This window comes from Nycticebus coucang, chromosome 3 (genome assembly GCF_027406575.1).
Source record: "Nycticebus coucang isolate mNycCou1 chromosome 3, mNycCou1.pri, whole genome shotgun sequence".
NCBI classification, from domain to species: domain Eukaryota; kingdom Metazoa; phylum Chordata; class Mammalia; order Primates; family Lorisidae; genus Nycticebus; species Nycticebus coucang.
In genome coordinates, this window is record NC_069782.1 from 71,952,438 (window position 1) to 72,093,118 (window position 140,681).

Genomic DNA, 140,681 nt, shown 5'->3' on the forward strand with positions numbered 1-140,681 from the left:
ATAGTTAACTTAGAATTCTACAAAACATTCAAATAATCCCCAAAAGGCAGGAGGAGAGAAAAATAAAAGAGACAACAAAAAGAAAAGTAATCAGGGTAGGGCACCGGCCCCATATACCGAAGGTGGCGGGTTTGAACCTGGCCCCGGCGAAACTGCAACAATAAGTAGCCAGGCATCATTGTGGCAGGCCCCTGTAGTCCTAGGTACTTGGGAGGTTGAGGCAAGAGGACTGCTCAAGACCAAAAGTTTGAGGTTGCTGTGAGCTATGACGCCATGGCACTCTACCAAGGATGACAGAGTAAGACTCTGTCTCAAAAAAAAAGTGTATATATATATATATATACACACATATATAATTTCATATATATGTATACACACACACAATGGACCTTGAACTTCCTGAGCTTCTTGAGCTCAGGCAATCCTCCTGCCTCAGCCTTCTTAGTAGCTGTGACCATAGGCACCTGCCACTATACCTGGCTAATTTTTCAATTTTTATGTAGAGGCAGGGTCTGGCTATGTTTCCCAGGTTAGTATTAAACTCCTGGCCTCAAGTGATCCTCCTGTCTTGGCCTCCCAAAGTGCTGGGATTACAGGCATGAGCCACCATGCCCTAGCCAGTTCTCATTTATTTACTTGTTAATTGTGTATCTCCTGGTCTAGTAACCCTGTAAGGACAGGAGTGCACCTGCCCTGTTCACAGCCATGCCCCTGTGTACATGATCAGAAAAGGGAACCCACCCCCCTGCTTCATTAATACCTATTATCTCACCTTTCCATTTTCCATGTGGAGAAATTAAGGCTTGGAGGGGCAGGGTCACACACAACAGAGTCACATGGAGCTCACTGAGTCTTCAACTCTGGATTGTTCAAAGACAGCAGGGCTGGCCAGAGAGACTATGATCCCCATCTCCAGTGCCCTTTGCCCTGAAAGGGGAACTCTGCCCCCCACTAGGCCCATGCAACATCCCCACTTTCAACACCAGACCAGTCTGGGGTCAAAAACCGAGGATGCATCTCTGCTCTAGAAATCAAACTTAGCCCCTAGATCCTTCTAAATCTCAATTTCCTCACCCGTGTGGTGGCAAAGGGATGACCACAAGATCACCCCTGTGGGATATTGGGAGGGGCTGATAAATGCAATCACAGTAAGTTACTGTTCTAGTCTCAACTCTGAAGGAAAAAGGGGCTCAGACGATGAGAATTAGGGGAGCAGAAATTGGTATAAAGAGCATGTGGGCTGCCCAGTGCTGTAGGAATCAGAAGAGGGTACACTGTACACCCCTGCAGGTCACCTGGCCCCTTCTTTGCCTTTGTCCTGAAGACTTTTCGGCCAGGCCAGGTGGCTCATGCCTGTAATCCTGGCACTCTGGGAGGCTAAGGTGGGTGGATTGCCTGAGCTCACAGGTTTGAGACCAGCCTGAGCCAGAGCAAGACCCTGTCTCTAAAAGCAGCCAGGCATTGTGGCAGGCGCCTATAGTCCCAGCTACTTGGGCAGCTGAGGCAAGAGAATCACTTAAGCCCAAGAGTTTGAGGTTGCTGTGAGCTATGACTAAACGGCACTCTACTGAGAGCGACAAAGTGAGACTCTGTAAATAAATAAATAAAGCCTTTCCACACAAGTGAAGTAGGGTCTTCCCTTGAGCAGAAAATGCCTAGTCTCAGAAAGGTGGTATTTATAAAAGCCTTAAAAAAATTACTTGAGAGGCCAAAGTAGAAGGATCACTTTAGCCTAGGAGTTCGAGGCTGCAGGGAGCTATGAATGTGCCATTGCTCTCCAGACAGAGTGAAACCTCATCTCTCCTTTCTTTTTTTTATTGAGACAGAGTCTCACTATGTTGCCCTCTATAGTAGCCTAGGAGTTCGAGGCTGCAGTGAGCTATGAATGTGCCACTGCTCTCCAGACCAGAGTGAAACTTCATCTCTCCTTTCTTTTTTTTTATCTAGACAGAGTCTCACTTTGTTGCCCTCTATAGAGTGCTGTGGCATCATAGCTCACAGCAACCTCAAACTCTTGGGCTCAAGTGATTCTCTTGGCTTAGCCTCCCTAATAGCTGAGACTACAGGCACCTGCCACAACGTCCACCTTTTTTGTTTGTTTGTTTAGCAGGCCTGGGCCAGGTTTGAACCCACCAACTCCAGTGCATGTGGCTGGTGCCCTAACCACTGAGCTATGGGCACCCAGCCAAAACCTCATCTCTTAAAAAAAAAAAAACTTTAGGCCGACTGGGCATGGTGAATCATGCCTGTAATCCTACTACTCTGGGAGGCTGAGGAGGGAGGATCCCTTGAGCTCAGGAGTCTGAGACCAGGCTGAACAAGAATGGGATTTCATCTCTACTAAAAATAGAAAAAAACTAGCCAGTTGTGGTAGCAGGTGCCTGTAGTCCCAGCTACTCGGGAGACTGAGGCAAGAGGATGGCTTGAGCTCAGGAGTTTGAGGCTGCTGTGAGCTATAACACCACAGCACTCTACCCAGGGCAACAGAGTGAGACACTGTTTCAAAAAATTAATTAATTAATTTTACAACATAAAATATTTAAACAAGAGCATCATTTTAAATATGGCTTTTGGGAAGACCCAGGAAGGATAAAAGCAGGACTCCTCCAGAGAGGACAGCTGGAGAGATCATCTTGAGGGAAGAAGAAAGAAATTTCACAAGACTTGCCAGCCAGCATCGGTAACTGTTTTTCAAGATCTGAAGCAAGAGCCATAAGAGGGTACCATTGGTTAATTCTGGGACAGGTGAGAGCACAGGTCTGGGGGCCAGTTATTCCCTATTTGAAACATCTCATAATTCATATATATAATATATTATATTATAATTAATATATTTATTAATTATAATTAGTTAAACGTATTATTAATACAATAATTAATGTTATTTATTAATGTAACAAATTAATGTATTTATTAATATATTTATTATATTAATTATAATGTTTATATATTTATATATTATATATCATAATATTTTATACATATATATATAAAAGGTCCCATTGGTTTCTCTTCCCCATGAAACTTGGCCAACTTCATGACCTTCTGGGACTCAGTTTCCTCCACCTGGAAAATGAAGCTGGCATGCTAAGAGTGGACTCATTCAGACAAACCACTCGCCTGGTTTGTCTGCAGGGGATGGAGGCTCCCCCCTCCACTTCCCAGCAGACCCTCTGCCCGTCTCTCACCATAGCAGCTTTGGGGGACAACTGTGTTTATCCTTTTGTCAGTATGCACATTCATGCATTCATTCACTCAACAATCATTTATCGAGCACCTACTGTGTGTGTGCTAGGCACTTCTAGGGGCTGGGGACACCAAGTGGGCTGGTAGATGATAAATGAGAAAAGTGGTGAGTTGGTACCATGTTCGCGTATAGTGATTGTGATCATTTTGGGAGTGGCAGCAGGTAGAATCTAGATCCCCCTCACTCACTCTGCTCCAGACACTAGGGACCCCTTTCTAGCTTCATCTGGATATATTTGGGCCCATCTGAGGACCTCTACACATGCAGGTTCTTCTGCCCGCTGCACTCCTCCTGCCTTCCTGTGGCCATACCCCACCCTATCCAGGTTAACTTGCTTCACCCTCAAGTTCAAGCTCAAGCTGAACCATCACCCCTCACCACCACCTGAACCACAAGTCTCCTCCTTTCCTGATGGATATTATGCCTCATCCTACAGTGGCCCAAATGTCTGAACGTGCCCTGAATGCTGTTCACCCCAAGGTCTGAGACAGGCCAGGCCCATGCAGAAATGGCATTGGCATGGACTGAATCATAAAACCAACAGGTCATGAAATCAGTTGCCATCCCAGCTACCCTGGAGGTGGACACTGATGGTCCCCCACAAAGAGGAACCTAAGGTCTGAAGAGGCCAACACACACTGTGTCTTTATGTTGCTCCTTATTGGCCTTTCTCACTAGACTACTAGCTGCCCAAAGGTATGCATGTCAGTCTCTTATTTGCCATTGAACCCCCAACATCTAGTACAGTGCACACAGTACGTGCTCAGTAGATGTTTATGGATGAATAAATGAATGGTTGGATGAATGGATAGGTGCAGCCCAAGCTTGAGAACTTGGAGATGGCCACTTCAGGATCTGCATGGGGGGGCTCCATTCCAGGGTCTAGCAGGGGTCCTCAAACTTTTTAAACAGGGGGCCATTTCACTGTCCCTCAGACCGTTGGAGGGCCGGACTATAGTTTAAAAAAAAAAAAACTATGAACAAATTCCTATGCACACTGCACATATCTTATTTTGAAGTAAAAAAACAAAATGGGAACAAATACAATCATGTCACCTCATGCGGCCTGCGGGCCACAGTTTGAGGACCCCTGGAAGGTTTCATTGACCACATGGTATGCACTCATACCGCAACAATCAAGCAAACAGATGACAGAAAGAAACAGGATTGGGGGTGATGGGAAGAAGGAACAGCCCCCCAGATACGTGCTGAGCAGTTGGCCAGCTTCCCCATCTGTCACAGGAGCTAAGCCCACTGTCCCCAAGGTCCCAAGGATACACAACAGGTTTTCCAGGGAGGGCTGCCTCAGATGGAAAAGCCACCATCAAGGCTTTTGGAGCCCCTAGTGTCTCTGCTTTGAGGGGCTAAAGAGCTAACCCACCCCTCTGAGTACCCTGGATGGCCCAGAAAGACTCCAATGGTGCTGTGGGCTGGAGGAGAACAACAGGGTCCCCTGTGTACACCCCAAACAAGCTCTAAACCAGCCCCACTCACCTGCCCCCGAAGCTGAACCCACCAGCCCTAATGGCCAGCCTTGGTGCCCTGGTGCCATGGCAACTTTGTGACTCAAGGCCACGTTCCAACCAATCCCCACCAGCTCTTGGGGGGAGCGGATTCTAGAAGGCACAACCAGGGGGTGGGGGGCAGGATGTGGATCAGGGCCGAAGGTCCTGGTGGTTACTATCTATACCTGCTTATCCTGAACAGAAAATCAGAGATCTGAGCACAGACAGGACCCTAAAATCTCCCCCTCCATGTATCAGGAGGTGGCTTTAGTCTTTTATCCCTTGGGCATTTTTCTGAGCACCTATTATATGCTGGGACCTGCCCTGGACTTGAGGATACAAACAACTCAAATAATTTGGGGTGTAATATTTGGTTTGGGAAGGGACCAAACAGAGGTCAGGATGCCAACCAGGGACCTGAGCCTGAAAAGGGGAGAAGGAGCTGGATGTGGGAGGCAGGGGTAGGGGAGGGCATCTCAGGCTGTGGGCATAGCATGGGCAAAGGCCTTGGGCATGATTAGGGAATAGTGAGGAGGCTGGTGTGCAGGGTGAGAGATCAGCAGAGGTCCGATAGGTGGAGCCTCAGAAGGGAGGTACAGAAGTTTAGGTTTTATTGAGAAGGTGCCAGGGAGCCATGAGAGGGATTAGAGCAAGGGAGGAATGGGTTCTGACGTGCATCCCAGGTCTGGTTCTGAGAATGGGGGGCTCTTTAAGGTGGGACAGGACCTGACACTTGTTGGGATCCCTGCACATCCTGGCAAAAGTAGGCACTGACCCTGGCCCTGAAGGGGGAAGTGAGGTCACTGTCCTGTGTCACAGGACACACATCACCTCGGGGCTGGGTTGGGCCAGGGCCCAGCATGAGTCACCACTGGCCCAGTCCAAGGCTGACACACACCTTGGCTTCAGTGCAGCAGCCTCTGGCCAAAGCTACACACCCTTGCCCAGAACCTCCGCCTGGCCTAGCCTCCTTAGGAGTCAGTAAGGGCCCCCTCTGTCCTTTTCTCTATGCTATGGAGAAATGTCGCTTTGGCCAAAATTAGGAACAAGGAAAGGTAATAACAGCAGAACATAGGTCATTGTGCAAGTCCAATAAGGTACTGGCCCAGCTCAGGGATTATTGAGGACAGGGTCCCAAAGAGAATGTATACAGCTGAATGGTAGACCTCAGTTAGTTAGGTGGCTGGAGGAAGGTAGCAGGCACTCTGGCAGCTATGCAAAGGCCCTGAGGCCAAGGAGAAAAGAAAATTGAGTGCTGGCAGGGAGGTCCCTAGAAGGAAACGTTGGGCAGCTCAGGGCTTGGTGCAGTCAGGACTTCTTCCAGAAAGTTTTCAAGTAGGGGGTCAGATTGGTAGTTTAAAAAAAAAACCCAACATCACAGTTCATGTCTTGCCTGCCTCCCCTATCAGACTGGGAACCTTCCTGGCTGGGTACTGTGGAGTATGCACCAAGTAGGTGTCCATAAATGCTAGTGAGAAGATAGGGCCTCCACCTTGCGGTTCCTTGCAGGCCTCTTGCCTTAGACAACTGGGAGGTAGGCGAAAAGTCTGAGTTTGAATTCTGGTCTACCATTTAACATCAGTGTTGGACAAACCCTCCTGGGCCTTGATTTCTCTGTAAGGCGGGGGCTGCACTGGACACCATCACTGAGCGCAATCATCGTTCAACCCCCAAGCACCTCCCAGTACTTCAACTTTTGACCTAGGAGATGTTAGCCCAGATGTGAACACACCCATTTCACAGCACAGGTTTTAGAAGCCATGAGGGGAAGAGGAATTGGCTGAGGTCACACTATAGCTGCCAATTAGTACCTAAGTTGGTACTTCACTGGCCATTCCTCTGACCAGTGAAGCTCTGTTGCCAAAATGTGGTTACTTGCCTCTTATGTGTCAAGCCCCAACTTGGTACCAGCATTCTCCTGGGGTGGAGACCCCTCTTGAAACATCTGCTTGACCTCAGTACAAGGCAAGGTCACATAGTTTAAAAACAAACCCCAGAACAGCTCTTGCAGCCTTGAAAAGTGTAGGTGGTGAGGAGGTGGGAAGGTGTGACTCTCTTAATGGCCAAGGGACTGTGGGCATATAGTGGCCCTTCTTTGCACCGGTTTCCTCAGCTGGGAAATGGGCATAATTCACCTGCCTTCCCTAGCAGGGCTGACTAGGTACACATGCCCACCAGCTCAATTGGCTATGTGACTTTGGCCAACAACATTCACATCCCTCCAGGCCCAAGAAGCCCATGGCTCAGGAGGTGAGGCACCCAAGATCCAAATGTCTCCTTAAAATGACATGTATCCTCCAGCCACTTGTTCAAACTATCTAAACTTTTAAGTTTCTTCAGAATGGGGGAAGAGGAGACTGGGCACAATGGCTCACGCCTGTAGTCCTACCACTCTAGGAGGCTGAGGTGGGTGGATTGCTTGAGCTCAGGAGTTCAAGACCAACCTGAGCAAGAGGGAGACCCGTCTCTACTAAAAATAGAAAAATTAGCTGGAGGCCAGGTGCAGTGCCTCATGCCTATAATCCCAGCACTTGGGAGGCAGAGGCTGGTGGATTGCCTGAGCTCACAGGTTCCAGACCAGCCTGAGCCAGAGGGGGACCCCCGTGTCTAAAAAATAGCCGGGCGTTGTGGTAGGCACCTGTATTTCCAGTTACTTGGGAGGCTGAGGCAAGAGAATCCCTTGAGTTAAAGATGCTGAGGTTGCTGAGCTATGTTGCCACAGTACTCTACCAAGGGCAACAAAGTGAGACTCTGTCTCCAAAAAAAAAGAAAAACTAGCCAGGCATTGTGGCACACATCCGCAATCCCAGCTAAACTGCTAGGGAGGCTAAGGGTAAGAGGACTGCTCAAGCCCAGGAGTTTTGAGGCTCCTGCGAGTTATGACACTAAGGCAGTCTACCCAGGGCAACAGAGTGAGACTGTCTCAAAGAAAAAAAAGGGTGGGTTGGTGGATAAGAGGATATTGGAGGAAGAGAGAGATGTTTTGGAACATCTTGGGCTTTAAGTCTGTGTGGACACAGTCCTGAAGGCATATGGTATAAGTCAGCCACCACCTGTGCCATCTTCCTTCTGGTCCTGGAACCAGCTTGTCCTTTCTGTGCCCCAAAATCTCATCTCCCTCCACCAAACAATAATAAAAGCTTACATTGTGCAGCAACTGTAAGGCAAGCATTGTTCTGTGAACATAAACTCTCAATTTTCGGAACTTTACAGGTCAAGTATTTCCATTGTTTTCCCCATTTTACATACAGCGAAACAGAGTCCCAGAAGGGTTCAATAAAAGGTTGAATATGTTTCTGCCTCAGGCTGGGACAGACAGCACCTGGAAATCTCTCTTCCCCCAAAGGTAAGTGGGACGTTAGAAACCAAACGCTGGTCAGAGACTCAACGTCCCCTCCCAGGCCCCAACATCAGCCGGCCCCGCGCTCAGGCGCGCCTAGATGGCGCTCGCTGAGCGCCAGATGTGCAGGCCCCTCCCGGACGCCCGCTCCCTTCTCCCTTCCCCAAACCGGAGGAGCAGGGAAGGAGGAGTGGGGGAGATCGGACCAGACTCCTCCCAGTCCGCTAGGCCCCAGCGGGGAGAAGAAGGAGGCGGAGAGCCGAGCTGGCGTAACCAGACTTTACTGAAAACAGAAAACCTGGCGAACTAAGGATTACAAACAGGAATGTGGACTCGTAGCAAAACAAAAAAACAGAACAAAAAGGAGGGGGAGGACGGAAGCGGAGGAGCGAGAGCGAGGAAAGGGGTGGAGTATTTTTTTCTTCTTCCCATTTCTTTAAAAAACCAACACAAGAAAACACACACTCACACAACCAACGTTTGTTCCCGAATAGAAACATAAATAGGGTAGAATCGAACACTCTGTTCTTCTTTCTTCCAAAGGCAAAAAATAGGAAAGGAAAGGAAACGCAGGGCTTGAGGCTGCGCCCCTCTGAACCCCCTTCTGCAGCGGTGTGTACAAAGGGGCAGCCGGGACTCGCGGGTTTGTGCAACTTGGGGCGGCCGCGAGCACAGGGGACAGAGGCAGCGCGAGGGCTGGGATCTTGCGCTCGCCCCCCCGGGGGCAGGGGGTCCAGCTTGTCGAGTCCGGGGCGCCCTCTACGAGTCCTGGGCACCCTCGGGGGGGAAATCCCCAGGGGCCGCGCCCTGTCCGAGTCCTGGGCACCTAAATGGGGGGGTCTCAGGGGCCGCACCCTCTCCAAGTCCGGGGCGCCCACGACACTCCCCCCCGCGAGCCCGCCCCTAGGGGAGGGTGGCCGCGCATGCGCCCCGCGCTCGGGCTCAGTACGCCGGCACCTGGTGCTGGGGCAGCAGCTGGCAGCCGCTGTTGACGTGGCTGAGGACTTTCTGCTTGAGCTGCGCCACCTGCTCACGCAGCAGGCTCGCAGTGGACGCCAGCTCCGTGTTCTGGCTCTTGAGGGTCTTGACCTTCTCTTCAAGGCGCGAGATGCGCTCCAGCTTGCGCTTGCGGCACTTGGAGGCGGCGATACGGTTGCGCAGCCGCTTGCGCTCCGCCTTGATGCGCTCCTGCGTGTCCATGTCAATGGGCGACAGCGGCGGGCTCTCGCCGAAGCTTGGCACGTCGGGCACCGTCTGTGGCTCATCCTTGAGCGCGGCCAGGCGCGGCGGCCCCAACGCGCCCGGGGGCGGCGGCGGTGGAAATGGCACGGGTTCCGCAGCGAAGGCGACCGTTGCAGCGCCCCCCGCGCCCCCGGAGCCGCCAGCGTAGCTGCTTAGGTTCGCGTAGACGGGCGCCTCGGGCGCTGCCGCAGCCGGGGTCAGCTCGCCGGGGGGCGCGGATCCCGTGGCTGTCCCCGAGGGCCCCCCGGCGGCGGCGGCGGCGGCGGCAGCTGCGGCCGCGCCCGCGCCAAGCTGGTTCTGCTTGTGCAAATCCTCCAGGGCCTTGACGAAGCCCTCGGCGAACTCCTGCTCCTCGCTGGCCGCCACTTTGGGGTAGAGGAACTGAGTGCTCGTCGGCGTGGTGGTAACCAGCCCGTTGGACTGGATGATGAGGCGCTCGAGCTCGGGGGAGGCAAGCTTAAGTAGCCCCAGGTCGGGGGAGGCGAGCAGGCCGTCGGGGGGTGCAGTGCTGGGGGCGCCGTCGGCGCGCAAGGGGGCTGGAGGTGGTGCGGCCGCAGGCTTTAGCGCCGCCGCCACCTGCTCGCTCAGGCTCAGCGTCAGCGCGTCCTTCTTCATCATGTTGCCGGCCGCCGCCGTCGGGGGCGCCCCGGGGAACAGGCGGCCCGGGGACGGGAAGCTGCCGCCGTTGCTACTGCCGCCGCCGCCGCCGCCCAGGCCGCTCAGCGCCTCATCGCCGTAGAAGGGTGTTTCCATCCTCCGCCTCCCCCGCCGCGCCGGCCCGGGGGGGAGTGGCCGCGGCCTCCCGGGGGGCCCGCGCTCCCCCCCCGTCCGCTCGGCCCTGCGCCCGCCCAGGCCGCGGCCGCTGCGCCCGGCCCTCTGCTGGCGGCGGCTCTTGCGCCGCACCGCTCGTGCGCCCTCTTATAGCCTCGGCTCGACGCGATGAGCTCACCGCCTCTGTTTGCCATTGGGCGCGGATGACGTCCCTCATTTGCATGGGGGCGGGGCCAAGCCGCCGACGCCTGCCCGGCTGTTGTTGTCCCGGAGACGCGCGGTAAACGGCACAACAACGCGCTGCCTTGTGGGTTGACGTCATGGAGGCGGGCCGCGCTCTGGGGCCCCGTCACCCTCCCCGGGACCACTGTGTACTACCTATCTCCCCAGCGCCGCCTCCCGCCTAGGCACGTCCCAGGTGGCGTGATGGGCCCGGCCACAAGGCGGCCTCCCGCCAGGGCTCCCGAGGCCCCGCCTCGCGTCGCGCGTGGGGCCTGGGGGGGCGGGGACGGGGCGGGGTGGGCGGTGGTGCTGGCCTCCAGGGACGCAAGGGGGATGGGGTCCAGTTTGGATAAATAATTCCCTGACGCCTCCCCCTCCACTACATAGACTGTGCCTCTCAGCGAGTCTTGTGCTGATGCCTTGTTCGGACTGGGTGCTGGAGGCCTGGTGGGGCTGTACCGGGGGGCTCGCCCAGGGATGTATGGCAGGTCTGTCTTCCCCTCCCTCCCTCTTTCCATTCCGGGTGTATTTGCCCCAGAAAGACAGGGGAGAGGAGATGAGGGTCGCCAGAAGTCGCTGAAAGTTATTCAGTCCTGATAATTTTCACTGAGTGGAATCTAGAGTCCAGATACCGACTTCCGTATCTACCATCCGTATTTACGGATGGAGGACTGAGGCTGAGTGACAACCCTACCTACCCTGCTTCGAGGTAGTTTGAGAGTTATAGCAGCGTCAGGGCTGTGTCTAGGCTTGACTTCACCCATCCCTAGATCCCTAGAACCTGGGAGTCCAGGCCCCTGGGCAGCTACTTGCCTACGCTGTTCACGTTTTATCTCTAGGTCTGCCATGGCCTGATGTGGGTCTCTAGGCACGGGTCTTCACCTCCTGGGGCTGGGCCAATGAGGCAGGAATCACAACCAATAATTAATACCTGCTTATTACTACATTTACACCTGTTAGGGCTTAATGGGCCACCATAAAGGGTGGCTAGAAAGGGGAGCTCAGTCCCACCGCAGGGTCTTTGCAAGTGCTATGCCCTCTGCCTGGTACTCCCTTCCCCCAGTGCAAAAGTGTCCTCAGGGAGCTTCCACTCCTAGACATTTTTCTTTCTTTCTTTTTTTTTTTCTTTTTGAGTCAGATTCTCTCTCTATTGCCCAAGCTAGAGTGCAGTGAGTGGTCTCAGCCTGGCTCACAGTAACCTCAAACTTCTGGTTCAAGCAATATTGTCTCAGCGTCCTGAGTAGCTGGGACTACAGGCAACCACCACAATGCTCAGCTAAGTTTTCTATTTTTAATAGAGATGAGTGGGGGTCTCACAGTTGCTCAGGCTGATATCAAACTCCTGAGCTCAATCCATCCCCTCTTGGCCTCCCAGACTTTTAGGATTACAGGCCAGGCACGAACCCACCTCTATACTTTATTCCTTTATTGTAGCCTCTTAGTCTGCCACAGTGATGAGGTGAGTCATAGTCTCTAAAGGGCAGGGACCTTGTCTATACTGGGCCTACTGGGTGCCCAGCCTACTGCACATACAATGGATACTCAATGTTAAAAGGAGAATGCTACCTGAAGGGTTGCTGTGCATGGCCTCTAGCTTCAGCTTGTCTTACTGGCCAGTGGATACCCCCTTTTCTAATCCTCTTCCTCACCTGGCTCTGCCCCCAACTGGGCTTAGGGCAAGAAAGCCATAAGGGGGCTATCACCATCAGCAAGAGATCTGGCTTGTCCTTATTAATTGTAATGTAGTAAAGCAATAAAAGAAAGAGAGAGATCTGGCCTGACAGGCATGAGATCTGAATTGCCAGGGCAAGAGCTGGGGGTGTGGGTTTGTTTTGTCTCTAGATAGGTAGGGGAGGTGTCTGTGCTTGTCTGGGTGTGTGTCTGTATCTGTATTTCCACACACATGTCTGTGTGTTCTCCAGACCAGGTTTTAGCCTAGCAAGGGACTCCTAGTGAGAGGAGATCCAGTCCCCAAACCTGGAGCCAGCCCTGCCCTGAGACCTCTCTCTGGGCCTCATGCTGTGGGGCTAGATTGGAGGAGATGGTATCATGCTTTCTAGAGGCAGGAAGGTGAATGGTCAAGAGGATGAGTGGTTTGGGCTTAGGGAGGCCCTGTCCTGACCTCAAGATTTGGCCTTTGCAGGTAGGGAAACCTTATGGTGAAACTGTAGGCTGAGCTAGCTTCAGATGAATGGTGAACTTTTCTAAAGAACAGCAGGTCTTGAGAAGCCAACGCATGTTACCTCTCTGAGCCTCAGTTTCTCCCTCATGAAGATAGAGCAAATAATCCTATCTACCCTGTATTGTGTATTGTGTGTGTATATTTTTTTTTTTTTGGAGACACAGTCTCACTCTATTGCCCCAGGCAAGAGTGCTGTGGCATCAGCCTAGCTCACAGCAACCTGGAACTCCTGGGTTTCAATGATTCTTTTGCCTCAGCCTCCGGGTAGCTGGGGCTACAAGTGCTCACCACAATGCTTACCTAATTTTTCTATTTTTACTAGAGATAGGGCCTTAGTTTTGCTCAGGCTGTTCTTGAACTCCTGGTCTCAAGCAATCTACTGGCCTCAGCCTCTGAGTTCTAGGATTATAGGTGTTAGCCATGGCCTGAACATTGGGATTTTTCTTTTTTTAATCTTGTTAGACAAGAGTCTCATTATGTTGCCCTCAGTAGAGTGCCATGGCATCATAGCTTACAGCAACCTCAAACTCTCAGGCTCAAGTGATTCTCTTGCCTCATCCTCCTGGGACTACAGCTGCCTACCATGCCCAGCTAGCTTTTTTTGTTTTTCAGAGACGTGGTCTCACCCTTGCTTAGGCTGGTCTCAAACTCCTGACTCCAGCAATATACCCTTCTCTGTCTCCCAGAGTGCTAGGATTATAGCTGTGAGCTACACGCCTAGCCAATATTGTGATATTGTGATTTTTTTTTTTTTGAGAGAGTCTCACTATGTTACCCTTGGTAGAGTGCCATGGTATCACAGCTCACAACAACCTCAAACTCTTGAGCTTAAGTAATTCTCTTGCCTCAGCCTCCCAAGTAGCTGGGACTATAGGCGCCCCTGATAACTCCCAGTTATTTTTTTGTTGTTGTCATTGTTTTTTTTTTTGTTTTGTTTTTGAGACAGAGTCTCTCTTGCTTTGTAGCTGTCAGTAGAGTGCGGTGGCATCACAGCTCACAGCAACCTCAAACTGTTGGGCTTAAGCGATTCTCTTGTCTCAGCCTCCCAAGTACCTGGGATGACAGGCGTGCACCACAACGCCTGGCTATTCTTTTTAGAGAGGAGGTCTCGCTCTGGCTCAGGCTGGTCTCGAACCTGTGAGCCCAGGCAATCCACCCACTTCAGGCCTCCCAAGTGCTGGGATTACAGGCGTGAGCCACTGCACCCGGACCCTTGTTGTCATTGTTGTTTAGCAGGCCTGGGCCAGGTTTAAACCCACTAGCCCCAGTGCATGTGGCCAGCACCCTAACCACTGAGATATGGGTGCCGAACCAATATTGTGATTATTATTGGGAGAATAGAAGAAATAGTAAGGTCTCAGTAAATATTTTCTGAACCAGGCGTGGTGGCACACACCTGTAATCCTAGCATTTTGGGAGTCTGAGGCAGGTAGATTGCCTGAGCTCAAGAGTTCAAGACCAGCCTGAGCAAGAGTAAGACGCTATCTCTACTAAAAAGAGAAACACTAGGCTCAGCGCTTGTAGCTCAAGCAGCTAAGGCGCCAGCCACATACACCAGAGCTGGCAGGTTCAAATCCAGCCTGGGCCTGCCAAACAACAATGACAACTACAATCAAAAAATGGCCGGCGCCTGTAGTCCCAGCTACTTGGGAGGCTGAGGCAAGAGAATCATTTGAGCCCAGGAGTTTGAGGTTGCTGTGAGCTGTGATGCCATACCACTCTACCCAGGGTGACAGCTTGAGGCTGTGTCTCAAAAAAAAAAAAAAAAGAAACATTAGAGGCATTGTGGCACATACCGAGCATTGGGAGGCGCATTGGGAGGCTGAGGCAAGAGGATAGCTTGAGCCCAGGAGTCTGAGGTTGCTGTAACCTATGATCCCACGGCACACTACCCAGGGCTAGAGTAAGACTCTGTCTCAAAATAAATACATAAATAAATATTTTCTATAATTGTTTTACTTTATTACTATTTGGCCAAATTTAACTGCAGTTCTTTGGTCTTTCATTGTGTCAGCTTGGAGTGCCCTTACTTTAAAGCTTCCTGGCAAGCTCCTATTCATCCTTCAAAACCCACCTCTCATGCATCCTTTTCTAAGAAGGCTTTCCTAACCATGTCCCCTGGTATTCCCCTATCCCCCATCTGTATCTGGCCCTGTTTCCCCCATACAGGAGGAGGAAAGGTCCTCAGCTGTATGGTGAGGACTTGTCTTGGCCTGTTAAGTATGGAGAGTGACCTTGGGCAACAACTTCTACCACCACTCTCCAAGGACTCTTCTACCTATGCATTTGCTGTTCCCTCTTCCTCAGTGCCCTTTCCTGCCCCTGCCTTCTTCCTCCCCGCCAGGGAGCCCTCCAGGACATCCCATTACTGTCCTTCAATTTGTCCCATCTCTGTCCTCCCAAAATGGGGGCTCCTCAGGGGCAGGTCTAAAGCCACTTGGGACAAGGCAGGGGAGCGGGAGGTCAAAATCCATGAACTAGGGAAAACTCTCATTCATTCATTCTGCAAACATTGATTAAGCACCTGCCGTGACTAGGTAATGGAACTACCAGAATGAGACAAACACCTGCACCCTCTCAGGGCCTAGTCTGAAGGGATACCCTGATAAGCACAGCTTTGAGAAAACATGATATCTCCTCCATAGAGGGTGAAAGGTGAGTGCTTTAGAGTCCACTAATCTGGGATGGCACCCAGACTGCAATAATGAAAGAGAAGCTGGAGCAAATGGAGGATTGGAATGTCCAGCCAGTAAGAAGCTGCTCGGGAGGCTGAGGCAAGAGAATCGCGTAAGCCCAAGAGTTAGAGGTTGCTGTGAGCCATGTGACGCCACGGCACTCTACCCGAGGGCGGTACAGTGAGACTCTGTCTCTACAAAAAAAAAAAAAAAAGAACAGCAAGTACAAAGGCTTTGGGACAGGAGCAAAGATGGAAGGTGAGGAGACAGGTGGAGTCCCAGCTACTCTGGAGGCTGAGGCAAGAGGATCACTTGAACCCAAGTGTTTGAGGTTGCTGTGAGCTAAGACGCCATAGCACCCTACCAAGGGTAGACTCGTGTCTCAAACAAAAAAAAATGTTATTCCACTTCCCATACCAGTGTCTGCAGAGGACACGGGACCTGTCTGGGGTCCCACAGCCCCAGCGGGAGAGAACACAGGCCTCCAAGCCAAGTCCTCACCAAACATTCCCCCACCGCCACCCTCACAGATATTTATTTTATTGTTTAAAGTAATCTGCAACTCGGTTTAATTTTTAGCCTTATTTCAACACCCAGAAACCTAAAATCGACTTCATAAATCGGAAAGCCCCAAGGAAAGAAAAAAATGAGTTAAGCAGGCAGCCAGAGTGGGTGAGGCGAAGACAAAGGGGGGCCTCTGGGCTGGGGGTGGGACTTGCCGGGTTTGGTCCCCACCACCACTGTGCATTCACGACTCTACAGATTGGGTAGGGTTTGCGAGGACCCTAAACCAGCCACTTTAGGACCTGCGAGCTGATGGGGGTGGGGCTTGCAGAAATAGTCCTGGGTGGCAAGACCCCCCACGAGACGCCCGCGTGGGGGGGGGGGGGAGGGAAGGGCGGGACGCCGGCCTTGGGAGCTTGGGGCGCTGTCTGGCCTTGGTGCATTCCTGAGGATCAGGTTACTTGGGAAGGCTGAGGCCTCTCCCCTCCTGTCCTGTCCCGCTTCCGCCCTCTCCCGGAGTAGGGATTGTGGTCGTATCCCAGATGCAGTGCAGGTGTTTGCCCAGCCAAACCGAGGGGACGCAGGCCCTGCCGTCTGGGTTGGCACTGGCTCCTTCCAGCCTTATAAAACCATTTTACAGATGAGGAAACTGAGGCGTACTCGGAACTAGACTGAACCTAGCAGAGCTCACTTTATGACCATTTTTCCCGACTGGTTGCCTGAGGCCTGGTGTCCTGCAGGCTCTTCAGGCCCGGAAGAGTGGCTCAGTCCACTGTTTGTTGATTGACTGACTAATCGTCCAGAGTCAGGCCCAAAGGACTCTCTCTAGCACAAGGAGAAAGCAACTTAACCCTACCTACCCCCAGGACAGATAGGACCTCTGCACTCAATCAGCATGTATAGAATGTGCACTTGCTGTATGCACAGGCCTATCTTTTTTACAGGCAGATACTGGGGACAGACGGTTTAGGGATCATCCATTAGATTAGACCATGGTGTGTACTGAGTGCCTACAGTGTGCTGGGCAGAGGGTTTCTTACCATCCTGCCTTACCTCCTAGATGAAGCACACTTTAGGTTGGTGTCACTATTTTCCTGTAAGTTGACCCCCTTTTCTGTTTTTACTTCAGTAAACATTTCAAAAGAGAAACTTCGTGTCACCACCAAGAATGGAAAATTGGTTTCTCTTGCCATTAGTAGAAGGAAATCAAAAAATTATGAAAAGAGAGCAAAGGTAGGCATTCCCTTCTCAGGGACACAGGGGTTAGGGCTGGACCCCGAATGTTTTTGTAGTATTAAAGGCAGGGAAACCCCTAACAGAGGGCAGGAGGAGTCATGGGGACCCATTGGGCAGGCATGCCTGTCCCCATGGGTTCCAGCACACATCAGGCACTCAATGAATATCTGTTGACTTTTTGAGACAGAGCCTCACTTTGTCACCCTGTGTAGAGTTCCATGGCGTCACAGCTCACAGCAACTTCAAACTCTTGCGTTCACATGATCCTCTTCTCTCAGCTTCCTGAGTAGCTGGGACTACAGGTACATGCCACAATGCTTGACTTTTTAGAGATGGAGTCTGGCTTTTGCTCAGGGTGGTCTTGAATTCCTCAAGCAATCCATGGGCCTTGGCCTCCCAGTGTGCTAGGATTACATGCGTGAGCCACCTCACCTGGCTATCTGTTGACTTGTTGACATTGAACCCAAAGTTGAGGGTTTTGCCTGCATCAATCAGCCCACATGCCCATATGGCTTTGCAAGGTACTGACCCATTTTAGACAGACTGAGGGATGGGGAGGTAGGGGAGTGGAGAGGCTTCAGTTTAGTTGGGTGAAGTGGAAGCTGCCAACTCCACCTCCAGGTCTAGGGGCTGTCCCCACCTACAGTCCTATGGGCCCTGACGCCTGTCCCCACTGGAATGCTCAGATGTGGGCCCTGACTTCCTTCGCAGACTGCCTGTGGTGGGTGAATCAATAAATGAATGAGTGAATAAATGAGTAAATGAATGAATGAATACGTAGATAACATAATGGATGAGTTAGTGAAATAATGAGTGGATGAGTGAACTAAATTGATTAGATGTATCCATGTTGCCAAGATGGGAGACTCACTCTAGAATTTAGAGAATAAAAGGATTTCTTTTGTAAAATTTGTATTCAGTCAAAAGGCCTCACTCAAAGGATCCAGAAAGGCACAAGTGGCCCCATTTTTCAGATGCGCAAACTGAGGTTCTAAGCAAAATATGGGTTCCGTCTTTAGAAGGCAGATTGGAATCCAGGGGTCTTGAACACCCTGGGCTGCATCTCTTCAGGAGGACTGAAGCGCTGGAGCTCAGGGGTCCAGGCTGATGCGGAGGGGTGCTGCAGCTGGACCCGGTGTCTGCGTGGCCTTACTGCCCAACACCTGGCTGCCGGCCAGCCAATGAAAAGGGTCTGAGCCCAAGTTGGAAGTAGACTGATGTGAGCAAGGCAGGCGGCGAAGGGGGCTGAGAGGAGGATGCCCCTGACCGGGGAGTGTGGGGGGTGAGGAGGCGCAGGGAGGGTTAGGGTTGCTTAAGAAGAGGTCCCAAGGAAGAGAGCAGGTTTAGGAGTGGTACCCTCGCACTTGAGCACTTAAGCGCCAGCCCTACCAAATCAGGTGAAGCGATGGAGACTTCCCCGCCTCCAGTTCTCTCAAGCCGATCCCTTGAACTCCCACGACTTCCCGCCTACCCTTCCCCCCGCCGCTCCCCCCCACCCTGCTTTCCCTTCCTCTCGCTTCTCCCAGCGCTTCGGTAGTCCCGGGGAGGAAGTGGCGGGAATGCGGGGGTGGACCCTAGTCTCACTTCCCCTGGGACAGGGCGGGGCCTCCGGGGTCCTCCTCTCCGCTGGTATACTATCTCCCCCAGGGTGGGGGCGGGTAAGCCACTAGAGCTGGGGCTGGGTCAGGGCAACGTCGCTGGGTGACGTCCCTAAATTCTCCAGGCACTGATGGTTCTCTACTGAAAACTAGGGGGTAGGAAACCGAGTTTGAAACAACCACTCGCTAGGGAGAGAAGACCCCACCCCTAGTCCGGAGACCTAGCCAGGCACAAACACACCCAGCCCCGGAGAGGTCAGAGCCAGGCCGAGGGTAGTGATGTCGCTGTAAACTCGGGTTGGGTTCCGGGCGGAAGGCGCATTCCTAGAGGGAACCCCTGGGGCAAAGGCCTGGGGGCGAGCAGGGTCCTTCTGCCTCGCGAGGGTACGCTGGTCTAGTTAGACGCAGGTCCCCCAAGCTTGGCCCCTCCCCTGATGGGAGGGGAAGCAAGGATCCCGGGGTGGGGGTGGGGGTTGGTGCGGTCCCAAGCATCCGAAGAGTTAATTTACCTGGGCGGTCGGACCCCGAGACCAGCTGGGCGGCTAGCGTCAGCGCCGACGTCAAGACCAGGAGGAGCTGCGTAGACACGGACGCCTAGGCTGCGGGCCCCCACCCTACGCGGCGCTAGAGGCCATAAGGGGATATTTGGAGTGTGAATATGGGGGTGCGCCTCCATCCAGTTTCCCCCACGCTGCGCATAGAAACTGAGGCAAGGAAGGAGCAAAGCTTGCCTAGGTCTAAATCCTGGGCGGCCCAGCTCCCCCGCACTAAACGCACCAGCTCAGACCCCGAACTACTGTCCCCTCGCAGGGCCCCTACGTCGATGGGCTGAGATGAGCTGGTCTGGGCTTTTTTTGTTTACCAATACGCAGACAAATACTACAAAACCGTCCAAATAGACATTTGTCCCGAACTCTGCCCTGCGTAGCCTCAGTTTCCCCGACTGGGTGAGGAGAGAGCTGACTTGGGGTGGGAGAGAACTGGAAAGAGAGGCAGGACGCGAATCCTCAGCTGCTTTGGGCCTCCCTCTTCATCCGTTTCGGCTTCTCCTCCCCTTCTTTTCTTCTTCCTCCCCCTTCCTCCTCCCTCTTTTCCTCTCCCTCCCACCCCCACTTGCCCAGGCCGCCCCTGGGGGCTGCTAATTAAATGCAGGGCTTGGGGGAGGGGACAGTTTGCGGTTAACCCCTTCCCCGCCGGGGTACTGGAGGGATTCCTGAACAGAGGAGAGGGAAGGACGTCGCCACAGGAATCACCTTGTCGGGCGAGATAGGAGCACCAGAGCTTAGAGATAAGAGGAGAGAAAAGCTAGATAGTGACTTAGAGATAAAGAGAAAAAGGCAGAGATGAGAGAGAGAGAGAGCAAGAGAGGAAGGGAGGTAAAAACAGAGCTCTAGAGAGGGACAAACCAGGTAAGGAGAGAGATAGAGTTCCAAATGTGCCCTGGAGCAGCTAGTGGGCTTTTTGGAGGAGGCTGGTGGGGAGGGCCTGGGACTCCTGGCTCTGGTATTGGCCACCTGACTGGCTCACCTACTGACTTATGACAAGGCATTATGGAGCGGAACTGAGGGTCAATCCTGCCCAGTGAGCCACTGGTCATCTTACATCCCTACCCTGACCCTGCCACTCTGTGTCAGGCTGGAAGACCCAGACTGTGACACTTCATGGCTGGGCATACTGGTGCATTGCTGGGTAAACTAAAGCCCTGACAGAGGGACCAAGGGACGCATGGCATGACCCAGAAATTCCTCATTTGTTGGGTGGGAACAAATGAAATGAACAATACAAAGTTAGGTAAGGACAAAAATATGAGGACGTTGTGCAAGGAGTGGGACATTGTGCGGTGGGGGATGGGATTTAGAGGGTCTATGAAAGGAGCAGAGGGGGCACCATGAAGATGTCCCAGGGAACATCCTGAAAGCTGGAATAGCTTGTGCAAAGGCCCTGGGGTAGGTATTTGACATGTGTCAAAGGAACACCTAAGAGGAAGCACAGTGGGGTGGAGAGACAGGGAGAGGATCACAGCCAGGTCCTCAGCAGGGACTATGGGGGATGTTTGAGTCTTTGCCCTAGCCCAGATAAAGCTAATAACTGCCCTCCCTGCCTCAGTTTCCTCACCAGTGTCCATGCTCCAGAGGAGGCAGGAGAGGTTCTGGGAGTATGGGGCCTGCCCAAGGTCATAGGGACTTCTGTGAGTGCCACCCTACTCTACTCACACCCTTGGTGGCTCCCTGCTACCATCTTTTCCCTGTCACCACCACCCCCTAGCTCTGCCTGCCTCTGCCACCCAGGCACCCAACCCCACTTTGTGCACCTTCTTCCCTCATCTAGAGTGCACACCCCACTTGACACCCCCACCCCAGGAAACAGAGGTGCTATCACAAAATGGGGGCTGTTGGGAAGGTGGGCATCGTGGCTCTTGCATGTTGCATACAACCTGGGTAAAAATAGCTGCTCCCCTGCCCCCTGCAAGGAGGCTGCCTTGGTTGTGGCTGCAATGACGGGGATGTGCCCAGAGAAGCATCCAACAGAGCCCAAGTTGCCATGGAGATGCTGACTCAGCAGCAGAGGCAGGTAGCAGCATCTGGTACCCGGCCACCCGCCCATGCTTGGCCTTTGCTCATAACACCCTGTCCAGCCCCTTCTCTACAGCCTCCAGCCCAATGGCTGTCTCCTGAGCCTGTGGAGAGGCAGGTGAGACCTAGAGATGTCTGGACAAGTTTCTCCACCACCTGGTGACCTGCTGGGGGTGGGTGGGTGGGAGACACTGTTTTTCATCAAACTGGCCTGAGTGCCAGGTCTTCCTTTCTCTTCTCTCCATTCATACTTCTTTCCCTCCATCCATCCATCCTCCCGTCTATCTATCCATCTCAACTCTTTGAGATGCTGAAGCCCTGTCTCTTCCTTGCGCTCCTAATCTCTCCCTCTATCTTCCTGCATCTCTGAGTCTCTCTGTTTCCCCATCTCAGAGCACATTTTAGACCCTTCCATATGTCCCTGTACAGGCAAAGAAGCAGGTGCCATCCATCCTTCTCTTCCTCTCTCCCCATCACTTGTTCCACTTAGCCACACCAGCTACACCAGTTTGTTCTAACCCCAGGGCCTATGCACATGCTGTTCCCACTGCCTGGGAGACTCTTTAGGTTTTTCACCTGGAATTCACTATGATTATTTCTTTATACTCTTCAGAGTATAAAGGCCTAGGAGACAGCCTGTGGTTCCTTTGGCAGTCTCTCTGCTTATCTGTGCCTTTATTTCCTCAACTTTGAAATGGGCAAATGGGCATAGTGATAACTGTATGACCCCATAGCTGGACGTAGGGGGTGGGAATTAAGCACAGTCCCATGCCTCCTGCAGAGTAAATGCTCAGCAAACACTTCCTCCAAAACAGCCTAAATATCCAGCAGCTAAAGAAACGTAAACAAAACATGGTCCTTCTATACCAGCAGTTCTCAACCTCTGGGTCTCGACCCCTTTGGCCTATATTAAAGGGTTGCCACATTAGGAAGGTTGAGAACCACCATTCTATACAATGGAATATTACGCAGCCATAAAATGGAGTGAAGTTCTTAAATATGCCAGTGTGCAAATGAAATGCAAAAACACGATGCTGAGTGAAAGAAGCCAGACACAAAGGGCCACATGGTGTGTGATTCCATTGATATGAAATGTCCATGGGTGGCGCCTGTGGCTTAAGAAATAGGGCGCCAGCCCCATATACTGGAGGTGCAGGTTCAAAACCGGCCCTGGCCAAAAACTGCAAAAAAAAGAAGAAGAAGAAATGTCCAGATCATAGATAACAGAACTCAAGATTAGTGGTTGCCAGGGGCTGGGGAGGGAAAGTGGGAAAGAATTGTAATGCAGAAAGGGTTCCTTTTTTGGGTGATGGAATGTTCTGGAACTAGAAACAGGTGGTGGTTGAACCCTGTAAATGTACTATATGCCATTGAATTATTCACTTAAACTTGGTTAATTGTATGTTATGGGACTCCTAACTCAATTTACAAAGAGGACAATAGGTAGAAACTAAGGAGATCTGGCCAAGTCCTGTGGTATACATACGTAGTTCCAGCTACTTGGGAGGCTGAAGCAGGAGGATCACTTGAGCCCAGGAGTTCAAGACCTTGTCTAAAGAAAAACCAAAAACCATCTGGGTGCCATGGCTCATGTGTGTAATCCTAGCACTTTGGGAGGCCAAAGTGGGTGGATTGCTTGAGCTCATGAGTTCAAGACCAGCCTAAGCAAAAATTGAGACCCCCCGTTTCTACTAAAAATAGAAAAACTGAGGCAAAGGGATTGCTTGAGCCAGAGTTGGAGGTTGCTGTGAGATATGATGCCACAGCACTCTACCTAGGATGACAGTTTGAGACTCTGTCTCAAAAAACAACAACAACAAAAAAAAAAGACCCTGACTCTACAGCAAACAGAAAACTTAGCCAGGTATGATGCTGCATCCCTATAGTCTCAGCTACTTGGGAGGCTGAGAGGCAAGAGGATTGCTTAAGCCCAGGAGTTCACCAGGTTGGGTGACAGAACAAGACCCTGTCTCTAAATAAACAAATAAATAAATAAAACTAATTTTTAAAACTCTCCAAATGCTCTAATTTTTTTTGCAGTTTTTTTGGCCGGGGCTGGGTTTGAACCTGCCACCTCTGGCATATGGGGCTAACACCCTACCCCTTTGAGCCACAAACACCACCCAATGCTCTAATCTTTTTAAACTCCCTAAATTCCATAAAATGCTATTTTTAAAAGAAAATAAGGTAGCTCAGTGCCTATAGTTCAAGCGGCTCAGGCACCAGCCACATACACCAGAGCTGGCGGATTCGAATCCAGCCCAGGCCTGCCAAACAACAAGTACAACCAAAAAATAGCCAAGCATTGTGGCAGATGCCTATAGTCCCAGCTACTTGGGAGGCTGAGGCAAGAGAATCACTTAAGCCCAGGAGTTGGAGGTTGCTGTGAGCTGTGATACCACAGCACTCTACCCAGGGCGACAGCTTGAGGCTCTGTCTCAAAAAAAATAAAAAAGAAAGAAAGAAAAAAAGAAAAGAAAAGAAGGAAATCTGAATAAAGTAGGGATTTTAGTGAATAAAAACAAATTTAAAAAAACAAACTGCTTCCTAAGTATATCAGAGGTCAAGGAGTCCAGCCCTCTGACTGTGTCTAGGTTGACTCATCCTCCCTGAGGGAGAACAAGGAGAGCCAGGGAGGGCTTACAGGATACCTGTCATGTGCCAGCCTGGGCCCAGGGTTCCCTCACTCACTTGGCACTCTGGCCAATTCACTGCCATTCTAGCTCACCCAGCACATACCTGCCCCAGGGCCTTTGCACCTGCTATTCCCTCTAGTTAGGGGGCCTCAGGTAACAGATGCTTTATCACACCCTGTTGGGCTGATCCAAAGTCTAAGTCTGTGTGCTTTTCTTCACCCCACCTTCACTAGGACACCTGGAAAGTCAAGGTGCTTGATGGTTAGCCTAGAGCAGGGGTCCTCAAACTGCGACCCAAGGGCCATATGAGGTGGTGTGATTGTATTTGTTCCCGTTTTTGTTTGTTTTTTTTTGAGACAGAGCCTCAAGCTGTCGCCCTGGGTAGAGCGCTATGGCATCACAGCTCACAGCAACCTCCAACTCCTGGGCTCAAGTGATTCTCTTGCCTCTGCCTCCCAAGTAGCTGGGAATACAGGCACCTGCCACAATGCCCGGCTATTTTTTGGTTGCAGCCATCATTGTTGTTTTGGCAGACCTGGGCTGGATTCGAACCTGCCAGCTCAGGTGTATGTGGCTGGCGCCTTAGCCACTTGAGCCACAGGTGCCAAGCCTGTTCCCATTTTGTTTTTTTACTTCAAAATAAGATATGTGCAGTGTGCATAGGAATTTGTTCATAGTTTTTTTTTTAAACTATAGTCTGTCCCTCCAACGGTCTGAGGGACAATGAACTGGCCCCCTATTTGAAAAGTTTGAGGACCCCTGGCCTAGAGTTTACTACTCTTCAGGGCCACAGAGGATATGGCATAGGACCAAGAAGCTGGCATTTGGGTGTCTCCAAGGGACGGCCTCCACCTTGCCTGGGACGAAGGACCTACAAACTACATGGGTGTCTGGAAGCCAGGGGAAGGCAAAGAGGTAGAATTCAGCCCAGCGGGGGGCTCTGCCCAAAGGCCTGCTTCAGGCCACCAAACAGCAAGGATCATATATATATGTGTGTGTATGTGTGTATATATATATGTATATAAATTTTTTTTTTTTTTTGAGACAGTGTCTCAAGCTGTCACCTGCCTAGAGTGCTATGCTATCATAGCTCACAGCAACCAGCAACCTCATACTCTTGGGCTTAAATGATTCTCTTGCCTCAGCCTCACAAGTAGCTGGGATTACAGGGTCCCATCATAATGTCCGGCTATCATATTTTAATTTTTAAGAAAAACTGCTGAGCAATGAGGTCTCCTCAGACAATGTTACTGAGCCCTAGCCTCCTCCTACCGAAGAACCAAGCCTTCAGGGGATTTCAGAAGTAGCTGCATCCTATAGAGGATTCGGGGAAATGGTGGCATCTGAGTGGCTCAACACTCCAGGAATGAGGCTTGGAGGGTCTGGCCCTGGTGGAGCAGAGGAGGGAATAAGGGAGGGGGAGACACTTGAGGACGAGAGGAGTATTTTTAGGTGCTGAATGCAGCCCTGAAATATTTCCACGGCCACTCCCGAGAGCAAGCTGGGTGACTATTTTGGTGCCCGTTCCAGCAGAGGCGGGGCAGGGGTGAGTCACTGCCGGGTGGCCACAAAGGCTGGGCCCAGGCTGGGAGGGGGCTTGCAGGGAAGGATCATGGACCTGCAAGGTGAATGCTCACTGCATGTGAGCTGGCCTCCAGGGCACAGAGGACAGTGGCTTGGCCTCTGCCTAAGATAAGCCATTCCACTGGGACCATTGCCTAGATTCCCCCCTGGACAAAGCCAAAGCCACTCAGGCCAAACCCTGGTGAGGTTCTAGACACTCTGCAGGTACATGATGAGGCACCCCTCTTGGGTGATTTCAAACATTTATTATTTTTAGACGGCGGTCTCAAGCTGTTGTCCTGGGTAGAGTGCCATGGCATCATAGCTTACAGCAACCTCCAACTCTTGGGCTCAAGTGATACTCTTGCCTCAGTTTTTCTATTTTTAGTAGATACAGGGTCTCGCTTTTGCTCTGGTCTCGAACTCATAAGCTCAAGCAGTCCATCTACCTCAGCCTCCCAGAGTGCTAGGATTATAGACATGAACCACCGCACCCAGTTTAAGATTAGCCTGATTTCTTTTCTTTCTTTCTTTTTTTTTTTTTTGAGACAGAGTCTCACTTGTCCTCAGTAGAGTGCTATGGCATCACAGCTCATAGCAACTTCAAACTCTTGGGCTTAATTAATTCTCTCATCTCAGCTGCCTGAGTAGCTGGGACTACAGGCGCCCATCACAACGCCTGGCTATTTTTAGAGACGGGGTCTCACTGTTGCACAGGTTGATCTTGAACTCATGAGTTCAGATAATCCCACCCCAGCCTCCCACAGGGGAATGAAGCAGAAGCCAATCTCACCTGTCCCCATCCCAACCACTTCTGGGCTTGTGGTTTTTGTGCCTGACACACCTGACATGGCAGAAAGACAGTGGCCTCTTCAAGTTCAAGAAGGCAATGGAAGGAGCTCTGAAGAGGCTCCAGAGTAGAGTTCATTGCTGTGTGACCTGGGGCAGGCTCCTCACCCTCTCTGTGTGTGGGTAGTGAATGATAATGCCTTCCTGTGGGTGGGTTCTGGAACTACCTGAAACAAGGGAATAAATGTTTGGTTGCTGTGAGGATGGTGCACCTCTACTGAGGCTTCATTTCTCTGTGATGATCCTTACAGGTGGCAGGTTGGAAGTGGCTTTGGAAACCCACAGGGCTGAGTAGGGACAAGGGGGACCCACCCCTGATTAAGTGTCCTTGAGAAGTGGCTGATGGCATTGAAGTTGCTATGATGCTCAGTGCATGCTTGCCCCAGCTTTTGACATCTTCTCTAAGCCCTGATGTCACCTATGCCCCACCCATGGAGCAGGCCAGAACTCAGGGTCTTTGCAGTTGCTGTTCCCTTCACCTGTTCCTAGCTCTCTCCCCATGGCCAGCGACTTCTTATCCTTTCTAGGCTTGGTTTGACCCTCTTAGGAAAGGAGGTCCCACCCCAGCCAACTGGGTGCCCACAGTACCCTCCTCCCTGGGCTGAATACCAGCACCACCTCCTCCTGGTCTCCAGGCTCCCAGCCGTACCTCCAACTGTTTCAGAACCCTCAGTAACAGTGGGGGTTCTTGTGTCACTCAGGGCCTGCTTACCCTCTCACTTACCTCCTGTGTCCACTGGGCACAGGATCTTTGCATATGCCATTCCTCCATCTGGAATGCTCTTCCCCCCATGGCTAGCTCCCTGGCCTCTCTCAAGCCCTTTCTGACCACCTCCTCACACACCCTGCAGCATTTATGCATCTAACTTGTCTGTGGCCTACTCACCCCCGTGTAAGGGCCAGGCAGGATGTGGGGGGTGCCTGGGACAGGGAAAGTGGCTCCAGTGCCAGGGGCCAGGTAGAGGGAGGTGACAGGCCATCTTGGGTGGCTGTCAGGGTGGCTCTAGGAGCAGCAAGTGAGGCCCCAGGAGGAGGAATGAGAGCTGTGTTCAGGGGCATCAGGGAGATGCTTTCCCATGCTGGTTCTTGGGGGCCACTGCCTGAGCCTTGCCTCTGCATTTGCATCCCTGAAATAAGCTCTTGGTCCCAGAATGAGGCAGTGTCATTGGCAGTCCTAGATCTGTTGCACACAGCTGAGTCATGCCAGCCACAGCACAGTGTGGGCCTCCCTGACAGAAAGCAAACTCCAGGCAAGGAGGGGAGGGGGTGGGAACCACCTACGGTGAAGGCAGCCCCAGTCAGGTGACAAAGGTGCATATCACACTAGAGGGCTGGAAAATTCTGGAAGCCACAGGTTTAGGAACTAAGCCAGGGCTTTTGGTTTCTCTTCTTGTTGAGAGGGCTGAGGACAGGCTTCTTGAAACCAATCAGGAAGAATGAAACACAGGGTTAGCCCATACTGGGTTTAGGAGGCCAGAAGCTTCTGGAAGCTTGCTGCACTTAAGGGGGACAAGGGTCACAGTAACCCATGAGGGAGGCAGAGGCAGCTGGCTGAGGCAGGCAGGGAGTTAATGGGCCTGGAGCCTGTGGCTGGTGGGCTGGAAAGGTCAGAACTAAGGGAAGCCTGGATTATACAGGCTTGGGTGTGGGGAATTAGCCCTAGCACAGAAAGACCTGTTAATTCATGAGCCCTTTGGGACCCACAAAAGGAGCACAGACCCTAAAGTATGAGTAGGCACCTAGGGCATTTGAATGCATTCTTAGTTGGGAGCTTGGAAAAGCCAAACTGATACCGGCAGGGAGGGGAAGGGGCTTCCACATCCCTGTCCCAGGCACCCCTTACATCCTGCCTTGCCCTTCCACAGGGTTGAGCAGGCCACAGACAAGTTAGATGCATAAATGCTGCAGGGTGTGTGAGGAGGTGGTCAGGGAAGGGTTTGAGGGCGGCCAGGATGCCTGATCCTAGGGATGTCCCCTGGCAGGAAGAGGCCTCCTACAGCAGAGGCCTAGAGGCCTCTCTGGGCCAATTAGGTGTAGGAAGTGGCTGCAAACAAGGCCTGCCTCTCCCCCTTTACTACCCTGTTCCCCTGGACACCCCACAGACCACCCTGTGAGGTGACCATGCACCTTAAGGCCATGAGTGCTGGGCCACATGGGTCCTCCATACTTCTGTTCAGAGAGGTAGGTTCACAGGGTCTGGGACTTGCCACTTTTGAGTTCTGCTTGGACCCATCCCTGCCTCTAATGCTCACCAAAGTGCTGCTTTGTCAACAGAAGAGGATTTTTAAGACCGGTCAGTCCTACAAGTGACCTGGACAGTGTCCCAGGGACCAGGCTAGAATTTTTCTTTTTTTTTTTTTTGAGATAAGTCTCAGTTTGTCACCCATGGTAGAGTTCCGTGGCATCATAGCTCACAGCAACCTCAGATACTTGGGCTCAAGTGATCCTCCTGCCTCAGCCTCCCAGGTAGCTGGGACTGCAAGCGCCCACCACAATGCCTGGCTATTTTTTTTTTTTTTTTGGCCAGGGCTGGGTTTGAACCTGCTACCTCTGGCATATGGGACTGGCGCCCTACTCCTTGAGCCACAGGCACCGCCCATGCCTGGCTATTTTTAGAGACAGGATCTCACTCTTACTCAGGTTGGTCTTAAACTTCTGATTCAAGTGATCCTCCTGCCTTGGCCTCCCACAGAGCTAGGATTACAGATGTGAGCCATGCACTTGACTAGAAAAATGCAGAGAGCTGCCAGACAAGTTGGGTTGAACTCTGAAGACCTGAGAAGTGGGACTCAACAAGCAGCAAGGCCTTTAGCTCCAAGCACCCTTCCACACAGGTTTCAACACAGTGGCCATGAAGAGGATGTGTGCACAGAAGAGCTGATAGGTGTCTCAGGCTTTCCTGAGGCTCCTCCCCTTTGCTTACTGAAGGAACTGTCCACAGATGATACTGAGAGCATTTTTCAAAAGTGCTGACTCAACATCTTGGTTGGGTTACCCCAGGTGTGACAGAGTACCTTGGCTGGGAAAGGAGGGTACAGCTTTATGATGATGAATTTTGGGTGTTCCTCTAGGTGGCTGCTGTCCCAGATCCTCTCTGGGTCACCGGTCTGGGCCTGCACAGAGGGTGCTCACAAAGGCAGCAGCAGATGGTACAGCCATGGCCTTGGGGGGGCGCGGGTGGAGGCCACCCAATGCTTCTGCCCTGCACTTCCCTCTCCTACCTCCCCAAGGTGTTAACACCTTCACAGAGAGAGGATAGGGTACAGGGCAACCTGGTTCAGGGATGCTAGGGGATCCTCACTAGCCCACCCATTGCCCAGAGCAAGAGGATGTCAGTGCCCTGTGGAACTGCTAATGCTTGGTGAGAGCTACATGGGTCTTGGCTTTCTCTTATGGGGGCCGTGATTTCCCCAGGCATTAGGCCTGCTGCAGCCCAGGGACAGAGGACAGGAAATCCCCTAGATCAGTGGTTCTCAACCTTCTTCTTCTTTTTTTTTTTGTAGAGACAGAGTTTCACTGTACCGCCCTCGGGTAGAGTGCCGTGGCGTCACACGGCTCACAGCAACCTCTAACTCTTGGGCTTACACGATTCTCTTGCCTCAGCCTCCCGCGTAGCTGGGACTACAGGCGCCCGCCACAACGCCCGGCTATTTTTTTGTTGCAGTTTGGCCAGGGCTGGGTTTGAACCCGCCACCCTTGGCATATGGGGCCGGCGCCCTACTCACTGAGCCACAGGCGCCGCCCGGTTCTCAACCTTCTTAATGCCGCCAACCTTTAATACAGTTCCTGTGGGTCGCCACAGGTTGAGAACTGCTGCTCTAGATGTACTCGTTGACTTCAAAAGAATGGTGGACTTGCTGCATATATTTGCATTCATTTTTATTTTTGTAACACAAACAGAGTGGAAGTGAAGGGGCAGACCCAGCAAGGTTCTGGCACAGGCTCTAAGACATTCGGTTATCCTCAGGTTTGTTTCGAAAAGGCAAAATCTTGGGGCCCTGTTGAAAGAAACTCTCAAGGATATCAACCTCCCTACAAGTGGCTTAAAATAAAAACCTCCCATCTGTTCACTGACATGGGAGACTCCAAGGTGAAATGCAAAACAAACCTGTTTGGAAAATGCTGGACCTTAAAACAAAAGCAAAGGCTTCAAAGATGCCTTTAATACACAGAATCTTCCAGGAATCCAGGTGGCTGTGGGAACGGCAACGTCACAAAACCAAAAACCCTGAATAATAACATTTTCAACTGGAGAACTGCTGGCTTTAAAAAACAAAAAAGGGACTCTAGCTAAGATGAGGGTAACAAAATGTGGGGGGAGTGGAGTGTTAAGGGTCCTCCCCCAACACCTGCCTCTTCATTTCTTTCTGAACAGATCCATGGAGAACAGGAACACAACACACTGGTGGGAGGGTGGCTGCCTGAGGTGTGGTACACGGTGGCCAGTCTCTGGGTGGCTCACTGCTTACCCGCCTGTCTGCCTGGCTTTTTCTCTGGCTGGCCTCTGCCTGTGCCAGGGATCCCACCTCGGCCTCGGCCGCCAAATACACCTGCAAAACAGAAAGATGGGGCTGCTGCAGAGCCATGTGGGCCTGGGACTTGGTCCCAGTACCCTTAGACTCTGGGCTTGGTCATCTAAGCCCACTGGGCCTCTGCTTTCTCATCTGGAAGTGGGGACATGATGGTGCCTCCAGCCTCCTCACCTGGGGTAGAACATCAGACCACAGCAGGTAGATCTCATTGTGACAAGGGACTAAGCGTGGCACCCCCAGGGGTGCAAAGGGTGGAGAGAAACAGAGGCTGGCACTGGACCACTTGGGGGCTTCAGGCAGCCTTCTGAAAGGACAAAGCCAGCCAGAAGGGCTTCTAGGGAGCCTTTCTAGGGAGGCAGGCCAGCAGTGGGATGGGGGTATGCAGAGACCAGGACAGGGCAAGGATGGGGGCTGCAGCAGGTGGACCAACATCCCATGTTCTAGCACCACCTGCCACCCCGCACCCCCCTACTGGGAGCGAAACAAAAAGCCAGATTTCTGTGTGTTCAGCTCAGGGACAGGACCTGGCACCTCCCACCCAGGGAGGTCCTGGCAGGATGGGACTGTAAACGGTCTCAGACTCACTGGAGTGGATGCCAGAAGCACCCACAGTAAGTTTGATTGTACTGTGCCCGGGGCTACGCTTGCCAGCCAAAGGTAGGGGCACAGGGTGCATCTCCCACACCCTGTGTGCTAGGCGCCCCTTCACCCCACCCCCACCATCTATCTGGGGAGAGGGAGGACTGCATCTCCCAGGACCCCTAGCTCTGTAAGCCACATCTAGGAAGCTGTTTCTGCAAAACTTTCAGCCAGGCAAACGTTTGAGGAAATTAAATTTGGGGCTTTCGACACCATGAAACCCAAGGCCAGCAAGAAGAGTCCAGCCCTGTGGCCTGGGGAGGGGCGACTGATACCCACGGAGGTTACAATTGGTCTCCTCTGCACAACTCAATTCCATAAAGGTGGGGTTAGGGGTCTGCTTCACAAAGGCCCCAAGGAGTCAGGGTTCTTGCCAGCCATGGGCCATCAGGCTCAGCAGGGATAGAGGCCAATGCCAGCCTAGACTGCCTGACCTCAGCTCTCTCTTGGACCAGCTTTGCCAAGGGGGCTATGGTTGGGGGTAGAGGGTTCCTGAGAGGCTACTGGCTGAAGCTGAAGGCCCTGTGTGCTCCCTGTAGAGTAGCCAGGAAAGCCATGCCTCCTCCCCTCTGCCTAAGCAGGGCTGACCCACTCTCTCAACTACAATGGCCCCAAGTGCTAAGAGCCAGGCCCAAGGCCAGCTCATGAGAAAGATAAAGGGATGGAACAGGTTCTCCCACCTGGCTGGGGCTCCAGACACCCTGCTTACCCCAGACCCTAAAAGTTCCCGGCTTTAAGTAGTATCCCAGCCCTTCCCTCTGGCTCACTCTTAACTATCTCGTGAGTCTCTGCACAGTGCTGGCTCTGTGGCCTGCCCAGCACTCTGGCTCCCTGAGTGAGCTACCTGAGGGTAAGCCAGGCTGTGCCTTGAGCCCCCCAAACCAGGACTGGCACACTGGTGGTGCCCACAGATGGAAGAAACAAAGCCCAGGTCCCTCTGAGGACATAGAGCTGGGATGGGAGAAGCAAAGGGGTATGGGCTGCCGATGGCCCCAGGGGCATAACAAATTGAATTATATGCTAGATTTACCATTTCTTTTTTTTTTTTTTTGTAGAGACAGAGTTTCACTTTATGGCCCTCGGTAGAGTGCTGTGGCATCACACAGCTGACAGCAACTTCCAACTCCTGGGCCTAGGCGATTCTCCTGCCTCAGCCTCCCAAGCAGCTAGGACTACCGGCGCCCGCCACAATGCCCGGCTATTTTTTTGTTGCAGGTTGGCCGGGGCCGGGTTTGAACCCGCCACCCTCGGTATATGGGGCCGGCGCCCTGCTCACTGAGCCACAGGCACTGCCCTAGATTTACCATTTCTAATGGCGGTGGGGACAAATGTCTATCAAAAAGGTGTGACTGTGGCTTTGTACAAAGGAATCACAGCAAGAAAACAGTCCCACATCAGGCCCTAGGCTGGGGTCCTTGCCAGCAGCCTGGAGGTGGGCACTGGCAGACCCTCTCTGCAGAGGGGAAACAGACTTGAAGAAGATACAGGGAGGTGAGGGTTTGAGTGCCAGGTCCTGGGGCTCCTCCAGTTGTCAGTGGAGCAGCCCCAGGCTGGAGCTCAGCTACAGAAGCACCATGCACCACTGCCAGGCAGAAGGGCCTGGGCAGGGTGGGCTAGCACATTAGGCACCCCAGGAATTGTGTGTGCCATGCCCCTTCTGTCCCCAGTGATTTGTGGGAACTGAAGCTCTGAGACAGTGCTGAGGGTACCAGCCAAGAGTGTCAACCTGGGTGAATGCCTTCCCTGCCCCAGGGCCCAGTCTCCTACAGGAGGAGTGGGAGACCTACCTCGACCAGCACCCCCCATGCCTCGGCCCTTCTGCTGCTTCTGGTGCTGCAGGCCACCTCGGCCACGGCCCTTAGCTACCACCTCCTCCTTGACCATGTCGATGATCTCATCAGGGATACGCAGGTACTTGATGGTGCTGCCTCGGATATAGCACTCGGGCATCCGCCAGAACTTGTCCCCATCCTGTGCCAGAAGCGGGTTGGGTGATCATTTGATCTCTCTATCCCAGTCCTGGGAGTGGGGGGCTCAGATCTGGGAGTATGTGTGGGTGTCTGGAGAGCTAGGTGCAGAGAGCTGGGGTAGCATCTGCTCCCACCCTGCTTGACCCTGGTCACCTCTGGAAGCTGCGAAGTCTCAGTTCTGGGACATGACATGGGGTGGGGGTCCACTCTTGAGGTGATCTCCTGACTCCAGGTAATCCTTTCCATGTGAGGAAGGGTAATTAGGGCAGGGTTAAGGTGTCCCAGCATGGGCCATGAGGAAGATGGGGTACCCTCTGCCCACAGGTTTCAGGAGGGCCGACTACAGCTCCCTGAAAAGCCGAGAGAAGGGTGGGGGTTTCCCTACACATGACATATTGCCACAACCCAGCTCTACTTCCTTTCTGGAACCCTCTCTATGTGCCCTGACTCCTCCTGACTGGGCCTCAGCTGGGCCCAAGGACACAGTGGGCACGCTAGAAACCAGCATGGTGGGTGGAAAGGGTATTAGGGCCTGCCAGGAGCTGCTCCCAACCCAATGACGCTGGTTCTCAGAGGAGTTAAAGAGAGGCTAGGGAGAGAGCAGATTTGCAAAGTTGCAGACTCATGCCATGTTATCCCAAAGCACCTAGAAATGCCCCCTACCCTACCATGGCAAGTGACCTGCAGGAACCCAGGGCCTCTTCTAGCAGATTACAGGCCCAGCCTTACACCCCTACCCAGGTTCCTGGACAGACCCCTCCTCCCCCACTGGCCCTAGAAATCATATCACAGTATCTTCTTGCTTAGAACCCATCCAAGGCCTTCTTGGCCTAAAGACAAGGTCCAAATTCCTCAACATGGCTCCCAGGGGCTTGAGATCCAGCCTCACCCTGGCTGCTCTCTCCGAGCCCTCACACTCCCTCCAGGAGATAAACTTTCTGTTTTAGGAACACACACCAGGGGCCCCAGGACTTTGCACATACTGTCCCGCCTTTCCTTGTCTGAAAACTCCAGCCTGCAACAGGACTTACCTTCCTGAAACCCCCGTTCTCCCATCAGATGCCTTGTGGGAGGTGCTCAGCCCAGGAAGTGTTTGGGTGTCCACTCTCCCCAGGAACACATGTAAGCCCCCAACCAGTATAGGAAACTCTTGAGGGTTTCTTGAGGAGGGGGGAGTGGGGTTCAAAAAGTACAGCCAGGCAGAAACAGGAGGGTTCCATGGAAGCTCAGGCCAGGGATGGCTGCTCGGCTTTCAGCTGTCCCATAGCCAGGGGCAGGGCAGGTCTGGCTGTTGCAGGAAATCTGAGCTAACTGCAAGGAGGCTCCTTGTGGCCTTTGTATTTGCTGTGGTCTCAGAGATGAAGAGGTTGCTACCACCTACTTAGATGAGGACATGAGTTCACACCAGACTCTCTCCCAACATTGGTGACAGAAGCATCACCATCTGGCCACAGGGGTAGACTGCCCAGAGGAAGCCATGTGTTCACTGTAAGAAGGCCCACCAACGCCTGGGCCTTCTCCAGCCTCTGAATTAGGGAATTTGGTCTTGTCACATCTGGGAACTGTCCCAGAAATGGACACAGAGCTGCCGGACCCAGGCAGAATGACATGTACTTGGTCCTGCCTGTACCTGTAGTACCACCTGTTAGGCCCTAGACTTCCTCCACCTGGCGTGGCCTGTTGCGGAATAACCCTCACTCTGTGGCCCCCAAGGCTGTCACTCAAACAGAAACAAGACAGATGAGGTCAAGACACAGGTAGGATCTTGAGGGAGGTGTTACCTTCACCCCATCCCCCTTTCTCACCCTCATTGCTCTGTGGGTCATCTCTAGGTCAGGGCAGACCTGTGATCCTAGGGCAAAGGTGAGCCCATGGGAACTGCCCCATCCCTGCACTGTTCAGCCAGGCACTTCCTGGTTTCAGGCTCTGGCCAGGCAGCTCCTATTCCACAGGCCTCAGCACTGCCCTTGCCCCATGGTGGCCTGAACATCCTGGATGTCCCTCAGCTGAACCATCACAGTCTACACAGCCCCTTTCAGTCTACCAGCAAGAAGGATCAAGCCTCTCCTGGAGTTGGCCATCCCTATCTGTGCATTGGGATTTGGGGGCACAGGAGCCCCCAGGCCTAATTCCCTCCTGGTCAAGGGTGGCACCCACAGACATATAGTGGCAAAGGCCAGCAGAACAGCCTGTCATGGGGGCAAAGTCTAGGGCACTCTGAGGGACTTAGAGGTCTGGCCTGCCCTAACCCCTCCCACAGGCCCAAGAAAGCATCTTCATCCTACTTGGGAGTGAAGACCCTGAATCATAGTAAGTCCCTCAACAAGTGTGCACCTCCCAGCAATGCTGCCCCACGCCAACATCCACCCCCAAAGTCACCTGTGCCGGACGCAGTGTTCTCAAACCACCCTCCTATTGCCCTGCTCTCCTACCGCCCCCCACCCCACAGGCACAGGCCACTCACTCTGGATGTGCAGATCACCTCTCTCAGATTAATGTTCATCCAGTTGTCACAGCTCACCAGGTGTCCATTGTATGTCTCCCCATTTTTGAGCTCCACCAACTGGAAAAAAAAACGGGCCAGAGATCAGCTGTGGCCTCACAGCCCTGCCTTTGAGATGGGCCACGACAGCCTGTGCCTCAGCCTACAAGTGCTCAGGCCCTGAAAATGGCCCCTCTGTACGCTTTGCTGGTGTTGCTAGACTTTCTTACAATAATATTATTCTTTGTGCAATTACATGTGTATTAAAAACACACCAAATGTTTAAAAGAATGGGCAAGATTGTGGCCACTGATTCAGGGTGGTTAGGAGCCAGATAGGTGCCCATTCAATATTCAATATCAGATGTGGAATTGTGGCTTTTGTGGTCCAGAAATGCTTTTCTCTCTCTCTTTTTTTTTTTTTTTGTTGGAGACAGAGTCTCACTTTGTCACCTTTGGTACAATGCTGTGTCATCATAGCTCTCAGCAACCTCAAACTCTTGGGCTCAAGGGATCCTCTCACCTCAGCATCCCAAGTAGCTGGGACTACAGGTGCCCACTACAACACCCAGCTATTTTTAGAGACAAAGTCTCACTTTGGCTCTGGCTGGTCTCGAGCAAGAGTGAGTTCAAGCAATCCACCCGCCTTGGCCTCCCAGAGTACTAGGATTATAGGCGTGAGCCACCGCGCCTGGACCTGTTTTTTCTTTCTTTTTGAGACAGTCTCACTCTGTTACCTTGGGTAGAATGCTATGGCATCATAGCTCACAGTAACCTCAATCTCTTGGACTGAAGCAATCCTCTTGCCTCAGTGTCCTGAGTAGCTAGGACTATAGGCATCTGTCCCGATGCCTGGCTAGTTTTTCTATTTTTAGGAGAGACAGTTTCTTGAGCTTATTCAGGCCGGTCTCAAACTCCTGAGCTCAAGTAATCCACGGGCCTCACCCTCCCAGAGTGCTAGGATTACAGACATGAGCCACCATGCCCCATTTGGAAACACTGCTTTTCATCGAAATATTTACCTATTTTGGCTCAGCACCCACAACTCAGTGGTTAGGGCACTGGCACATGCCACCCAGGGCTGGTGGGTTCAAACCTGGCCTGGGCCTGCTAAAACAACAACAACAACAAAACAGCCAGGAGTTGTGGCAGGCACCTGTAGTCCCACCTATTAGGGACGCTGAGGCAAGAAAACTGCTTGAGCCCAAGAGTTTGAGATTGTGGGCGGCGTGTGTAGCTCAGTGAGTAGGGTGCTGGCCCCATATTCCAAGAATGGCGGGTTCAAACCCAGCCCCAGCCAAACTGCAACAAAAAAATAGCTAGGCATTGTGGCGGACGCCTGTCATCCCAGCTACTCGGGAGGCTGAGGCAAGAGAATCACCTAAGCCCAAGAGCTAGAGGTTGCTATGAGCTGTGATGCCCTAGCACTCTACCGTGGGTGACAAAGTGAGACCCTGTCTCTACAAAAAAAAAAAAAAAAGAGTTTGATGTTGTTCTGAGCTGTGATGCCACAGCACTCTACTGAGGGCAACAGTGAGATTCCGTATTTTCTTTTTCTTTCTTTCTTTTTTTTCAGAGACAGAGTCTCACTTTATCACCCTTGGTAGAGTGCCATGACATCACAGCTCACAGCAACCTCCAACTCCTGGGTTTAGGCGATTCTCTTGCCTCAGCCTCCCAAGTAGCTGGGACTACAGGTGCCTGCCATAACATCTGGCTATTTTTTTTTTGTTGCAGTTTGGCAGGGGCTGGGTTTGAACCCACCACCATCGGTATATGGGGCCGGCGCCCTGCTCACTGAGCCACAGGGGCCGCCCAGTGATATTCTGTCTTAAAAAAAAAAAAAAAAAAAAAAAATTTGCCTTGGCTCCATGTTTGTAGCTCAGGCAGCTCCAGCATATACACCGGAGCTGGCAAGTTCGAATCCAGCCCAGGCCAAAAAATAGCTGGGCATTGTGGCGGGCGCCTATAGTCCCAGCTACTTGGGAGGCTGAGGCAAGAGAATTGTTTGGGCCCAGGAGTTTGAGGTTGCTGTGAGCTGTGACGCCACCGCACTCTACCCAGGGCAATAAATAAATAAAAATTTGCCTATTTTGGTGTATTTTGAGAAAAAGGTAGTACATCATTCCAAAGATATGCTACTGTTAGGAAGAGGATGAGATTTTATTTTCTTTTTTAGAGACAAGGTCTCCCTCTGTCACCCAGGCTGAGTACAGTGGCAAGATCATAGCTCACTGCAGTCTTGAACTCCTGGGCTCAAGCAATCCTCCCACCTTAGCCTTCCAAGTAGTTGGGAACTACATAGGCATATACCACCATGCCTGGCTAATTTTAAAATTTTTGTACTGGGGGCAGTGGCTCAGTGAGTAGGGCACCGGCCCCATATACTGAGTGTGGCAGGTTCTAACCCGGCCCTGGCCAAACTGCAACAAAAAAATAGCCGGGTGTTGTGGCGGGCACCTGTAGTCCCAGCTATTTGGGAGGCTGAGGCAAAAGAATTGCTTAAGCCCAAAAGTTTGGGGCGGAGCCTATGGCTCAAAGGAGTAGGGCGACGGCCTCATATGCCGGAGTTGGCGGGTTCAAACCCGGCCCCGGGAAAACTGCAAAAATAAATAAATAAATCAATAAAATAAAATTTTTTAGTGAATGATGCCCCATGAATATATCAATGTACACAGCTATGATTTAATAAAAAAAAAAAAAAATTTTTGTACAGATAGAGTCTCTCTATATCACCCAGGCTGATCTTAAACTGGGTTCAAGCAATCCTCCCACCTCAGCCTTCCACAGTGCAAAGATTACAGCCTTGAGCTACCACACTTGGCCAAGGCTGAGATTATAAAAAGAATCAACTTAGGTATCTGCCTAAGAGAAATGAAGAAATAAATCCATGCAAAATGCGTGTACAAATGTTTGCAGTGGCACTATTCACAACTGCAAAAAAGTCGAAATGTCCATCAGTGGATGAACAGATAAAATGTGATTTATACCCATACAAAGGAGTATCATTTAGCCAAAAGGAATGAAGCACTGACATGTGCTACAATGTGGCTGAACCTCATGAACATGGCTGAAACATCATGCTGAGTGAAAAAAGCAGACACAGAAGACCACAGATTCTACCTTCACATTCATGGTCAATCTCCAGAACAGGTAAATCTCCACAAACAGAGAGCAAATTTATGGTTGTCAGCAGCTGAGAGAGGGGGAATAGGAAGTGACTACTGATGTAGTCTCCTTTTGGGGTGATGGAAGTGCTCCGGAACTAGATAGAGGAGGTGGCTGTATGACACTGTGATTGTACTAAATGTCACTGCATTGTGAGCTTTGAAACGGCCCAATTGTATGGTGAATTGTATCTGGGACAAAAAAATATTTTTTTTTTTTAGAAACAAGGTCTCACTTTGTCACCCTCGGTACAGTGCTATGGTGTTACAGCTCACAGCAACCTCCAGCTCTTGGGCTTAGGCGATTCCCTTGCTTCAGCCTCCCAAGCAGTTGGGACTACAGGCACCCGCCACAACGCCCGGGCTATTTTTGTTGTTGTTGTTGCAGTTTGGCGAGGGTTAGGTTTGAACCCCCCACCCTGGGTATATGGGTCCAGCACCCTACTCACTAAGCCACAGGTGTCACCCCAAAAAAAAGAACTTAAGAAAAGGAAACAGAGGCCAGGCACGGTAGCTCACATCCATAATCCTAGCACTCTGGAAGGCTGAGGTGGGAGGATTGCTTGAGGTCAGGGGTTCAAGACCAGCTTGCGCCGAGAGTGAAAACCCCATTTCTACTAAAATAAGAAAAAAAATAGCTAGGCATTGTGGTGGGTACCTGTAGTCCCAGCTACTTGGGAGGCTGAGGCAGGAGGATCCTTTCAGCCAAGGAGTTTGAGCTATTAGCTAGTCTAATGACACAGCCTGGGCAACAGAGTGAGACTCTCTCTTTAAAAACAAAAACAACAAACACACATACACACACACAGAACAATGATGGATGTGGACAGATGCCACACTATATGATTAAGGATAAAGTAGTACCCACCAACAGTGTATAGGATATTATATGATCTCATTCACGTTTAAAGTTACATTCACGGCTCGGCACCTGTGGCTCAAGCGGCTAAGGCACCAGCCACATACACCTGAGCTGGCGGGTTCAAATCCAGCCCAGGCCGGCCAAGCAACAATGACGGCTGCAACCAAAAAATAGCCGGGCGTTGTGGCGGGTGCCTGTAGTCCCAGCTACTTGGGAGGCGGAGACAGGAGACTCGCTTGAGTCCAAGAGCTGGAGGTTGCTGTGAGCTGTGATGTCACAGCACTCTACCCAGGGCAACAGCTTAAGGCTCTATCTCAAAATAAATAAATAAATAAAGTTACATTCACATCTGCACTCATATTGAATGTCTGGATGTGGTTGCTGGGAAGATGAATGAAGGGGTTTCTACTTTCATCTATCTCTAGGGTTTGTAATTTTTTTTCTTTTTTTTTTTCTGAGACAGTCTTTTTTTTTGTTTTGTTTTGTTTTTTGTTTTTGGCCGGGGCTAGGTTTGAACCCGCCACCTCCAGCATATGGGACCAGCGCCCTACTCCTTGAACCACAGGTGCTGCCCATGAGATAGTCTTAACTATCACCCTGGGTAAAGTGCCGTAGCAGCTCACAGCAACCTCATACTCCTGGGTTTAAGCGATTCTCTTACCTCAACCTCCCAAGAAGCTGGGATTACAGGTGCCTGACACAACACCCGGCCATTTTTTGGTTGCAGTTGTCATTGTTGTTAAGGGGGCCCAGGCTAGATTCAAACCTGCCAGCTCCGGTGTATGTGGCTGGTGCCACAGCCGCTTGAGCTATAGGTGCTGAGCCTGGTTTGTAATTTTTGTTGTTCTTGTTTAGCAGGCCCAGGCCCAGTTCAAATCTGCACTCTAACCAATGAGGTACAGATGCCCGCCCAGGGGTTTGTAATTTTTAATAAGCATATATTACTTTTACAAGCACCAGAAATGACACAGGTCTGGCCATGTTGTGGAGGGAGGAGAATAAGCTGCTGTGTTTGGTGGACAGTCAGAAAACAACCAGGAAGCCCTCCGCCTAGGGTATCCCTGCCCCTCTGACGAGGCCTGTCCCCTCTCTGAAATATGCTGTCTTAGACTGGTACATACTCACCATGGGGTGATTCTGAGCAGTCTTCAGCAGTGACAAGGGAAGCTGAAAGACAAACAAAGCCTTGTGATATGTCTGACCAGCACCTGGGAGCTCTGCCCTCAGGGAGGGGCTGGGGTCGTTACATGGTCCTGGAGGCACAGAAGCATGGATGGCTCACCAAAAATTCTGTCTTCTTACTGTGCCCGACCCCAGAACACACTTGCCTCCCTGACAAGGAAAGTAAGCCTCATATACCTTCTTTCCTCCCAGAGATAATGGCTGCCACCTGGTCTTGGAGCTGACCATTTTTGGTCCTTTTTCTTTTTTTTTCCTTTTCAGACAGTGTCTATCTAGTTTTGTCACCTAGAATACAGTGCAGTGGCAGCATCATAGCTTACTACACCCTCAAACTCAAGTGATCTTCCTGCCTCAGCCTACTGAGTAGCTGGGACTAAATAAGCATGCATTACCTAGCTAATTTTTATATTTTCTGTAGAGATGGGGTCTTGCTCTTGCTCAGGCTGGTCTCAAACTCCTTACCTCAAGCAGCTGGGACTACAGGCCGAGGTGCTTGGGAGGGTGTTGTGGCAGGCGCCTGTAATCCCAGCTACTTGGGAGGCTGAGGTAAGAGAATCACTTAAATCCAAGAGTATGAGGTTGCTGTGAGGTGTGATGCCACAGCACTTTACCCAGGGCATTAGCTTGAGACTCTGTCTCAAAAAAAAAAAAAAAGCCAGGCTCTTGCTTTGGCTTCCCAAAGTGCTACTATTACAGGTATGAGACACTGCTTCTAGCCTCCAGTCAATTCCTTACAACTCATGCTTCAAACATCCATACCTTGACACAACAGAGCATCATTCTCCATGTTTCTAGATAGCATCACAATACAAGTCCTTCTGCCATTTGCACTTTACACTCAACTGGAGTCTCTGAGATGTCTCCACAATGGCGAGGATAGTATGGAATTGAGGATATTATGGCTTGGAGACTAAGGAGCTTGCCCAGCACTATAAAGCTAGGTGGAGAGAAAGCCTGGCTTGGCTATGTCTGTCGGGAGCCAGCATAAGCCCTGGCCTCAGAAGGTAGTCTCAAAAGAGAAGCCCATGGCTTGGCGCCTGTGGCTCAAGTGGCTAAGGCGCCAGCCACATACACCTGAGCTGGCCGGTTTGAATCTAGCCTGGGCCCACCAAACAATGATGGCTGCAACAAAAAATAGCCAGGCCTTGTGGCGGGTGCCTATAGTACCAGCTACTTGGGAGGCAGAGGCAGGCAAATCGCTTAAGCCCAGAAGTTGTAGGTTGCTGTGAACTGTGATGCCACAGCACATCTCCCCAGGGTGACAGCTTGAGGCTCTGTCTCAAAAAAAAAAAAAGAGAGAGAGAAGCCCAGGCCCCACTAGGAAGTCAACCCCAGTCTGAGGTGGCTGCATCTGGGCTGGATTTTCAAAGACAGAAGGTCACCAGGAGAAGAAAGAAATATTCTAGAAAGAGTCTGGTTTTCAAAAGCAATGCCAGATAAAGGATAGAGGCTTTATTTATTTATTTTAGAAACAGAGTCTCACTTTGTCACCCTCAGTAGTGTGCCGTGGTGTCACAGCTCATAGCAATCTCCAACTCCTGGGCTTAGGTGATTCTCTTGCCTCAGCCTACCAAGTAGCTGGGTCTACCGGCGCCTGCCATAACATCTGGCTATTTTTTTTTGTTACAGTTTGGCCAAGGCCGGGTTTGAACCCACCACCCTCGGTATATGGGGCCGGCATTTTACTCACTGAGCCACAGGTGCCTCCCTTATTTTTTTATTTTTTAGACAGAGCTTCACTTTATTACCCTTGGTAGAGTGCTGTAGCATCACAGCTCACAGCAACCTCCAACTCCTAGGCTTGGTGACTCTTTTGCCTCAGCCTCCTGAGTAGCTGGGACTATAGGCGCCCGCCACAACACCCGGCTATTTTTTTTTTTTTTTTGTAGAGACAGTCTCACCTTATTGCCCTTGGTAGAGTGCCGTGCCTTCACAGCAACCCCCAGCTCCTGGGCTTAAGGCAATTCTCTTGCCTCAGCCTCCCCAGTAGCTGGGACCACAGGTGCCCCCCACAACACCCAGCTATTTTTTGTTGCAGTTTGGCTGGAGCTGGGTTTGAACCCGCCACCCTCGGCATATGGGGTCAGTGCCCTACTCACTGACCCACAGGCACCGCCCACACCTGGCTATTTTTTGTTGCAGTTTAGTCGGGCGGGGTTCACCATCCTCAGTATATGGGGCTGGCGCCCTACCCGCCGGGCCACAGGCGCCACCCTTTTTTAAAATTTTTTTTGTGAGACACAGTCTCAAGCTGTTGCCCTGGGTAGAGTGCCATAGCATCACAGCTCATAGCAACCTCAAATTTTTGGGCTTAAGTGATTCCCCTGACTTAGCCTCCCGAGTAGCTGGGACTACAGACGCCTGCCACAACGCCCAGCTATTTTTTTTTTTTTCTGGTTGCAGTTGTCAGTGTTGCTTAGCAGGCCCAGGTGGGATTCAAACCGGTATATGTGGTTGGTGCCCTGCAGACTGAGCTACAGGCGCCACCCAGGATGGAGTCTTTAAAAGCTCACCCAGGCAAGGCAAGTTTTCAAGACTTTTTTTTTTGAGACAGAGTCTCACTCTGTCACCCTGAGTACAGTGCTATGGCATCACCACTCATAGCAACCTCAAACTCTTGGGCTGAAGGGATCCTCCTGCCTCAGCCTCCCAAGTTCCTGGGACTACAGGTATGTGCCACCATGCTCACCCATTTTTCTCCCGTATTTTTTTTTTTTTTTTGGTAGAGACAGAGTCTCACTTTATTGCCCTCAGTAGAGTGCTGTGGCGTCACACAGCTCACTGCAACCTCCAGTTCCTGGGCTTAGGCAATTCTCTTGCCTTAGCCTCCCAAGTAGCTGGGACTACAGGTGCCTGCCATAACACCCGGCTATTTTTTTGTTGCAGTTTGGCCAGGGCCAGGATTGAACCTGTCACCCTTGGTATATGGGGCCAGCGCCCTACTCACTGAGCCACAGGCACCACCCTTTTCCCCCTATTTTTAATAGAGACAGGATCTCACTTTTACTCAGGCTGGTCTTGAACTCCTGAGCTCCAGCAATCCACCTGCCTCAGCTTCTCAGAGTGCTAGGATTACAGGCACGAGCCACCATGCCTGGCCTCAAGATATTTCTTTTTCTATCATTACTAAAATTTTCTTTTTTTTTTGAGACAGAGTCTCACTTTCTCATCCTTGGTAGAGTGCTGTGGGTTTGCAGCTCACAGCAACCTCAAACTCTTAGGCTTAAGCAATTCTCTAGCCTCAACCTCCCAAGTAGCTGGGACTACAAGTACCTGCCACAATGGCTGGCTATTTTTTACAGACGGGGGTCTTGCTCTTGTTCAGGCTGGTCTAGAACCTGTAAGCTCAGGCAATGTCCCCCACCTCTGCTTCCCAAGTGCTGGGATTATAGGCATGAGCCACCAAGCCCAGCCTAAACTTTCTTATGATAAATATGTAATATGTTTTTTTTTACTAGCTACTATACTAATAAGGATAATATACAGTATTTTCATAACTAAGAAAAAAATCAGCTTTCATTTTCAAAACACAAAAGTAAGACCTATACACTGGGGGCTGCCTTGGGTTTCAGGAAAGAAGGGTGACTCAGGTGGCAGTGCATGGGTCCAGGGTCCAACATCACAACCATTCCAGAATTTCCATGAGAAAGATTCCAGCATGAAGGGGCCCTGAAGACAAGAAACTGCCCCAACAAGGAGGCTTTGCCCCACCTGGCGACTTTGGAATTCCAGTTGGCCCTTACCCCAGAAGCCTTTTCAAGGGAGTCCTGGTTCCCCCCACCAATCCATAGGGTAGCTGCTTCTCTAGGGGCCGTGAACCTAAAGGCCTCTAAGTAGTCTGGAAGTGGCCCTCACCCCCCAGGGAGTGTCTTCCCCATAAAAGGAAGGGACTGGGGAGGGAATCCTGCGTCCCATAGGCTCATCCTGACAACAGATGGGGAGGTCAGTGACGGCAGGAAGCCAGGCCCAAGTCCACTTCCTGCACTGGCTTCCTGGAAAGGCCAGATAAGGAGGCGAAGGGGCCACGCGGTAAAAGGTGGGCTGCTCTAAAAGGCAGCAGGAAGCAGTGGGCAGGCGGGGCCCAACCTGCAGGCTCCTACTTTCTTGTTTAGAATGCAGGAGGGCCCAAATGCACTGAACCTAAAATGGCACAAGAGGCCCAGGCCTCGGTCGCCATTTACTGTGCCGAAACCATGGGTTTTTCTCCGAATGTCCACAATGGGAATCTGGACCCAAAGGCAGGAGACACCTTGGCCATGTTTCCACATTGCCAGAGCAGAGGCAGGGGTCAGGCTAGCTCTTAAAGGCAAGAATGAAGATGGACTCAGAGTCTAAGTCCATTCATTCTGCAGATGAGGCATGGGCACCCCTAGCAGGAGGAACCTGCCCAAGGATACAGAGCAAAACCCTGTCAAAGCCGCCCAGAGGCTGACACGTCCTGTTAGCAGGTAACCAGCAGACACACCTTCCACACCAACGACAGCCCCTTTCAGGCCACTACTTTGTCCCAGACACGAGGAGCACAGTCCAGGAGGACTGGACCCACAGCCACCTCAGCTGCCACTGGCAGTTTCCCATCCACAAAGCAACAGATAAAACACCTAAGACAGAAAGGACCACCTCAGTCTCACTCACAACCCTCCCAGGTGAGCCAGGGCCAGGCCTGAGAGGCTCCAGCCACACTGGCTGACACACCCATTCCTGTCACCTGACCTTTGCCCTGCTACTGCCTCCATCAGGGGTGCCCTTCCCAGAGACCTTCCCATTGCTGGTGGCTGCTAAAACCGCACCTCCCTCGGCCAGGCCCTCTTAATGGCCACCCTCTGCTGCATAGCTGTTTGTTTACATTATAGGATGTAGCCAGTCTCTAATTACCTTGTTTATTTATTACCTGTCTCCCCGGCTAGACTGGAAAACTCAAGGTGGGTGTGGACTTTGTCCCTTGTCAAGCACAGGGCCAGGCACATGAGACTTGGTCAATATTTGCTGAATCAACACACAAGAGAAATGCATATGCCACCCAGGGAGGCACTTGGGGCAGGCAGAATATGGGCCCCATCCCACAGGTAAGGAAAGAAGAGGCTCAGATTAGAAGTGGCATTGAGACAAGAAGCAGCCAAGCTCCCAGGCCAAGGCCCTCCAGGGATGCAAAGGCCTAGACCATACTCTTTCTCCAAACTGTGCAGGAGAAAAAGGGCAGAGGAAGAAGTGGTTCCTCAAAATCTTAAAAATCATCAAAGTGCCAACAGAGATGGGAGGTCAGCCAGCCTGTTCAGGAGGAGACAGGTCTATCTGGACCTGGGAGTTACAAGAGATTCAGGAAAGAGAATTCCTTTCTCTTGGTTTTCTTAAAGCATCTGGGATCTAGTCCTCAGATCTAGACCAATCAAGGATTGAAGACAATGATTCCCAACTCATGAAGCCTTCCAGTACACCCCACCCCCACTGCAAACCCAGGCCACTCCTCTGGTATGCTCTGACCACAAGAAACTAGAAATGTGTCCTGTCATGCCTTGTCTACTCCTCCAGGAATGTTCTGGATAGCTAGGATTTAGGGACTCTGGATGTTCAGGAGACAAGAACAGGCTGAATGAATGAGTCCAAACTTCACCCAGGCACTGTTCTACACACTGGACTATTCTGAGGATGAAACCAGTCTCCACAAAGCTTGACACAGAGATGGATCCTTCCAGTTCTACCTATCTTAGCATGCCAACTCTGCTCTCCTGGTTTGCAGCAGAGAGGGACAGGCTCTTCTCTGAATCCCTGCACCAACCTGCAGGATTTAGCACTAAATCCTCAGTAATTCTCAACTACGAGAAACCTGTAGGTATCCCTTGGGAGTCCTCCTGGTTCCGGAGCCCTCTGCCTCAGAGTGAGTCTAGAAGTTGCTTCCCCACCAGGGGCCTTGGTTTCTTTCCCTAAAAACAGAAGGGCTGGATGCTGATGGGCCAGGAGGCTTCCATCTCTGAATAACTGTTTCTCTATCTATTTTCTGGGGACACTGGCACCCCCCCCAATCCAGACCCAGAACTTCCACAACTGTGAATGGCATGGCTCTAGAGAAGGGCCCACGCCTCTATTTTTCCTTCTGTATACTGGGAAGATGAACTTCGTCCACTCCTGGCTCGAAATAATCCCTTTCCCTAGAACAACAGGCTATGTGACCCAGGGAGAAACAACTCCCCTCTCTGGTTCTGCTTTTCAGCCAGTAAACGAGAGGTCTAGGAGGCTGTGCTGCTAATACTCTAAGCACCTTGCAAGACTTGAAATTCCCCAACCCGGCTTAGTTTTAGATTTCAGACCAGACCCCTACTTTCCAGCGCCCCAGCTTATCAAGCTATGGGCCGGATGTTCTCAGAGCCCCCTCACTGCAGAAAACACGCTCTGCTGCGTTTGGCAGCTTTCCTCCCTTTCTATGTCAGTTTCCTCGCTTGCAAAATGGGAAGACTAAGGCAGGCAGGCTAGGCCGTTATAATATATGATTTATACGTGTGGCGTCCCGGTAAAGCCACCTGTTGTCTTCGGCCTCAGTTTCCCCAGCTCGCGCCCGGAGGCGGGACTCAAGGCTCTGATTGCATGTTTCCCCCGCGCCACCCCAGCTCCTAGCGCTGGCCCCTTTCTCCTGGTGAGACCCCACTGTTGCACTGCCCTCACCATGATGTCGGCGGGGACCAAAGCCTCCGGCCACTTCCGCCGCTGCCGCAGCTCACGCTCCTGCCTGTGGCCGCCGCTCTGCGCGCCACTAGGCCAAAAATGAGTGGCAGAGACGCGAGCCAGTCAGAGGGGGGCTCCAGGAACCAACAACCAAACCGCGCGGAGTAGGGCGGGGCCTTCTGGGCAGGAGCGGAGGGGCGGGCCGTGTTCCTGATGAAGGAACACTGGAAAGAGTCGTAAAGTGCCGCGGTATGAAATGCAAAAGAGGGCGGGAGCACGCGTTAGGGCAGGATGCATCGTGGGTAAGGACGCATGCGCAGTTCCTTTCCTGGTTCTTTCCAGACTTTCCAGGACTCTTGTGGTCGAAGCCGGTTAATTCCTCCGGTTTGTATTAGGGAGAAAGGGCGGAGAGAAAAACCAAGGCCTCGTGGTTATTTGGCTCCTAGTCTTCTGATTCTTGTTATTGTGGTTGGTAATTTTCCAGGGCACGTCTTTTGGTAGGTTGGAATCCTCACTGCTCCTCAATTTGCCCCGTGTAAAACCTGTCATAATAGTGTACCCTAAAAGGTTGACGATATGAGCGAAACTGTGTAAAAGCCCTTAAAACAGCGCCTGGAACATAACAAATTCTTAAGACATGGGCATGCAACAGATCTTTATTGTGGACCTATATACTATGTGCTGCTTCTGTTCACGGAACAAAATAGAAAACTCTCCAAGCCCTTCTGAGGCTCGGGAGTCTGTCAAAGAGACGGTAAACAAAATAAATAGGCAAATGTATTAGTTTTCTAAGGCTGCTGTAACAAATAGCCACAAACTGAAGGGTTTAAAACAACAGAACTTAGTTTTCTTACCTTTCAGGAGACCAGAAGTTAAAAATCAAAATCAGAGTATCAGTAGGGTTGGCTCCCTCTGGAGACTCTGAGGGACAATCTGTTCCATGCCTCTCTAAGGACTTTTCTTTTTTTTTGAGACAGAGTCTCACTCTTGCCCTGAGTAGAGTGCTGTGGCATCATTATAGCTCATAGCAACCTCAAATTCCTGGGCTCAAGCATTCCTCTTGTTCCAGCCTCCTGAGTAGCTGGGACTACCTGCACGAGCCACGATGCCTGGCTGTTTTTTCTTTTTTCTTTCTTTTTAAATTTTTTTTATTTTTATTTATTTATTTTAGAGACAGAGTTTTACTTTGTCGCCCTCGGTAGAGTGCCGAGGCGTCACAGCTCACGGCAACCTCCAGCTCTTGGGCTTAGCCGATTCTCTTGCCTCAGCCTCCGGAGTAGCTGGGACTACAGGCGGCTGCCACAACGCCTGGCTATTTTTTTTGTTGCAGTTTGGCTGGGGCCGGGTTCAAACCTGCTACCCTTGGTATATGGGGCCGGCACCCTACACACTGAGACACAGGCATCCCCCTTTCTTTTTCTTTTCTCTTTTTTTGTTTTTTAGACAGAGTCTCACTACGTCGCCCTGGGTAGAGTGCAGTGGCGTCACAGCTCACAACAACCTGAAACTCTTGGGCTCAAGCGATTTTCTTGCCTCAGCCTCTGAGTAGCTGGGACTACAGGTGCTGACCACAATGCCTTGCTACTTTTTGGTTGTAGTTGTCATTGTTGTTTAGCAGGCCCTGGCCAGGTTCGAACCTACCAGTCCCAGGGTATGTGGCTGGCACCCTAAACACTGAGCTACCAGTGCTGAGCCATGGCTATTTTTTGTTCTTAGGTGCTTCACCCACCTTGGCCTCCCAGAGTGCTAGGATTACAACTGTCAGCCACCATGTCCAGCCTCCTCTGACTCTTTTCACATGACCTTTCTCTTAGTAGGCTCACCCTAAATCCAGGATAATGTCATTCAAAATCCTTAAATACACCTGCAAAGAACTTATGTCAATTTAAGGTCTCATACACAGGTACTGGGAGGTTAGGACTTGGGCATATCTTTTTAGGGGATACTACTTAATCCACCACATCAAGTATCAGCTGTGGTGCCTTTTTTTCATTGTTGTTTGGCAGCCCTGGGCTGGATTCGAACCCACCAGCTCCCGTGTATGTGGCTGGTGCCCTAGCCACTGAGCTACAGGTTCCGAGCCAGCTGTGATGCCTTTTATAGACATTTATTTGAATAGTTCACTTTTCCAATGTAACCAAGCATGTGTTTTCACACACTCATGAGCATGACTACAGTCTAAATTCTTGAGAGAGGCACAACTTGATGCTGATCAAGGGTTCCATCCTCTGACATGCCTTGACCTCCAGGCCTATAAATGAGCAATTGGGGTCTTTGTCCAGTGAATGCCCTTCTCCTAGCCTCATGAGTATAAGCACTGGTCTGAGAGCCTTTCATATCAAGTCCAGGGTAGGGAACTTTCAGCTAAAAGGACCCTATGTGGCTTGGTGCCTGTGGCTCAAGCGGCTAAGGCACCAGCCACATACACCTGAGCTGGTGGGTTTGAATTCAGCCCAGGCCTGCCAAACAACAATGACAGCTGCAACCAGAAAATAGCCGGGCATTGTGGTGGGCGCCTGTAGTCCCAGCTACTTGGGAGGCGGAGGTAGGAGAATTGCTTGAGCCCATGAGTTGGAGGTTGCCGTAAGCTGTGATGCCACGGCACTCTACCCAAGGTGACAGCTTGAGGCTCTGTCTCAAAATAAATAAATAAATAAATAAAAATAAAAGGATCCTATGCCTCTTGGGGCTGAATTGGGAAATCCTTGATGCTCAATTTCTCAAAGATTCTCCCATACCAGGCCTCAGAAACCTAGGTGGAAGAGGATAGGGACCCACAGGCCCAGCCACCTCTAGCCAGAGGGTTTAGGAATATTAAGATCTTCCCTCCAGGACTCGGTGAAGGGAGAGGATTCTGGGTGCCCAATTCTGCTGTGAAAGAGCTAAGAGGCTCAGGCACATTCCTTATCTCTACCAACCAGGGTTACTATGAAGACTGATCAAATACAAAACCCGTATAAAGTGCAGAGCATCCAGCAGCCCTGGACCAACAATTGTCCTCCATGAGATTTACAGAATAAAAGCAACACCCAGAAGAGAGGCACAAAAGAGGCATGTAGCCATGCCTGAAACCAGTTTATCCCAGCCTTCCCTGATCTATGGCCATGCCCCTGATCTATGGCCATGCAGTCTTCATCACTTGAGGCAATCTGAGTTTTCTTTTTTCTTTCTTTCTTTTTTTTTTTTTTGAGACAGAGTCTCACTTTGTCACCTGTGGTAGAGTGCCATGGTGTCATAACTCACAGCAACATCAAACTCTTGGTCTTAAGTGATCCTCGCCTCAGCCTCCTGAGTAGCTGGGACTACAGGTGCCCATCACAATGCCCTGCTATTTTTAGAGACGAGGGTCTCTCTCTTGCATAGGCTGGCCTCAAACCTGTGAGCTTAGGCAATGCACGCACCTCAGCCTCCCAAGTTGAGTTTTCTATCAAAATGGAAAGAATCCTAATAACAGCAGATGGCAACAAGGAGAAAAAACACTGAGTTGGGGAACATTAAGTCCACTCAGGGACCGACACAGGAGTGTGAGGGTGAACTTGGCTGGATTAGGATTGTGGAGTCAACTTCTCCAGGCAACTCTGGCAACTGGAGCAAAAAGGAATTTAGGGGGGAAATGTTGAACATCACAGAATCTACAAGATGAGAAAACAAGCAAGAACAACCTCCAGCTTCAGGGTACCTGACTGTTGGATTCATGTCTTAGGTTGGGGTTTCTTCCTCTCTCAGAAGCTGACTCTGAGATGAGGACTCAAGGGCAAGAAGTTTATTCAGGAAATGACCCCAGGAAGCCCACTGTGGGGCTGAAAACCTAAGAAAAGGAGGGAAGGAGTCCTGCAGGGGGTAATAACCAGGAGATAACACTAGGGGAAAATGGTACTCAGCCCCACTGGGAATCTCATGAAACAGCACAGGGCACGTGCCTCACAGTGGTTCCACCCCCGGGGCAGGAGAATGGAAGCACTCATCTTCCAAGTTATATCTGTCATTGGCTTAGGGCTACTCTCAGAGGATCTGAATTCTCTAGTCCTTCTGGCCAGTTCTCAGGCCAGCTCCACAACCAGGTAGAGTGGGCTCTGGTGGTTCAAGAAAGGCCAGGGAATCTTACAAGAGGAAGCCATGAGTGCAACATTAAAAGCTGAGGAAATATGCATCCAGGTGGCATGGGAGATAATCCCTGCTATCTTCTTCCCATGAGGAGGCATTGCCACAGAGGTGGGAAACTCCCCTAAGAGAAGGGCGGTGTGAATCCAGGCCTGAATTTTTTTTTTTTTTTTAATTTGGCCGGGGCTGGGTTTGAACCCACCACCTCCGGCATATGAGACCGGCGCCCTACCCGCTGAGCCACAGGCGCCGCCCCTGAATTTTTTTTTTTTTTTTAGAAAAGTCTGGAAAATCAGGGATGACCCACAAGGGTGCAACTGTCTTTCTGCTTCCATTGCAATGTTGATGCTGGGACATCACTTGTACCCACTTTCTTTTGTTAATATTAAGCAGCTTTTGCTCTTGGCAAACAAGTCTTGGCTGGGCACCTTCATCCCTCTAACTGCTTGGCACATTGCTGTTGGCGTCTCATCAATGTCCTACAAACATCTCAGATCTCACCAGTATCTCTGGGCCACCCAGTGCGGCTTAAATTCAGTGGGACTCATCATAAACATTGACAGGAAGACAGCTGCACTCTGCAGGCACCCCTTTCTGACTTTTCCAGACTTTTTTTTTTTTATTATTTCATATTAATGGAAGGGTACAATTAGGTTACATTGTTTGAATTTGTTAGGTAGAATCCAAGTTGTAGTTAAGCCTTTACCCCGGAGGTATGCTATATACCCCTGCATTGTGCCCATTAGGTGGTAGCACACTCTCCTCACCAATTTCCAGACTTTTCTACATACAAATTCTTCTGCCTAGTGGACAAATTCCTATAGTAGTCATTCAAACCTCTACTTGGGTGACCTCATGTGGCTAACTGTAGTTACTGCAGTTTTTGTTTGTCTTCAATGTGAGAGTGGCCATCAGCGTTCTCCAAGACCCTGCCCATAGTGATTGGTTAAAGGGCTTGCCAAGGCCAGTTAGATTCTTCTTTGGGAGAATCTAACCCAGCTGGCCTCAAACTCCTGGTTTCAAGCAGTCTTCCTGCCTCGGCTTCCTAAAGTGCTGATATTACAGTTGTGAGGTACCCAATTGACCACATTGAAAGAATGTATGTATGTATGTTTTTTGGTTTTTTGTTTTTTTTTTTGAGACAGAGTCTCACTTTTCACCCTGGGTAGAGTGCCTTAGCATCATAGCTCACAGCAACCGCAAACTTTTGGGCTCAAGCAATCCTCTTGCCTCAGCCTCCCAAGTAGCTGGGACCACAGGTGCCCACCGCAACACCCAGCTACTTTTTAGAGATGGGATCTCACTCTTGCTCAGGCTGGTCTTGAATTCATGAGCTCAAGCAATCACTTGCCTTGGCCTCCCAGAGTGCTAGGATTACAGGCATGAGCCACCTCGCCTGGCCCTGAAAAAATATTTTAAATCCTAACATATGCCCAGACATCCCCCTGTCACCTTGGCCACAAGCCTCTGCAGTTCCCAAACTGCGCTTGGTTTGTTCACACAGAGCCGAAAAGATAGAACTCCAAGAGGGAGCCATGTGGACCCTGTGAGCTACGTGTCTCCTGTACTTCCAAAGCCACACCTGGCAGCAGGTGACAATGCCCAGAGAAGATCTGTGTTCTCAGGGGTAGGATCTGAGTCTCTGTGGCCATGGTTAAGGGTGGTTCCTAGGTCCCAGAGGCTCCCTAAACCTTTCAGTGCTATCCAGGTTAAGAGGCCAGAGAAAAACACAGCTTCTTTTATGAGTTAGCTTCCACCTCAGTGGATTTTGCTATATCTAGCACTTCTTTTTCTTTTTTTGAGACAGAGCCTCAAGCTGTCGCCCTGGGTAGGTATTGTGGCATCACAGCTCACAGCAACCTCCAACTCCTGGGCTTAAGCGATTCTCTTACCTTAGCCTCCCAGGTAGCTGGGATACAGGCATCTGCCACAATGCCCGGCTATTTTTTGGTTGTAGCTGTCATTGTTGTTTGGCAGGCCTGGGCTGGATACAAACTGGCCAGCTCTGGTATATGTGACTGGCGCCTTAGCCACTTGAGCTACAGGCGCCAAGCCTATCTGGCACATTTTTATTGCATGTCCATTGTTTGCTAAAGCAGAGGTCAATTCAACCTAATCCCTGCCTTCCTGAAGCTCTCAATGCAGAGTGAGATCCAAGTGGGAGTTGTACAATCACATGAATAAACATGACATTATGCAGTGCTATAGTCTAAATGTTTGTGTCTCCTTAAACTCATATAGTTGTTTGGGTTTTGTTTGTTTAGAGACAGGGTCTTGCTTTGCCACCAGGCTGGAGTGCAGTGGCACAATCATAGCTCACTTCTGCTTCAAATTCCTAGATTCAAGGTATCCTCCCACCTCAGCCTCCCAAGAAGCACACCTGTCACTGTGCCTGACTAACTGTTGATATATTTTGTTGCCCAAGATGGCACTCCTGGCCTCAAGCCATCTTCCCACCTTGGCCTTCCAAAGTTCTGGAATTACAGCTGTGAACCACCGTGCCTGGCCCCAATATCATATATTAAAACTTAATCCCCAATATGATACTATTAAGATACAAGGCCTTGGCTCAGAACCTGTAGCTCACTGGTTAGGGCACTGGCCACATGCACCATGGCACTCTACCAGGGGTGACATAGTGAGACTGTGTCTCGAAAAAAAAAAAAGATATAAGGCCTTTTGGGAAATTAAGTCATGAGGGTTCTACCCTCATGAATGGGATGAGTGTTCTCCTTTTTTTTTTTTTTTTTTGAGATAGAGTCACCCTGGATAGAGTACCGTGGCGTCACAGCTCACAGCAACCTCAAACTCTTGGGCTTAAGAGACTCTCTTGCCTCAGCCTCCCAAGTATCTGGGACCTGTGGTGCCTCTATCAGGCACCTGTGGTGCCTGCCACAATGCCTGGGTATTTTTTTGTTGTTGTTGTAGTTGTCATTGTCATTTGGCAGGCTGGAGCCAGGTTCGAACCCACCAGCCCTGGTGTATGTGGCCAGTGCCCTAACCACTGAGCAATGGGCACAGAGCCAGGGGATGAGTGTTTTTATAAAAGAGCTTGAAGTGGTCGTGTTTCCCTTCTCTCAGGTGAGGACACATAGAAAGTGCCATCTATACATCCTGTGGTGGCTCACAGTAGTCCCAACTACAGGGGAGACTGAAAAGGAAGAATGACTTAAGGCCAGGAATTTGAGGCCAGGCTGGGCAACAAAGTCTCTAGGGAAACCCTCTTTCTTGCTCTGTTGCCCAGACTAGAGTGTTGTGGCATCAGCCTAGCTCATAGCAACCTCAAATTCCTGAGTTCAAGTGATCTTCTTGCTTCAGCTTCCCAAGTAGCTGGGACTAACAGGTGCCCACCACAATGCCTGGCAAATTTTTCTATTTTTAGTACAGACACGGGTCTCCCTCTTGCTCAGGCTGGTCTTGAACTCCTGAGCTCAAGGGAGCCTTCTGCCTCAGCCTCTCAGAGTGCTAAGATTATAGGTGTTAGCCACCACACCTGGCCTAAAATATGGTTTGTTTGTTTGTTTGTTTGAGACAGAGTCTCAAGCTGTCACCCTGGGTAGAGTGCTGAGGCATTGTAGCTCACAGCAACCTCCAATTCTTGGGCTCAAGCGATTCTTTTGCCTCAGTTTTTCTATTTTTTTTTTATTAAATCATAACTGTGTACAACAATGCAATCATGAGGTACAATGTGCTGGTTCCATATACAGTCTGAAATATTTTCACCAAACTGGTTAACAGCCTTCATGGCATTTTCTTAATTATAGTTTTTCTATTTTTAATAGAGACAGAGTCTCGCTCTTGCTCAGGCTGGTCTCAAACCTCTGAGCTCAAGCAATCTACCTGCCTTGGCCTCCCAGAGTGCTAGGATTACTTTACAGGCATGAGCCACTGCACCCAGCCCCCTAAAAAAAGTTTTAAGAAACTAGTTAAGCATGATAATACTTGCCTGTAGTGCCAGCTACTCAGGAGGTTGAGGCTGGAGGATCATCTAACTGTACTCCTCCAGCTTTGAAATACTCTGTGCTGAGAAGAAAAGAGAGAGAGAGAGGAAGAAAAGGGAAGGCGGGGGAGGGGGATCTGTAAAGGGCGATCTGTGAAGAAAAGGCCTCTATCAGACACCTAATCTGCCAGTGCATTGATCTTTTATTTCCCAGCTTCTAGAACTGTGAGCAATAAATTTCTATTGTTTATAAACTACCCAGACTATGGTGTTTTGTTATACCATGTAGCAGACTGGATGAACTGACATAAGCCATGACACCTGTTAGGAGTATTAGGAAGCTGCATGGGGGGTGGAGGGTATGTAGAATGGGCTAAATATACTATGGGTTTGCTGATTGACTACACAAACATCATGCCTATTTTTCTATATGCAAACACACAGGCCCATTCCATTAAAAACAACTATAACAACAAAGATTCCCTATGAAGACAGTCTGTGTAACATTATCTATGCTAATAGTAGTAATTTTAGACTTTGCCACTGGGGCCCCAGCGTTCTTTCATCCTCATTTTACAGATGAGGAAACTGAGGCTCAGAAGTGGAGGAGAAAACTCACCTGAGGGCACACAAGTGCATCAAAATCCAGGCAGAATTTGAACCCAGGCCAGCTACAGGGAAACACCATACTCACTGCCCTCCTCCTAAGAAAGATGCAGAAATAGGCTCAGCACCTGTAGCTCAGTGAGTAGGGCACCAGCCACGTACCAAAGTCAGTTTCCTGGGTTTGATAGTGGTTTAATAGGATAAAACGTTTTGCTGGGGGAAGAGGAGTGAAGGGTTCGTGAAAAAAAAAAAAAGACTATGAAAAGTCTGTAGTCATTTTGCAACTGTGTATCAGTCTTAAACTATTTCAAAATAAAAAGTTACAAAATTCTAGTGGCCAAAAGAATGGAAAGTGGTGTGTTTTAGAGCAGCAATATTGTTAAAAGGGAAAAGTAACCCAAGCATCTGTCAATGGCTGAATGAACAAACAAAATGTGGTCTTATCCATACAATGGAATATTATTCAGCCTTAAAAAGGAAGGAAATTCTGACACATGCTCAAACACCAATGAACCTTGAGAACGTTCTGCTAAGTGAAATCAGCCAGTTGCAAAAGGTAAACATTGAATGATTCCACTTATATGAGGTCCCTAGAGTAGTCAAAATCATACAGACAGAAAGTAGAACGGTGAGTTCCAGGGGTTTGGAGGAGGGGGCAATGAGGAGTTAGTGTTTAACAAGGACAGAGTTTTTGTTTGGGAAGATGAACAAGTTCTGGAGATGGATGGTGTGATGGTTGTACAACAGCATGACTGTACTTAATTGCACTGAACCATGCACTTACAAATGGGTTAAGATGGTAAATTTTATGTTACTTTAGAGACAGAGTCTCACTTTGTCATCCAGGCTGGAATGCAATGGTATCATCATAGCTCATAATAACCTTGAAGTCCTGGGCTCAATCCTCCTGTCTCAGGCCTGGAGCAGCTGAGAGTACAGACATGTGCCACAAAGCTTAGCTAACTTTTAAAAAATTATTATTTGGAATAGCTCCTGTGGCTCAGTGCGTCGTAGGGCGCCGGCCCCATATACAGAGGGTGGCAGGTTCAAACCTGGCCCCGGCGAAACTGCAACAAAAAAATAGCTGGGTGTTGTAGTGGGCGCCTGTAGTCCCAGCTACTCAGGAGGCTGAGGCAAGAGAATCACCTAAGCCCAGGAGTTGGAGGTTTCTGTGAGCTGTGATGCCACAGCACTCTACCGAAGGTGACATAGTGAGATTTTGTCTCAAAAACAAAAAATAGCCTGACTTGACAAAACCAAAAAGAAGAAAAAAAATATGAAAATAAAAGAAAAAAATTATCTGTAGAGATGGGGTTTTATTTTATTGCCTGGCTGGGCTTAAACTCTCCCATGCCCAGCCCCCCATTTAAACCATTTTAATGTGTACAATTCAGTGGCATTAAATGCATTTATGATGCTGCAAAACTATCACCTCTATCTCGATTTAGAGCATTTTCATCCCCACAAAAGAAGTGGTGCCCCATTAACAGTCACTTCCCATTCCACTTCCCCTAGTCCCAGGCAGCCATTAATTAATCTGCCACTAAGGATTTACCTGTTCACACAAATGGAATCATATGTATGTGGCTTTTTGTGTCCGGAGTCTTTCCCTCAGCCTCATGTTGTTAAGGTTTATCCCTGTTGTAGCAGGTGTCTGTGCTTTGTTCCTTTTTACAGCTGAGTAATATGCTACAAAATGACTACGCCACAACTTGCTTAACTATTCATTACCAGATATTTTTTTCCCAAACTATTGGCTATTGTAAATAGTGCTGTCATGAACATCTATGTACAAGTATTCAAGTATGTTTTCTATTCTTAAAAGCATATACCTAGGAGTGGAATTGCTGGGTCCTATATAACTCTATGTTGAATTTCTTTCTTTCTTTTTTTATTTTTTTGAGACAGAGCCTCAAGCTGTTGCCCTGGGTAGAGTGTTGTGGCATCACAGCTCACAGCAACTTCCAACTCCTGGCCTCAAGCGATTCTCCTGCCTCCGCCTCCCAAGTAGCTAGGACTACAGATGCCTGCCACAACACCCAGCTATTTTTTGGTTGCAGCCGTCATTGTTGTTTGGCAGGCCCAGGCTGGATTTGAACCCACCAGCTCAGGCGTATGTGGCTGGTGCCTTAGCTGCTTGAGCCACAGGCGCTGAGCCTCTTTCTTTTTATTTTGAGATAGAGTCTCACTTTGTCACCCTTGGTAGAATGCCGTGGCATCATAGCTCATAGAAACTCCAACTCTTGGGCTTACGTGATTCTCTTGCCTCAGCCTCCCAAGTAGCTGGGACTACAGGTGCCCGCCACAACACCAGGCTATTTTTTGGTTGTAGCTGTCATTGCTGTTTGGCAGGCCCAGGCTGGATTCTTTTTTTGTGTGTGTGTGTGTGGTTTTTGGCCGGGGCTGGGTTTAAACCCGTCACCTCCGGCATCTGGGACCGGCGCCCTACTCCTTGAGCCACAGGCGCCGCCCATAACCCACCAGCTCCAGTGTATGTGGCTGGCACATTAGCCGCTGAGCTACAGGAACAAAGCCTCTTTCTTTTTTTTTTAATTTCAAGTTAATGTGAGAGTACAAACAACTAGGTTACAATGTTTGCATTTGTTAGGTAGAGTCTGTTTTGTAATTGTGTCCCGAACCCAAGAGGTGTGTCATATACCCTTATGTTGTGCCCATTAAGTGGGAGCACACCAATCCCCCTTATGTTTAATTTCTAACAGAACTGTCAAACTTTTCCACAGGGGCTGCAACACTTTATTGTACTAGAAATTACACTTTTCAAAGTATCCATCTTCCATTTATTTATTTATTTATTTATTTACTTTTTTAGAGATGGGGTTTCACTATGTTATCTGGGCTGGACTTGGGGTTTAAGTGATCTTCCCCCTTCAGTTTCCAGATTAGCTGGGATTATAGGCCTGTGCCACAGTGCCCAGTTTTTCATTTTTTTACAGTGGTCCATTCTGCCCTTGACTCCACTCCTGCAGTTCATATAACCCTGCTCCCTTGCAGTGCTGGTTACACTGTTGCAGAATATCCCTGTATTTATATCTTGGCAGCCTCAGTGGGACTGTCCTCCTCTAAGGATGTGCCTTCTGGAAGTATGATTTACTTCCTTCTCCAAATCCCAGCCCCACTTTTGTGTGACCTAGAGCAAATGTCTTAGCTGCTCTCTGCTTCAGTCTCCTCACTTTGCAAATTGAGTTAAAAATAGTCCTTCTAATCTGGGGGAGGTGGCACCTATAGTCCCAGGTACTGGAGAGGCTGAGGAAGGAGGATCGCTTGAGCCCATGAGTTTGAGACTAGCCTGGATGACATAGAGTAGACTCTGTCTCAAAATAAATAAGAAAACAAATAAAATTTAAAAAGAGCCCCTCCTTCCAAGTTTTGTGAGGTTAAAAAGGAATACACAAGTGAAGTGTTTAGAACAGAATAGGTGCATGGTCAGGGCTACCAGTGAACATTAGTCTTTACCATCAGTCACTCAAGGCAGTAGAGCATTACACAGGCTCTTCTAATCACTGCCAACTCTGGGTGTTGTTGTCCCCCTCCTTTTCTTCCAGTGCAAAAGGGGAAATTTCCAACTTGTAGCAATGCATCTACTCTGCACCAGGCACATAGTATATAGTTGGGTTATAAAACCTTACTTTGGATGAACGTTTTAGTTGGTTCCTGTCTCCCACTTGGCTTGGGTCTGGCTCCCACAGCCAGCTCAAGCTGACTCTCAGATTTTCTGAATTTTACCTGAAGCTGCCAAAGACCAAAATAGCCTCTGAGTGCGTGACCTTAGGCCTGCATCTGAAAACAGAACTTGGGGCAGTCCAGAGAACTCTGCCCTGGGCTCTGGGGGTTGGGGGTGGAGACATTCCTTCCACACCACCTTGACAAATGGGCCAAGGCTGCTTGGAATGAGATGTCAGCAACCTAAGTCCGAGGTCCAACCTTGTCTCTGAGGACACAGACCAAAATTCAACTTTGTTTGTCTGGTTGTTTTGAAGGAATTCTGGCCTCTGATGAATGTTGGCAGCGAACCTACTATGTGCCCAGGGGATATGCTGAGCACTGGGATGTGGGAGTAACAAACAAATACCTCCTGCTCTGGGAGTTCTAATCTCTAAGTCAGAGAAAATGGAGGAATCAGCCAGGGGCGGTGGCTAATGCCTGTAATCCTAGCACTCTGGGAGGCTGAGACCGATGGATTGCTTGAGCTCAGGAGTTCCAGACCAGCCTGAGCAAGAGTGAGACCTTGTCTCTGCTAAAAGTAGAAAAACTAGCCGGGTGTTGTGGAGGGCGCCTGTAGTCCCAGTAACTTGGGAGGCCAAGGCAAGAGGATCGCTTGAACCCAGGAGTTCCAGACCAGCCTACGGCTCCCTCTTGTCCTTACAGGGTGATAGTATCCTACCCTTATCCCCCAGTGGATCCATCTCATTTTCTTATTCCATCTTCATGCAATTAGACTTCGAGGCTGCAGTAAACTATGATCCCATCAGTACACTCCAGAGCAGAACCCTGTCTCCAAAAAAAAAAGGGTAGAAATAAATCTCAGTGAATGTGAGATTTATGAATAGTTATGGAATAAATGACCGGCTCATCCTCCTGCCCCCTAACGCCTGGCTCAGGGCGTGGGGTACAGGAGGAAATACCCTACGTGGAGCTGGTTGAGAAAACTGAGGCAGAGCACAGAGCAGACAGGGTACTCCAGGACTCAGCGCCAGGGGGCGGGGCGCGGGCGCGCACGCTGCGCCTCGGGCCGGGGGCGCGCACGCCGAGCGGCCGGCCTTGGGCGGGGAACATGGGCGGGGCCGGGGCGGGGCAGTGCGGGAGCCGGATGGCCGTAGCTGAGGCAGCTGACACGCCAGTCCGAACCCGAGCGGGTCGGAGGCGCAGCCGGATCCTGCCATGGAGCAGCCCAGGAAGGCGGTGGTGGTGACGGGTACGCGGGCTGAGTGCCAATGGCGGCTGCAGGGGCAGCGGCCGGGGGCGGGGGCGGGCCGGGCGGAGCAGGTGCTAGAAGTAGCCCCCGGTTTCCGAGAATGTCATAGCCTGCGGGAGCCCAGCGCAGTACCGCTACCTAGAAAGTGGAGAAGACAGCTCCTCCTTGGTGGCCCCACGATCGGAAGACGAGACAGGCACGGGCGTGGGGCACCCAAGCGATACCCCTCTGGCTTCCTTCCTTCCCCAAGTGAGGACAGTGACCCTCAGGCACCTACCTACTCTGACCAGGGGTTAGCCAGACTCCGCCTCCTTGCCCTTCTCGATGTCGGGCCTGTCCCCCACCCTCCCCACGCCCCAGGGGACAAAGGCCGATTTGCGGGCAGTAAGTGTCCCGGTGACAAATGAACCTCCCAGCCACTGCTCCCGGCGCCCTGAGCTAACGGGAGGCTGTTCTTTCGAGGCGGAGCTGGTGGGGGTCCGGGGACTTCTAGCGCTGGCCCGCTCTCCCGGCTGTCCCAGGGACTGTCTTAGCCGAAACCTTTTGTGCCTGGGCTGTTTATTGGTGAGCCCGGCCCCCGCTGTCACTGACTCTCCCGAAACCAACTGTTCCTCCTCCCTGAGACTCCGCCTAGGTGCCACGTGGCATGTCAACTTCCGCTGGGGCCTCAGAGTAGGGGGTCATTTTGACCTGCTATCTGGAGTAGGAAATCCAGCCAAGGTTCAAACAGGTGTTTGGTGCTGTGGAAGGGAAGTAAGAGCTGGAATTCCTGGGAAGAGATGGAAGAAGCCAGTCTCACCTGCCTAGCAGGTGTGTATAATTGAGGGGAGGGGATCACTGCCCCTCTGTCGCCTACCTCTCTCTGGTTATTTATTATACCAGTGCTTTTTGCGCTCATTACATCTTCACCATCTCCATGCAGTTGACTGTTAAGCAGTGTGACTCAGTGATTAGAAGAGGGAAGCCAACACCATGGACTTTCCAGGTCTGGGTTTGAGTTTCAGCTCTTCCACCTTCTTTTTGTGATCTTGGGCAGCTGGCTTTACCTCTCTGTGCCTCAGATTGGGTCCAGGAAACACCCTTGCCTAAAAGAGGATGCTGTGAGGCTGAATGCCAGGCAGATCATTGGCATATCTTTCCAGGCGACTGTCTTGGTATGGAAAGGGGGCTTGTAGTTTGTGCTGGCAGGTAGGAGAGCAGTGGGCTGGTATCTGGACAGCCTGGCCTGGGATGGACCCATATACATCCCTGAGGGTTGCTCCTCATTCAGTGGTGATTCATGGAGCACCTACAACTCTCTAGAGTTGGGGCAGAGGCCCCACATAAAGACAGCAATAAAATAATTATGGATTGGCCCAAGGGTAGTGTATGAAATCGAGAAAGAAACAGGCCAGCCTTGTCTGAGGGAAAAGAATCAGGTCTCCAACATTCTTGCAGGTGGCAGCTGCTCCTGGAAGTTCTCTGCTGCTTCTCCCAGGTTGGAGTTAGTGGCCTGGATTGGGGCAGCCCAGGAAGGACTACTATGCAATAACATGTTGCTTTTACTGTTTTTTTCAGGGTTTGGTCCTTTTGGGGAACACACTGTGAATGCCAGTTGGATTGCAGTTCAGGTAACTTAGATCTGGAGGGTAGGAATCAGACTTGAAGCTGGGCTCCCCCCCAGAAAATTATGGCACCAAGGAGTCTCCTCTTATGAAACATTTATGTCTGATGTACATGTCTTCTGGCTTACATTCATTGTGAACTTGTTTGCAGCCTGGCACTTTGCACTCTCCCAATAACTCTTGTGTAGTAAGTGCAGTCATTCATGTGCCCACTTTACAGATGAGGAAACTGAGGCCTGGAGGAGTGATAAAGGGATTTTTTTGAGGTCAAACAGGCTGAAAACAGGAGTATCATTGCTTCTGATGTACCCCATGCCTTGACTAGTGGCTACAGATCTGGGACTGGGAGCACCTGGGAGTGGATATAAATGTTGCATTTCTAGGACACAGATAGTTGCTTCAGTGGGACTGGCTCCTACTTTAACTTGGGAATCATCCAAAGGAGGGATCTTTCTCCTTTTTATCGAAAATCTTTTCCATTTATTTAAAGACAAACTGTGACTCAGGTTAGTTCCCAAATGACCAACGTGAGATTTCTCCATGTGTTTTAGGCAGGTGCTTCCCAGTTTGGGAGGAACAAGGCAGGAATATTTGTGGGAGAGGTGTCTTAACCTTGTGGGAGGTGGTGCAGTGACCCTCATTGTCACCTCCAGACAGCTGGGGGAGGAAAAATTTGCATATTGGGGGTGGAGCAGGGTTGTTTCTCTTGGTGTTGTGAGCAGAATGTCAGTCTGCAAAGCTTTTCCTAGTTTCTTTACCAGATGGGGCATTTGGAGGTCCAGACTGGGAACAATGAGCAGAGAGAAAGGGGAATGTTTTCTTCTTATATAAATCAGATCTGCAGAGACCAGAGCTAAATTCATGTTAATCCTAGGCCATTAGCTGCCTGATTTAAAATATACCCGCTTTCCACTCCAGAGTCCTGGATTTAGATAAAAATCCAACTTGAACCTCTATGTGGCAATTTCCAGATGGCCTTCTCCCTGTGCCCCACCTTTTTTATCACTCAGATCTCAAAGTCTTAGCTCCTTCCCTTATTTTTATCCACCCCTTTTGCAAGCAGGACGGAGGGCTGGGGTCTCAAGACCCTGCAGATGGGAGCGTGTCCGGGGCCCTGCCTGTGCACTGCTCCCTGGAGCCCAGACAAAAAGGAACAGCGTGTTTCTGAAGACTTGTGTGTCTGGCTTTGTGCGAGTTTCAGACAGGAGCCTTCACGGGGCTGAGTGGACACAAAGCCAAGTGTCTGAATTCCTGGGCCCCAGACACTGTGATCTGCATCTAAATGGAAGAAAAATCAATTAAACAATCTTTGGAAATCCCTCAGAGCTTTGGGGCTCACTCTGATGGTGGAGATGGCAGCTTTTCATTCTGTGGCTGGGGGGAAATATCTCTTCTACTTAGTCCTTGTCTCTTGACTTTCTTCCTGAAGTTTGTAAAATAAACTTCAGAGGAGAGAGGTTTCTCCATCATTCCCCAGCTAAAAAAGATGCCAACCTTCTGAGCTCTGTTTCCCCCCCTTTTTTTTGAGATAGAGTGTCACTTTGTCACCCATAGAGTGTCACTTTGTCACCCTTGGTAGAGTGCTGTGGCATCATAGCTCACAGCAACCTCCAATTCCTGGGCTCAAATGAGCCTCTTGCCTCAGTTTTTCTATTTTTAGTAGAGATGGAGTCTCACTCTTGCTCGGGCTGGCCTCGAACTCCTGATCTCAGACGATTCAACCTCCTTGGTCTCCCAGAATGCTAGGATTACATGAGTCACCATTTTCGGCCCTCTGTTTCCCTTTTTAAGAAAAAAAAAATACTTGGAGTCCAGCTTTTTATGTACTGAGCATATCTGTCTGTGTAATCAATGAAGTTTTATGTCGGTGTATCCCCAAGTTCTGGATCAAGATCTCAAACATGTGCTAGTTCTTCTTGATTCATTCACAGAAGTTCCTGGAAGGTCCTTCCCAGTTACCGTCCCCTAAGAAGTCAGCCTCTATGCTGACCTTTTGCCACTTCGGTGAGTTTTTTTTGTTTGTTTGTTTTTTGAGACAGAGTTTCATTTTGTCACCCTCGGTAGAGTGCCATGGCATCACAGCTAACAGCAGCCTCAAACTCTTGGGTTTAAGTTATTCCCTTGCCTCAACTTCCCAAGTAGCTGGGACTACAGGCACCCGCCACAACACTCAGCTTTTTTTTTTTTTTTTTAATTGTCTTGTTAGCAGGCCCTGGCCAGGTTCGAACCCACCACCAGCCCTGGTGCATGTGGCCAGTGCACTAACCACTGGGCTACAGGTACTGAGCCCACTTAGGTGAGTTTTGTCTGTTTTAAAACTTGGCAAAGATGGAGTCACGCAGTGAGTTGGTGTTTGGGTTTAGCAGTGTCTGTGCAGCTTAGCATCTATGCAAGCCACCATGGAGTTGCCCAGAGCTGCCGTTGGTTCTTCCTTGTTTCTTTGGATAAGATCAGATTTGCCTCTTAAAAAGATGTCACCTCTAGATGTGACATCTTTTTATTGTGACAGAGTCTCACTTTATGGCCCTCAGTAGAGTGCCGTGGCCTCACACAGCTCACAGCAACCTCCAACTCCTGGGCTTACGCGATTCTCTTGCCTCAGCCTCCCGAGTAGCTGGGACTACAGGCGCCCGCCACAACGCCCGGCTATTTTTTTTTTTTTTTTTTCCGGTTGCAGTTCAGCCGAGCAGGCCCGAACCCGCCACCCTTGGTATATGGGGCCGGTGCCCAACCAACTGAGCCACAGGCGCCACCGATGTGACATCTTTTTAAGAGGCAAAAAATATGTCTTGGGGTATTCTTGGTATAATTCAGAGACAGTCATAGGCAACACTGAGTGTCTGTCACTTCTACCTGAAGATGTGTGTTTTGTTCTATGGGGTGAGCCGCAGTTGCTTCCTCCCACTGCCAATTTTTCAGAAACTCAAGTGTTCACATCTGTAGAAGGAACTACTCCTTCTCCCACAGGGACCCATTCACTGCTCCTTCCCTCTGTCCCTCTGTCCCTCTCTCCCTCTCCCCACTCTCTCCCTCTCTCTGTTTCTCACTCTGTCTCCCCTCTCTCTCCTCCTCTCTCTTCTCCTCTCTCTCCCTTTCTCTTCCCCTCTCTTCCTCCTCCCCTCCCTCCTTCCCTACCTCCCTTATTATCTGGGTCTCTCCCCCCCTCTTTCCCCCTCTCTCTCCATCTCCATATCTCTTTCACTTCACCTGGCTCTCTTTCTGTCTCCCTGTCTCTGTCTCTCTCTTCTCATCTTCCTTCTTTATGCCCTGGGTAAACCCATGCCCAGGCATAGAGGGAACTGTTTCCCACCAGCCACATTCAGGAGATGGGAGTTGTGTCAAGGGACAGAAGGGGAAAGCCCCCTTTCGCCTTTCCCCAGGATGGTGGCTGCCCCCAGCAGCCTTGTAGGAGGCATCACATCTTTCGTGTGTCCTTTCGCCCCCAGATCTTGGGTGGTAGGCTGGGAAGGTGGCTGCATTTCTTTCTCTCCTGAGGAGACTCAGGTGGGTGTCTAGGGCTCTGGAGCCCCTGGGCTCAGGGTATCTCGTGTGTCCCCTGCCCAGGCAGGGTGAGGAGGAGCCAGGTCACAGAATGTGGAGACATCACGGGACAATTACTGCTGCAGTGAGTCTAGACAGACCTGCTAAGGATATTACCAGGGAACAAAGAGGGTCTTTGTTGTGGGGTCAAGGGAATCGGTCAGATGTGGCTGCACTGCGGGGTCTTGTCAGGTAGATGGGGCATAGACAATGTGGCATCTGAGGCCTGAGCCCTGTTTCTTTCATGGTATGTGCTCAGGGGCCACAGGCAAGACCAGCTGTGCTAACTGCAAAATCTAGTGGGACTTAGGGGTTCCCTGTCTCCCCAATACTCACTCTGTCCAGCTCTCTTGAAAAAGAACATCTTCAGAGGCAAAGAATTTAGCCAGAGTACCTGTTACATCCTTCCTCATAGCTCCAGATGAACTTTATGGGTGTCCCCCACCCCACCCTGTTACCCTCTTTAAAACTGAGGAATAATTTGCATAAAGCAAATTATTTGCAAATAATTTACGTAAAGCAACATGTTATGGACCTTAAGTTAACCCATCACTTCAGCGAAAAGTTTGTATGCCTGTGCCATTAATATCTTGTTTGAGATATAGTACATTTCCAGAACACTACCTGGTGCCCATCACTTCCCATCCTGCCCCAGAGGCAGCCACTATCCTGGGCTTCCACAGATGAGCTGTGCCTGGTCTTATGCTGGGTATGAGCCAGATGGTACAAACTCTGGGTCCCCCATGTGTCTGCTGCTTTGGCTCAGCCACCATTGGTGCAGGGGACAGCTATTCTTTTCCCTCCTGTCTGTCATTCCATAGGATGCACAAACCACAGAGTTACCCCATCTTCCATGGACAGGTGTTTTGGGGGCTCCCAGGTTTGTAACTAACATTTAAGGAGCAGGCCTGCTTCTAAGTAGCTGTGTGTGTGTGTGATTGATAGTGATTTTATCTTTTGGGGGAGGAGGTCCTCTTTTTTTTTTTTTTTCTTTTGAGACAAGGTCTTGCTCAGTTGCCCAGGCTAGAGTGCAGTGGTCCCCTCATAGTTCACTGTAGCCTCCCAGGCTCAACTGATTCTCCTGCCCCACCCTCCTGAGTAAATGGGAATAAAAGCACACACCACCATGCCTGGCTAATATTTAAGTTCTCTTTGTAAAAACGGGGTCTCCTATATTGCCCAGGCTCATCTCAAACTCTTGGCCTTAAGACATACTCCCACCTCAGCCTCCCACATCTCTGGGATTATGTGTGAGGCACCACTCCCAGATAGTTTTTTTAGTTTAGATTTCCCCCCCACTTATGGGGAGAGAGACAGAGAAAAGGTGGGGACCCAGAAGTCTCAAAGGTTAGGACAAGATGATGACTCACCCCGTGTCTTTCCAGAATTGCCAGTTCATTTTCTTTTTTTTTTTTTTGGTCGGGGCTGGGTTTGAACCCACCACCTCCAGCATATGGGACCGGCGCCCTACTCCTTGAGCCACAGGCGCCGCCCGCCAGTTCATTTTCTATCACTAAGAATTGATGTGGAGCCAGCCGCAATGTCACAGCTGTCATTCCACTCACTGGGGAGACCGAGGCAGGAGGATTGCTTGAATCCAGGAGTTTGAGGCTGCAGTAAACTCTGATCGTGCCACTGCTTTCCAGCCTGCGTGACAGGGTGAGACCCTGTCTCTAAAAAAATAAAATAATCTGTGTGGGTGGGTGGCTGTCCCAAATGCTTAGAAAGTATCTCCTGGTGGGGACAGCCCTGGCATTGCCCACTCAGCATACATCACTTGTTTTTCCGATTGAAAGAAGAGGGGCACAGAGAGGGTCCTTAGGGAGGATCTGTTGCTCCAAGCTGGGTGTCAGCCGCATCCCACCTTAATATATCACATGTCATAGAGACTTGGCAGGTTACTGCCCCATAGAAAGTTTCTTTTTTTTTTTTTTTGTAGAGACAGAGTCTCACTTTATCGCCCTCGGTAGAGTGCCATGGCATCACACAGCTCACAGCAACCTCCAACTCCTGGGCTTAAGCAATTCTCTTGCCTCAGCCTCCGGAATAGCTGTGACTACAGGCGCCCACCACAACACCCAGCTATTTTTTGGTTTGCAGTTCAGCCGGGGCCGGTTTGAACCCGCCACCCTCGGTGTATGGGGCTGGCGCCTTACCGACTGAGCCACAGGCGCCACCCAGAAAGTTTCTTGAATTGGTTACTAAGGTCCCTTTGTCCACAGAGTTGGTACCACCAGATTGACTCACCTGGGCCAGCTATGCTTGTGGGTAGCCAGGCCCAGGGGCAGCAATAATCCGAATAATCTGAAGTTATTTCAGATAACTTCCCATCTGAAATTCTGATTCTTTCAAGTCCTCAACCTGAAAGATAGATGTTTTAAATTCCTGTTCTGTCAGTGTATTTTCTCCAGAAAGGTCTGCAGGGCCATGGCCAAAAGACTGGGGGCAGGAAATTTTCAAGCATGGGGAGGACAAGAAGGGAAGAAAAAGCAGAGTTATGGTTGATAGAATTCAGAGAATTTAGAGGCAAGAATAATCCTAGTAGACTATTATTTTTTTTCTTTTTTGGTCGGGGCTGGGTTTGAACCTCCCACCTCCGGTATATGGGGCTGGCGCCCTACTCCTTGAGCCATAGGCGCCGCCCCCTAGTAGACTATTGACCTTGTGCCCCATGGCTGGAGATTCACCCTAGCCCTGGAAGATAAATTGGCTTTATCCCCATTGTTTTCTTTTTGATAAGTTATGAGAATAGTGCAAAAAAGTCATTTCATGCTCAGGTTCCCAAAGATTAGTATTTTACCACATTTGTTCTTTCTCTATAGATAGATTTTTTTTTTCCTTCCTAGTCATTGAAGGGTCAACTGCAGACAGGGCAAGCCTATACCCCTAAATAATTCACTGTAGAGCCTTATTTGGTGGCACATGCCTATAGTCCCAGCTACTTAGGAGGCTGAGACAGGCGGATCGCTGGAGTTTAAGAGTTTGAGTCCATATCAATCCACTCATGAATTGATGGACACCTTGATTGATTCCACATCTTTGCAATTGTGAATTGTGCTATAATAAACATTGGAATGTCAAAAAAAAAAAAAAAAGAGAGTTTGAGTCCAACCTGGGCAAAACAGACCCTATCTCTTTATTTTATTTTATTTTGCTTTATTTTTATTTATTTACTTATTTATTTGAGACAGAGTCTCACTATGTCACCCTTGGTAGAGTGCCATGGCATCACAGGTCATAGCAACCTCAAACTCTCTTTGGCTTAAGCAATTCTCTTGCCTCAGCCTCCCAAGCAGCTGGGACTACAGGCACCCGCCACAATGCCCGGCTATTTTTTGGTTATAGTTGTCATTGTTTGGCAGGCCTGGGCTGGATTCAAACCCGCCAGCTCCGTATGTGGCTGGCGCCTTGGCCACTGAGCTACAGGCACCGGCCACCTATTTCTTAAAAAAAAAAAAAAAAGTTTATTTTACATTATATTATGTTAACACAGTTCCTGGTCGTGCATTGCATTCAGTCGTCCCGCCTCTCTTTAACTTCCTGTAGTCTGCACCGTTCCTCAGTCTTTCCTTATGTCTCAGGGCATTGACAGGTTTAGTGAGAAACTGCTTAGTCACTTCATAGAATGGCCAGCAAGGTGAATTTGTCTAAGGTTTCCTGATGTTTAGACTGAGGTGGTGCATTTTGGGCAGAAGTGATGTTATGTCCTTCTCTGTGTGTTGTATCAAGAGACACCGACTGTAGCTGTGTCTCATTTCTGGTGCCACTGACCTTGATCTGTTGCTTCAAGTGACATCTAGTCGATTTCTCCCTGCAAAATTACTATATCTTGTGCCCATTGTAATTAAAAAGTATCCTAGCCAGGTGTGGTGGCTCATACTGTAATCCTAGTACTCTGGGAGGCTAAGGCAGGAGGATCACTTGAGGAGTTTGAAACTAGCCTGAGCAAGAGACTCCATCACTACTAAAAAGAGAAAAATTATCTGGACATGGTGGCATGTGCCTATTATAGTCTAAGTTACTTGGGAGGTTGAGGCAGAAGGATCACTTGAACCCAGGAGTTTGAGGTTGTAGTTAAGTAGGACACCACTGCACTCTAAACTGGATGACAGAGCAAGACTCTGGCTCAAGAAAAAAAAAAGTATCCCGAGACCGGTGCAGTGCATGGGAAGCCAGGTGGGAGGATTACTTGAAGCCAGCAGTTCGAGACTAATGATTTCCAACCACTTTTATATTATTTATTTTAATTTATTGAGACAGGATCTTGCTCTGTTGCTTGGACTAGAGTGCAGTGGCATCATTATAGCTCACTGCAATCTCAAACTCCTGGTCTCAAGCAATCCTCCTGCCTCAGCCTCCCTAGCAGCTGGGACTATGGACATGAGCCACCACACCTGGCATCATTGCACACTTTCTATTCGGCCTTCTACTGGAAGTTTATTTGCATCAGTGTAGACTCATGGATATTTAGAATCCTTGACAGATTATAATCTCTTACACTCTCTTTTTCTTTTTTTTTTTGTAGAGACAGAGTCTCTCTTTATGGCCCTTGGTAGAGTGCCATGGCATCACACAGCTCACAGCAACCTCCAACTCCTGGGCTTAAGCGATTCTCTTGCCTCAGCCTCCCGTGTGGCTGGGACTACAGGCGCCTGCCACAACGCCCAGCTATTTTTTGGTTGCAGTTCGGCCAGGGCCGGGTTTGAACCCGCCACCCTCAGTATATGGGGCCGGCGCCCTACTGACTGAGCCACAGGCGCCGCCCTACACTCTCTTTTTCAATGCTCAAATCATCCCAGATTCGGGATGGTGACAATTCCTTAAGCTAGCTTCTGTGTCCTTTTGCAAGGTCCCATCATTCTTTTTTGTTTCCAGTTGCAATTTGCATAGGTAAACTTTGAATTTTGAAATAATTTTACATTAAAGGAAATATTACAAACATAATGCAATGAGTTCCTATATACCCCTTGCTCAGTTTCCCCTGTTTGCTTTTTTTTTTTAATTTAGGCTGGGTTGGGTGGTGCCTTTGGCTTGAAAGAGTAGGGCGCCAGCCCCATATACCGGAGGTGGCAGGTTCATACCCAGCCCTCGCCAAAAAAACAAAAAACTGCAAAAGAAAAAAAAAAATTTAGGCTGGGCCTGCTGACTCACGCCTGTAATCCTAGCACTCTGGGAGGCCAGGCAAGTGGATTGCCTGAGCTCAGGAGTTTGAGACCAGTCTAAACCAAAGCAAGACTCTGAAAATAGCCAGTTTTGGGGGCGGGCGCCTGTAGTCCCAGCTACTTGAGAGGCTGAAGCAAGAGAATTGCTTGAGCCCAAGAGTTTGAGGTTGCTGTGAGCTATGAAGCCGTGGCACTCTACCGAGGGTGACAAAAGTGAATTTCTGCATCAAAATAAATAAATAAAATTTTATAGACATATATATATTTTTTTGAGACAGAGCCTCAAGCTATCACCCTGGTTAGCGTGCCATGGCGTCACAGCTTACATCAACCTCAAACTCCTGGGCTTAAGGGATTCTCTTGCCTCAGCCTCCCAAGTAGCTGGGACTACAGGTGCCCACCACAATGCCCGACTATTTTTTGGTTGTAGTTGGTTTGGTTATAGTTTGGCAGACCCAAGCCGGATTCGAACCCGCCAGCTCTGGTGTAGGTGGCTGGTGCCTTAGCTGCTTGAGCTACAGGCACCACCCTTAATAAATTTTTACCTCATAGGCACATTAGGTTTTTCTTTTTTCTTTCTTTTTTTTTGAGACAGAGTCTCAAGCTGTTGCCCTGTGTAGAGTGCTGTGACATCACAACTCACAGCAACCTCAAACTCTTGGGCTTAAGCGATTCTCTTGCCTCAGCCTCCCAAGCAGCTGGGACTATAGGCACCAGCCACAACGCCTGGCTATTTTTTGTTGCAGTTGTCATTGTTGTTTAGCTGGCCCAGGCTGGGTTGGAACCCGCCAGCTCCGGTGTATGTGGCTGGCGCCATAATCACTGTGCTACGGGTATCATAGGTACATTGTTAACAAAATCATTCCCTAAACATCTTACATAAGTGTGGCATTTGTCAAAATGAAGAAACCAGTGGTGATCCATTACTATTGACTAAACTCCAGACTTGATTCATATTTCACCAGTTTTCCCATTAATACCTTTTTCTTTTTTGTTCCAGAATCCAATCCAGGACCCCGCATTGCATTTAGCAGGGCATTTTTAAAAATTTGTTTTGATTCCTACCTGAGTGTTGGATGTCAGATGCCTTGTATCCTCTTTTTAAAAACAGATATTGGCCGTGCGCAGTGGCTCACACCTGTAATCCTAACACTCTGAGAGGCTGAGACAGGTGGCTTAGGGGTTTCAGACAAGCCTGAGCAATAATAAGCCCTTGTCTCTAAAAATAGCTGGGTGTTGTGTCGGGAACCTGTAGTCCCAGCTATTTGGGAGGCTGAGGCAAGAGGATCACTTGAGCCCAAGAAACTAAGGTTGTAGTAAACTATGATGCCACAGTACAGCACTCTACCATGGCCACAGAATGAGACTTTGTTTTGAAAAACAAACAAACAAAAATACCTGAGATATAATTTTGTTGAGATATAATCACATGCCATTCAATTCACTTTTTTTTTTCTCTTTTTAGAGACATAGTTTCACTTTATCGCCCTCAGTAGAGTGCTGTAGTGTCACAGCTCACAGCAACCTCCAACTCCTGGGCTTAGGCAATTCTCTTGCCTCAGCCTCCAGAGTAGCTTGGACCACAGGTGCCCGCCACAACACCTGGCTATTTTTTTGTTGCATTCGGCTGGGGCTGGGTTCGAATCCGCCACCCTCAGTCTATGGGGCTGGCACCCTACCCACTGAGCCTTAGGTGCCGCCCCATTCAATTTACTTTTAAGAGATAAAATTCAGGGTTGGGCGTGGTGGCTCACGCTTGTAATCCCAACACTTGGGAGGCTGAGGCAGGTGAATTGCCTGAGTTTACGGGTTGGAGACCAGCCTGAGCCAGAGCGAGACCTTGTCTCAAAAAATAGCTGGGCATTGTGGCAGGCACCTGTAGTCCCAGCTACTCAGGAGGCTGAGGCAAGAGGATCCCTTGAGCCCAAGAGTTTGAGGTTGCTGTGAGCTATGACACCACGGCACTCTGTTGAGGGCATTCTCAAAGTGAGAAAGTGAGACTTTGTCTCAAAAAAAAAGATAAAATTCAGGGGGGTTTATTATATTCACAGAGTTGTACAACCATCACCTCTTTCTAGTTCCAGAACATTTTCATGATCCCCCCAAAGAAATCCTGTCCCCATTAGCAATCACTCCCCACTCCTCCCCCAAATGCTGACAACCATTAATTTACCTTATGTCTGTGTAAACTTGCATATTCTGGATATTTTATCTAATGGAATCATCACTGTGGCCTTTGTGTCTGGCTTCCTTCACTCAGCATCATGTTTCAAGGTTCATCCAAGTTGTGGCAGGTGTCAGTGCTTCATTCCTTTTTATGACTAAATAATATTCTATTACATGGATATACTATATTTTGATTATTCATTAGTTCATAGACATTGGGTTGTTTCCACTTTTTGGCTATTGTAAATAATGCTGCTACGAACATTCATGGATAAGTTTTTGCATGGATGTACGTTTTGAATTTTGCATATGCAAATTTAGGTATACATACACCTTTAATAAGAAGGGAATTCCTGGATCACACGGTAACTCCAGAGTCACCTTTGTATTTTCCTTGCCACAGGCCTGAAATCAGCAATTTTTCCAAAAATCCTGGGTTCTTTAAGTAAAGAATATTATTTAAAAACCAGGATCTGGCTGAATACAGTGACTTTCACCTATAATCCCACCACTTTGGTAGGCAGAGATGGGAGGATCACTTGAGGCCGGGAATTTGAGACCAGCCTGGGCAACATATTGACACACTTATCTCTAAAAAAGATGAAAAAAATTAGTTGGGCATGGTAGTTGGACACAACTGTATCCCCTGCTACTCAGGAGGCTGAGGTGGGAGGATCATTTGAACCCAGGAGTTCAAGGTTTCAGGGAGCTGTGATCACACCACTATGCTCCAGCCTGAGTGACAAAGCAAGACCCTGTCTCAAAAAAAAAAAAAATAGCCCAGTGTGGTGGCTCATGCCTATAATCCTAGTACTCTGGGAGGCTGGAGTCAGGAGCATGGCTTGAGTTCAGGAGTTTAAGACAAGCATAAGCAAGCGTCAGACCCCATCTCTGCAAAAAAAGCCAGGTGTTTGGGTGCCTTGTCCCAGCTACTCAGGAGGCTGAGGCAGGAGGATCACTTGAACCCAGGAGTTTGAGGTTGCTGTGAACTGGGCCAATGCCATGGCAGTCTAGCCTAGGCAACAGAGTGAGACTCAGTCTCAAAAAAAAAAGATTTAGGAACAGGGTATGCTCACTACCTCTGGGGTTCAGTGGGCAAAGCTACAGAATCGATTTGTATATGCACACACACCCCTTCCCATTTCTGTATCTGGAGTCTGTACCAGTGTCTCCAATTGCAGTCCAACACCGCAGGGTTTATTCTACTGTTTTCTATTTTGGGAGTTGTGGGTCTTTCCTATGACAGGGTAAAATCTGGCTGCTATCATCCCCAAGGCAAAGATTAGTTCTTGGCTCATTCCTAGAGTGTACAAATTTGGGGATTGCTAACCCATGCTTCTCTGAAAGGAAAGAATTCCATATTTGCTTACAAATCTTTTTGTCTTTAGGTTTCAGGCAAAGAGTTCAAACACTGTGTTCAAAAACTACTCCTGCCTGGCTCGGCACTCGTAGCACAGTGGTTATGGCACCAGCCACATACACCAAAGTTGTTGGGTTCAAACCTGACTCGGGCCTGATAAACAACAATGACAGCAATAACAAAAAAATAGCCAGGCATTGTGGCGGATGCTTGTCATCCCAGCTACTTGGGAGGCTGAGGCAAGAGAATAGCTTAAGCCCAAGAGTTTGAGGTTGCTGTGAGTTGTGATGCCACGGCATTCTACCAAGGGCAACAAAGTGAGACTCTGTCTCAAAAACAAACAAACAACAAAAAAAAAGCTACTCCTGCCTGTAATCCTAGTACTCCAGGAGGCTGAGGCGGAAGTATCACTGAAGCAGGAGGATTGCCTGAACCTAGGAGTTTGAGGTTGCTGTGAGCTATGGTGACTCTACAGTACTCTACCCTGGGTGATAGAGCAAGTGACCCTATCTCAAAAAAAGGAAAAAACTTAGGTTGGTTTTATAAGGAGTGACTTAAAAACATTTTTAGAAGCTGGGCACATTGATTCATGCCTGTAATCCCCGTGACTCAGGAGGCTGAGGTGAGAGGATTGCTTGAGGCTAGGAATTAGAGGTCAGCCAAGGCAACACAGTAAGACCCTGTCTTTATAAAAATAAAGAAATTAGCCACATGAGGTGGTGCATGCCTAATAGTCCCAGCTGCTTGGGAAACTGAGGCAGGAGGATCACTTGAACCTAGGAGTTTGAGGTTGCATTCTACCCTGGGAGATAGAGCTAGATTCTGACTCAAAAAAAATACTATGGTAGTTATGTTTTTAATGTATTTTAGGGGAAAAATATTGATAGCTAGCATATGAAGTCTTGTAATTTTGTGAACATTGTTACTTGGAATGAGGCTAAATTTATTTAAGGGAAGGAAATATTAAGTGAGTTTGAGGAAAATATTAAGTAAATGTTAGCACTGTTGAGAAAATGGAGCTGAACATGTTGGGGTGTCCAACCTTGAGGTTGGAGGAAGTTGTTTCCTGCCTCCAACATCATGATTTTCTTTCAAACTCATAGTTTTTTTTTTGCAGTTTTTGGCTGGGGCTGGGTTTGAACCCCCACCTCCGGCGTATGGGGCCGGCACCCTACTCCTTTGAGCCACAGGCGCCGCCCCAAACTCATGTTTTTTAATTTTATCTTTTCTTTCCTTTCCTTTCTTTTTTTTTGAGTTAGAGTCTTACTCTGTCACCCTGGGTAGAGTGCCATGATATCATCACAGCTCATAGCAACCTCAAATTCCTGGGCTCAAGTGATGCTTTTGCCTTAGCCTCCTGAGTAGTTGAGACTACAGGCACCTGCCACAATGCCTGACTAGTTTTTTTCTCCATTTTTAGTAGAAATAGTAGCTCACCCTTGCTCAACCTGGTCTTGAATTCCTACACTGAAGACATCCGCTGGTCTTGGCCTCCCAGAATGCTAGGATTACAGCTGTGAGCCACTGCACCCAACCGAAAGTTTACATTTCCTAAAAATGAGAAGTTTCTGCATCCTCATTTCCCACACAGTGGAGCACCCTCGCAAAGGAGCAGGTTAATCATTTAGGAGAACAGAGGAGAGCTCTGTGTTTGCTGAGGAGTTGGTGCTTTCATACATTTCGGCCCTTCCTCCTGGCCAGGGTTGTCCTGAGTTTGAAATTGCTGAAAATTGCATGTGCATGTAGAGAGGAGGGGATCAAGGGCATTGAAGTGTTTCCTCTGTAGATTTTAGATTTCCCATTGGGATTAAGAGAAAAGACGAGGAAAAGAATTCAAGAAGGTTTTATTTTTTGTTTTATTATTATTATTATTATTTTGACACAGAATCTCAAGCTGTCTCCCTGGGTAGAGTGCTGTGGCGTCACAGCTCACAGCAACCTCAAACTTTTGGATTTTGGGCTTAAGTGATTCTCTTGCCTCAGCCTCCCAAGTAGCTGGGACTACAGGTGCCACCATAAAGCCCAGTTATTTTTTGTTGTTGCAGTTGTCATTGTTGTTTTAGCTGGCTTGGGCCGGGTTTGAACCCACCAGCCTACCCACTGAGCTACAGGTGCTGCCCTCAAGAAGGTTTTAGAACAGTGATTTTCAGCCAGTGTGCTTCAGCACACTGGTGGGCCATGAGAGGATTTTAGTTGTACTGGGAAAATTTTTAAAGATCATTAATTAAATCATTTTCAGGAGAAGTTCAAAGCACAGTAAGTGTTTTATTACTCTTTTTTTGAGCATCATAATTTATGTGTGTCATGGAAGTTTAGCTATAGGTTCAAGTGTGCCATGAGATAAAAAAAGATTGGAAAACATGTTCTAGAGAATTTAAAAATGGAATCTGGATAGTTTTCAGTTTTCAACAAAGAAATGCAGTTGGCAGAGGCAAATTCTGAATCTGCAAAGGGTAGAGTCTGTGGGGTAGGAACCCCAGGGAATAGCGTGAGATGCCAGGAACAGCCTGGCAAGTGGGGAATAGCGTACTCAGGTACCAGATCCGGGAAGCAGGAGCCCAGGGACAGCTGTTCCTCCTTCTGTTAACAGATTCTTGAGGTCCCCTGATATTGGAGAAAGATCAGATGCCATTAGTGTTTGTTTTCAGAGAGCCATCCAAAGATAAAGTGACTGTCCAGGCACAGTGGCCTGTAATCCAACATTTGGGAGGCTGAGGCAGGAGGAAGCTTGAGGTCAGGAGTTTTAGACTAGTCTGGGCAACAGAGTGAGATTCTGCCTCTATAGAAAATTTAAAAACTTAGCTGGTATGGTAATGTGTAGCTGTATTCTCAGCTATTCAGGAGACTGAGGCAGAATTGCCTGAGCCCTGGAGCTGGAGGCTTTGGTGAGTAAGACTGACATCATTGCACCCTAGCCCCGGTGACGGAGTGAGACTCTATCTCAAAAAAAAAAAAAAAGCAAAAACAAAGATAAAATGATTCATTATAGATCACAGCTTCCTGCTCTTTTTCTTTTTCTTTCTTTCTTTTTTTAGTTAAAGACGGAGTCTTGCTGTGTTGCCCAGGCTTGAGTGTCATTATAGCTCACAGCAGCCTCAAACTCTGGGCTCAAGCAATTGCTCCTCTTGCCTCAGCCCCCCAAACTGCTAGGATCACAGGAGTGAGCCACCACACCCAGCACTTTTTTCTTTTTTCAATTTTGATAAAATATACATAACATAAAATTTACTTTTTTGTCTATTGTTAAATATATAATTCAATGGCATTAAGTACATTCATGTTACTGCGTGAGTGTCACCAGCACCCATCTCTTTTACATCTTTACAAATACCCCATTCTCCCTCCCCCACCCCCTAGCAACCACCATTTCTGTCTCTATGAATCTGACTACTTACTCTAGAGACCTCATACATGGGTCATTACGAAAGTTTTAAGATATACAAAAGTCAAGAAATGTGCAGTCCACACGGCTGGACAAAATGAAGCCCTCCCAGCAACACCAATAACCCAAGCAAGTTGAAACTTGCATAGGTGGCTCAGAAAGGACGCTGTTAACTGAGTTTCTTGGAAGTGAAATAATGGACCATAACACAATCTATCGCAAAACTTTGATACTGGCCAGGCGCAGTGGCTCATGCCTGTAATCCTAGCACTCTGGGCGTCCAAGGCAGGTGGATTGCTTGAGCTCACGTGTTCGAGACCAGCCTGAGCAAAAGCAAGACCCCCATCTCTACTAAAAATAGAAAAATTGAGGCAAGAGGATTGATTGCTTGAGCCCAAATCGGAGGTTGCTATGAGCTATGATGCCAAGGCACTCTACCCAGGGTGACAGCTTGAGACTGTGTCTCAAAAAAAAAAAACCTTTGATACTGACCTGCATATAAGTGGAATCATATGGTGTTTGCCCTTTTGTGTTGTCTTTTTTTTTGAGACAGAATCTCACTTTGTCACCCCTTGGTAGAGTGCTATGGAGTCACAGCTCACAGCAACCTCAAACTCCTGGGCTTAAGCGATTCTCTTGCCTCAGCTTCCCAAGTAGCTGGGACTATAGGTGTCTGTCACAACGCCCGGCTATTTTCAGAGATGAGGTCTCTCTCTGGCTCAGGCTGGTCTTGAACCTATGAGCTCTCAGGCAATCCACCTGCCTCGGCCTCCTCATTGCTGGGATTACAGGCGTGAGCCACCACACTGGACCTTGTGTTGCCTTATTTCACCAAGCATAGTTTTTTGTTTTTTTTTTTTTGAGACAGAGTCTCAAGCTGTTGCCCTGGGTAGAGTGCTATGGTGTCACAGCTCACAGCAACCTCCAGCTCTTGGGCTTAAGCGATTGTCTTGCCTCAGCCTCCCAAATAGCTGGGATTACAGGCATTTGCCACAATGCCCAGCTATTTTTTGGCCGTCAGGCCCAGGCTGGATTCGAACCCATTAGCTCTGGTGTATATGGATGGTGCCTTAGCTGCTTGAGCTACAGGTGCCTAGCCAAGCATAATTTCTTAAGATTTATCCACATTGTAGCATATATCAGATTTTTTTTCTTTTAAAGGCTGAGTAATATTCCTTTGTATGGATGTACCACATTTTGTTTATGCAGTCATCAGTGGGCACTTTGGTTGTTTCCAACCTCTTCTATCATACTAATAAAAAATGCTCTATAAACATTTGTACACATATGTCTTTGTTACTCTGCTTTCAATTATTTTGGGTATATACCCAGAAGTGAAATTGCTGGATCAAACGGTAATTCTTTCTTTAATTTTTTGAGGAACCGACATACTGTTGTTTTCGACAGCAGCTGCACCATTGTACATTCCTACCAGCAATGCACAAGGGTTTCATTTTTTCCACCTCCTTCCCGACATTTGTTATCTTCCATTTTATTTTATTAATAGCCATCTTGGTGGGCGGCGCCTGTGGCTCAGTGAGTAGGGCGCCGGCCCCATATGCCAAGGGTGGCCTGTTCAAACCCAGCCCCGGCCAAACTGCAACAAAAAAATAGCCGGGCATTGTGGCGGGCGCCTGTAGTCCCAGCTACTGGGGAGGCTGAGGCAAGAGAATGGCTTAAGCCCAGGAGTTGGAGGTTGCTGTGAGCTGTGTGATGCCACAGCACTCTACCGAGGGCCATAAAGTGAGACTCTGTCTCTACAAAAAAAAAAAATAGCCATCTTGGTGAGCGTGTGGTTTGGATTTGCATTTCCCCAAGGACTAGTAATAAGTGTCTTTTCACATGCTTATTGGCCATTTGTATATCATCTTTGGAGAAATGTCTATTCAAGTGCTTTGCTCATTTTTGAATCAGATTGTTTGTTGCTTTAGAGTTGTGAGTTGTCTAGATATTCTGGGTATTAATCCCTTCTCAGAGATATGATTTGCAAATATTTTCTCCCATTCTGGGGGCTGTCTTTTTAATCTCTTGACAGTGTCCTTTTTGCCCAAAGGTTTTGGCTTATTCTTTCTTCTGTTGCCTCTACCTTGGGTGTCACTTCCTGCTTTTCTTTTCTTTCTTTTTTTTTTCTTTAATCTTGCAGCAATGGGATTTGTACCCACATCCTGCTTTTCTTAATACAGATTTCCCTCCTGATTTAAAAAGCAACACAAGTCACATGGGACTCAAGACGATTACATTGTGCTCATTAGGGAAATATCAGGAAAAAAGGCAGGTCTGTAGGTGTGGGACGATAGGTTGTTTTATTTTACTTTTTGATTTTGTTAAACATTGACAAGGTTCAAAACTCAAAATCACATGACGCATTTTCTGCAGAGACATCTCCCTCTTGTCCCCTTCCTGTCCCATTCCTTCCTTGCCCAGAAGGTGGCTCACTTTCCCCACCAGTCATGCCTTAAAATTTTCCCTATAGGTTGGTCTAGACATAACTTACTCACTCTTTTGAAGTTTTTCATTCTGTTTTTAATTTTGATGAAGTTCAGTTTATCTATTTTTTCTTTCATTACCTGTGCTTTTTATGTCATTTGATTTTTTTTGTTTTCATTTTTAAAGATGGGGCTTTACTATGTGCCCAGGCTGGTCTTAAACTCCTGGCCTCAATTAATACTCCCTCCTTGAACTCAGGAGTTCAAGACCAGTTTGGAAAACATAGTAAGACTATGTTTCTTGAAAACAAACAAACAAAAATCCTCATGTGATCTCTCAGATAGGTGTGTATATAAGAGATTAGAAATGGATCAGCATAGATGTGTTTTCTGTTACATCTTTTTTTTTTTTTCTGTAGAGACAGAGTCTCACTTTATTGCCCTTGGTAGAGTGCTGTGGCATCACACAGCTCAGCTCACAGCAACTTCCAACTCCTGGGCTTAGGCGATTCTCTTGCCTCAGCCTTCTGAGTAGCTGGGACTATAGGTGCCCGCCACAACACCCGGCTATGTTCTGTTACTTCTTTTTTTTTTTACTTTATTTTTATTTAATTTAAAAAAAATTTTTTTTTGAGACAGAGCCTCAAGCTATCACCCTGGGTAGAGTGCTGTGGCATCACAGCTCACAGCAACCTCCAACTCCTGGGCTCAAGTTGAGTCTCCTGTCTCTGCCTCCCAAGTAGCTGGGACTACAGGCGCCTGCCACAACGCCCGGCTATTTTTTGGTTGCAGCCGTCATTGTTGTTTGGTGGGCCCGGGCTGGATTCAAACCCGCCAGCTCAGGTGTATGTGGCTGGCGCCTTAGCCACTTGAGCCACAGGCGCTGAGCCTGTTCTGTTACTTCTAAAGTAAATTAGTGAGGGCATGGAGAGCGTGGCAGGGCTTCAAACTTAATCTTTCATGCTTTTAAATAATAACCATCTTAATGTCCTCATCTACTAATTTTACCGTCCATTTCATTTCTGGGCCTGTTTCTATTCCTTTTTCTCCTCATTTGGGTGGTATTTTCCTGCTTCTCTATGTGATTGGTAAGTTTTGAGTCAATGCTAGACATTGTGAATTTTACTTTGCTGCATGCTGGATACTGTTGAATTTCCTCCAAATATTCTTGGCTTTTGTTTTGGGATACTACTAAGTTACTTGAAAATAGTTTGAATGTCTCTCTCTCTCAAGAGATATTATCTCACTATCTCCTAGGCTGGCCTTGAACTCCTGGGCTCACAGGATCCTCCTGTCTCAGCTTCCCAAGTAGCTAGGAATATAGTCATGCACCACCATACCTGGCTTGTTTGAAGCTTGCTGTTACATTTTTGTCAATCAGGACAAGAGCCTTTTTTCCAGGGCTAAGTTCCCCCCACTTCATTAAAAGACTTTTCTTACTCTGGCTGGTGGGAACATAGACTATTACACTGCAGCCCTGTGTGAACTTGGAAGGTTGTTCCCTCTGCTCCTTTGGGGGTATCCATCCCTGGTGGTTCTGTCCCTGGTCTTAGCAGACACATATGCCCATTAGTCTTCAACCCTCTAAAATCAATGTCTCTCTTGCTCTCTCCCCTTCTCCTATGGACTCCTCTTTGGTACTCTGCCCTACAAACTATAGCTTCCTTACCCTTTCTGGATCTTTATGTACCTTCAACTTTCCAATTCAGTGTCTGAAAATTATTAATTTATAAATTATTTTATCTATTTTTTTAATTGGTCCTGATAAGAGGGTCAATCTGATTCTCATTGTTAATACTTTAGGCAGAAGTAGAAGTTTCTTTGATTTCTTTTTTTTTTTTTTTTTTGTAGAGACAGAGTCTCACTGTACTGCCCTCGGGTAGAGTGCCATGGCGTCACACGGCTCACAGCAACCTCTAACTCCTGGGCTTAAGCAATTCTCTTGCCTCAGCCTCCCGAGTAGCTGGGACTACAGGCGCCCGCCACAACGCCCGGCTATTTTTTGGTTGCAGTTTGGCCGGGCCGGGTTTGAACCCGCCACCCTCGTTATATGGGGCCGGCGCCTTACCGACTGAGCCACAGGTGCCGCCCTCTTTGATTTCTTTTTAATGAAGTGGATTCACGTGATAACAGTATTTAAGCTAATGAGTCGTTAGGCACTGTGCCTTTCATGTGTATTATTTGTTTTTTCCTCCTTATGCAATGGTTGCTACTGTTAAACACATTCACAGATAAGGAAACCGAGGCACAGAGGGTGAGTGATTTGCCCAAGATCACTCCGCGGGTAAGTAGGAGGAAGAAGGAACAAAGCTGGTCACCAGCTCTAGGGCTACATCTTTGACTCCTGCCCACTATCATCATTTAAGAGTTGCTTTTCTGGCCTCTTTGCCTTTTCCTTGTTGTGATGGTGGGGGCCTGTTAGCTTTCTGTGGTGAACGTATCTTGCTCTGTAAGCCTGTATCTTGCTCTTACCCTGTAAATCTGTCTTTATCTTTCTTAATAAACTTTGTTTCATGCTTGCATTAAAAAAAAGAGTTGCTTTTCTTTTTTCTTTTTTTAAAAATTGAGATGAAAATCTCCTAGCATAAAATTAATCATTTTAAAGCGAACAGTTCCATGGCATCAAGTACATTGACTATGTTGTGCCATCACCACCTCTGTCTAGTTCTAGAACATTCTCATTACCCCAAAAGGAAACTCTATCTACATTAGCAGTGGCCTTTGGTGTCTGGCTTCTGTCACTCAGCATCATGGTTTTTGTTTGTATGGTTTTTTTGAGACAGAATTTCATTTTGTCACCCTCAGTAGAGTGCTGTGACATCACAGCTCACAGCAACCTCAAGCTCTTGGGCTTAAGTGATTCTCTTGCCTCAGTCTCCCAAGTAGCTGGGACGATAGGCACCTGCCACAACGCCTGCTATTTTTTGATTTGTAGTTGTCGTTGTTTGGCAGTCCCGGGCCAGGTTGGAACCTGCCAGGCCTAGGGCGCCAAGCCTGGTTTTTGGTTTTTTAATTTAATTTTATTATTATTATTATTATTATTATTATTATTATTGAGACAGAGTCTTACTTTGTCACTCTCGGTAGAGTGCTGTGGCGTCACAGCTCACAGCAACCTCAAACTCCTGGGCTCAAGCAATTCTCTTGCCTCAGTCTCCCGAGTAGCTGGGACCACAAGCACCCACTACAAGGTCTGGCTCATTTTTAGAGACAGGATCTCGCTCTGGCTTAGGCTGATCTTGAACCTATGAGCTCAGGCAATCCACCTGCCTTGGCCTTTCAGAGTGTTAGGATTATAAGTGTGAGCCACTGCACCTGACCCCTCCCCCCTTTTTTTTAGACAGGGTCTTATTCTGTTGCCCTAGAGTGCGGTGGCATTATCATAGCTCACAGTAACTCCAAAGTCCTAAGCTCAGCCAATCATTCTGCCTCAGCCTCCCCAGTGGCTGGGACTATAGGCGTACACCACTGTGCTTGGCTAATCTTTTCTGTTTTTTGTAGAAATGGAGTCTTGTTCTTGCTCAGGCTAGTCTTGCTCTCCCAGCCTCAAGTGATTCTCCCACCTTGGCTCCCCAAAGTGCTAGGATTACAGATGTGAGCCACCACACCCAATCATGTGTTTGAGGCTTATCCATGTTGTAGCAGGTATCAGTGCTTCAGTCCTTTTTCTGGCTGAATAATATTCCATTATGTCGTATTCGGTTTACCCATTCTTCTGTCACAGGCATCTGGGCTGTTTCCACACCTTGGTTGTTGTGAGTTGTGCGGAGCTCCTTTAAAATGTAGGAAAGGATGAAAAAAAAAAAGAGTGGTCGGGCGGCACCTGTGGCTCAGTGAGTAGGGTGCCGGCCCCATATGCCGAGGGTGGCGGGTTCAAACCCAGCCCCGGCCAAACTGCAACAAAAAAATAGCCGGGCGTTGTGGCGGGCGCCTGTAGTCCCAGCTACTCGGGAGGCTGAGGCAAGAGAATCGCGTAAGCCCAAGAGTTAGAGGTTGCTGTGAGCCATGTGACGCCACGGCACTCTACCCGAGGGCGGTACAGTGAGACTCTGTCTCTACAAAAAAAAAAAAAAAAAAAGAGTGGTCCCAACCAGTCCCTATTTCTAGCTGAGGAAAGTGAGATAGTCTCAGGAGGTTCAGTGACATGCCCAGGCCACAGAGGTCTATGTTTGCTCTCAGAATGTCCCAAACAACATTCTCAATCACCTGTTGTGTGCTGGTCCTGCACTGTGGCCAGGACGATGACCTACAGATGGAGAGAGTGTGTGAATTGGGCTGGGAGTCAAGAAAGACTTCCCAGGAGACTGAGATGTGAAGGCTCAGGAGAAGTAGATTAACAGGTAACGAGGGGAACAGCTTTCTAAGAAGAGGGACCTTAAGAGCCTGTGTAAAGGTCCTGAGGCAGAGGGAAGCAAGCCTGTTGTGTTAGAGGGTCAGTAAGGCAAGGCTGTATGGTGGCGGCTGGGGAGAAGTAGCAAGGTGGGGGAGGCGGGGGAAGGAAGACGAAGGCAAGGAGAAGGCTGACCTGCAGGGCCTCAAGGGCTATCATGGGGAGTTGGAATTTTTTTCTGAATATAGTGGGAGCCATCAGAAGTTTGGAACAGGGAAGGGGTGTGATGTCATTTTTTGACTCTTCTTAGGCTAGGTGCAGTGGTGTGAACCTAGTAGTTGTCCCAACTGCTTTGGAAGCTGAGGTAGATGGGTCACTTGAGTTCAGGGCTGCCGTGAACAGAGAAAAACCCTGTCTCAAAAAAAGCTACAGGGTGATGGAGCTGTCAGAATCATTGTTCACCCAACAAATATGATTGTTGGTCTTCTGTGTGCTGTGCTGTGGGCCAGCATGGAAGGAATGTGGTTGTGGGCTTCACCCCCAGGGGTTTAACAGCCAGAACTTTGGCAGACTGCAAGAAAAACATTGGTGCTTCCCCAAGAAAGCATGTACATGCTTCCCATTTTTGTGTGTAATTCATGACATTTTTTCTTGTTTTTTCTTTTTTCTTTTTTTATTAAATCATAGCTGTGTACGTTGATATGATCATGGGGCATCATTCACTAGCTTCACAGACCGTTTGACACACTTTCATCACACTGGTTAACATAGCCTTCCTGTTTCTTTTTTTTCTTAATAGAGACAGGGTCTTGCTCTGTCACCCAGGCTGGAGTGCAGTGGCTCAATTATAGCTCACTGCAGCCTTGAATTCCTGGACTCAAGCTATCCTTCTACCTCAGTGTCCCAAGTAGCTGGGATTACAAGCGTGCATCACTATGCCCAGCTAGTTTTTCTTGTTTTGGGGGGAGATGGGATCTCTCTGTGTTGTCCAGGCTAGTCTTAACTTCCTGGCCTCAAGTGGTCTTCCTGTTTAAGCCTCCCAAACTGCTGGGATTACAGGTGTGAGCCACTGTCCTGGGCCATGGTATTCTTAAAACTTCTCATAAGGAGTTGGGTCAATCTGTAAATACTATGTCTGTGCACCAAATCGATAAATATTTTCCTATCAGGTATAACAAAGGGGAAAGTATAATAACAAACCACAACAAAAATAATAGTTGCAATGCAGGCAGTATTATTTGGACACTTAAAACGTGCCAGACATTGCTTGGAACTTTTAGTGTGAATGAGCTCATTTAATTTTTACAGCTACTCCATGAGGCAAGTAGTTTCTTATCCCCATTTTATAAATGAGGCTCAGAGAGGTTAACTGGCTTGTCCAAGGTCACACAGGCAGGGTTTAAACCTGGGACCCTAGCTCCAGAAGCCATGTAGTTCTGCCAACTCCATATAAATTCAGAAAATTAGAGACAATTGAGTGGGGAAGGGAATGAGAGATTTGAGGTCAGTCAACACATATACCTTCTTGTTCTGTAGAATGAGTCAGGAGAGCACCAGTGTTCTGAGGATATCCATTTTATCCCCAGGGAATGCGTTATCCATACAGCCTTCATTTGATGCCATGATGCTCCCTCTCTCCTCACTTCTAGGAGCTGGAAAAACTGGGCCTTGGTGATAGTGTGGACCTACATGTGTATGAGATTCCGGTTGAATACAAGACAGTCCAGAGGCTCATCCCTGCCCTGTGGGAGAAGCACAGTCCACAGGTGAGTGGTATGACGGGCAGGTGCTTCCTCAGCAGAATTTGTAGGTGTACACTCCACATGTGGCTGATTTGGGGGGCTTTGGCCTGTTCCATCACAAGACCAATGCCACAGACTTATCTTAAAAAGGGCTACACTTTTCTGGGTTGCTATGGAGGTGAGGGAAGAAGCAAATATTTAGGACTTCACAGAGTCTGGCTCTGTCCCTGTGAAGCTCTGCATTAGTCAGGATATATGTGGTTATAAATGACTATCCAAACACAGCTCAACCTAGCTTGAACTCCAAAATTGGTATGCTTCAGGTCTAGCTTGATCCAGGTGCTCAGGCAGTGTGACCAACATTCTCTCTTGGCCTCTCAGCTTAGCTTCGTGTTGCTTTGATTTGATTTGCAGTGAAGGAAGAGACTTATAGCATTCTCTTACCTCATGGTGGCAAAGACAGGTGGCTGCTGGCTATCATCTTCCTTATTCAGTCACTCAACAGAAAGAGAGCATCTTTCCTCCAATAATGCCATCAGTCCATGGCTTATTCTCATTGGCCAGATTGGGTCACTTGCTGGTCCCGAACCAATCACTGGTAGGAGGAAGGAAAGGATGCTCTGATTTGCTAAACCCAGGTCACGTGCTCAGTCTGACAGGTAGGAGGTGGCATCAGCCGTCTCCAAACCTCCTAGAAGGGTGGCACCTGTGGCTCAAAGGAGTAAGGCGCTGGCCCCATATGCCGGAGGTGGCGGGTTCAAACCCAGCCCTGGCCAAAAACTGCAAAAAAAAAAAACCTCCTAGAATGAAGTCAGAGTAGGAAAGGCATAAAGGAACACAGGGTGTGGAAAGGAGTTGTGGCTGTTACCAGACTTGGGTAGAAAGAAGATCAGGGCCAGAACAGTAGCTCGTGCCTATAATCTCAGCACCTTGGGAGGCTGAGGTGGGCAGATCACCTGAGCTCATGAGTTCAAGACCAGCCTGAGCAAGTACAAGACCCCATCTCTAAAAATAGCCAGGTGTTGTGGGGTATAGTTCCAGCTGCTTGGGAGCTATAGTTCCAGCTACTTGGGAGGCTGAGGCAAGAGAATCACTTGAGCTCAAAATCTGAGGTTGCTGTGAGCTGTGACACCAGGGCACTCTACCAGGGCGACAAAGTGAGACTCTGTCTCAAAAAAAAAAAAGAAAGAAAGAAAGGGGAGGGGAAGGGAAGGAAAGAAAGAAGGTCAGACAGGCAGGAAGGACATCCTTCACTCCCACCAAGGTTACGTGTGGGAATCAGCCAAGGCCATGGGCTCAGAGCAGCCACCAGGGAACCCGCCCGGGGTGGTGTTTCAGAGAGGTGAGGATCTGGTCCTTTGTAGGGACCCCACCTCACTTTCCACCCTAGCCTGCCCTTCAAACCCTCCTGTCAAGTCTCAGGGAGACTTCTCCCCTTTTTGCAGAGAAGGACCCAGAGGTAAGACTGGAACAAAGTATCTGCACATGGGCTTTTTCCTCTGCTGCATCTGTTCATTCTCGCCTCATTCCAATTTGAGAAAAAACAACAGAAAAGTTATATAAACTCAATGCAGTAACATATTTTTTTAAAATTTCACATCCTATAGAAATAAAGAAAAAGGACTTGATGGGGGCAAGACATGATTGCAAGAGGGACTTTACCTAACAATTGCAATCAGTGTAACTGGCTTATTGTACCCTCAATGAATCCCCAACAATAAAAAAAAAAAAAAAAAAAAGAAAAAGGACTTGGCCACTGTGGATGAACTATGAGGCCTCAGGCAAGCTCCTTGAATTCCCCATGCCTCAGTTTTCCCTTTGTGTGAGGTAGAATTTTAAAAATAATTTTCTTTTTTTTAGAAATGGAGTCTTGGCTATATCATCCAGGCTGGTCTCAAACTCCTGACCTCAAGAGATCCTTTTGTCTCAGTCTCCCAAAGTGCTGGGATTATACGTGTGAGCTACTGTGCCCAGCCTATGTGGTGGAATTAGTAGTAATTGGACCATCCTCATGAGCTAGTAATAGGGATGAGTGAAAAGAAGCCAGTAAAGCGACAAACTTGTTCTCGGTTTATGGAAGGTTTCTCAGCTGTGCATTGTTCATATCTGTGGCTGCATCATTCCCTGGGGTGGGGGTGTCCTGGGCATTGGGGGGTGTTGAGCAGTGTCCATGGCTTCCACCCACTTGATGCCAGCAGCACTCCCATCTCAGTTGTAACACCCCATAACTTCTCCCAATGTTGCCAGACATTCGCTGGGGCAGAATCACTCATTGGTTAAGAACCTCAGTTTATAGTAAGTTCTCAGTAACTGTTAACTCATACCATTATTATCATTCACACATTCTTTACACACGCACAGTGGAGTTCAAGTTAGGTCGAACTGTGTTTTGGGGGTTTTTTGTTTTTTTGAGACAGAGCCTCAAGCTGTCACCCTGGGTAGAGTGCCGTGTCATCACAGCTCACAGCAACCTCCAACTCCTGGGCTCAAGCGATTCTCCTGCCTCAGCCTCCCAAGCAGCTGGAACTACAGGTGCCCGGCCAGCTATTTTTTGGTTGCAGCCATTACTGTTGTCTGGTGGCCCGGGCTAGATTCGAACCCGTCAGCTCAGGTGTATGTGGCTGGCGCCTTAGCCGCTTGAGCTACAGGCACCGAGCTTGTGTTTTTGTTTTTAAGATGTGGTCTTGTTCTGTCATCACTCAGGCTGCAGTATAGAAGTCCAATCATAGCTTGGGTTCAAGTCATCCTCCTGCCTTAGCCTCCTGGGTTCAAGTGATCCTCCTGCCTTAGCCTCCCAAGTAGCTGGGACTACAGGTGTGCACTACCACATCTGGCTTCCATGTGCTTTTTAAGCAGAATACTACATGGATTAGTTTTCAAGGCTAATATAACAAATGACCACAAACTTGGGGTCTTAAAACAACAGAAATTTGGCCAGGCGTGGTGGCTCACACCTGTAATTTTAGCACTTTGGCTGAAGTGAGAGGATTCTGGAAGCCAGGAGTTTGAGAACAACCTGAGCAAAAATGAGACACCCATCTCTACAAAAAAATAGAAAAATGAGCTGGGCATTGTAGCATGCACACTTGGGAGGCTGAGACAGGAGTATCACTTGAGCCCAGGAGTTCAAGGCTGCAGTGAGCTATGATGTGATCCCACTGCACTTTAGCCCAGGCAATAGACCAAGACTGTCTCAAAAACAAAAACAAAACAATTTTTTTTTTTTTTTTGTAAAGACAGAGTCTCACTTTATCGCCCTTGGTAGAGTGCTATGGCATCACAGCTCACAGCAACCTCCTCCAACTCCTGGGCTTAGGCGATTCTCTTGCCTCAGCCTCCTGAGTAGCTGGGACTACAGGTGCCCGCCACAATGCCCGGCTGTTTTTGTTGTTGTTGTTGTTGTTGCAGTTTGGCCGGGTATGGGTTTGAACCCACCACCCTCGGTATATGGGACCGGTGCCCTACCCACTGAGCCACAGGCACCGCCCCAACAGAACAAAAATTTAACTTGAAGTCCAAAATCAAGGTGTTACTGCTGCGTTTCCTCTGGAGGCTCTAGGGGAAGACTCTTTCTTGTCTCTTTCAGAGCGGTGCCCCTTGACTTGTGGCCATATCATTCCAATCCCTGGCTCCATCTTCATGTGGCCTGTCCTCTCCCTGTCTCTCTTCTATTTATCTCTTTTAAGGACATTTGTCTTTGGAGTTTAAGGACATTATCCACCCGGATAATCCAGGGAGAGCTCATCTCAGGATCTTTAACTAAATTACCTTTTTCCAAATAAGATCACAGTCATAGATTCTAGGCAGTAGGTCATAGATAACATCTTTTTATTGGAGGAAGGCGTCACGATTCAATCCACTACATGTCAGCTGCTATTTTGTGTTTGCATCCATAATATTCAATATATTGTGCACCTGAGAATAGTGCCAGGTACTGGGTCTCCAGCAACCAACAAAACAGTCCAGCTCTTGCCTTGAGGGATATATGTTCTCAAGTAGCACAGTCCAGCAGACGATGTTCTCATGCCAGTCATGTAGAACATTTAAAATTTTCAGCTGGGCATGATGGCACATATCTGTAATCCCAGCTACTCCTGAGGCAGGAGGATCACTTGAGTCTGGGAATTTGAGACTAGCCTGGGCAACATGGTAAGACCCCATCAACAAAAACAAAACAAAACAAAAACAACCCCCCCTCCAAATTTCAAGTAGCCATATAAAAATCATAAGAAATGGCAAAATTGTCATTTTAATATTTATTTATTTATTTATTTTTGAGATGGTCTTACTCCGTCACCCTGGGTAAAGTGCTATGGCATCACAGCTCACGGCAACTACAAACTCTTATGCTCAAGGGATCCTTTTACCTCAGCCTCCTGAGTAGCTGAAACTATGGGCGCCTACAATGATGCCTGGCTAGTTTTTCTATTTTCTTTTTTTTTTTTTTTTCTGAGACAGAGCCTCAAGCTGTAGCCCTGGGTAGAGTGCTGTGGCATCACAGCTCATAGCAACCTCCAACTCCTGGGCTCCAGTGATTCTCCTGCCTCCACCTCTCAAGTAGCTGGGACTACAGGCGCCTGCCACAGCGCGTGGCTATTTTTTTGGTTGCAGCTGTCATTGGTGGGCACAGGCTGGATTTGAACCCGCCCGCTCAAGGTGTATGTGGCTGGCACCTTAGCCACTTGAGCCATAGGCACCTAGCCATAGTTTTTCTGTTTTTATAGAGACAAGGTCTTGCTCTTGCTCAGGCTGGTCTCCAACTCCAAGCTCAAGCAATCCGCCCTCCTCAGCCTTCCAGAGTGCTAAGATTATAGGAGAGAGCCACTGTGCCCAGCCAATTTTAATATTTTAAATTTAACTCAGTGTATCTAAAGTACTAACATTTCAACACATAATCAGTATGAAAAATTAATGAAATACTTAATTTTTTGCATAAGGTTAGTGTCCAAAATCTGATGTGTGTTTTACACAAATTGCACATCTTGGTTTAGATTAGTCAAGTCACATGTGGCCCATGGCTGCCATGTGTGATAGCACACTCTTCAACCTAAGTTTTAAATGTTGACTTATTTTTTTATAATGCCCCTTCTATGTATAGGTGTATGCAAAAGTAATTAATATACTAATTGAAGTTAAACTGTATTCAACTTGATATCCTGATTTTTACAAATATTTTATAAATATTTGTATCATTAGAATTTAATGACCTAGGTCATTAAAAATTCTCCCTGAACATGAGTATGTTAATGGGTTAATTTTTATTAATTAGTGTGATCATTCTTCTATCATTGGGCATACTAGTTGTTTCCAGACTTTTTCCTCACTTTTATAAATAATACTGAAATGACCATCTTCCTCACCTCTCTTGACTATTTTTAGGCTACATTCTTGGAATTTATAAGAGTCTCACTTTGTTGCCCTGGGTAGAGTGCTGTGGCATCACAGCTCACAGCAACCTCAGACTCTTGGGCTCAAACAATTCTCTTGTCTCAGCCTCCCAAGTAGCTGGGACTACAGGTGCCCACCACAACGCTCGGCTATTTTTTAGAGATGGGGTCTCACACTTGCTCAGGCTGGTCTGGAACCTGTGAGCTCAGGCGGTCCACCCCCCTCAGCCTCCCAGATCACAGGTGTGAGCCACCGCGCTTTGCCTTACCTTGCCTTACCTTGCCTTTTTCTTTTGGCAATATGCCTTAAGGATCAGTCCATGGGAAACTGCCTTGGACATTTTAACAGCTGCATAGTAATTCATTATTTATTGAACCAACTAACCATGAATAGCTAGTTAGGTTGTTACTGGTATTTTATCGCAATAATAAGAAGCACTACAATGAATAATCTTGCGTGTTTCAAATCTTCACCTGTTGCACTTAACCATACCTTTTTGCAAGAGTGGTTCTAGAGTCTATTCTAACAGCAAGAAGTTAGAAATGGTATAATCCTGGGTAGAGCTCAGTGAGCATGGCACCTACTGCTTGGCCTGGAGGGACCCTTTGTCCCATGGCCAGGTCATATTAAGTCCTGCCTGCCTATCTGCAGCTGGTGGTGCACGTGGGGGTGTCGGGCATGGCAACCACAGTCACACTGGAGAAATGTGGGCACAACAAGGGCTACAAGGGCCTGGACAACTGCCGCTTCTGCCCTGGCTCCCAGTGCTGCGTGGAGGATGGCCCTGAAAGCATTGACTCCATTATCGACATGGACGCTGTGTGCCAGAGAGTCACCACGCTGGGCCTGGATGTATCAGTGACGATCTCCCAGGATGCCGGCAGGTAGGGGCCCTATGTGGTGGGAGTGAACAGGGATTTCCCTCCTCCATTGACTGAGCCTGGTATAGAACAAGCAAAGTATGTTGACTTCGGGTGAGCACTTAGTGCGTATGAGGCACACTGCTAGTTATGTGCACATAACTGATGCTACTGGTTCTGCTCCTGGGACTCATTATGGATCTGTCACCCCTTCCCACCCAGGCACTTGGTATCTCCCACCTGGATACTGCCCCAGCTACTTCCTCAATCCTCAACCTTAATTTAGCTAATTCCATCTGCAAAGGACCTATTTCCAAAAAAGGTCACATACTGAGGTCTCAGGTAAACATGAATTTGGGTGGGACATCATTCAACTTATTGCAAAAGATCTTTCATAAATTTTCTTTTTTTTTTTGCAACAGAGTTTTACTCTGTCATCCTGGGTAGAGTGCTGTGGCATCATAGCTTACAGCAACCTCAAACTCTGGGGCTCAAAGATCCTCTTGCCTCAGCCTCCAGAGTAGCTGGGACAACAGGTGTGCGCCACTATGCCCCACTAGTTTTTTCTATTTTTAGTAGAGACAGGGTCTTGCTCTTGCTCAGGCTGGTTTCCAATTCCTGAGCTCAGGATATCCACCTGCCTCGGCTTTCCAGAATGCTAGTTATAGGCGTGAGCCACCTCACCTGGAGGATCTTTTATAAATTTAAGTCAGACAATATCCCTTTCTTTTTTTCTTTTTTTTTTTTGGAGACAGAGTCTTGCTCTGTCACCCTGGGTAGAGTGCCATGGCTCACAGCTCACAGCAACCTCAAACTCTTGGGCTTAAGAAATCCTCTTGCCTCAGCCTCCCAAGTAACTGGGACTACAGGTGCCTGCCACAATGCCCAGCTATTTTTGGTTGTAGTTGTCTTTGTTGTTTGGCAGGCCCCGGCTGGATTTAAGCCCGTCAGTTTTGGTGTACGTGGCTGGCACCCTCGCCGCTGAGCTACACGCACCAAGCCAGAATGTCCTTTTCTTACTTAGTCCTTCCCACAGCTTGAACTTCACCTAGAATAAAATCTTAGTCCCTCCCCACTGGCCACAGGTATTGTGTAATCTGGCCCCTGCCAGACCTTCATCTACCTCCACTCTTCCTTTACCCACTGCACTCCAGACACGCAGAGCAGCCTCCTGGTGTTCCTTAAATACATCAAGCTTGCCCAAGCCTCAGGGCCTTTGCATGTGCTATGACCTCTGCCCCAAACTCACTTCTGTTAACTTCTCTTTCCTGTCTTAGCTCCAATATCAGTGGCCTCCTTGGTGACTTGGAGGCCCCAAAGCAAGTTATATGCCCTCTGTTCTGTGCCCTCTCAGCACCGGCCATCTTGACTCTTTTTTTTTTTTTGGAGTACAGTGGTGAGATCATAGCTCACTGCAGCCTCCAACTCCTAAGCTCAAGTGATCCTCTGGCCTCAGCTTCCTGAGTAGCTGAAATTATGGAATGAGCCACCATACCTGGCTAACTTTTTTTTTTTTTTTGTAGAGAGAGAGTTTCACTTTATCACCCTCGGTAGAGTGCTATGGCGTCTCACAGCTCACAGCAACCTCCAACTCCTGGGCTTCGGCGATTCTCTTGCCTCAGCCTCCCGAGTAGCTGGGACTACAGGCGCCTGCCACAACGCTCATATTTTTTTGTTGCAGTTCAGCCAGGACCGGGTTTGAACCCGCCACCCTCGGTATATGAGGCTGGTGCCCTACTCACTGAGCCACAGGCACTGCCCCAGCTAATTTTTAAATTTTTTTAGAGATAGGCGTCTATTATGTTGCCTAGGCTGATCTTGAACTCCTGGCCTCAAGCAATCCTCCCATTTTAGCCTCCCAAATTATGGAGATTACAGACTCCAGCCACTTATCCCAGCCGGTCCTTTTTTCAAATGAATTTTTAATCACATAGATAATTCTAGATTGCATCCTTATACATTCTCATTGTGAAAAATTCTCTTGTCCTCTCTCTTTCCCTATAAGTGACATCTCTGATAATTCAGAAACTTGAACCATGGACCCTCCTCCTCATCTGCATGCTTCCATACACATAATGATCTCTTGTTGTGTAGGTTTAGGATTTTGCCTTATTTTGCTTTGCTTTTACATGGATGGAGTCACAGGGTGTGCATTTTCCTGAGAATTCCCTTTCTTGGTTTTCATTTGTGAACACTCAGTATGCATCTTGGTGAGTGCTCCATTTTCTCTCTTTCTCTCTCTTTTTTTCCCCCCACTTACCCAATGATGGACAGAGTTCTTCATTTTCTTCTGGCTCTATCATATTCCTTATAAATGGCTTTGTAGTAGTCCACGGTGCAGATAAACCAGAATATATACTAAGCCACTCTGCATTTAGGTTGCTTTCTCTTTTTCTGCTTTTGTATGTAAAGATACAGCAGTGAACATCCTTATTTGTGTTTTCTTGTACCCTCATTCAGATGGTTCCTGATGGTAGATTCTAAAAACTAGACATACCAAATTGTAAAGTCTGGGCAATTATAATTTCACTGCCTTTCCCAGGATGGCAGCTGATTTTCATTCCCACTAGCATCTCACTCTGCCCACTTCCCCACATGTGTGACAGCACTGGGAGTTATTGGGTTTTTCACTTTTGCCCAACCCAAGGAGGGAGAAGTCATATTTCTTTCTGCGGGTTTCTGGTAAGGTTGGAGGTCTTCGCTTGGATGGAGGCTATCCTATTGGTCCATGTACTGATGCTCTGACCCTGTTTTGGTCTCTCTCCCACCTCCCCATGCCCTGCGGCCTAGGTATCTTTGTGACTTCACCTACTATACCTCTCTGTACCAGAGCCATGGCCGATCAGCCTTTGTCCACGTGCCCCCACTGGGCAAACCATACAATGCAGACCAGCTGGGCAGGGCACTGAGGGCCATCATTGAGGAGATGCTGGATGTCCTGGAGCAGTCAGAAAGTAAAATCAACTATTGCCACAAACACTGAGGGCCTTCTGGTCTCCCAAGACCTCATTCTGCTGGCAATCCCAAAAGGGACGTCCACCCTCCAGGGCCTGGCCAGGAAAAACAAGCTTGTCAGCTGGGGATCCGATTTGGATGAAATATTCTGATGTATACACCTCCTCTTTCTTCTCTGCAAAAGCCCTGGTTGACTTGAAGGAAGCGGCTGAAGATTTTTTTCTCCATTTCCCCTTGCATTTGGGAACACAGCTGCTATGGCCGGGGAGGCCAGCCACCGAGTCCAGATTTCCATGGAGAATCTTGATCTTTGCTCTGCAGTGCCATGGCCAAGGCCACCTGTTCATCTGGTTTTCTGAATTTGTTGATGAAGGCATTTCAGAGTTCACTTTATATCCATGACTGGGTTTTCCCACATTTAAAAACCTCATGAAGAGTCTTTGCCTTTGAACTGAGCTATGCTCCAACAGTCTGGCAGCCCCAGAAAAGGCCACCTTGGGATATGGCTTGACTTTTTTCTTTCTCTCATATTCTCTTTTTAAAACCAATAGTGCTAGTTTGGGTAAGGAGTAATTTATACTCTCTTTGGTTAACTGTAGGCTTTAGCCAACAACAAAAGTGTCTTTTACTTTTCTTGGGGTGTGGTTCCTTCTGCCTCCTGCCCTGAAAATTGGACTTAACGATGCCACACCTTTATTTCAGGGTCTCCTTTACTCAGGATATGGGGCTCATGGCCAGGCCACTGGGTGGGACTGTCCCCCATTGGGTGTGGCCAGAAAGTGCTCAGCCCTTTCAACTCTGAAGTTATGAGCTGTCCCCACAGAGACAGGGCCACCAGTGGGAAAGCAGATTTTGTCTGCATTTGACTTTTTGTTTTAAATATGTAAAACTTCAGAGCAACTGAAAACCCACCCAACATCTGGCCTGGATTTGTAAGGTCTTGCTGAGGTGGGTGAGCTTCTTGTTCTCCTTAAAGGGGGCTCCATAAAATGTGGGCCTGGGGCCCGGGGTTTGCAGAGCTCAACATGTCTGGGCATGTTCAAGCAGGAGGGAGACGCGGAAGATGACAGGTTTTTCTGTAGTGGTTTTTGGACACTCGCCCAGGAATCAGGAGTATATTTTTGTTCTCTCTCTGCCAACTTTGAAGTTACCAGGCAGGGACAAGGGTGACGTCCCTCAGGAGATAGCCAAATTTAGCAAGATAGCAACACCTATTAGTGAGGACGGCCACTGACAACAGTGAAGCCAACTAAGCAAAATGCACATTTGAGAAACCATTTTCTATTTTTTGGAGGAAACATGGTTTCGCCACTTCCTCCAAGTGTGACAGGGGCTGGAATCTGATTCCATGTTGGATCCAACTGGTGTTTCCCTGACATTCATTCTTTTTAAAATAGTTGAGATTTTTTTTGCTTTGTTTCATTTTCTTCAACATTCACCTTCCTTTTTTCCTGTTCCAACGCCAGGGTGGTTCCTGACTTTGCTAAGCTGCTGTACCATTTGGGAACTAGGTTGATGAGTTTCTATGAAATGCATTTTCTGAGTCCTGGGCTTTCTCTGGAGGGGAAGGTGGGTGCCGGAGGGCGACTTGGTGTGTGTGCCTGGCAATGCATGAGGACTGCCAGGAAATTATCAGGACTCTGCTGTTCCCTCCAAGGCAGACCATCCTTTGCTGACAACATCCTCTCCATGTCCCCAGTTTGAGCTCTGGGTCTCCTGAGAAATCTGGAGTGTGGGATGTTACCACATCTGCTGGGCCAGCTTCTGTGAATTGGATTTGTGGCACTTTTAAATGTAGAGAACAATTCAAGATTCAAGGATTCCCCAGAGAGCTTGTTCAAACACCCTTAGGCTTCATCTAGCTCTTTTCCTCAAATGTCTGATCTGTGGGACTCGAAGGAGAAAATGGGTCTAGGCAAGATAGGGAAAGAAGAGGGGCTGGGAGTTAGCCAGGTCTGGTCAGGCTCAGCTGAGGCTGAGCACCTGCCCCAGACTCCATATTTTCATCTTTCTTGGGTTCTCATTTCACCTCTGTATTTAAAGCATTGTGTGACTTAGCTTTGTAGAGACAGAACTTGTCCAATCATTGTCACATGTATGTATGTCATCTTCATTTTTCTGTGATCGTTTAGCATTTCCTCACAAAGCTGAACTAAAATCTTGTCCTCCTTCATAATGCAAAACGTTGGGCTCATTTTTATTTTCTTTGTTAATTTTTTTTTTTTTGAGACAGAGTCTCACTCTGGGTAGAGTGCCATGTGGCGTCACAGCTCACAGCAACCTCAAACTCTTGGGCTTAAGCAATTCTCTTGCCCCAGCCTCCCAAGTAGCTGGGACTATAGGCGCCCGCCACAATGCCGACTATTTTGTTGTTCTTGTTGTTGTTGCAGTTGTCATTGTTGTTTATCTGGCCCGGGCTGGGCTCGAACCCACCAGCCTAGGTGTATGTGGCCGGCGTCCTACCCATTGAGCTACAGGCGCCATCCTCTCTGTTAATTTTTTAAAAATTCGTTTTTTTTTGGTGCAACTCACTTGTGCACTCCATGGCATTTCTGTCTGTCTTTGGTGAGTCTGGACTTAAAATGTCCTCATTTAAGGGAGCAGGGGAGACCAAGTCCCATTCCTTCTCTCTCTAATTTTCGGAGGCAGGAGAGGGGCGGGCAGCAGAGGACAGTCCGTGAAGTGGGCAGCACTTGGCAGGTGTCAGGGAGACAGGTGGAGTGATGGAAGGATGGGCTGAGGGATGTAGTGAGAGGCTTGGTGGGAAAGGTAAGAATTAATGAGAGGGTGGGATGCTTTTCCTGATGAGCCCCTGGAAGGTGCTGAATGGGGTGCAGGGACGGTGATTGGGGCATCTGGTGTCCTGACCAGCCTGGTGATGGCATTGTGTTTAAGATGCCAGAGTTTGTGCACCTTTATTCCTTTATACCAACGGTTCTCAACCTGTGGGTCATGACCCCTTCACAGGGGTGGCCTAAGACCATCCTGCATATCAGATATTTACATTACGATTCATAACAGTAGCAAAGTTACAGTTATGAAGTAGCGATGAAAATAATTTTATGGTTGGGGGTCACCACAACATGAAGAACTGTATTAAAGGGTTGTGGCATTAGGAAGGTTGAGAACCACTGCTTTATACCTTCCCCTCTGCCCCTCAGTGTCCCCACCAAAAAGAAGGTCAGTGGCAGGGCAGCATCTGTGGCTCAAGAAGTGAGGCGCCAGCCCCATATACCGGGGATGGCGGGTTCAAGCCCCGGCCCTGGCCAAAACTGCCAAGAAAAAAAAAAAGAGAAGGTCAGTGGCATGTGCATGAGAATGGAGCTTGAAAAAGAAAGAAGACAGAGGGGAAAGGAAAGGCAGAGATTGGAGGTTGGTAGGCTGAGTTAAGTGGCACAGAGGGCATCTGCTCCATCAGGGGGCAGAACAGCCAAGATCCCCAAGGCCCTGCTTGGAGGGGCAGGTCTGGGCTGGAATGGGGCAGAGGACATAGGGGCTGATGTTGAGGTTTTCCCATCAGAACCAGATCTTTGAAGGAAAATATCCCAGATAGCAGAAGTTTCAGTAAGGAACATAATCCCCTACTCTGCTCTTTGCTGGCGTGGAAACATCTAGAACAGAAAGGATCCACTATGGGGCTGGGGGCAGAGAAGTCTGGAAAAGGAGATTCAAGATGCCTTTTTTCTTAAGGTTTCTGCCGGGGAGCAAGAGCAGCTGGTGCGCACCCCCCCACACACATGCTGTGCTCCCAGGGGTGACCAGGCGTGGAGGGGGATAAAGGCAACAGCTTGTGTAAATCTGCCCCTCTTTCCGGCCCCTTGTTGGCTGCCACTGTCTAGACTGTTGACCTCCCTGCCCCTTTGAGTGTCTGAATTAGAAGTCCCTTTCCAGGATGGCAGGACAGAGCCCCATTCTTCCCCAGGGCCCCGGCCTCTACCTTCTGGAAGCTCTTGTGATCCTGCAGCCAGTGGCCACAGAGGCAGAAACAGGGTAACTCTTTGCCATGTTACCCTGTGTGACCACAAATCCTGGGGCAGAGAAGAGCTTTGTTTTTATATCCCAGATATACTTTCTCTTCCCCAGGCACAAGTGCCTTTTAAGGGCCTGGGACTGCTGGCTGCAAGCATTATTGCAGCGAGGAGGCAGGTTGAGGCCACAGTTCCACTTAGGCTCTTAGCAGAATGGCTGTTGGAGCAGGCAGGTGTGTCCCCGTTTTCAGGGACAGTTGTCACAAGCTGAGCCTCGGGGCCTCTGAGCCCCAAACTGCTCCTCCTCCCCCAAATCCTTTTCCCCATTCTCTCCCTGGAGACCCACAGAAGTGCCTGCCTCTTTAATACTCATGACGCACAAAGAATGGGACAGGAATCAGCCACCAGGAGGAGGTCATGGCTCCTGACTACCCAGGCCCAGGTTGACCCAGCTACTTGCAGGGGTGAGGTCTGGGGCCCAGGGCTTTTGTGTCCTGACATTTTGTCTTAAGGAAATCCCCCAGGGAGCCAGTTTTGAATCCGGCTCTCTGCTGGCCAAGGGCTGCTGTGTCCCAGCTCCGGCTGGAGGCCAAGAAGGCCTCATCCGGGCCTTCAGAAGTGGGGTTCACTTTCTGCTTGCCCTCAGAGTACCTGGCTTCTTGTGGGGACTCCCCCTTATAACTCAGGATTTTATCTTGTCCTAAATTTTGCTGTAGGAGAAAATCTCTTCCTGCTTAAGGTGACTGTGTTTTCTGTCCCCAAAGGAGGGCTCAGCCCTTCCAGCCTCAGTGTGGCTTTTCCCTGACCCTCAGAACTCTGGCCAGTGCCTTGTCTGAAACCCCTGTGTCTGGGATCCCCAGGCAGAGAAGGGTCTGCCGGACTCTGCTTAGGTCTGGGTCCCGGAGACCCCAAACTTGACACTCCAGAAAGCAAATAAAACAGTTGAAATATGTCATTTTCTCTGTGTCCTTCTGTGAGATCAGACTGTTCGCCATGGTTTCAGAGTTTTCTGTCTTCAATGAGTGATCTGGTGCTTGGCTGGTGCCAACTGGTGAGAGTGTATGCTGAATGAATAATGACAAGAGGAATTCTGTACCAAGTGTTCCCCTGCCTCAAAACCAGGGGCCTTTGTTCTGATGCACAGAGAGGTTGAGAAACTTGTGGGTGGTCACACAGCAAATGGGAGGCAGGTGCTGGGATTTGAACCATGACCTGTGTGTCGACTTCCAGTGTGTACGAAATCCCCATCCTAACAGGGGATGACATTGCTGCATGTAATAGGGAAACTGAGGCTCTGCCAGTTGAAGCCCCTTGTCCTCCATGTGAAGGTGGAATGTGAACCCAGTCCGGCTTATCAGGAGGGGAGCAACTCACCTGCTCACGTCCTTGGTTTTTTTGTTTTTGAGACAGGATCTCACTGTGTTGCACAGGCTGGAGTACAGTGTATCATCATAGTACAGAGTACTATACATCAGAGTACAGCTATCATTACAGCTCACAACAACCTCAGCTCCTGGGCTCAAGTGATTCTCATGCCTCAGCCTCCCAAGTAGCTCGGATTACAGGCACACGCCACCACATCTGGCTCATTTTTGTATTTTTTGTAGAAACAGGGTCTCAGTATGTTACCGAGGCTGATCTCAAACTCCTGGCCTTAAGTAAGCCTCCTACTTTGGCTTCCCATAGTGCTAGAATTACAGGCATGAGCCATAGCGCCTGGCCCTTGAGTCCTTTTTTTATGAAGGATCCTTTCCCCCAAACCCAGCACCCTCCTCTTGCCTCCTTGGCCCCATAGGGGAAGAAAAAAATGTTGCTTCCCTCTGCCCTTCTACTTTCTTTGGCTGGTCTGCAAATTAAATTGACGTAAGATGGATTAACAGGAGAAAAACAATTTTAATCACATTTATAAACACAGGAGGCCCACAGAATTGTGAGACTCAAAGAAACAGCCAGATGATTAAGGTTTATATATCATCCTGGGCTGCAGAAAGAACTTGGTGCTTGGGGTTTTGGGGAGATATGGGGATGAAGACACTTTATGGGACATTGAGGTACAGAAATGCCTGGTGAACAAAGATTGCCTTGTCCTGCTAATAAAATCTTTCAGGTGATAAAGTTGTCTTGGAGCACCTCTGTTCCTAGAATGCATACATTTACTAATGAAAATTAGCAAATTTCCCCATGGCCCCAGCCTCTACCTTCTGAAAGCTCTTGTGAAAATTGCCTTTATAGGCTCAGCGCCCGTAGCTCAGTGGTTAGGACGCCAGCCACATACACCGGGACTGGTGCGTTCAAAACTGGCCGGGCCTGCTAAACAAGGATGACAACTACAACAATAAATATCAGGGCATCGTGGCGGGCACCTGTAGTCCCAGCTGCTTGGGAGGCTGAGGCAAGAGAATCTCTTAAACCAAGAGTTTGAGATTGCTGTGAGTTGTAATGCCATGGCACTCTACCAAGAGCGACATAGTGAGACTCTATCTCAAAAAAAAAAAGAAAGAAAGAAAATTGCCTTTATAGATGTAAGTTTCTTTTACAGACAGGTAGTTTTTTAGGGCTACTCCTGTATTTGTAGTTTCTCAAAATAACCAACTCAAAATGATCAATATACAGAGAGGTGAACATGAGGGTAGCCTATTATGGTCTCTTATAGTCATATTTTGGGGTGATGTGTCCTGGTCTGTAATAGCCCAGTGGGAACCTCTACCTCCCCTTGGCTGTATTGGTTGGAGGGGGGGAAAAAAACCCTGACTCCAACAGTACCTGACAAGTTGCAGGCAGAGGGGGGTGACCTGCATGGAGGTACTGAGAATGGGTCATGTGGGAGAGGTAACAAGGACAGATTGGGCAGGGGAGGAGAGAGGTCCAAGTGTTATTCTGAGGGCAATGAGAAGTCGAGGGAGTGACCTGGGTCTCCTTGTGCTTTCCTGACCCTTGGTTTATCCCTATCTCAGGGGGCTTTTTGTGAGAATTTGATGCAGTTCTGCTTTTACAGGTCTTAATTTGGTGCCTGTCACATAGCTGTTGCTTACTAATATAATTATCATTACCTCCTCCTCCAGGAAGTCCACCTGGCTAGCTGTCCGGCACTTCCTCTGGCTCCCATTGCTTGGCCACCCAAGGGAGCCCCCTATCCCTGCACTCTGGGTTGTAACCGACTGCTTCCTTCCATGAGAAGGTGGGTGGGTCTGACTGGGGCCCCCTCTGTGTCTCCCATGCCCAGCACAGAGCCAGGGGCATGGCAACGCAGGAGAGGAGGGAGTGGAGAGGTGAGTTTTGGGGATCCCATCCTGTGGCCAGAAGGGGGTGCAGTGAAGCAGCTGGCCTCCTAGGAGTGAAAGACACCAGGGAACACCAGGTTCTTGGAATCATGGGATCCCTGCCTTAGGAGGGCCCCCTATCCAGCCCCCGTGCCATGGCTGCACCATCCACTCAGGAAGTGCCTACTCTGGGCTGGGGACACAGCAAGGATCAGGCAGTTCTCAGGCTAGGAGTATAGCATGGTGGGCCCAGCTGTGATTAGGGGCCTTGGGGCACACAGGTAGCTGAAGAGTCTGAAGCAGGAGCCGGTGAAGCTCATGTCCAGGTGGGACTGGAAGAGGCCCTGCTTGGCTCCATTCCATAGGGTTTCTCTCAGCTCAGGTCTTGGTCTCCATTATTGCCCTTCCAGCCTCAGCCCTTCCACCCATTCTGACTGCCGGGCCTCTCACACCCTTCATGGCTCCCCTTTGCCCGTGAGAGAAAGCAGGACACCTCTACGAGGCATTGGAATCCCAATTTCCTCATTTCTTTTCTCTCTTTTTTTTTTTTTCGAGACAGTCTTTCTCTGTCACCCAGGCTAAAGTGCCATGCCCTCAGCCTAACTCACAACAGTCTCAAACTCCTGGACTCAAGCCATCCTCCTGCCTCAGCCTCCTGAGTAACAAGGCATATAGGCACTTACCACAACACCAGACTGATTTTTTTTTTTTAGTAGAGGCAGGGACTCCCCCTTGCTCAGACTGGTCTCTGACTCCTGAGTTCAAGGGATCCTAGCCTCCCAGAGTGCTAGGATCACAGGCATCAGTCAACCCACCTGACCCCTATTCCCTCATTTTTGCTAAGCCCATTGCTACTGTCTCCATTTTCCCTGTCCCCTCTTCTTGTACAGCAACCTCTTCATATCCCTCATTGATTCTTGGAGGACTCCTATGTATGCCTCAAAACCTAAGTTTTGGGGGAAGATGCTGAGAACATCTTGAGACATTTCTGACTGGGACAGCCCTGGGGAGTGGAGAGAGGTTCAAAGTTCAGCACCAGAAATCTCAACCAAGTCCTGCCCAACATGGCCATGTTCCTTCCTGTTCTCTCTCTCACTCTCTGGCAACTTGCCCCTGGTCAATCAGCAGCTCCTAAAAGGAGTGCCTCAGACCTGCCCAGACACGTCCAGGTCCCCTGGAAGCTGGGAGACGGAGGTCAGCCTGCCACCTCCCCCCACTGCACTGTATAGCACTTATGACAGGGTGGGGAGGTAGAGACAGATGATGAGAGATGGATAGGGATACACAAATGCAGGGGAGAGAGAGAAGAAAGCTGGAAACTTCCTGGACATTTTTTACTTCCGAGGTATTTAGGGCAAGAGCATCGAGGGACAGGGAGGGTCCTAGACAGCCAAGGATGAAGATTTGGGATGTTAGGTGACCTGGATGGTTCAGGCATGGGGTTGGCCTCCTCCAGGCCTCAGTTTCGCCCTGTGACACAGAGCACAGCCAAGTCCAGGTACCCAGCAGATGCTTCACAAGTGCACACTGGTTAGCAGAGTTCTTATGGGATTGATGGGGCAAATCAGGGTGCCGGTGCAGGGTGTGCAGGGGTTAGGGCCAATGTCACCCTGCTGATGGGTTCCGGGCAGCAGGCATGTGAGGAGGGCTCAGCTGACCCACTTCCTCTCCTGCTCAGGCTTTCCTGTTGGCCAGGAAACTGCACAGCCGGTCCCAAGGGCTGAGTTGACCACTTCCGCCCCTCACAAGCCTGGTCTGGTGACTTATGCTCAGCTGCCCCTGTTGTCTCCCCCGTTGCTCCACAACACTTTCAGGGGGAGTGGGGATATGGCCAGGGCCCAGAATGGGAGAGAGATCAGGACTGGGAAGAATTGTGCTGGAGAACAAAGTTCCAGCCTTAACTGTCTGGCAGATTCAAACCTGCCCTTCCCAAAAATCGGGAGGCAGGGGGGTGTTGGACCAGCCTGCGCTAGAGTGAGACCGTGTTTGCTTGTCTTTTTTTTAATTAACCTCCATCAGAATTTCAAACTTTTTTTTTTGTGACAGAGTCTCAGTACAACCTTGGTAGAGTGTTATGGCATCACAGCTCACAGCAACCTCAAACTCTTGGGCTTAAGCAATTCTTTTGCCTCTGTCTCCCAAGCAGCTGGGACCACAGGCACTCACCACAACACCCAGCTATTTATTGTTGTTGTTGTTGTCATTGTTTGGCAGGCCCAGGCCAGGTTCCAACCCACCAGCCCCCTAACCACTGAGCTATGGGTGCTGAGCCAGTTTCAAACTTTTGAAAAGACAAGCCATGGGCTGAGAGAAGTTAACTGACTGAAGAGAAGTTTCCAAAACATCTGAAGGCCTCACAAACACCACTAGACAGAAATATGGGCAGATGGTATTATCTCTTAGGGCTGCCATAAGAATAATGACCACAAACTTAGAGACTTAAAACAAGAATCTATTATTTCATAGTCCTGGAGGCCCACAGTCCAAAATCAAGATGGCAGCAGAATTGGTTCTTTCTGGGACTCAGAACGCAATACCCCAAAGTCTGGCGTTTCCCGTGCTGAGTATTTTGAACTAAAGAAAAGAAGGGGACAGAAGCAATGTCTTTCAGATTTTCTCATGTCCCCGTCTGTCTCTCACCCTTTGTTGTGGAAACCAGAATTCCTCTTCCCCAAGGCAAGTCAGAGAAAATGGAAGTTCTCTCCCATACAAACTACAGAACATAGAAAGATCATTCTCCCTTCTCCACTGAAGACCCTCATTACAAAGGGGTCCTGCCCCATGTCCTGGAGAACAGAATGACATCTGGCAGGTGCTTCACAGATGCACACGGTAATTCTGCTACTCAGAGAAGTGAAAAAGTCTGAGCACACAGGCCTTGCTGGATCCCCCATTCTCCACCCTCATCTATTACCAGTCAGTCATGTCCTTTGGTTCAATCACATTTCTACACATTCTTTGTTGAACCTAAACTGTAAAGACAGTTTTCTCCCAGGCTTTGGGCCTTCCTTTCTGAAGACTCCTTGTCACATAAAAGTTTGATTAAAGAAATTTGTTGCCGGGCGAGGTGGCTCACACCTGTAATCCCAGCACGTTGGAGGCGGAGGCAGGTGGGTTGCCTGAACTCACGGGTTTGAGACACTCCTAAGCCAAAGCAAGACCTCGTCTCTAAAAAAAATAGCTGGGTGTTGTGGCGGATGCCTGTGGTCCCAGCTACTTGGGAGGTTGAGGTAAGGGGATTGCTTGAGCCCAAGAGTTTGGGGTTGCTGTGAGGTAAGATGTATCACTCTACCCAGGGTGACAAAGTGAGACTCTCTTTCAAAAAAAAAAAGAAAAATGTGTTATGCTTTTCTCTTGTTAACCTGCCTTTTGTCATGGGTGTGTTGGCTGTGATCCTTAGGATGGGAGAGGCCCTGGAAGAGTTTTTTTCTGTTTGTTGCAGTTTTAGCGGGGGCCGGGTTCAAACCCACCACCCTCGGTATATGTAACCGGGGCCCTACTCACTGAGCCACAGGTGCCACTCCCTTAGGATGGGAGAGGAAAAGGTATCACACTTTTCTGCCCTGAAGGAATCCAAAATCTGCCACCCCCAAATCCACTTCTTTGGCATATTTTGAGAAGGCTATGCAGAGGGGCTGCAAACACAGGAATCACCCTAAAAAGCTGTCCGTGGGGGGACTTGCATCTATGGAAGAGACCTGCCCTAGGGAAATAAACAGTGGCTGCAAACAGGCTTTCTCTGAGACTTCTTTATCTGCCTTATCTCATCTAGGGAAGAGTAACTCACAGGAAAAGAGACTAAAACTGACACTTGTAAAGGTCTGACAGAGCAGGCTTTCTGCACCTATTATCTGTATTCTGAGGGCTGCTACCTGAGAGGTTTCATCTACATAATAAGACAGGTTTTGCTCACTGTGCCTTTCCTCCCCTCGCCTTTCCATAACCTGTTGCCTTGCTTCAAGCCTTTCCTACCTGTATTCCTTTCTATATGGTGCTAAAAACTTCTGGCTGGGCACGGTGGCTCACGTTGGTAATCTGGGAGACCATAGAAGGAGAGTTGCTTGAGGCCAGGAATTTGACACCAGGCTGAGCAAGAGTGAGACCCTGTTTCTACTAAAAATAGAAAAATTACCTGGGTGTGGTGGTGGGCGCCCATAGTCCTAGCTACTGGGGAGGCTGAGGCAGGAAGATTACTTGAGCCCAGGAGTTTGAGACTGGAGTGAGCTATGATAATGCCACTGCACTCTAGCCCAGGCAACAGAGGAAGACCCTGTCCCAAAAAACAAAACAAAATAAAACAAAAACTTCAGTCATCTGGCCCTTTTGTGAATTGCATGCCTATACATGTAATAAATTTTGCTTGTCTTTTTTTTCCTGTTAATCTTATTGTTAATTCGTTTCAGCTGACTAAGACTTGAACCTTCAGAGGGAAAAGTTTGAACTTCCTTATAGCCCTTACAGAGCCCTGATGGAGAATCTGTTCTAAGCTTCTCTCCTGGCATCTGGTAGCTACCAACAATCCTTGGCATTCATTAGCTCACATTGGCATCATTCCAGTCTCTGCCTCTGTTTTCACCTTAACACAGGATACTGGAAAAAGTAAGGTCAAAGAGAACAGAAGTCTTCTCAAGGAGACCTCAAGGATACACCTGGGAGGTCCTCCCTGTGGTGACTCAGCTTTTAGGAATTTGTAAAAACTTAACTTCCTGGGACCTGGAGGCTGACGCTTGCTTCAGCTTCTGTGAAAGCTCACAATTCTGTAAAAGCTAGAGCATGCTCTCCAGCTTGATTCAAACAGACCAATGAGAAAGGTACCCGTGGGCCAGAACTTGTTGACTGGAGATAAAAAGGAGGTGACTGAACCAGTGGGGGAGTGCGGCCATTTTGAATTCTTCTGTGCCTCCCTCCACTGGCTGAAATAAAGCCCTTCCTCTTATAAACACGGTGTTTGGGTGCTATCTCTCCACCGGTCCTCGTCTTCCTGCAACAACAGGACATTCTTCCTTGTGTGTGTCTTGGTGTGGCCTTCTTACAAGGAAGGACAGTAGTCATTGGCTGTATGGCCCAGCCTACTCTAGTATGACCTCATCCTAACTGACATCATTATATCTGCAAAGGCCCTAAAGATGACCATCTGTGGTTTCAGGTAGACATGAACTTGAGAGCATGCTTTCAACTCAGTACAAGCATGAACAGGAAGCTCAGGGAAGAGGAACCTAGACAACCAATAAAAAGAAGTTCAGGGACTTGGCACGGAGGCTTACACCTTAGGGCACTTTGGGAGGCTGAAGTAGGAGGATCACTTGAGGCCAGGAGTGATGGGCCAGGCCCATCTCTACAAAAAAAGAACAGAAGGAAGAGAGGAAGGAAGGGAGGAGGGAGGGAAAGAGGGAAAAAGGAAGGGAGAGAAAAAGCGAGGATGGAAAAAATGCTCAACCTTAGTCACCAGGGAATAAAAACCACCCTGAGATCCTTCCTTACCCCTAGGGAAGCCCACACGTGGGGATGAGGAGTTATACAATACCTAGTGCACAGGAGAAGGCGGAAACATTGGTGGCAGGAGCAGGAATTCGTCAGAGCACACTGAAGAATAATCTGATCAGGCTTGTGCAACCCAGGATGAGTGGACTCTACAACCTGCCCATCATTCCACCCGTGGTGTGAACTCCAGAGAAGCGAGATGTGTATGTCTTTCTGAGGACTGCTGGAACCTAGAGAAATGTTAGAGTATGTTCACACATGGAGTATTATGCAGCAGTAAAATGGAATGAGGCCATAACCCTCCAAAACAGAACTTTGATTGAAAAGAAGCAGATTGGAGGGCAGCGCCTGTGGCTCACTGGATAGGGCACCGGCCCCATATACAAAGGGTGGTGGGTCCAACCTGGCCCCAGCCAAACTGCAACAAAAAATAGCCAGGCATTGTGGCATGCACCTGTAGTCCCAGCTAGCCAGGAGGCTGAGGCAAGAGAATTGCCTAAGCCCAGGAGTTTGAGGTTGCTGTGAGCTGTGACGCCATGGCACTCTACCGAGAGCGATAAAATGAGGCTCTTTCTCTAAAAAAAAAAGAAGAAGAAGAAGAAGATTGGGCTGGGTGCAGTGAGTGTCTCAGGCCTGTAATCCTAGCTCTCTGGGAGATCAAAAGGAGTAGACTGCTTGAGCCCAGAAGTTTGAGGTTACTGTGAGCCATGATGATGCCAGGGCACTCTATACAAGGTGACAGTTTCAAAAATGAAAAGAAGGAAAGGGAAGGGAAGGGAAGAGAAGGAAAGGAGCACACTGAAAGTGATAATGTTTACATAAGGTTTTGTTTTGTTTTGTTTTGTTTTTTGAGACAGAGTCTCACTTTGTCGCCCTCAGTAGAGAGCTATGGGGTCACAGCTCACAGCAACCTGAAATTCTTGGGCTCAAGCAATCCTGTTGCTTCAGCCTCCCAAGTAGCTGGAACTACAGGTGCCTGCCTGGCTATTTTTAGAGGCAAGGTCTCACTCTGGCTCAGGCTGGTCTCCAACCTGTGAGCTCAGGCAATCCACCTGCCTTGGCCTCCCAGAGTGCTAGGATTACAGGTGTGAGCCACCTCACCTGGCCTAAATTTGTATTTTTATTGTAGAAAAAAAAATGCAACAAATTTTCTGTTTTACCCATTTAAATAATATTTTTATTTTTTTCAGACTATCATGGGGGTATAAACAATTACATTCCATTGTTTGCATTTGTATAATTATAGGTTTCTCCTAAACCAGGTAGTATGCCATATACCCATACAGTGTACAGTTTGGGTAGGAATTTACCTGAGCCCTTCCATCGTCCCCTCTGTTTTAGCCATTTTTAAGTGCACACAGTCAGTAGCATTAAGCACATTCATAGAGTTAAATGGCCATTATGATCATTATTTATATGTACTTTTTTTTCTTTTGAGACAGAGCCTCAAGCTGTCGCCCTGGGTAGAGTACCGTGGCATCACAGCTCACAGCAACCTCCAACTCCTGAGCCTAAGCAATTCTCTTGCCTCAGCCTCCCAAGTAGCTGGGACTACAGGCGCCCACCACAATGCCCAGCTATTTTTTGGTTATAGTTCTCATTGTTGTTTTGGCAGGCCCAGGCTGGATTCGAACCTGCGAGCTCTGGTGTATATGGCTGGAGCCTGAGCCTATATCTACTATTATTTATATCTACTTCCAAAACTTTTTCCTGACCCCAAACAGAAACTCTGTACCCATGAACCCATTCCTCCCTGCATCCAGCCCCTGTTAACCCCCAGCGCGCTCTGTCTTTATGCACTTGCACGTTCTACATAGCTCATTTACATGGCGTCATATAATAAGCCATGTCCTTCTGTGCCTGGCGTATTTCACTCAGCATAATATTTTCAAAGTTCATCCATGTTGTAGTATGTATCAAACATCATCTCTTTTTGTTGTTGTTAAGCAGGCCACCTGGGCCAGATTCGAACCTGGCACCCCTGATACACAGCACTCTAACCACTGACCTACAGGAGCCCGGCCACATCATTCCTTATAATAGCTGAATAATGTTTTGTTGTATGAATATGCCAATTTTGTTCACCCATTTAGCTGCTGGTGGACGCTTGATTTATTTCTACCTTTTGGCTACTGGTTATTGCGAATGATGCTGCTGTGAACATGGGTGCACCAGTATAGGTTTGAGTCTCTGCATTTAATTCTTTCAGGCATATACCTAGGAGTAGAATTGCTAGGTCATATGGTAATTCTGTGTTTAGGTTTTTGAGGAACCACTAAATTGCAGCAGATGCATCATTTTCATTCCCACCAGAAGTCCACAAATGTTCCAATGCTCCACACCCACACTTGTTATTTTGATCATAGCAATCCAATCCTAGCAAGTGCGAAGTGGTAGCTCATTGTGGTTTTGCATTTCCTTAATAACTAATGATGCTGAGCATCTTTCATGTTCTTCTTGGCAATTTGTATGTGTTCCTTGGAAAAATGTCTCTTCAAGACGTTTGCTCCTTTTTATTTCAGTGGTTTTTCTTTACGGTGTTGTTATTCTTTTTATTAAACCCTGATTTCCAGGGTGTCTGATGAGGAATGTCCTGATAATCTTTTTTTTTTTTTTTTTGTAGAGACAGAGTCTCACTTCATGGCCCTTGGTAGAGTACTGTGGCGTCACACAGCTCACAGCAACCTCCAACTCCTGGGCTTAAGCGATTCCCTTGCCTCAGCCTCCCAAGTAGCTGGGACTACAGGCGCCCGCCACAATGCCCGGCTATTTTTTTTTTTTGGTTGCAGTTTGGCCGGGGCCGGGTTTGAACCTGCCACCCTCAGTATATGGGGCCGGCGCCTTACCGACTGAGCCACAGGCGCTGCCCTGTCCTGATAATCTTACTGAGGATACTTGTATGTGTTAAGTTGCTTCTCTCATGCTGCTTTCAAGATTCTCTCTTTGTGGGTTGGTGCCCAAAGCACAGTGGCTACAGTGCCAGCCACATACACTGAGGCTGGTGGGTTCAAGCCTGGCCTGGGTCAACTGCAACAAAAAAATAGTGGGCATTGTGGCAGGTGCCTGTAGTCCCAGCTACTGGGAGGCTGAGGCAAGAGAGTCGCTTAAGCCCAGGAGTTTGAAGTTGCTATGAGCTATGACGCTACAGCACTTTACCAGGGTGACATAGTGAGACTCTGTCTCAAAAATAAATGAATAAAATGAAATGAAATAAAAATATAAAAAAAAAACAAATCTCTCTTTGTCCTTTGAAAGTTTGACTGTGGTATGTTTTAGCACAAGTCTCTTTAAGGATATTCTACTTGGAATTTATTAAGCTTCTTAGATGTGTAGATTCATATTTTAAATCAAATTCTTAAGTGTTTGTCCAGTTAGGTCCACCATCAGGGATTCTGTATGTGTGACTTCTGTCAATTAATTTTGAATGGGCCATACTTTCTTGTTTCTTTGTATGCCTTATGATTCTTTTTTATTAAAAACTGAGCATTTGGGGGTGGCGCCTGTGGCTCAGTGAGTAGGGCGCCGGCCCCATATACCGAGGGTGGCGGTTTCAAACCCAGCCCCGGCTGAACTGCAACCAAAAAATAGCTGGGCGTTGTGGTGGGCACTTGTAGTCCCAGCTGCTCGGGAGGCTGAGGCAGGAGAATCGCAAAAGCCCAAGAGCTGGAGGTTGCTGTGAGTCCTGTGACGTCACAGCACTTTACCGAGGGTGGTAAAGTGAGACTCTGTCTCTACAAAAAAAAAACAAAAACAAAAACTGAGCATTTGGGGCGGCGCCTGTGGCTCAGTCGGTAAGGCGCTGGCCTCATATACCGAGGGTGGCGGGTTCAAACCCGGCCCCGCCTGAACTACAACTAAAAAATAGCTGGGCGTTGTGGCGGGCGCCTGTAGTCCCAGCTACTCCGGAGGCTGAGGCAAGAGAATTGCTTAAGCCCAGGAGTTGGAGGTTGCTGTGAGCTGTGTGATGCCATGGCACTCTACCGAGGGCCTTAAAGTGAGACTCTGTCTCTACAAAAAAAAAGAAAAAAAAAACACAAAACTGAGCATTTGAACCAGGCGTGGTGTCTCATGCCTGTAATCCTGGCACTCTGGGAGGCCATGGAGGGTGGATTGCCTGAGCTCACAGGTTTGAGACCAACCTGAGCCAGAGTGAGACCTCATCTCTAAAAATAGCCAGGTTTTGTGGTGGGCACCTGTAGTCCCAGCTACTTGTGAGGCTGAGGGAAAGGGATTGCCTGAGCCTAAGAGTTTGAGGTTGCTGTGAGCTATGATGCCCTGGCACTCTACTAAGGGTGACAAAGTAAGACTCTGTATCAAAAAAACAAACAAAACTAAGCATCTGGGCTGATGTCTGCAATCCTAGCATTCTGAGAGGCTGAGGTGGGAGGATCACTTGCACTCAGGAGTTCAAGATCAGCCTGAACAAAGTGACCCCGCCTCTACTAAAGGTAGAGAAAATTAGCCAGCTGTGGTGGTATAGGCCTGTTGTCCCAGCTACTTGGGAGGCTGAGGCGGGGGATTGCTTGAGCCCAGGAGTTTGAAGCTGTTGGGAGCTAGTCTGATGCCATAACCTTTTGCCTCAAGGATCTGCAGGTTGCTGGTTCAACCTGCAATGTTTTCTTTTTTTATTTATTTTATTTTATCATTATTATCATTTTTAGAGGCAGAGTGTCACTTTATTGCCCTTGGTAGAGTGCTATGCTGTCATAGCTCACAGCGACCTCCAACTCCTAGGCTTAGGTGATTCTCTTGCCTCAGCCTCCTGAGTAGCTGGGACTACAGGTGCCTGGCTATATTTTGTTACAGATTGTCCCGGGCTGGCTTCGAACCCACCACCCTCGGTATATGGGGCTGGTACCCTACCCACTGAGCCATAGGCACTGCCCAGCTTGCAGTGTTTTCAAGCAGTATCTGTCATTTTTTCAGCCTGAGTTCTAAGTTAAGTGATGCAATGATGGGCACCTTATGTTCATTCTTCAGGTTAGAATAGATCTATGCAACAGATTTTGAAAAGGACCTGCTATCTTCTGTCAAGAACTAGTAACCAGAGTCCCCCACTGGGAACACAGGCAGCTGCTGCCTAGAATACTACAGCTGAGCCAGTAAGGGAGTTGGACAAAGCAAGTAAAAATGTCACAAAGCTGTCCTGCTGTTTACAAATTGCCTTTTTCTTTCTTTCTTTTTCGTTTTCCTTTTTTTTTTTTTGTAGAGACAGAGTTTCACTGTACCGCCCTCGGTAGAGTGCCGGGGCCTCACACGGCTCACAGCAACCTCTAACTCTTGGGCTTACGCGATTCTCTTGCCTCAGCCTCCCAAGCAGCTGGGACTACAGGTATGTGCCACCATGCCAGGCTAATTTTTATTTCTTTTCTTTTCTTTTCCTTTTTTCTTTTCTTTTTTTTTTTTTTGAGACAGAGCCTCAAGCTGTCACCCTGGGTAGAGTGCCCTGGCATCACAGCTCACGGCAACCTCCAATTCCTGGGCTTAAGCAATTCTCTTGCCTCAGCCTCCCAAGTAGCTGGGGCTACAGGTGTCTGCCATAACACTTGGCTATTTTTTGGTTGTAGTTGTCATTGTTGTTTGGCAGGCCTGGACTGGATTTGAACCCACCAGCTCTTGTGTATGTGGCTGGCACCTTAGCCGCTTGAGCTACAGGTGCTGAGCCTATTTTATTTTTTTCTTGAGACAGAGTTTCACTTTGTCACCCTTGGTAGAGTGCTGCAGCGCTTATAGCTCATAGCAACCTCAAATTCTTGGGTTCAAAGCAATTCTCTTGCCTCAGCCTCCCTAGTAGCTGGGACTACATGTGCCCATCACAACGCCTGGCTATTTTTTAAAATTGGGGGCTAACTCTTGCTCAGGCTGGTCTAAAACTCTTGAGCTCAGGCAATCCACTCACCTCGGCCTCCCAGAGTGCTAGGATTACAGGCGTGAGCCACCACAGCTGGCCAGGCAAATTTTTACATTTTTTGTAGACAGGGTCTCACTATGTTGCCTACACTGGCCTCAAACTCCTGGCCCCAGTGCACTGCAATTACAGGTGGGAACTACCTTGCCCAGCTTGTCTTTTCCTTGATTCAACATTCCCTTACTTGCTACAAGCCTTTGACTGTTTTCCAGCGTTATGACAAAGTTTTTGCTTGTTTTATATTTCGGGGGTGGGCGGGGAGAAAGGTTGAAGATGCCTACTCTACCATCTTGCCAATAATATTTTAAATATACCTACTCTCCAAATATATATATGAAATAAAAACATGTGGGAGAATTGCTTGAGGACAGAAGTTCAAGACCAGACTGGGAAATATAGCAAGACCCCATTTTTTTTTTGTGACAGAGTCTCAAGCTGTTGCCTGGGTAGAGTGCCATGGCATCACAGCTCATAGCAACCTCAAACTCTTGGGCTTAAGTGATTCTCTTGCCTCAGCCTCCCAAGCAGCTGAGACTACAGACACCCACCACAATGCCCGGCTATTTTTTGGCTAGAGTTGTCACTGTTGTTTGGCAGGCTCGGGCTGAGTTCGAGCCCGCCAGCTCCAGTATATGTAGCTGGCGCCCTAGCCTCTGAGCTACAGGCACCGAGCTGCAAGACCCGATTTCTACAAAAAATTTAAAAATTAGCCGGGTGTGGTGGTATATTCCTGTACTCCCAACTACTCAGGAGGCTGAGGCAGAAGGATCACTTGAGTCCAGGAGTTCAAGGCTGAAGTAAAGTATGATCATGCCCTTGTGCTCCAGCCTGTGTAACAGAGCAAGACTTTGTCTCTAAAACAAACAAAAATAACACGTGAGGGGGTGATCAAATCCTAAGTTCAGAAGAGGCTTCCCTGAGATTGTGGAGGACATGACTAGAGGGGCCCCTTCAACTCTCTTGGAATGTGTTTTTAATATATCTGGGTGCTGAGTAGGTGGAGGTTGGTTATTTTATTATCAATACTTTTGTATATGCCAGAAATAGTTAATAATGAAAAATAAAACCGACAGAAAAAGGTCTGGCAGTTCCTCAACAAGTTAAACAATGACCCAGTAATTCTACTCCTCAGTATAGACCTGAGAGAACTAAAAACAGGTATTCGAACAAAAATATGTACACACGTTTATAGCAGCATTATTCATAATAGCCAAAACACAATACAAATATTGTGTGGTTCCATTTATATGAAATCTTCAGAATAGATAAATCTATAAAGACAGAAAGTAGGTTAATGGTTGGCAAGGCTGAAGGGAGGGGGAGTAGAAGTACCTATAATGATGGGAAGGTTCTGGAACTGTAATAGAGGTGATTCACCCCATTGCAGATGTGCTAAATGCCTCTGGATGACACACTTTAAAATGGTTAAAATGGTATGTTTTATGTTATGTGCATTTTACCACAATAAAAAATTAGTAAAACTGGGTGGTGCCTGTGGCTCAGTGAGTAGAGCGCCGGCCCCATATACTGAGGGTGGCGAGTTCAAACCCGGACCCGGCCAAACTGCAACAATAAAAAAATAAATAAACTTAATTAAAAAAAAATCAGTAAAACTTACATTGCTCAAGAACAACTCATGCCATTCACTGAGCACTTTTTAGGGTATGTTAGCATGAACTTCTTAGTCTCTCCCTGACCTTATCCTGAGAGGTATAGGTAAACCTCCCAAGTAAAGAAAACAGCCTTTGACAAGGAAAAGATTCTGAGATGTGAAGCCTTCATTTGCCCAGGTCCCAGAGCGGAGGACACACTAAGCCACACATAGAACCAAGCCTGCCTGCTGGTAATGGCCATGTGGGCTTGGGTTTGATTCCAAGTTCTGTGTGGCCAGCACAATGCCTGGAGCTGCCTCAGAATTTCCCACTTCAGGGCCTTTGAACATGCTGTGTCTCCTGCCAGGGGCAACTTTCCCTCTACTCCTCCCATGCCTAGAACCTTCTTTTCTTTTGCCACTTGAAAGTAGGCCTGGCACATAATAGATGTTCAAGAAATATTCATGGAATGAGTGAATGGATAGGTGGGTTCCTTTAAAGCATTTCTTGTGTGATGAGATTTGTGGCCAAATCCAAAGATTTGGCCTATCAAGGGCTCAGGGAACTGAAGAAGGAAGCTGGCACAGAAAGGTCAAGCTACCCTCCCAAGATCACACTGCTGGGAACTGGTAGAGTCAGGATTTGAACCTGAGCAAGACCAGGATCCAAATACGTACTAAAAATAGAAAAATTAGTCAAACATGATGGCATGTACTTGTAGTCCCAGCTACTCAGGGACCTGAGGCAGGAGGATCACTTGATCCCAGGAATTTGAGGTTGCTATAAGCAAGGTTGACCCTATGGCACTGTAGCCTGGACAGCAGAATAAGACTCTGTCAGTCTGGTCTTGAACTCCTGAGCTCAAAGGATCTTCCCCCCTCAGCCTCCCAGTGTGCTGGGATTACAGATGTGAGCCACTGCACCCAGTCCCTTGGAAGGTTTTTGTCCAGGGGAGGGGTAAAGAGCAAGGACACAAGCACCTAGCCCTGCAGGCTCAGGAAAACTAGGAGAAGAGCAGGGAAAGCTTATAGGAAGATGGGGCATTGAAGCTGGGATTTAAGAGATAGATAGGAGTTCACCAGCCCAGGCAAACAAATTATCCAAACAAACTTGCCCAAGCCAATCTGAACCCAACTCTGGCTAAAGCTGAAATACCAGTACCCAAAAACATATAATAATAATAATAATAATAATAATAATAATGGTTCTTTCTTCTAAAATCCTGTAATTATAGTTCTAATGAAGATTCACCTACTCAGTGCTGTCCTTATCAGGGGGTTATGCCACTGGAGTATGGAGAGATTGGTAACACTCCCCAAATCTGCCTGGCAACTTAAGAGCTGAGCCAGGATTCAAGCCCAGGGATGGCTGTAGAAAACCCTAGATGACATGGGCACACATTGACCTTAAGGGACAGTCATCACCATGAGATGGCAGTTCTCCCTGTGCCATGGACCTGTATATTTTTAAATAATGTGAGAGGATGGGTTGGGGAGGGCAGGAGGAGGGAACTTCACCTATTGTGCACAATGCAATGGTACATTTCAAAACTATTAAGAGTAGAGTATAGGGCGGCACCTGTGGTTCAGTTAGTAGGGTGCCCGCCCCATATACCTAGGGTGGCGGGTTCCAAACCAGCCCCAGCCAAACTGAAACAACAACAACAACAAAAATGGCTGGGCATTGTTGCGGGCGCCTGTAGTCCCAGCTACTCGGGAGGCTGAGGCAAGAGAATCGCCTAAGCCCAAGAGCTGGAGGTTCCTGTGAGCTCTGATGCCACGGCACTCTACTAAGGGCGACAAAGTAAGATTCTGTCTCTGAAAAAAAAAAAAGAGTAAAGTATAAATGTCTTATCACAACAAATAAGTAAGTGAGGTGATGGTTATTTTAATCAGTTTAATGAATACATCATTACTCATTCTGGCTCATGACTCGTTCCACATTGCATATCAAATCAGCACATTGTACCCCATCAATGTACACAGTTATGATTTAACAAAAAAAAAGTATATTGGATTGTAAAAAAAAATTTTTTAAGTGACATAAAAAGCAAATATACATAAATAAACAATGTGCTGTTTTGCCTCTTTTGAATTTTGTGCCATCACCGTGTTTGTCTTCCATCACAAGAAACAAACAACAAAAGTGACTTTCAGGCTTGGTGCCTGTGGCTCAAGCAGCTAAGGTGCCAGCCACATACACCTGAGCTGGTGAGTTCAAACCCAGCCCGGGCCCGCCAAACAACGACTGCTGCAACCAAAAAATAGCCAGGCTTTGTGGCAGGTGCCTGTAGTCCCAGCTACTTGGGAAGAGGAGGCAGGAGAATCGCTTGAGCCCAGGAGTTGGAGGTTGCTGTGAGCTTGATGCCGTGGCACTCTACCCAGGGCGACAGCTTGAGGTTCTGTCTCAAAAAAAGAAAAAGTGACTTTCAATTTTTTCCTGTGTCTTTTTTTTTTTTTTTTTAAGGGCGTGAAGGAGGAGGAAGAAGGGATAGGGGTCAAGAAGGTTTTTTCTTGTCTTAGTATGTTTGACAAGGGTGTAGATAACGGAGAGTGGGGAGGGAGGGGAAATTCCGGGCTGTTTGGGGCCCAGCCAGGTGCAGGAAACAGCCTGATCCCTGGTCTCCAGGTTCTTTTTACCTCCACCTCACATGGCCTTCGAGGACCAGTGAGAGCTGTTGGCAAAGAACATAGGGTCCAACCCGCTGAGCTCATTTCTGGCTGGCTGCCTGAAGCCCGCCCCACCTTGCCTCTGAGCTTGGCAATGAGGCTAGCTATGAGGTAATTGACTGAAGATTTTGGGAACCATAGCCAGGTTGGCCTGACTGCCCCATTCCAGAGTTTGGTGAAGTGGGAACAACCATGGGGGATTGGCCCCTTTCCCAGCGGTGCTCACCGGTGCTCTGCCCCCTTGAGAAATTCCACTAAATAAAATAAACTAAGGCCAGTTGTGGTGGCTCACGCCTGTAATCCTAGCACTCTGGGAGGCCAAGGAGGAGGATCACTTGAGCTCAGGAGTTAGAGGCTGCTGTGAGCTATGACACCATGGCACTCTACCCAGGGCACACATTGTAAGTTCTGCTGGTGATAGACACCCAATCATGAGCCAGCAGCTCCACTCCAGAGATTGCATGGTAGAATACTACACAGCAAGGAAAAGGACAGTCTGGTGGTAGATAACAACATGGTCGTGCACAATATGGTGCTCCGCGAAAGGCACTGGTGGAAGAGAAGGTGCACTGTCTGGGCCATTTACATCAAATTGGAAAATAGGCAAACTTATCCACGATGAGAGAGATCAGCTCAACTGTTCTCCAGGGATGTGGAGAGTGATGGAAGGGAGCCCTGGGGGTTCCTGAAGATGGGAATGTTTTGGAACTTCATCTACAAAATAGTCTCAAGGGTGTACCATATGCAAAATGGCTAATTTAATTTTTTTTTAAGAGATAAGGTCTTCCCATATTCCCCAGGCTGGTCTCAAACTCCTGGCTTCAAATAATTCTCCTGCCTCAGCCTCCCAAAGTGCTAGCATTACAGGCATGAGCCACTGCACTTTGCCTGTATCTTTAAAGTTAATTCCCATGGAGAAAAGGGCACACTTCTACACTGCTGGTGGGAATGCACACTAATACGTTCCTTCTGGAAGGACGTTTGGAGAATACTTAGAGACCTAGAAATAGACCTGCCATTCGATCCTACAATTCCTTTACTAGGTTTATACCCAGAAGACCAAAAGTCACAATATGACAAAGATATTTGTACCAGAATGTTTATTGCAGCCCAATTCATAATTGCTAAGTCATGGAAGAAGCCCAAGTGTCCATTGACCTACAAATAGACTAGCAAATTGTGGTACATGTATACCATGGAATATTATGCAGCCTTACAGAAAGATGGAGACTTCACCTCTTTCATGTTTACATGGATGGAGCTGGAACATATTCTTCTTAGCAAAGTATCTCAGGAATGGAAGAAAAAGTATCCAATGTACTCAGCTCTACTATGAAGCTAAATTATAGCTTTCACATGAAGGCTGTAACCCAACTATTGCACGAGACTATGGGGAAAGGGCCAAGGAAGGGGTAGGGAGGGGGGAGGTTAGGGTGAAGGGAGGGTAATGGATGGGGCCATATCTACGGTGCATCTTAGAATGGGTACAGGCGAAACTTACTAAATGCAGAATACAAATGTCTACATACAGTAACTACATACAGAAAATGCCATGAAGGCTACGTTGAACAGTTTGATGAGAATATTTGATTGTATATGGAACCTGCACATTGTACCCCTTGATTGCACTAATGTACACAGCTATGATTTAACAATAAAAATAAATTAATTAAAAAAAAAGTTAATTCCCAGATACATACACATTCTATGAGACTCTGTGCCCTGGTTTGGGGGACAGTGGTCAGTACAAGATGAGCTTTAGGGCCTCCCAGACCTTGGAGGAACCCAGCCCAGCCTTGAACTGTACCTTCTTTCCCAAATCCTTTTCTCCTCCCCACTCTCTCCCCGAACCCCTGCTCCAGTTGCCCAGAGACCCACAAAAGAACTTGCCTCTTCAATACTCATAGTTCACAAAGAAGGGAGACAGGACTCTGGCACTAGGAGAGCTAAGTCATTTTCAGGGGTGGGTCCTGGGGCCTAGGGGCTTTTGTGTCACAACACTCTGTCTTGAGGAAGTCCCACAGAGAGCCAGTTTTGAATTGGGCTCTCTGCTGGCCAAGGCTTGTGGCCAAGCCGTGGCTGGAGGCCATGCAAACCACACCTGGCTTGTTTCTGGGGATCCCCTACATGTCACGGTTTTATCCTATCTTACATTACTCTCTAGGAAAAATCCTTCCTGCTGAAGGTGAATTTTTTTTCTGTCCCAAAAGGAAAGCCTGGCCTCTCCAGTCTCAGTGTGGCTTCTCCCTAACCCTTACAACTCTGGCCAGTGCCTTGTCTGAAACCCTCAGGTCGGGGACCCCCGGGGAGGAAACAAGTCTGCAAGACTTTGCTTGGGGCTGGGCCAGGAGAGATTCCCAAACTTGCACCCCAGAAAGCAAATAAAATAGTCAAAATCTGTTATTTTCTGCATGTCCTTTTGTGAGATCAGACTGTCCACCATAGTCTTAGAGTTTTCTATCCTCTGTGAGTGATCTGGTGCTTGGTTGGTGGCAGCAGTGAGAGCGTGTGCTGAATGAATAATGACAAGAGGAATTCTGTACTGAGTGTTCCCTTGCCTCAAATCCAGGCGCCTTTGTTCTGATGCACAGAGAGGTTGAGAAACTTGTGGGTGGTCACACAGTAAAGGGGGGGGTGCTAGAATTTGATCCATGATCTGTGCTGATCTGAAGCATGTGCAAACTTCCCACTCCCTGACTGTCCTCAGAACCCTGACAAGGGGTGTCACTGCTACCTTTTACGGACAGGAAAACTGAGGCTCTGTTGAAGCTCCTCATCCCCCATGTCACAGCCAGGGGAAGGAGGGACTGGAATGTGAACCCAGGCTGATCTTTTAAGCTGGCAGCTGTCTAGATATTAGCACACAAATAGGGCAAAGAATCTTTGTAAGGTTTTTAAATTTGGGGGAAAAAGCAGTCTCAGCTACTTGGGAGGCTGAGGCAGGAAGATCTCTTGAGCCAAGAGTTCAAGCCTGCAGTGAAAAAAAAAAGAAGAAAGTTAGTCGGGCGTTGTGGCGGGCGCCTGTAGTCCCAGCTACTCGGGAGGCTGAGGCAAGAGAATCGCTTAAGCCCAGGAGTTGGAGGTTGCTGTGAGCTGTGTGAGGCCACGGCACTCTACCAAGGGCCATAAAGTGAGACTCTGTCACTACAAAAAAAAAAAAAAAAAAAAAGAAGAAAGAAAAAGAATTGCTCTTTTTAGAAAAAAAGGTGGGGGGGAAGCGATGCCCATAGCTCAGTGGGTAGGGCGCCTGCCACATACACCGAGGTTGGCAGGTTTGAACCTGGCCCAGCCAGCTAAAACAACAATGACAAGTGCAACAAAAAAAAAATAGCCAGGCGTTGTGGCGGCACCTGTAGTCCCAGCTACTTGGGAGACTGAGGCAAGAGAATCACTTAAACCCAAGATTTTGAGGTTGCTGTGAGCTATGATGCCACAGCACTCTACCAAGGGTGACATAAGAAGACTCTGTCTCAAAAAAAAAAAAAAAACAAAATAAATAAATAGGGAAAAAAGTCATCACAGATGGGAGGAACTCAAGACCCTAGAAGTGTTAAGAGAACAGATGTGTCAGCTACCAGCTGGACACACAGAGGACCTCTGTGGAAAGGGCTCCCCCTACAATCCTGTCCCCTTCTGGGGCTTGAGTCCCATCTCTGTAGAATGGGAACAGAACACTGCTCACAGCTGGAAGTCCAGTGAATGTTGTCATCTTGTGTCCACTATTGATCGTGAAGGGAGGCTGACCTGGACAGCTCCCCATTCACCTCACACACCCCCAGGTCAAGCCTGGGCCTTGGTGGTTCTCCCTGACCTGGCTGAGGCCACGTGAGGATGACTCAGAACTTCTGACCAACCTCTCAGGCCTGAGGCTGGGCTCTGCAGGGGGGATGGCAGTGTGGAAGCAGAGGCGGTCCCAGCTGCTTGCCAAATCGGCCTGGTGCCCTTCAGGGCCTGGCCCTCCTATGTGTGCCAGGCTAATGGTAGCAAAGGTAAAGAAAGAGGCCCTGCCTCCCACATTGCCACAGTCAGGATAGAAGTGACAGCCCAGTGAGCAGATGCATTTACTAAACACCTACTATGTGTCCAGAGCATCACGCAGAAGGGGATGAGAATCCCAGGCATAGAGGCTGAGGCTGACCATGGAGAGCTAAAGGCTGGGCTGGGCTTGCACACAGTGGCTAGGTGCTAGGGGTAGGGAGACCTACGGACCCTACTACTCCAGTGGGAATCTTGTGTGACCTCCAGTGAATCTTTGTGCTCTTGCCACTCACATCTGTCACACCCAGACACAAGCCCCCTTACCTCAATGATTTGCCTGGCACGATAGCCCATCCTCTCCATGTTCTGGAACCCAGAAGCAGATACAGAGGCTGGGACCTAGGTTTGGGAGTCTTGAGTAGTAGAAGAAGGCCTGGGCCCCCCAGGGGAAATGGTGATCCTGGGGCACCCCCGCCCCACTACCATCTGGTGGCTAGACTTGACACCAGCCCTCCTGCTTTAAAAACCCAGCTCCCCTGGGGCGGTGCCTGTGGCTCAAGGAGTAGGGCGCCGGTCCCATATGCCGGAGGTGGCGGGTTCAAACCCAGCCCCGGCCAAAAAAAAATGTAAAAAAAAAACCCAGCTCCCCAATTCCCTGCCGCCTTCTCTCTGGGCCCAGTCAAGGGAGGAGCCATCCCTTCCCCAAAGGAGCTCCTAGTCTGGGTTAGACAGAGCTGGGCACAGATACTTCCAGTGCTGTGGGGTCAGCTTTGGACCAGATATAGGTCTAGTGGTTCATAGCACCCTGCTCCACCAGGAAAAGTAATGTCAGAGAAGACTTTCTGGAGGAGGGGCTTTTTGAGTAGGGTTTTGAAGAATGAGAAGGAGTTCCCCAAAGGCTAATGAATATCAAGCGCCTAGTTTATCAAATACCTTTTGTGTGCTTGGCCCTGTGCTTTACCCCTCACTTGACTACCCATCCAGTGAAAGTCTCAGTCCCTGTGTTCCTGAGAGGAAACTGAGGCATGGCAGAGAGGAATGAGTTGCCCAAGGTTATCCTTCCTGGCTCATTTTAGCCCTTTCTCCACTGCTATCTTCGTTTTTCACCATCTTTGGCCTTTGATCTCAACCAGAAAAGGAAGGGAGGAATTAATTCTCTTGGGGGAAGATGGTCCTCTCTTAAGCTGCTGCCTGGCATTTACCACATAGTAATAAGTTTTTTCTCCAAGAAAACTACCAGGATAGGATGATGTCCCCATTTCATGGAACAGGACACTGAGGCTTAGAGGTGCCTCAGCTTCCCTAGGAGTGCCCCCAATCCTAAATACACCCCCAAGATTCGGCCTAGCCGTGGTCACTGGAGTGTTTACTTTACACTCAGGAGCCGGAGGGCGGGACCAGGAAGGCGGGGGAAGTCCGGGAACTATATAAAGAACGGTCCTGCAGCGACCGGTCAATCCAGGCTCAAAGTACAAGCGGTACAGTCATGCCCCGGCCAGGTCCGACGCTACTGCATGGCTCGCGGATGCTGCTAACACTGCAGATGGTACTGATGCTTTCGTGGCCGCCACCGGGGGGCGCCCTAGCCTTGGCGGAGAAGAGCCTCCCTGGCTCGCCGGGACCCTCAGACTTGCACCCCGACGCCTCCACATCCCAGGAGTTGCGGAAAGGCTTTGAGGACCTGCTGACCAGGCTGCGGATGAACCACAGCAGGGAGGACTTGAATGCCGACCCTGTCCCTTCTGTCCGGATACTCACCCCAGAATGTGAGTAGAATCTTGAAGACCCCTCTGACCTCCCCCACTACCACCCCCCACATCTAAACAGTAGTCCGGTTTCTAAGAGGTCCAAGCCCACCTTTGAGCCTCAGTTTCCCTATTTGTGAAAACGGTAGGAACATCTTGTACCCCACTCTTGGGTCTGACGAGGTAGCTGACAGCCTGGGTTGCATCCAGACAAGGCAGAGCTCTACCAACGAAGGATGTTAGAACCCGTCCCCAGATCGCATATAGGAATAGTGAAGCCCAGGGACGCCAGGCACTGTCCTGAATGTGCACAGTGCCTAGAGAACCAAGGGACCCGGTTGGGTGGGGGGAGTGGTACCTACACTGGACCGGGGTCAGAGTATCCAGGAGGAAGATGGGGAGAAGGAAATTGCATGATGGGCAAAACCTGCTGGAGCTGCTTCCTAATCTGATGCAATCAACGGTCACACACCGCTAAAGTCACATGCAATAGGTGCCCTAAGGGAAGGAAGGAAGAGGCGGGAGTATGCCCTCTACAGAGGGGTGCAGCAGGGGGGAGGAATGAGGTCTGTACACTAGGACACAGGAGGAGTCAGGCGGGGGAGGGGAGCACTTTTATCCTGCTCTAATCCCACCAGTGCCTGTGTGATGCCAGGTAAACCTCTTGCCCTCGCTGAACCTAACAACTGGCTTGAAGACCCTCAAATCCCAGCCTCTCTATCCCCCCCAACATTTCTACATGTACCAGCCTGTGGGGGGGGTGTCTAAGGGTCCTAGAGGTCAAGTTATCTGGAATAGGGGGCGGGGGTCTGGTACTTTTTATTTTTCAGATACTGAAAGGGAGAGCCAGACAGAAAAGACAGGGTAACTAACTGCTGTGTCCCACCCCTTTAGTAGGCCTTCCAAAAAAATGCTTTTGACTGCCAGGAGAAGAAATCAGAGCCAAGGTGTGAATCTCAGGCTCTCTAAATACCAGATACACATTCATTCCTTTAAGTATTTACTAAGCACCTACTGTGTTCCAGACAGAGATTGTGCCTGAGATTCTAGGAGGGAGAGGAATGACACACAGGAAGTAAAATAGGGTGGTTCCTATTTTAGGCAGGCTGGAGGGATGAAGACGCGGCAGCCATGCTGAGAGATGCAGAGAGCCCTAGGGGGAGAAGCTGTGGTCGCGGTAGCAGCTTGTGCAAAGGTCCTGTGGTGGGTTCTAGCTTGGTGTATTGGAGGAAGTGGGCAGCCCCCAGCTTCTGGCAAACAGTAGGCCTGTGGGTGACCAGCTTCCTTCTTTCTCCCTCTTTCCACAGTGTGGATGGGGTCTGAGGGCCACCTGCGCCTGCGCATCTCCCGGGCCGCCCTGATCGAGATGCTCCCCGTGCCCTCCCTCCTCCACCGGGCCCTGTTCCGGCTGTCCCCGAAGGCGCCGCGGTCGTGGGACGTGACGGGGCCTCTACACCGTCAGCTCAGCCTCTCAGGCCCCCAGGCTCCCGCGCTACACCTGCGGTTGTCACCGCCACTGTCTCCATCAGAGGTGTCGCTGGCGGCATCGAGATCAGCACGGCCCCAGCTGGAACTGCACTTGCGGTCACACGCCACCAGGGCGCGCCGCAAAGTGCGGGCACGCACCGGGGACAACTGTCCGCTCGGGCCAGGGCGCTGCTGCCAACTGCATACAGTGCGCGCGTCGCTCAATGACCTGGGCTGGAGCAGTTGGGTGCATGCGCCGCGGGAGCTGCAGGTGACCATGTGCGTCGGCGCATGCCCGAGCCAGTTCCGAGTGGCCAACATGCATTCGCAGATCAAGGCGAGTCTGCACCGCCTGAAGCCGGACTTGGTGCCTGCCCCATGTTGCGTGCCCTCCAGCTACAGCCCCATGGTGATCATGCAGAAGACCGACACTGGCGGCGTGTTGCTGCAAACTTATGACGATCTCTTAGCGAAGGACTGCCACTGTGTCTGAGCGACCCTGCTTTTCCACTTGGGGCACCTGAACAAAGGAAGTGACCTCAGTTTTCCTTGCCTGGAGAATGGGCCCATGGGTTCTGAGAACCCCAATTCCTGTCCCACCATTGCCTTCTCACTCCTGCTCAAACTGTTGTATTTATAAGTCTGTATTTATTATTAATTTATTGGGGTTGATCTGCTTGGGGGCAAGAGGGTTGGTCTGAGGGGATGTATATTTATTTAAAACTTGCAATAAAAAGAAGCTGTTTGAAATACCCTTGTGGAGTCCAGGATGGGCCTGGTTTCAATTTCCCCTGGGAACCTGATAAAGGAGGGAGTGGAAACGTTGGGGGCATGGGTGGTGAAGTGTACTTGGGGATGCCAGGCAATGAGAATGTGCTGTGGCTACAAGGGCACAGCCTCAGACATCTCTGATATTCTCGTTATGTCTTGTGTTTTGGTTTGTTTTGAGATTGGGTCTTGCCCTGTTGCCCAGGCTGCAGTGAAGCGGTGTCATCATATCACACTGCAGCATCCAATTCCCGGGCTCAAGAGATCTCCTGCCTCAGCCTCCCAGGCAGCTGGGCAACTGGGGCCCAGCCTTCTTTCTTTCTTTTCTTTTTAAGAGACAGAGTCTCACTTTATTGCCCTCAGTAGAGTGCTGTGGCGTCACAGCTCACAGCAACCTCCAACTCCTGGGCTTAGGTGATTGTCTTGCCTCAGCCTCCCGAGTAGCTGGGACTACAGGCGTCTGCCACAATGCCCAGCTATTTTTGTTGTTGTTGTTTCAGTTTGGCCGGGGCTGAATTCGAACCCGCCACCCTCCGTATATGGGGCTGGCGTCCTACCCACTGAACCACAGGCACTGCCCCTAGCCTTCTTTCTTTTAGATCTCAGCTTCCCTCCATCTTTCCTTGCTCAGAGCTGTTTCTGAGGCAAGAGGAGACTCTGTCTCTTTCTCCTTTCTATGGTCTTTCCCCACATGGAAGTCACCTCTCTAAACACAGGCAGCTCAGAGCCAAGTCCATGTGCAATCAAGGCCTTATTTTGTGACACTGCCCCAACCTAGAAGAGTCCCATCACCCCTCCTGTTTGTGGCACCTCTTTTCACATTAATGATGCTTTTTTTTTTTTTTTTTTGGAAACAGAGTCTCACTCTGTTGCCCTGGGTAATGTGTCATGGCACTACAGCTCATAGCAACCTCCAAATCCTGGGCTAAAGTGATCCTCTTGCCTCAGTCTCCCAAGTAGCTGGGACTACAGGTGCCTGCCACAACATCCAGCTAATTTTTCTAGTTTTAGTAGAGGGGTCTTAGTCTTGCTCAAGCTGGTCTGGAACGTCTGAGCTCAAGCAATCCACCTACCTCGGCTTCCCAGAGTGTGAAGATTGCAGCTGTGAGCCACTGCTCCTGACCTATGCCTCCATGCTTTTATATAAAAAGAGCAAGAAGAAATAAATAAGTTGTGGAAAACATTTTCATGTGCACCACATCTCCCACGTTATATATTCTTCCCATTCAGCATCCTGGAATTCCTGAGATATGCTGAATACACACACACACACACACACACACACACACATCAACCTGCCCATCCACACTTAGTCTCACATAGACTGACAGGGCTTTGAGTGACATAGGACCTTCTTCCAGTAGTGAGGTATGCCTGCTAGAAATGCCACTACCCAGAAACCAACCTGAACAACTGCAAGTATCCCTAACTCGGCACTGAAAACACAGCAGTAACAAGATAGACAAAGAATCACCTCATGTATGGAGCTCAGTCAAGTGAGGAAGAAAAATGAGTATGTGGGGAAAAATGAATTCATGGAGAAGAGGGGGAGTGCATACATCCTAAGAAAGTGGCCAATGGCAGTACGAATTGTGGTGAGGGTTTAACCCAGGCAGTTCTTTAGGCATAGGTGATTTAGATAGTCAAGTGAGGGATCCTTCCTAAGGAGGTTATGTTTGACCTGAGACCTAGAGAAAGACAAGGCCTAGAGTCAGAGATGAGGGATAGGCATTCCGAGCAAATGCAAACAGCAGGTGCAACTGCCCTAAGGTGGGAACAGGCTCAGTGTCCACCAGCAAAGCTGTTGAAAATGATCCCCAAGGAGACCTCAAGATTGAATTACATACCAGGGCCACTGAAAAGTCAGCAGACATGTGCTTTTTTATACTTCTTGCACAAGCTGGTCCACCCAGCCTCCTTTTTCCTCCCCACTTCTCAAACTCCTACATTCTGCAAACTCCACCGCAGATTGCCCTTTTAGATGCAGCCTTGTTCTAACTCCTTCAGTTGTCTCCCTCTGGGGACCCTGCCTTATTCCTCCCTCCAGCCCAGGCTTGATTTCCCAGGACAGGGGGTGTCTGTGTCCAGCTCTGTCGCCCACAGATTAGAGGCTTGACAGGAGGTGGGCTGGGATTATTTACAGGAAACCACTTGAGGTGTGAACTTGAACAAACTCTTGATATACACGAAGGTCTAGCAGTAATTAACACTGCCTGAGGAAGAACCAGGGAGTCTCAGAGCAGGGTGGGAAGAGACAACACAGTGGTCAGGGTTGGATCATACAGGCCTCAAGCACCAGGCTGAGAATCCAGGGGCGACAGGGATTCATGGATGGTGCGTGAACACAGGAGGAGCAGAGTGCAATTCATGAGTTATAAGATCCTCTTAGGGCTGGAGTGAGCTGCCCTGGGAGTCAAGGCTGGAGACTGGGCATATGGGAAGGGACAGTGAAAGAGCGGAAAGGAGGGATGGGAGGCAGAGGGCAATTCAGAAGTCTCAGATGGAGATATGAGCTTGGAAGCCCAGGAGGAACCTACTCACCCTGCACCAGCAGCCTCATCAGCCCCAAAACATTTATTGAGTACCACCTGCACACCAATTGGAAGGTGACAATCGAGTTCATAAACTGACCCTCCTGTCCCTTTGTTGGAGGTTTTTCCTCTTCTTCCTCTAGCAGCTGAGAGTGCTGAGAAGCAGAGTGGAGACTGGAAAGGTCTGTAGAGCCTCTTGGGACCTCAAGGGTGGTCTTCTCCTATCCCCATTCCTCAGATAGGGGAACTGAAGCCAGAGAAGAGTTAGTGTGCCCCAAGGCAGGGACTGGGAGGAGGCTAAGTGGACATTGGGACATCACAGGCTCAGTGCCCAGGAATCACATACTCTTCTTCATCCAGCGGGGCTGGCCTAATGACTGCAGGTTGCAGTAGACAGGTGTGGAGGCCAGGTCGACACCCTCGTAGTTCATGTATAAGTCATTGTCTTCTGAAGGCTGAGCCCTGTGGGGACAGATAGATCAGGGAGGGAACGGGAGGGAGGAGGATTCAGGGGACAGGTACCTCATCTTTAAGAAAGTTCAGAGCGGGCGGCGCCTGTGGCTCAGTGAGTAGGGCGCCGGCCCCATATACCGAGGGTGGCGGGTTCAAACCCAGCCCCGGCCAAACTGCAACAAAAAAATAGCCGGGGTTGTGGCGGGCGCCTGTAGTCCCAGCTGCTCGGGAAGCTGAGGCAAGAGAATCGCGTAAGCCCAAGACTTAGAGGTTGCTGTGAGCCGTGTGACGCCACGGCACTCTACCAAGGGCGGTACAGTGAGACTCTGTCTCTACAAAAAAATAAAAAAAAAAGAAAGAAAGTTCAGAGCGGTCGAATCCACTCATAACACTTATACATGAAGAAACTGAGGCATGAGGCCAGGCCCTCCCTTCTCTGAGGAAGTTGAGGAGGGCAGTGATTTAGGGAAGAAAGTGGATTTTATGCTGAGTTCTGAGGACTTTGAACCCATGGAACTTTTCCTTCCTTAAAGTTTTTACATTAAAATCTAGATTTCAGTTTCCTCCTAAAAAATCAGAAACTCTGTCACATCAGTCACATGGACACAGTGGCTGGAGCCAAACAGTGTTTTCCCCTTTAGATGGAAAATGTTTTCACTAGGTCCAGTCCTCTGAAGCAACTGACTTTGTGGCCCTAGTATAAAAATAATCTCTGAGCCTCAGTTCCCACATCCATAGAATGGTTATCTAGTTATAGTAGTCAAGATGCCCCGGGGAAGGACTTTCCTGCCTACTGAATATCCTAACTCCATCCCTAGCTCTTCTCATAAAAAAAAAAAAAAAAAAAAAAAGGCCACTGTGGTGGTATCTATCAGTCATTCACACTTTAGTATAAATTGCTCTGAACACATAAGTGGTTGTAGGCAAATAGATAGGACTGAGATTCAGGGTTTGTTTTCTGCCTCTTCTGACTATGACTGGCTGTGTGGCCTCAGGCAATTCATTCACCTGGCTCCATTTCTGCAAATGTAAAGTCATTCAACTGTAGACACATTCAGTTCTAAACAGAGTGTTTTTGCAGTCCAGGTTCATGAAGGAGGCTGGTCAAGAAGCTTTGGTTGACAGGGAGGCAATGGTGAACATCCGAGCACAAGCTGCCTTACAGAATCAAGTGACTTAAACTCTTTACCACAGACCACTTCTGCTTTTGAGCTATGTTTGCATCTGCTTTGCATATTTTCTTCCTTCTGATTGACAGCTGACAGTCACTTGGCATGCATTCCACTTCCCAAACACAGTCATGGCTAACTACCCTTCCTGCTTGGATTCGTCTACTTCCTTCTACCCTTAGCTCCCACATCTTGCCTTTTAAAAAACCACTCACCGCGGTGTCTGTGACTCAGTGAGTAGGGCACCGGCTCCATATACCGAGGGTGGTGGGTTCAAACCCAGCCCCAGCCAAAATGCAACAACAAAAAAAATAGCCGGGCGTTGTGGTGGGCACCTGTAGTCTCAACTACTTGGGAGGCTGAAACGGAGGATTGCCTAAGCCCAGGAACTGGAGGTTGCTGTGAACTGTGACGCCACAGCCTTCTACCGAGGGCGACAAAGTAAGACTCTGTCTCAAAACAAAACAAAACAAAGTTCACATAATTTAAAAACAAAAACCAAAAAAACCAAACAAACAAACAAAAAAAAAAAACCATTCACACCATATTCTCTTTTTTGTCTCACCTCCCTGCCTTTGTACCCCACTGGTCTTGCCCCTTGAAATTCCCTCCACTCCTTTATCCAACCTGGCAAAGTTGAACTTATCTAAGCACAGCAAAATTATCAAGAGGTGTTAGGACTTCGTGGGGAAGAGGGCCACAGATGATCTCTTTAGCATCTCCTATGTGTCATGGGGACGTGGGGGGCTGGCCCCATTTTATAGAGACAGAAATGGAGATTCAGAGAGAGCCCTGAGTCACATGAGATCTGAGCCCATGCCACTGCCCACAATTGCAGAGCACCCAGTCTGCCTCAACTACTTGCCTCCTGTCTCTCCATCCTTAGCAGCACAGAAATTGTGTTTCATGAAGAGGAAGCTTGTCACACATAAGAACGTGCTTAATTCTTACTCCAACACCCTTAGCAAAGGCTATTATTATCTTCATTTTACGAATATAGAGACTGAGGCTCAGAGCAGTGAAACTACTTGCATAAGATCCCACAGCCTGTATGAGGCAGAGCTGGGATTTGAACTCCAGCCATCTGGGTCAGGAGCCTTGCTATTAAACACTATAGGCAAGTGTCTGTGGGTCACTCACCCATGTTCATCCCACTGGTTTTGAGCATCTGGCTGACCCACGAACATGTTCTCATAGTCTGGTGTGGAGAGGCGGCATGGGGCAGCCACTTGGGAATTGGGACTGCAGCCCCGGCTGCTGTACCGTGGCTGCACACCAGAGCTGGGCCTGGGACCATCCCGAGCAGCCAAAGCTTTGCTCAAGTCCTGCCTTCTGGCCACCCTGAGTCTCCAAAATCTCCAGGCCAGCAACGGGCCAGCGATGGCAAATCCAAGAAACAGACATGCACCTGCTATAACTGCCCCAATGGTTGCAGGGGACAAGCCAGGGGGACAGCTGACCTCCAGGAAGGTGGAGAGGTTGTGCCAAGCACGAGTGGCTGTGTCCAGGCACTGCAGCGGCGGGTGGCCAGAGCAGTTGTCTCGCCAGACCTCATGCCAGGATATCAGAATGCAGCTGCAGTCAGCCTTCAGGTCAAGGCCACAGCGTGCAGCCAGGGCTCCATCCACCCGATCTAACCAGTTGTCTGTCACATTTAGGACCTGCAACTTCTCCAGTTGGGCAAAGAAGGTCAGTGGGAGCTCGTGCAGGTTGTTCCCAGACAGATCAAGGAGGAGAAGATTGCTGGCCCGCAGAGACTGGTTTTGGGGCAGGCTCACACCTTGACCACTGAAATTCAGGCACATAGCATTGAACTCCCTCGTCCAGTCCACATCCTCCGAGGTAACATTGCACGAATGTCCCTGGCTGCCTGGATCCTGCAATAGCAGCAGCAGCAACGGCAGTAGCAGCACCCAGGCCAGGGCACCCTCCATTCAAGCAACCTAAGCAGAGACACAGGAATTCAAGCCCTGACCTCAGCCCTGTGGTCACCCTCACCCTCACCACATGTGTTTATTGTTATTTACTTTTGTTTTTTATAGCTCAAAACAGCTTAGGCCCTTTCTGAAATGGTAAAATGTAGCCCTTGTCTTATTGCCCCTCGCTGGTTGGGCCTCAGTGTCCCCTGTGGGGAATGGGTACATAACTTCAATGACTAGTAGACTCGCAAAGCGAGGTGGAGAAGACATGGCCCAGTCAAGTCGTTCTGCATTTCCCAGATGAGACCCTTTGGGACTCACATTGACCACACATTTTGGGCGGGGCCATATGCAAATAAATGGTTGCCATAGAAGCACCCCTCCCAATCCCCTCCGCTAGCTGTTCCTCTCGGAACAGCGGGGTCACTGCGGAGTCCTGGAATGAGGTGGAGTCCCCCTGCCTCTAGTTTACAGCCCCTGCACAGGCCCAGATCCTCGCACCTCTGTCCTACCTTTCTGGTCGCACTGCCGCACCTTCGCCTGGGCGGTGCTGGAAAGCTGGGGAGGCAAGGGGCTGTGTAGTGGCTCAACAGGACGAGGGGGGGTCACAGCGGCCAGCACCCTCCGCAGATCTGCTATGGCCTCGCACTATCACTAGGTTCTGCACCCTCCAAGTCAGGGGGAAGAGGAACTGGCGGCTGGGTGGAGTGAAGAGGGGAAGAGTGAAGACACACAGACCCGCCCCCTGCATGGCCTCAAGGTTCTCACGCTAGGGGGAGGGGCTGCCCAGGATCCAGCTTCCCTCTTGCTGGAGCCCACTGACTGCCATCTCATCAACTTACATCTTCACTTCCGCTCAGTTAACTCCCCGTCCTACACATTAATTTATGCATTCAACAAACATACACATGCTAGACCCCCAAGAGACCTCAGCCCTGGTCAGAAAGTCCTCAGGGTGCATCCACTGTTGGGACACAGACACCCCCTGACCCATGCAGTCAGGGAAAGGCAAGAGGAAGGGACAGGGTCTTCCTGGAAGACTTCTTGGAGGAGGAGTAAAGGTATTAGAATTGGGGCTTTAACATATGAGTAGGAGTTTTCTGAGGATTCTTGAAACCTGTCACTGTTTCTCCAAGCTCCTAGGATCAGACTGAAGACTCAGAGCTTGAGCTCATCAGGCACAATGGCACCTCTGTGCTGGAGGGGACTAAAAGAGGGCTTCTTGGGGGAGGAGATGCTGAATCTGGGTCGTAGAAGATGAATCAAAGCAGCAGACAGCAAGGAGCTCATTTGCAGGAGCATAGGACCCAGTGGCTTGAGAAAACATAGCTGGCTAGGGTGGTGTGGTTTTGAGTGACTGCAGCAGAGAGGCCAAGAGGCCAAGGGGAGGAACAAGTGTGTGAGCAGGGGACAGCAAGTTTCAGATCACAGGCTGGGACTTAGGGCTTTATTCCCAGGATCTTGGACAGCCAAGACAGGTGTGTGACCAGAGGAAGTCCCCTGTGTTAAAATCTCCCTTCGGAGTGAGCCTGCTGGCTGGAGGTGGACAACTCAGAGAGGAAGCTGTGGCTTGAGTCAGACCCAAAGAGTAGTGACAAAAGTGAGATTGAGGAAGCATGTGCTTCAAAAGAGTCTCAGCCACACCAGGTCCTTCTGGTGTCAGACAGACCAGGTTCAAGCCTATTCTAGCCAGATTCGCTGTGCAATTTTAATTGCTCTGAGCTTTAGTTTACACTAAATAAAATGGTTTGCATGCTAAAAGGCTTCTCCTGGATACTGGGAGGCTGCAAGCCCACCCCATGACTTCCCCTTTGCTCAGCCTCTGCCCTTGTCCCCAAACTTGGAAGAATGGTCAAAGGTTTTGAATGGAGACTTTGAAGAAAGAGCTACAGATTGCACTTTTGAGTAATGTTGCAAACAATGCATTCAAAGATGCTCATTCCTAATAAGAAAACTGAAATATCACGACAACTCTGAGATATTTATCATCTTTCAAATTGGTAAAAATCCAAAACCATGACAACATTCTGTGCTGGTTGGGCTGTGGGGAAACAGGCCACTCAGGGTATTGCCTGGGGAGCATCCCTGGTACAGTCCCAGTGGCGGGCACCCTGGTACAGGCTACCACAATTACAAACTCATGTGTCTGCTGACACAGCAAGCCCAGTTCTGGAAATCCTTCCCTAAATATTTGCATGTTGGCAAAGTGATGGGCAAAGTGAATTGATGACTGACTAAAAAAATGTGGTTCATCCACACGGTGGAATATTACTCAGCTGCAAAAAAGCAGGAAGATATGACACCTGCTACAATGTGAGTAAGCCTTGAAACCATGATGCTAAGTAAAAGAGGTGACACAAAAGGCCACATAGTGGGGTGGCGCCTGTGGCTCAGTCGGTAAGGCGCCGGCCCCATATACCAAGGGTGGCGGGTTCAAACCCAGCCTCGGCTGAACTGCAACCAAAAAGTGGCTGGGCGCTGTGGCGGGCGCCTGTAGTCCCAGCTACTCGGGAGGCTGAGGCAAGAGAATCGCTTAAGCCCAGGAGTTGGAGGTTGCTGTGAGCTGTGTGATGCCACGGCACTCTACCGAGGGCCATAAAGTGAGACTCTGTCTCTACAAAAAAAAAAAAAAAAAAAGGCCACATAGTGGATGATTCCATTGATATGAAACGTCCAGAACAGGCAAATCCATAGATACAGAAAGCAGATTGGTGGCTGCCAGGGGTTGGGGGTGGGTGGGTGAGGAGTGACTGCTAATGGGGATGGGGTTTCCTTTTGGGGGAATGAAAATGTTCTGAAATCAGATAGAGATGATGGTTGTACCACATTGTCATATACTAAGTGCCATTGATGGCCAGGCACAGTTGCTCACACCTATAATCCTAGCACTCTGGGAGGCCTAGGCAGGTGGATTGCCCTGAGCTCACAGGTTTGAGACCAGCCTGAGCAAGAGGGAGAACCAGTCTCTAAAAAAAAAAAAAAAAATAGCCGGGTGTTGTGGTGGATGCTTGTAGTCCCGGCTACTTGGGAAGCTGAGGCAAGAGAATCACTTGAGCCCAAGAGTTGGAGGTTGCTGTGAGTTGTGATGCCACAGCACTCTACCAAGGGGTGACAAAAGTGAGACTCTGTCTCAAAAAAAAAAAACCAAAAAACTCAGTACCATTAAATTGTGCAATTTAAAATGGTAAATTTTATGTTACATGTATTTTACAGAATAAAAACAAAAGAAAAGACAAAAGCCATCAAAAAGACTTTGAAACAATTCATTTCAGCATAGCTTATTATATGAAAAAAGAAAATTATCCAGGTGCAGTGGCTCATGCCTGTAATCCTAGCATTCTGGGAGGCCGAGACAGGTGGATTGCTTGAGCTCAGGAGTTCCAGACCAGCCTGAGCAAGAGCTAGACCCCATCTCTACTAAAAATAGAAGAATTTGCCAGGAGTGGCTCGGTGCCTATGGCTCAAGTGGCTAAGGCACCAGCCACATAAACCTGAGCTGGCAAGTTCAAAACCAAACAACAATGAGGGCTGCAACCAAAAAATAGCCGGGCGTTATGGCAGTCACCTGTAGTCCCAGGTACTTGGGAGGAGGAGGCAGGAGAATCACTTGAGCCCAGGTTGGTTGCTGTGAGCTGTAATGCCACTGCACTGTACCCAGGGCAACAGGTTGAGTCTCTGTCTCAAAAAAAAAAAAGAATTAGCCAGGAGTTGTGGTGGGGGCCTGTAGTCTCAGCTACCTGGGAGGCTGAGGCAAGAGAACTGCTTCAGCCCAAGAGTTTGAGATTGCTGTGAGCTATGGTGCCATGGTACTCAATCTCAGAGCAACTGAATGAGACTCTGTTTCAAAAAAGAAAGTAAAAGAAAAGAAAAGAAAACAGAAAATTGGCTGTGGTGGGAAGATTGCTTGAGCCCAACAGTTTGAGAGCAGTCTAGGCAACACCCTGTCTCCACAAAAAATAAGAAAAAATTAGCCGGGTGTGGTGGGCACCTTTAGTTCCAGCTACGCAGGAGGCTGAGGCAGGAGTATCCATTGATCGCAGGAGTTGGAGGATGCAGTGAGCTGTAATCATGCCCCTGCACTCCAGCCTGGGTGACAGAGTGAAATCTTTTCTCAAAAATAAAAGTAAAGGCGCCAGCCACATACGCCAAGGCTGGGGGGTTCAAACCCAGCCTAGGCCAGCTAAACAACAAAGACAACTACAACAACAACAGCAAAATAGCCAGACATTGTGGTGGGCACCTGTAGTCTCAGCTACGTGGGAGACTGAGGCAAGAGAATTGCTTAAGCCCAAGAGTTTGAGGTTGCTGTGAGCTGTGACTCCAGAGCACTCTACCGAGGGCAACATAGTGAGACTCTGTCTCAAAAAATAAATAAACAAATAAATAAAAATAGTTTAAAGAAGAACTGGAAACAACCTAAGGATTGGTTACATCCCTAACAGTGCACCTCTCCTTGGGGGTGCCACAGAGTCATGAAAATAAAATTATAGACATCTATGATCCTGCAAGGACAAACGCATTCATTTTTCTCCCTAAGCCTTTATTAAGCTCCTCAAGTGTGCCAAATACTGATCCAGGGACTGCAGATACAGTTGTGAGCAAAATGGACAAAATCTCTGTCCCCGCTGGGGCTCTTATTGCCATTGGAGAGGCAGGCAACATGTAGGATCCCTCAGGAAAATATATAACACAGGTGGTGGGAATGGTGCAATGGAAAATAAAGGAAGAAAATAGGGAGGCAAGGAGGCTAACACCACCCAGGCTGGAGTGCAGGGGCATCATCACAGCCCACAGCAACCTCAAACTCCTGGGTTTGAGTGATCCTCCTGCCTCAGCCTCCCAAATAGCTGAGACTACAGGTGTGGGCCATCATGCTCAGTAAATTTTTCTTTTTCTTTTTTTTTTTTTTGCAGTTTTTGGCTGGGGCTGGGTTTAAACCTGCCACCTCCAGCATATGGGGCCAGCACCCTACTCTGTTGAGCCACAAGTGCTGCCCTAAATTTTTCTATTTTGTAGAGACAGTGTCTGGCTCTAGTGTCAAGCTAGTAGAACAACTTTTATTTTTATTTATTTATTTATTTTTGAGACAGAGTCTCACTCTGTCACCCTGGGTAGAGTGATGTGGCATCACAGCTCACAGCAACCTCAAACTCTTGAGCTCAAGCGATTATCTTGCCTTCCTATTTCATTCTTCCTCTTTAAAGAAAAACTCTTAGTTATCTCTGATGACAAAATTAAGTTTTTCTCCTCTATTTTTAAAGCCCATTACAGTTTTTATTTATTTATTTTGAGACAGAGTCTCACTGTGTCACCTTTAGTAGAGTTCTGTGGCATCACAGCTCACAGCAACCTCATACTCTTGGGTTTAAGTGATTCTCTTGCCTCAGCCTCCCAAGTAGCTGGGACAACAGGCACCCGCCACAACACCCAGTTACTTTTGTTGTTGCAGTTGACATTGTTGTTTTAGCAGGCCTGGGCCAGGTTCCAACGTACCAGCCTCAGTGTATGTGTCTGGCACCCTACCCACTGAGCTATGGATGCCACCCGTACAACAACTTTTAAATGATAAGATCAAGGAAGCCCTTAGATAAGAGAAAACTTCCTTTATTTTTTTGAGAGAGTCTCACTCCATTGCCCCATGCTGGAGTGCTGTAGTGTCATAGTTCACAGCAACCTCAAATTACTAGGCTCAAGTAATTCTCCTGCCTCAGCCTTCCAAGCAGCTGAGACTATAGATGCCCACAACAATGCTTGGCCAGTTTTTCTATTTTTAGTAGAGATGTAGTCTCGCTCTTGCTCAGGCTGGTCTCAAACTCCTGAGCTAAAGCAATCCACCCACCTCAGCCCCCCGAAGTAAGAGAGAACTTCTTAGTAAGGAGGGAGGAACATGGGTAAAGGTATCCAGGACCAACAAAGGTCCTGCGGTAGGAGCAGTTCTGGGTAGAAAGCAGATGTTTCCAACTGCAAGTCAGTTCAGGCTGTTATAACCAAAATGCCACACAGTGGGTGGTTAATAAACAACAGAAATTTATACCTCCCGGTTCTGGGGGCTAGGAAGTCCAAGATCAAGGCACCAAGGACAGATTCACTTCCTGGTTTGTAGATGACCATCTTCTCACTGTGTCCTCATATGGCAGAGGAAGCAAGGGGGCTCTCTGGGGCCTTTTTTATCAAAACACTAATTGCGGGTGGCACCTGTGTCTCAGTGTGTGGGGCGCCAGCCCCATATACCAAGGGTGGCAGGTTCAAACCCAGCCCTGGCCAAACTGCAACAACAACAACAAAAATAGCTGGGGAATGTGGTGGGCGCCTATAGTCCCAGCTACTCAGGAGGCTGAGGCAAGAGAATCTCCTAAGCCCAAGAGCTGGAGGTTGCTGTGAGATGTGACGCCACGGCACTCTACTGAGGGTGACAAAGTAAGACTGTGTTTCTTAAAAAAAAAAAAAAAAAAAAGACACTAATTGCATTCAGGAAGGCTCTGCTCTAGTGACCTAGTTATCTCCCCAAAGCCCCACTTTCTAATATGATCATAGTTGGGACTAGGTTTCCACATATAGGCACAAAATTTAAGTCTATACTACCAAGATAAAATGTTAAGTGAGAAAAGCAAGAACAAACACATAAAAAAAAGTTTCTAGATTTCATTTGTAAGGCTGGGCCTGTTGGCTCACACCTGTAATCCTAACACTCTGGGTAGCCGAGGTGGCTGAATTGCCTAAACTCACAAATTTGAGACAAGCCTGAGCAAGAGCAAGACCCCATCTCTAGTAAAAGTAGAAAAATTAGCTGAGCATGGTGGCACAGGCCTGTAGTCCCAGCTACTTGGGAGGCGGAGGCAAGAGGATCCCCAGAGCCTAGGAATTGGAGGTTGCTATGAGTCTGGGACAACAGAGTGTGATTTTGTCTCAAAAAAAATTTTTTTTTTTTTTTTTTTATAGAGACAGAGTCTCACTTTACTGCCTTCAGTAGAGTGCCATGATGTCACAGGACTCACAGCAACCTCTAGCTCTTGGGCTTTCACGATTCTCCTGCCTCAGCCTCCCAAGCAACTGGGACTACAGGCGCCCGCCACAACGCCCGGCTAAAAAATAATTTTTTTTGTATAAAAAACTCTGAATGGAACCCAAGCAACAAATACAGTGGTGACTCCTTAGGGTCAGGCAGAGGAAAGGAGAACCTCACCCAGTTCCGTCTATGGGTTGTTTTTTTTTTAAACAGAGTCTCACTTTGTCACCCTGGTTAGAGTGCTTGGCGTCATATCTCACAGCAACCTCAAACTCTTGATCTCAAGTGATCCTCTCACCTGAGCCTCTGGAGTAGCTGGGACTACAGACTCCCACCACAACACACAGCTATTTTTAGTAGAGAAGGGGTCTCACCGTTCCTCAGGTTGGTCTTGAACGTCTGAACTTAAGGGATCCACCTACCTCAGCCTCCCAGAGTGCTAGGATTACAGGAGTGAGCCATGACACTGTGCCTCTTTTTAGATTGTTTATTTCAAGATCACACTATCACACTGTATGAATGCAAAACATAGTCAACTATTTAATTTAAACCTGGAAACCAACCATCAAACACACTCATGATGTTCAGGACCACTGGAATAGTGGGACAGAGGGTGCCAATCAGCAGTGTGTCTGGTTG

General features: G+C 48.8%; 5 protein-coding genes across 9 annotated transcripts; 2 read left to right on the forward strand and 3 right to left on the reverse strand.

The window, feature by feature from the left end:
• Positions 1–8,357: 8,357 nt before the first annotated feature.
• JUND (JunD proto-oncogene, AP-1 transcription factor subunit) lies at positions 8,358–10,257 on the reverse strand. The gene has a single exon (XM_053582355.1). It carries the CDS (start codon positions 10,085–10,087, stop codon positions 9,035–9,037), a length of 1,053 nt encoding a protein of 350 aa, XP_053438330.1. The 5' UTR covers positions 10,088–10,257; the 3' UTR covers positions 8,358–9,034.
• A 19,732-nt stretch (positions 10,258–29,989) lies between these two features.
• On the reverse strand, positions 29,990–61,452 carry LSM4 (LSM4 homolog, U6 small nuclear RNA and mRNA degradation associated). Of its 2 annotated transcripts, XM_053582379.1 has the most exons (7): positions 61,352–61,452; positions 60,683–60,789; positions 56,294–56,378; positions 40,920–40,961; positions 35,749–35,847; positions 33,102–33,285; positions 29,990–30,693 (listed from the first exon to the last, which is right to left on the reverse strand). In XM_053582379.1, the coding sequence occupies exons 3-7, from the start codon at positions 56,360–56,362 to the stop codon at positions 30,602–30,604; spliced, it is 486 nt and encodes a 161-aa protein (XP_053438354.1). In that variant the 5' UTR covers positions 56,363–56,378; positions 60,683–60,789; positions 61,352–61,452; the 3' UTR covers positions 29,990–30,601. The 2 variants fall into 2 exon arrangements, with proteins under 2 accessions (XP_053438354.1, XP_053438355.1); XM_053582380.1 differs by lacking the exons at positions 56,294–56,378; positions 60,683–60,789; positions 61,352–61,452 and adding an exon at positions 47,634–47,771.
• PGPEP1 (pyroglutamyl-peptidase I) lies at positions 61,085–101,048 on the forward strand. Of its 4 annotated transcripts, none has more exons than XM_053582368.1 (5): positions 61,085–61,213; positions 62,771–62,823; positions 86,833–86,949; positions 92,965–93,197; positions 95,964–101,048. In XM_053582368.1, the coding sequence occupies exons 1-5, from the start codon at positions 61,180–61,182 to the stop codon at positions 96,154–96,156; spliced, it is 630 nt and encodes a 209-aa protein (XP_053438343.1). In that variant the 5' UTR covers positions 61,085–61,179; the 3' UTR covers positions 96,157–101,048. The 4 variants fall into 4 exon arrangements, with proteins under 4 accessions (XP_053438343.1, XP_053438346.1, XP_053438347.1 ...); XM_053582371.1 differs by having other exon boundaries at positions 61,091–61,213; positions 93,079–93,197; XM_053582372.1 differs by having other exon boundaries at positions 61,091–61,213; positions 96,004–96,082.
• A 23,371-nt stretch (positions 101,049–124,419) lies between these two features.
• GDF15 (growth differentiation factor 15) lies at positions 124,420–126,940 on the forward strand. Its single transcript, XM_053582357.1, has 2 exons — positions 124,420–124,750; positions 126,037–126,940. Exons 1-2 carry the CDS (start codon positions 124,471–124,473, stop codon positions 126,687–126,689), a joined length of 933 nt encoding a protein of 310 aa, XP_053438332.1. The 5' UTR covers positions 124,420–124,470; the 3' UTR covers positions 126,690–126,940.
• A 2,315-nt stretch (positions 126,941–129,255) lies between these two features.
• LRRC25 (leucine rich repeat containing 25) lies at positions 129,256–133,734 on the reverse strand. The gene is made up of 3 exons (XM_053582358.1): positions 133,549–133,734; positions 132,258–133,060; positions 129,256–129,957 (listed from the first exon to the last, which is right to left on the reverse strand). The coding sequence occupies exons 2-3, from the start codon at positions 133,049–133,051 to the stop codon at positions 129,834–129,836; spliced, it is 918 nt and encodes a 305-aa protein (XP_053438333.1). The 5' UTR covers positions 133,052–133,060; positions 133,549–133,734; the 3' UTR covers positions 129,256–129,833.
• Between the last annotated feature and the right edge of the window lie 6,947 nt (positions 133,735–140,681).

Bases quoted from the DNA above. Each gene is read 5' to 3' on its own strand.
- LRRC25 (XM_053582358.1), bottom strand. From the start codon at position 133,051: ATGGAGGGTGCCCTGGCCTGGGTGCTGCTACTGCCGTTGCTGCTGCTG. The intron at 129,958-132,257 runs GTGAGTGACCCA...CTGTCCCCACAG, and splicing joins AACCAGTGGGATGAACATGG to GGCTCAGCCTTCAGAAGACA.
- JUND (XM_053582355.1), bottom strand. From the start codon at position 10,087: ATGGAAACACCCTTCTACGGCGATGAGGCGCTGAGCGGCCTGGGCGGC.
- GDF15 (XM_053582357.1), top strand. From the start codon at position 124,471: ATGCCCCGGCCAGGTCCGACGCTACTGCATGGCTCGCGGATGCTGCTA. The intron at 124,751-126,036 runs GTGAGTAGAATC...CTCTTTCCACAG, and splicing joins CCGGATACTCACCCCAGAAT to TGTGGATGGGGTCTGAGGGC.
- PGPEP1 (XM_053582368.1), top strand. From the start codon at position 61,180: ATGGAGCAGCCCAGGAAGGCGGTGGTGGTGACGG. The intron at 86,950-92,964 runs GTGAGTGGTATG...GCCTATCTGCAG, and splicing joins GGGAGAAGCACAGTCCACAG to CTGGTGGTGCACGTGGGGGT. The intron at 93,198-95,963 runs GTAGGGGCCCTA...CCTGCGGCCTAG, and splicing joins ATCTCCCAGGATGCCGGCAG to GTATCTTTGTGACTTCACCT.
- LSM4 (XM_053582379.1), bottom strand. From the start codon at position 56,362: ATGGTGTTTCCCTGTAGCTGGCCTGGGTTCAAATTCTGCCTGGATTTT. The intron at 35,848-40,919 runs GTGAGTATGTAC...TTTTTTTTCCAG, and splicing joins CTGCTCAGAATCACCCCATG to TTGGTGGAGCTCAAAAATGG. The intron at 33,286-35,748 runs GTGAGTGGCCTG...CTTCTGGCACAG, and splicing joins AGGTGATCTGCACATCCAGA to GATGGGGACAAGTTCTGGCG.